The sequence below is a fragment of the Vicugna pacos genome, chromosome 2, assembly GCF_048564905.1.
Source record: "Vicugna pacos chromosome 2, VicPac4, whole genome shotgun sequence".
Taxonomy (NCBI): Eukaryota; Metazoa; Chordata; class Mammalia; order Artiodactyla; family Camelidae; genus Vicugna; species Vicugna pacos.
Window position 1 is genome coordinate 19,409,042 of NC_132988.1, and position 144,179 is coordinate 19,553,220.

The 144,179-nt window shown below is 39.0% G+C and overlaps 2 protein-coding genes and 1 non-coding gene across 3 annotated transcripts; 2 read left to right on the forward strand and 1 right to left on the reverse strand.

Annotated features, from left to right (window-relative positions):
• Positions 1–6,776: 6,776 nt before the first annotated feature.
• Positions 6,777–81,351, forward strand: FREM3 (FRAS1 related extracellular matrix 3). Its single transcript, XM_072948258.1, has 9 exons — positions 6,777–6,804; positions 7,003–12,294; positions 13,772–13,861; positions 50,726–50,872; positions 55,431–55,661; positions 58,293–58,418; positions 67,331–67,582; positions 77,459–77,608; positions 80,893–81,351. The coding sequence occupies exons 1-9, from the start codon at positions 6,777–6,779 to the stop codon at positions 81,132–81,134; spliced, it is 6,558 nt and encodes a 2,185-aa protein (XP_072804359.1). The 3' UTR covers positions 81,135–81,351.
• TRNAD-AUC (transfer RNA aspartic acid (anticodon AUC)) lies at positions 16,929–17,001 on the forward strand. The gene has a single exon. It is a non-coding gene; the product is annotated as a tRNA-Asp (tRNA).
• Positions 81,352–106,879: 25,528 nt separating the features above from the next.
• On the reverse strand, positions 106,880–140,652 carry SMARCA5 (SNF2 related chromatin remodeling ATPase 5). The gene is made up of 24 exons (XM_006209917.4): positions 140,069–140,652; positions 136,591–136,665; positions 132,112–132,278; positions 129,464–129,564; positions 127,871–127,971; positions 126,906–127,085; positions 125,656–125,811; positions 125,426–125,557; positions 123,327–123,395; positions 121,877–121,986; positions 120,423–120,649; positions 118,800–118,921; positions 118,564–118,716; positions 117,109–117,241; positions 114,912–115,060; positions 114,595–114,714; positions 113,770–113,880; positions 113,358–113,471; positions 113,046–113,168; positions 112,196–112,328; positions 111,493–111,611; positions 110,891–111,103; positions 108,935–109,042; positions 106,880–108,144 (listed from the first exon to the last, which is right to left on the reverse strand). The coding sequence occupies exons 1-24, from the start codon at positions 140,243–140,245 to the stop codon at positions 108,079–108,081; spliced, it is 3,159 nt and encodes a 1,052-aa protein (XP_006209979.1). The 5' UTR covers positions 140,246–140,652; the 3' UTR covers positions 106,880–108,078.
• Positions 140,653–144,179: the final 3,527 nt, after the last annotated feature.

The following is a 144,179-nucleotide window of genomic DNA, read 5'->3' on the forward strand; positions in this document are numbered from 1 at the left end:
ATGACATTTCGAGATTTTGTTTGGTTGGTTCTTTTGGCTTCCTATATGTCAGGCGTACTAATTTGATTTCAGTAACACTTGGAGTGATTCTGAATGACATTTCAAAACCAACAGATCAATTAGCAAAGCCATGTTTATATGAAATCCTCTCCATTTTTATCCCTGAGTCAGCTTAAATGGGCAAGTTACACTAGTTTTTGGTCCAATCTGAGGAAAATGCATATTGCATAAGTACAGCATTAATTGGAAGACATCAAACAAGGAGAATAGGCAGCTCACACTCAAAAGACACGAACTCTTCTGTGACTTTCAGGGACGGTTTTTAAGGACAGTGTGAAGGATAGGGTCTTAGGGTGCATGGTCAGCTTGTGCTCGATTCTCTGATTGGTTGTGATAAATATACTAACATTATTTTCAGGACTTGGCTGAGCTCTACATTTCAGATCAATAATTAAAAGAGAAAATGTGATTTATTAAAAATAATTCCTCATCAGATAAAACTTGTAGACAAATAAGACTGTGCTTAAAAGCTAGACTTTCTATTAACTCATTCAAAATAAGTTAATGAAAAACCCAAATAATGAATAAAATGGTGTCCTCTTTAAGTCATTTTGACATCAGATTCAACTAAGATTTCTGCAAAAACACTACCAATTAAATATTATCAATATTCATCATTATTTGAGCTTTGGCTCCTAAAATTTGAAACTACTCGAAAGGAAATCTCTGCTAAATAGACATGGTACCTACATATACTACCAGTGAGCAATGAACATCAAGGAGATCAGAAACAGTTTTTTACCCTTGATTCTTTTTTTTAACATGTGTTCTTACTGCCTTCCTTTGAAGTAAAAACAATTCTTTTATATGTTGTATGGTTTAAAGTACAATGATCAGTGATCATATGGCAAATCAGTGCTTTGGATTTTGAAGGTTTTATTTTCGACCAGGAATGAGGGCATTTGAATCAGCTCTTTGTCCTGGTACAGAGCAGAAGAGACCCTTCCTCTCTTACCTTCCACGGGCTCCCTGACTTTGACTCCTTGCTGCCCAGCCACAGCCCACTCAGGAGCCCTGCGAGTCAGGGTGACACACCCATCAGTCTAAAGGGCAGCTCTCTCTGGCAGGAGTGAGCCAGGGCCACCTGCTCTCATCCTGGTGTCCGTTAGACTCTCAAAAGAGCAGGAAAATAATCTGATTCTCCCTTCTGTCTCCTTCTGTAGACCACTCAGTTCTCAAATGTGCTGACTGTAACCATGACCTTTACATTAACAGGATAACTAGAAGGATTTGTTGGGAGAGTTTTAGAAGCTCATGAGTGCAACATCATATATTTGATACAAACTGTGTGGCTACTCCTATTCATGATCTCCTTGCCCACTTCTCAGTGCCCGTCCTGCAGGGCATGGAGATCCTTATTCAGATCTACACAAAGGAAGACATGCTCCTGGGATACGGTCATTGAGATGGAACTATGGCCACTGCATTCCTTGGCTGGAAGGGACAATAGGAGATATAGGTGCCCACTGATTCCATGTGTAATGGGGCAAAGCTGGCTCAGCCACTGACAGGCTGATGTGCTTTAACTCACTTCTCTTGAAGCTGTTGTCCTGACAAATGACAAATGATCTACACGGCCAATGGATGCCATTTCTTAATGTCTTTTTTGGAGGGAGGGGATTATTGAGTGTGCTTTTTTTTCCCCCAACTTGTAGCCTTTCTGGAACATGTTCTTTTTTTTTTTAATTAAAGTAGTCAGTTTATAATGTGTCAATTTCTGGTGTGCAGCATAATAGTTTAGTCATACATATATTCCTTTTCATATTCTTTTTCATTATAAGTTACTATAAGATATTGAATATAGTTCCCTGTACTATACAGTAGAAACTTGCTGTTTATCTATTTTATATATAGTAGTTAGTATCTGCAAATCCTGAACTCCCAATTTATCCCTTCCCTCTGCCCCCATTTCCCCCCTCCTGGTAACCATAAGTTTGTTTTCTATGTCTGTGAGTCTGTTTCTGTTTTGTAAATAATGGAACTTGTTCTTTAATGTCAAGAGTTCATTGCTGATCCCAAAGCCAACTGAAATAAAGCCTCTGTAGGTTTTTTGTCAGTATTGTAATGTGAGATGTTTGTCAGCAATTCAATTCAAGGCATTTATCTTGCAAAATTTAGAGTTTAGTTGCTCTTTTATTTCTCCAGTTGGCAGAGAAAAAAAAAATAGCTTAAGCCAAGGTCAGGTTGAATAGCTGGTCTCCTTAGCCTTGCCGGGTAGCAGAGATACTGGTGTAGAACTTCCTAGTTCATGAGGCAAAACCTCCCACCTGATCTCAGTCATGTCTCCTGAAGTTGGACATGTTTCACTGAAAACGGACTGTCTCTCTGCCGAAGCACAAGCACAGTATTTGGACACATAGTCTCCTTTCTGTGACCTATTAAATGCCACTTATGAACTGCAAGGCAGACCCAATTATTTATGGAGTGGGCAAGTCCCCAGGGGCATGTGAGGACTCCTCTGTAGGACACACTTTCAGTGATAGTTGAATTAATTTACAAAGTAAAATTTTTCTACTTAAGACCTGTAAATCTCCATTTCCCATCTATAATTGTAACAATAACTTACATTTATTGAACACTTACTGTGTGCCAGGTTCTGTTCAGAGCCTTTTATGTGCAGTAATCTATTTAATTCTTATAATGGCTCTGTAAGATAGGATCTATTATTATATATAAACTAGAAATAAGACACATTGCCACCTTGCAGGGTTTCACAAGGGTCCAATGATGCAGGGCATATGAAAACCTCCAGGATAGCACATAGTTTGTAGCTCCTTTCTTTCCCACTTAATGATAGACTTGAAATGCAGCTCAGGTTTAAAGGATAAACTGAGGATGGTGAGAGATAAAAGAAATACAATATGGATAAGTAAGATTGCCCTGTGGAAGGGAAACTCTAATAAAATAAATATTTGGCTAGAAATCAAATTGTGTTCTCTCAATGGAGCTGTCACCAGCCTCTAATGAGTTGTCATAGTCTGAGAATGGGAGAAGGAGGTTAACCTACATCTGCCCTGGTTTTTTTTTACATAGCACCTCGATGTTATAGTATGTCAGTTACTAATTCCTCTGCTCTTTCATTCTTTGATTCATTCATTGAATGAACAGTTATTATTTACCTGCTCTGTGCCATGAGCATCAGGTACCAGGGATGAACATCGCACACTCCCTGCTCTCATGGAGCTTGAAGTCTAGTGGAGGGGAGGGGCAACAGACCTTAAGTTGTCCGTGAAAGTGTATAATTGCAAACAGATTTAATATGGCTTGGGGAGCATAGGAAAAGAGCTTCCTGAAGATGCAGGATTTGAACTGAGAGGAAAGAGGAAAACCAGAAGAGTGTGGCAAATGAACGATACCAAAAACAGTCTCAGGATTTTTCCACCTAGACATTACTAATGACCTTAGCAAGAGTTTTGTTGAAGAGTCTAAAGTGGAAGTAGGACTGGAACGTCTAAGAGGGAGTTGGAAGGAGGTTAAGAAATGGAGATAGTAAGCAAAAACAAATAAAACACAAGAAAAGTAGCAACAAATTATCAGTGAAATGCAAATCAAAACTACAATGAGGTATCACCTCAACCAGTCAGAATGGCCATCATTCAAGAGTCCGTGAATGATAAATGCTGGAGAAGGTGTGGAGAAAAGGAAACTCTCCTACACTGTTAGTGGGAATGTAAATTGATTAAGCCACTATGGAGAACAGTATGGAGGTTTCCTTAAGAACTAAAAATAGAGTTACAATACGGTCCAGCAATCCCACTCCTGGGCATATATCCAGAGAAAACTCTAATCCTAAAAAGATACATGTACCCCAGTGTTCATGGCAGCTGTATATACAATAGCCAATACATGGAAGCAACCTAAATGTCAACAGACAACTGGATAAAGAAGCTGTAGTATATTTATACAATGGAATACTACTCAGCCATAAAAAAGAATAAAATAATGCCATTTGCAGTAACTTGGGTGGACCTAGAGATCATCATTCTAAGTGAAGTAAGACAGGAAGAGAAAACAAAATGCCATATGACATCATTCATATGTGGAATCTAAAAAAAAAAAAAAGAAAAGAAAAGAATAAAAGAGGTCTTTAATGAACTCACCTACAAAACAGAAACAGACTCTCAGACGTAGTAAACAATCTTATGTTTACCAGGGGAAAGGAGGTGGGAAGGGATGAATTAGGGAGTTTGAGATTTGCAAGTGTTAGCCACTATATATAAAACAGATTTTTTTTCCATGAATGACTGAAAAATTGTGCTGAAGACTGGAATTTGACACAACATTGTAAAATGATTATAAATCAATAAAAAATGTTAAAAATAAAACAGATTTTTTTTAAAGTTTCTTCTGTATAGCACAAGGAACTATAGTTAATATCTTGTAATAACCTTTAATGAAAAAGAATATGAAGACAAATATATGTATGCATATGCATGATTGGGACATTGTGCTGTACACCAGAAACTGACACACTGTAACTAACTGTACTTCAATAAAACTACACTTCGTTGTTACGAGGGAAAAAATGGGAAAGAAAGAAAGAACAGCAGCAACAAAACACCACTTTTAAGAAGCCTGATGGTGAAGAAGAGGAGAGGGAGTTAGCTGGAGGCGGAGGGTCAGAGGGCAAAAATATAAACAGTTTATTTAGCTTTCTGTCATCCTAGCTGCCCACCCCTTCTCTGCCTACAATGAAAATAGCACATGACAGGATAATTGCCAGAGTGAGTGGTGCTTGGACAGGAACCAAAATTACACTCACACAAGAACATTCACTTGGTAAAATTTAATATATGCAGCCCAGTAAGTTTTATTATGAAAATATCCTTGGACAAGGCAGGAGCCTTATAAAATAGAATGCCTCTTTCATTTACAATGGAATTTTACCTGTGTTTCAATTAAAAATATATATATATTTATTTATTTTTAATTGAATTATATAGTTGAGTTACAATGTTGTGTTTCTGATGTACAGTATAGTGATTCAGTTATACATATATATTCTTTTTCATTATAGGTTATTACAGGATATTGAATGTAATTCCCTATGCTATACAGTAGTACCTTGTTGTTTATTTTATATGTAGTAGTTTATATCTGCTAATCCCAAACTCCTAATTTAGCCCTTCCCACTCCTTCCTCTCTGGTAACCACAAGTTTGTTTACCAAAATGTCAATTGACAGATGAATGGATAAAGATGTGGTGTGTATATATACATATATATGTGTATGTACACACACACACAATGGAATACTAAGCTATAAAAAGTGAAATAATGTCATTTGCAGCAACATGGATGGACCTAGAGATGATCATACTAAGTGAAGTCAGTCAAAGACCAATATGATACCACTTATTTGTGGAATCTGGAAAAAAAAAAGATACAGATGAACTTATTTACAAAACAGAAACAGACTCACAGTTGTAAAAATATTTTTAATACTTTCCAGACACACCAGAGTAGCATTGCATAATTAAGCTAAATATATATAGTTTCAAATTTACTGAATATTCTGTTATATGAACAAATCTGCATGTTCATGAGGTATACCTGCATTCTACTTTAGTGGATTATACAGACCCACAGTATTTCACTGGCTGGTTAAATTAAATATTTAGGGAGAAAATTAACTCTGGCAAGCCACTAGAAGATTATTTCTGCTCTGGTAGTCAGTTACTGCTGCTGCTGTGAATAAAATAGGCATCTGCAACGCTGTAAAAAAAAATCAAAAGAATAATTTAAGGATGGCAGTCTACTGATTTATATTCCCCTTGAAGCCATTTTTATTAATGCAGTTTGGGATGCATCTGTTTTTTACTGTCATTAGTAGGTTTTTCTCACTTTCACATTAATTGCGTAAGAAAGCACGTTAACTATCATTTCACTTATAGGAAACGATTACTCTGCACTGTGGCTACATGGACACCTCTAATACTTAAAAAATGAGTATGAGGCTAAGTACCTGACACCACACCACGGGGGGCAGTCATCTTCAACTGAAAGCCGTGAAGAGCCAAATTCCATTCCAAGTGTTAAATAGATTAATTCACAGAAATTGATCCAAAGATCTGTGGTATTTTCTCTGCTACTGTCTCTCTTGACATCTTCCCCTCTGGCTACTACATATTTTTCTACAAAGGAAGTAATTAGGAAATAGCTTATCTAATCAACTCACAGGCAATTGTTGTTGATCAGATATGGAAACTAGGTTCTAAGAAAATAAAAGGGAAGCTGACCTGCCCACTCGATTTGTGGTACCTGAGACCCACTGACTAGACACAAATTAGAAGCTATTCAAGTTTATCAGGCTCGATGCTAGAGCTTTTCCCAAAAACTGAGCAGAAGAGAAATGCCGGGGTGATTTTGGAAGCACTGAATTGCAGGATCCGGAATAAGCTGCTTTATCAGGCAGACAGCTAGAAAATCCTATTTGCAAAATAGCTCCCACTAGCTTCTTTTATGTCCGAAGTGCGACTCAGTCTTGGCTAGAAAATGCGCTCTTGTCGGTCGTAAGGAAGCCGGAATGATGGCTCCCCTCACCATCAGAAGCACCAATGCCTGGATGAATGGACCACGGGAATGCAGTGTCTCATAGGCACAGAGCTGATCCGGTACAGTACTGTCAGCCAGCCCCGAGGGACAGTCCCGTTGAGCCACTCGGGGAGGAGAGTTTCCAGACCAACTGGTCCGAGGCAGGCAGCCTAGGGCTGCACGATGGCCGACCAACCCTCCAAGCGAGAAGGTCAGTAAGATAGCTGCGGGAAAGGCCCCAAGGATCCGAGGGGAGAGCTCCTGCACCCTCCCAGGTCTCTGGACGCTGGGGCATTTCTGGGCGGCCCCTCGCACCAGCAGAGGAGAGATTTGGGAAGGGGAGGGAGCAGAAGGTGGCGGAGCCCATCTTCCCCCACCCCACCCTCCTCCCCGCCTTTACCTGCCACAGCTGAAGCACAGCCACCGGCTCTTGTCGAGTCCGCTCATCCGCTCCAGAGTGGACAGCGGCCACCGCCTGCACCTGCCGTTGAGCGGGCCACTCTGAGGACGGGGTACCCTCCAGGCATCCACCGCCTAGATCCCATGGCTAGGATTTCTCTGCGCTCTGCTGGGACGCCCCGGCAGCTTGTTGCCGCGCTCGGCTACCTGCTCCTGAACTACCCCCTGCTACAAGGACAGGTATCCTCGCCTGGGGCTGAGCCCCACCCGGCACTCTACCTGCCCACCTGGGGCTCCCTGGGCCGCAGAAGCCCCGACGGCCCCAGGCACAGCGTTCTGATCGCCAACCCGGGGCTCCGGGTGCCCGTGGGCCGCTCGCTTTGGGTCGATCCTCTCCGGGACCTGGTGATTCGAGTGCAGCCGGGAGACCACTGCGAGGTGACGGTGCTGGACGCCCTGCCGCCGTGCCACGGCGCGCTGTCCCCGCGCCGCTTCCCCTGCGCGTTCGGGCCCCGCCAGGTCCAGTACACTCACTTTGGCGCCCACAGTCCCCGGCGCGCCCGGGTGCGGCTGCAGCTGCGCTACGACGCCCCGACTTCCACTCTGGCGCTGCCCTTCACCCTGGCGGTGGACGTGGTCTTCCCCGAGCTGGAGCTGGTGACGCGCAACAGGCCCTTGGCGGTGGAGACGCTGCGCGGCTGGAGCCACGCCATCGACAGGAGAGTGCTAGACTTTGCCTCCCCGGAGTCAGGGCCTGCGGACACCCGCAGGTGCCGGCTCACCCCTCTTCCTCCCGAGAGCGGCCCCCTGCCGAAGTACGGGCGTTTGGTGGACGCTGTGGGGGCCCCTCTCCCCAGGGGCAAAAGTGTAGACTGTGAGGCTTTTGTCCGGGCTGGGGTGCGCTATCAGCACACGGCCACCACGCCCTCGCCCAACCGGGACTACGTGCCCATGGTGGCAGAGCTGCTCAGGTCAGGGGAGTTGCTGCTCCGAGAACACTTCCAGCTGCTGGTGAGCATCCGCGAGGGAGTGGAGAACACTGCGCCCAGGCCGAGCCTCGCGGCCCTGATGATGATGGAAGTCGATCAGTTGGTGCTGACAGCCCTGACGGCTGACGCACTGGCTGCCGAGGACATGGAGTCCGATGCTGATGATCTCATTTTCAACATTCTTAATGCCCCCACCACCAAGCCGGGGCACCTGGGCTACATGGTCAGCACTGATGACCCCCTGGGCCTTCCAGTCTCCTTCTTCACCCAACGGGAGCTGCGGGAACTGAAAATTGCTTATCAGCCACCTACAGAGAAATTGGATGGGGAGCGTCTTTTCCAGCTGGAGCTGCAGGTGGTCGACGGAGATGGCGCCACCTCAGATCCTTTTGCCTTCACGGTGGTAGTGAAGTCCATGAACACCTTGGCCCCAATGGCTAACTATACCCGGGGATTACTGCTTTTTGAAGGTCAGTCAAAGTCCCTGTCCAGCGCCCAAAGCCTTCAGATCCGTGATAAGGATAACCTGGAAGAGGTGAAAGTGGTCGCAGTCAAGGGCTTGAGACATGGGCAGCTAGTGGTGCCTGGGGCGCCTGCCGGGTGCAAGCACTTCACACCAGTGGACCTGGCAGCAGGGCGAGTGGTCTACCAGCATGATGGCAGCAACACCTACAGTGACAACATCATCTTCCAAATGGAGGATGGGCAACACCAGGTGGAGTTCCTCTTCCCTCTCACAGTCATACCTGTTGATGACGAACCCCCGATGGTCAGTGCCAACACCGGGCTCTCAGTGACTGAAGGGCAGGTGGTCCAGATCTCCCCCTTTGTCCTGAGTGCTACAGATATTGACTCTGAGGACTCAACCATCCACTTTGTCCTGGAAGACCATCTTTTGGACAGAAAAGAAGGAAGAGGGTGGGATCCAGCCTCAGGCTCCTCCCACTCAAGTGAGTGTCTGGGGGAGATGCTGCTGCGGCAGGTTGAACCACCTCTGTTCCCTGAAGATGAAGATTGGTATTATGTGGAAAAGGAAGGACTTTATGAGAAAGTGGTGACTGAGTGGCTTCAGCGAGACATAATGGAAGGGAGACTCTTCTACCGCCATCTTGGACTCCATAGTCCTCAATCTGTAATGACCCAGATGACTTTCCATGTGCAGGACGACCATGATCCGCCCAATCTATCCAACCAACATTTCTTCACCATCAAGGTCCAACCAGTGGATCTGCAGAGTCCAGAGCTGTTTCCAGGAACTACCCTAGAAATGACTGTGCAGCAATACAAACTCACTCACTTCCAGAAGAAATTCCTCCAATATGTTGACTGGAACTCAGATGATGAGCACCTATGGTACACCGTACTGACGCCCCCAACTGACACAGATAGCAACCATCAAGTCCAGGCTGGAGAAATTGTGATCACTGATTCACCAGACACCCCCATCACGCACTTCACCCAGGCCCAGGTAAATCACCACAAAGTTGCCTACCAGCCCCCCGAGAAAAAGCTGGGAATTGTACCACGAGTGGTCCAGTTCACCTACCAAGTGGAGGATGCTGCTGGCAATAGTGTACCCGGAACATTCACATTATTCCTGAAGCCTATCAACAACCAGCCTCCCCAAGTCACCAACAGAGGCTTTACTGTCTTAGAGGGAGAAACTTTAATCCTTAGCAGTAAGGAGCTGGATGTTACAGACTCTGACACAGACATTGACCAGATTATCTTCATGTTAGTTTGGGGTCCCCAACATGGACACTTGCAGTACTTAAAAAAATGTATGGTCCCAGGGGAATTTTTCATGCAAGCTGGTATTGTTAATGGGAGTATCTCGTACCAGCACAGCGGAGACCAGACCACCAATGACACCTTTCGCCTGGAGGTAAGCGACGGGGTGCATCACATACCCATCACTGTCCAGATTTCTGTGCATCCCACTGCGGCTGGCAAAAGCCCCACTATCTCTATTACAGGTAGTCTATTATTAGAAGGTTCCATAGATGTACTGGAGAATAGAGCCACTGAGATCCCCATGGGCATCCTACAAGGCCAGAAGGACACAGGTGACTTGATGCTGTCTTTCATTGTGGAGGACAGCCCAAAACTGGGTGCTATTCTGTTGAATGGTTTCCCCACAGAACGATTCACCCATGAGGATCTCATCAGTGGGGCAGTAGTCTATGCCCACACAGGGGGTGAAGTTGGATTCCAGAAGCAGCATGATACCTTCAGCCTTGCCCTCTCCAAGGATTCTCATCGATGGGCAGTGGGGGCCAGCACAGTGGACAGAGTGCAGGTTCAAGTTCTCGTGCTGCCGGTGGACAATGTGGCCCCCAAGGTCTTGGTGGGGGAGTCCTACATTGTCTATGAAGGTGAGAAGAGCCCCTTGACCTTACAACATCTCAGTATTGAAGATGTGGACACTCCCCAGGATAAAATCCTCTGCACAGTGACCAATCAGCCAGCCTCTGGCTACTTGGAAAACGTCGCATCAGCTCCTGACTCAAAAGAGTCACGGGCTGGTATCCCCATCAGTGCGTTTTCCATCAGAGACATCTGGATGAGACATATCAATTACGTACAGAGTATCCACAAAGGGGTAGAGCCACAGAAAGATCAATTCACCTTTCATTGCTCTGATGGCATCAACTCCTCCCCAAATGTCTTCTTCCCTGTAATGATCTTACCCACCAATGATGAGCAACCTGAACTTTTTGTCCACGAGTTTGTGGTGTTAGAGGGGATGAGTCTGGTCATAGATACCCCACTGCTCAATGGAGCCGATGCTGACTTGCCACCAAATGAGCTTCACTTTCAGCTCGCAGCCCTCCCTCAACACGGGCGAATTATCCAGCAGCTGGCCACCGGCAGCCAGCCCATCTACAGCTTCACCTTGCAGGAGATCCAGGAGGCCTCCACCATTGTGTATGAGCATGATGACTCTGAGACCACAGAGGACAGTTTCGAGGTCTGGCTGAGTGACGGCAAGCACACCACCCACAGGAAGGTACCCATTGTGGTGATCCTGGTGGATGATGAAGCCCCTCAGCTGACCATCAACAGTGGGCTGGAAGTAGAGACTGGATGTACTGAGGTCATCACAGGTCGGGTCCTGAAGGCCACAGATCTTGACTCAGATGATAAAAGCCTCAGTTTTGTCCTCCGTTCTGGACCTCAACAAGGGCTTCTACAGCGACTGAGGAAACCCAGAGGGGAGGTGAAGGACAACCTCACCCTGGGAATGAACTTCACCCAGGATGAGATTGACCGGGGCCTCATCTGTTACACCCACACAGGCCAAGGAGTTCAGGACCTCATCAAGTTTGATGTGACTGATGGGATTAACCCTTTGCTAGACCGCTACTTCTACATCATCATTGGCAGCTCAGACAGGGTCTTCCCTGAGATGGTTCAAAAAAGGGTCACCCTGATGGAATGTAGCAGAGTAACCCTCACCATGGATCTGCTTATCACCAGTGATATCAACAGCCCCAATGAACAGCTTCACTTCAGCATCTCACAGGCTCCTAGCCTGGGGCACTTGGAAATCTCGGACCACCCTGGGGAGCCCATTTCCTCTTTCACTCAGCTTCAGTTGGCTGGCAACAAGATATTCTATGTCTGCACTTCCAAGGATAAGATAAAGATAGACAGCTTTGAGTTTCAAGTGACTGATGGGCACAATCCCATGTTCCGGACCTTCAGGATCTTCATCACGGACGTGGATAATAAGAAACCTATCATGACCATCCGTAAGCTGGTACTGCAGGAAGGGGAAAGCAAATGGATCACTCCCTTTGAGTTGACAGCAGAAGATGAGGATACTCCAGACGATCTTCTTCTCTTCACTGTCACCCAGGTCCCCATCCACGGCAGGATTTTGTATAACGGCAGCCATCCTGTGGCCACCTTCTCTAAGCGGGACCTGAACGAGAACCTGATTAGCTACTGGCATGATGGCAGTGAGACGACCGAAGACAGTCTGTCCTTGACTGTTTCCGACGGCATGCATGCTGATTTCTCTGTCTTCCCTGACGCTGACCTGGAGACACGCAGACCTCAGGTAATGAGGATCCACATAAGATCCCTGGACAACAGGCTCCCCCAGATTGCTTTTAACAGGGGTGCCCTGGCCTTAAAGCACCTTCACACTGGACATGTGGGCTTCCTGATTACCAGGAGTCCTCTGAAGGCAGAAGATCAGGACAGCTCCCACAGGCTCCTAAAGTATAAAGTGACCAGAGGACCAATGCATGGCTTCATTATCAACACTGGCCTTGGAAATGAGAGCACGCGAGTGTTTACACAAGGTTAGTACACAACGTGCCCTGGTGCCTCTGTCCCTCTCCTTGAACAGATCAGATCTCTCAGTTATGTAAGGAAATTGTCCTGACCCCAGTCCATTAGCAGAAATATTCTAATTCTATTGAAATACAATGGAACGTGAAATTAATAAACCAAAAAGGTCCTTTTTCAGCTATTTCATCAGCATACCCATTTAACAGACACCCTCAGACATTTAACAAGACTTGTACTTATGTCTTAATGCTGTAAAACACAGGTAGAAAGCTTCTACTTCTGAAATATGATAAGATGCCATTGATTTTGAAAATATCAGTTTAAGTTTGAATTTTACATAAAGAACTGCATATTTAGGAATCACTTGCATAGTTTATCAGTAAGTCTAGGTTTCTAAAGCTAGTGTTTGGTATCCAGATTTTAGACATAAATATTATACTGCATGTTTTATTGTACTATTCAAATGCCGTTTCTGCATCTAAAAAAACTTTGTCTAAGTAGGGGGATATGTTTTAATGATCATTTTTCTTTTATATTTGTCATTACTACTAATGCTGAACTAGAGTCAAGTCCCTCTGCTTTCCCAGGTGATGTGACACCTGGTGTCTTTGGCTTCTCTTCAGTCTTAAAACTTTTTCAGGTAGCTCTGTGTGTAAGATGTAAGAGGTACATAGAATTTTACGCATTCAGTACATATAAAGCTAGATGCAACCTAAGAGTAAAACTTATGAAAGTTGTTTGAAAAAATAGTTTATTTATGTTTTCAGAATTGCTTATAAAGCAAATGAAATCATGAAGTTCTGTAAGAATTATTCTTAGAAATAAATACTCAAATGCAAATTGTCTTTAAAATACTAATAATGGGGGGCAGGAATAGCTTAACGGTAGAGCACGTGCTTAGCATGCACAAGGTTCTGGGTTCGATCCCCAGTACCTCCATTAAAAAATTGACCAATGCAAAAACAATTATAGACCCAAGTGACAAACTCTCAAAAATCTAAGAGAATGGGCAATAGGAAAACATCCTGATTTTATTCTCATTTTCTTTTTCCTTACGATGCAGTAGTTATTCTTTAACTTCATTTCAACAAGAGTTAATGAGTATCCACCATTATTCCAAGCTCCGTGCTTGTACAGAAGACCTAAATCCAGGTGGAATCAGCTGTCTATAGAGGGCGAGGGTGAAGCACGCATGGCTAGAAGGTTCTCCTTATTGGCCATCACCTCAGAGATCACACACATGGTAGCCCAGCAGCAGAATTTTAAAAGTATAAAGTTCTATTTTTTTTTTTGCTATTATAACTTCAAGAAAACATTAGAATCTTATTCACTTCATTGTTTTTTTAAAAAAAATTAGATCCATGTTCATCTAGTCATTTTTAGATTTATTTATTGTAGTATTTTCATGCCCTATGAAAACACCGAGGTTCTTAACACACTCGTTTTCTGTTGTGCCAACACGATGTGTGGTGCCTGTTCCTTTACCAGCTGATGTTGATGAGAGGAGGATCTACTACGTCTTGCATGAAGGCAGCAAGGCAACAAAGGACATCTTCTTCTTCTCTGTTGAAGATAATGGTAAGTCAGTATTGAAACCACAAAAAGGAGTCTCGGTTAATTAAAATCAATGTGAAATGGAAAAGAGTTCAATCATTTGCATAGTAATCATAATCAGTAATATAATACTAACAAATGAGTTGTTTTTATTTGTGGTTTTAATGCCAGCTGATCCTCGACAAATCACTTTTTAGGAAAGGAAAGCAATGAAGAATTTCAGTAATGAGATATGAAGTATTTCACCTGGCCTGGATTATGTGTGACATCCTTTAAGCAAGTCAGTCTCCTCTTCAGGAGGTATCTGAGAATCTAGCTAGTAGCTTCTGTCACTCTGAAACAAACTTAAAAATGTACTGTTAGATTTTGTTAGGATTTTTAGCTCCAGAACCGAATCTTAGTGGCTACCCGATCCCAGAATTATAATCTTGGATGGAGTAAAAAATGTATTGACTGGCATAGAGGAAAGTTTGCTTTTTAAAATGCCTGTTTATGCTACACCTATGTTTGTTTGGAATTAAACCCAGATCTCACAGATTCCAAAGCCAGCGCCCTTAACCACTAATGCTAGGCTACCTCTGTTTTGGGAAGCTGAAATCTTGAGTAGAAGTCAGAGAACAGAGCAAAGACACCAGTGCCTCACCTGGCAAATAAGTACCTTGTAAACTAAAGAGGTCAGAATGGTCAAACGCAGACTCCAGAACATTTGAGCTCATACCTGATCATAGTTGGACCTTGAAATGTATGCATGTTCGTTAGCTAACTATAGATTTGTGCATTCCCTTATTCAGTGGGCTTTCTTACTGCCTTCTTCTAAGCACCATGCACAGAGCTAAGATCCATGTCTTTCTGTGATGAGCATTCTTGGAATAGCGTCCAGCTGCTATGAAGGACTTTACATGTTTTCGTGTCTGGTATTTTGGAATTTTATGAATTTTATGAATTTATATCTTTCAAGAGCCAATGTAATCTATTTTTCTTTTAAAATAGTCCCACTTTTTAAGATGTTTCCCAAACAGAATGTGTACTGAAACTTACAACGTGAGCTGTTAGTAACTGTCTTCCCTGATAGCACACAGCACTGGCGGAAGGTAGTGATTCCAGTTATTTAAGCTACTTGTGATGGACACGCTTCTAAGGATGCATTTTTCTCCACTGGGCTGAAGGAGACTTTGTTGCTATTGTTGTTGTTTGTGGTACTGGCATTGGAGCCAGTAGAGAAGGTAGTACCCTGCCTCCAGGACTGGGCACGAGGCTTGAGCTCCAGGCAAGCTCCAGGGTCTTATGGATGGAAGTCCTGGCAAGGTGACTCTAGAGGTGCAATTTCGTAAAGCCCCAGGACTGGCAGCAGGAAGGCTTCCAGTTCATAGGCTCTGAAACCAGGCTGCCTGCATTCAAACCTTTGTAGCTGTGTATTCTTTGAGAAACCTTCTTTACTTTGCTCATCTGTGAATTGGAGATACCTAGAGCACGTGCCTCATAGGAGTATTATGAGGATGTTGTTAGTTTCCCATTGCTCCTGTAACAAATTGCCACAAATTGAGTGGTTTAAAACAACACAAATGTATCATCTCATAGTTCTGCGGGTCAGAAGTCCAAAAATGGTTCTAACTTGGCTGTAGTTAAGGTTTGGGCAAGGTTGCACTCTTTTATGGAGACTCTAGGGTGGAATCCATTTCCTTGGCTTTTCTGGCTTCTAGAGACTGTCTCATCCTTCCATCTTCAAAGCCAGAAGTGGTGGAGCATTTCTCATATTGCTTCACACTGACACACGTTCCTGACTCCCTCCTACACTGGGCTCACCTCGGTAATCCAGGCTGATTTCCCTCATCTCAAAATTCTTGGTCACATCCTCAAAGCTCTTTTTGCCATGTAAGATAACATATTCACAGGTTCTGGTAATTAAGATGTGGGCGTCTTTAGAGGGCCAGTATTCTGCCTACCACAAGCATTAAAGGAATTATGGCCCTTAGAAGAGTTCCTGGCACATAGCAAGGCCCTTAGAAGAGTTCCTGGCACATAGCAAGGCCCTTAGAAGAGTTCCTGGCACATAGCAAGCACTCAGTAAATATTATCATCTTTAGAATTATCAGTTGAGATACTAAATTTTGTGTTTTTTCTTTTTCTGGGTAAAAAGAAATTTAATAATTTATTCCTGGAAATGTATAATTAGATGACTTGATTATGTAAGGTCAACTTTTACCCTATTATGGTGAATTATTTTATTGGGGGCACTGCTTGGAATACTTGGCTTCTTGTCTCTCTTCTGTCCACTTATAAATTGGTTTAATATTTGTTAGAAGCCCACTAAAAAGGCAAAGGAAGAAGAGGAGGTAACTTAAATCCACTGTTCTCACCTTCTCTGCTGTGAGCTAAGCTGCTTAATATGGGAATATTTTGCCTGCTCACATCTTATTTTCTATCTCAATTGTGCCTTTTTCTTTTTCTCTGCTAGAGTGAAATGAAGTAGCACATATACCAAAAATGTACCACAGTGCCTAGCATTAGTATTCCCCAATAAATTTGAATTTTCTTCTCTTTCTTCTCGTATACTTAGGAACATAACTGCACTGTGTACACAGATTAACTGGGAATTCAAATGGAAATTTTTTAGTGTAGCTGTTTATAGTTTCCATCAGTTTCTGCAGTTTTGAGTAATCCAGATGAAGGTTATTTCAGTATAAGATCTTCATCTACTTATAACACTGATGGTAAATGTCAGTCAAGGTTATCCTGAAAGCTACTGGTAACATAGGGAATATATCTGAGATTTCTAAAGCTCTGAACGGTGCCAGTTAATCATAGTATGAAGTTCATTTATTGTCCTCTCCCTAAATTATTGTGCTAACAGATTTGTCTTGAAATGTTGCCCAACTCTACTATGTATAATAATGAGTGGGTCTTTTCTACTTAGCGCGCAATATTACCTTAAACTTATATAGCGCTTAATATTGCTACAAAGTGTTTTCACCGATATTATTCCATTTCGATCCTTACCACAACCTGTGAGAAAGAAATTGTTATTTCAAATTTTAAGAGGAGGAAATGAGCTTAAGGAGTTAAAAGATTCACAGAAGGAAATCGTCAGTGGGGAGGGTATAGTTCAAGTGGTAGAACGCATGCCTATCATGCATGAGGTCTGAGTTCAATCCCCAGTACCTCCTCTAAAAATAATTAAACCTAGTTACCTCCCCCTGGGAAAAAGTAATAATAATAAATTAGTTAATTTTTGAAAAACAGAAAAGAACCATCAGAGGAGCCAAGTCAATTTTTTCTAGTAAGTCACACTGAATAGCTATTGGGAGTGGGATGATTTTAGTTTTGGATGTGCTATGGCTATTTAACTTTTTTAAGACCAGAAACAGATTGTTTCCTTTTCTCTTAAATTATCCAGTGTTTAAAGCCAATTTGATCAACACTATGTATTTTAATATTTGAATTGTACTTGATACTTGCCTCGCGGTCCATGTGAGTACCAGTGTGCTGTTTAGATGAGCAGTGGAGGAAACAGCTGGAGGGACAGATGAGCCTCACCACCAATGTTCCCAGGTTCAGTAGAGCCAATCTGTGGAAGAATGAGTTCAGAGCTGTGAAAGGCAGGAAATAGTTGCAGAGGGCTGGGTTTGCTGACCCTGTGCTAAGCAAAATTTTATATCAGCTATGGTACTATCTGTGTGCTAGCCTTCCCTTTTTGTTATTTGTGGTTTAGTTTGGTTTTGTTCATTTTTGTTTTATACTGAAACCATTAACTCTTTTTTTTTTAAATTTTACTTTAATGGAGGTCCTGGGGATTGAGCCTGGGACCCACTTAGTGCACACGAAGCATGTACTCTACCACCGAGCTATACTCACCCCTTGATTCTTTAAAGAAAGATGGAAAAGTTGCTTCCTGTTTTTTGATCACCGTACAAGCTATCCAGAGGCTCACCTCAGTCTCACTTCCTGTTTGTTTTGGAGGCCAGGCCTGGAGCTCATCTGTCACTGCTGGCACTTTTTTTTTTTTTTTGCTACAAATTAATCATTTTAGAAATGGGAACACCTTCTCATAATATCCAGGATTGAGTCATTTTTAGGAGTCCGTTCAATGAATGGTGAATGGTAAGGAACAGTATTGATGACGACCTTAATGACACTATTACACTCTTGTTTTTAGCATTGTTAATTACACTAAAACTGAAGGCTTTAAGTCTAAAATTTTGTGTAAAAATGACCTGAATGTACAGGCATTTTTTAGCATCAATAGTCTAAAAAATTTTGAGTGACCTACAATTCCTCCACCAGATAACTGCTCTAAACATTTTTAAAAAGATAATATTAAACTGCACTGATACCTAATTCCTTTCCCCAAAGAGGAATTTTTCTTTGTTTCCTTACAAAAAGAAATCTATTCACATAGCAGAATATCCTTTTTATTTACCCAAAAGAGGCTGTTTGTGCTTGCTTATGCTTGATTCTGAGCCTTGGCTGCTTTAGCTTAAAATATAGGTCCACGTGTAAAATAATATATATGGTGTATACCTGTTATGCACTGGCACAAACAGATAACTTTATCTGCCTTATTCTTTTTAAACAGCTATATAATATTTCATTTTAGAGCTATATTGTAGATAATTAACTGGTTATCTATAAAAGGCATTTTTCTCTCTTTCATTACCAATGCTATTATGAACTTAATCTTGGCCTACATTTGAATGTAAATACATGCTTTTACTTAGCAGTGGATTTACTTAGCAGCTGATTTAACCTGGATGTTTGAATGTCTAAAACATTCTAGCATTTTCTGAAATGTCATACTTGCTTCAGACATAGGTTTTTCATATAAGAATGCCAAGGCAGATGTAACTAGGGAAGAAAATGTGACAGCAGTTTACTCTTTTTCTTTTAAATTTTTTATTGAAGTGTAGTTGATTTATAATGTTAGTTTCAGGTGTACAGCAATGTGATTCAGTTACACATATATTTTTTCTTTTCAGATTCTTTTCCATTATATGTTATTACAAGAAATTGAATATAGTTCCCTGTGCTATACAGTAGGTCCTTGTTTTATCTGTTTTATATTTAGTAATGTGTATAGTAATTAAATTAACTATGAATCCTTAGAAGTAAAAAAGGATGAGTAAAGAAAAAAAAATAAGCAAAGGCTTTTTTGCTGTTAGAGGCTCCAAAAAGCCCCTGGAATTGGACACCCAGGTGGTGGTTCTTGCTTATCTTATCTCTGCCAGGGCTGATTCTGGAGGGGTCTCTACCTTTGGTGTTTGCGAGGTCTGTCCTGTTGAACTTGTAAGGATTTGAGCCTGCAGTTTAGAATCAAGTCTGCAGTTAGAGTGATCGGCCGCTAGATGGACTGCTCCTTTGAGTACAAGTCAAAACAAGTTTTACTAACTCCTGTCGGTGGGTCACCACTCAGTGACAAGGAGAGAGACAAGGGAACCTTGTCCACTTACATGTCACATGGCAGAGCTAAGGGCAGGCACAACATTTTATACAACACTGTACATCAATCCTGGGTGCTTGACTGTTGTACCTTATTCCTGATGTAAGAACAAATGGCTTTTAAACCTTCTCACTCTAGTCAATGCCCACGCCTTATTTGGTATGATGTGGTTTGCCCATGCTCAGGGGGACAAAAAAAAAAGAAAAAAGCTGCTTTTCCCATATACTTATAACAATTAGACTTCTGCAGACCTAATTTCCCCAGAGAAAATTAAGTAGGGATTCAGGATAAAAGTTCTTTGGATGCTGAGGCATGTGCGAGGGGACTTCCAGCGGGCTTTGTTGGTTCGTTATTGTATTCTGCTTGTGCTAAAACTTATGGGTTTTGCCACATTTTAAAAAAATTAAAATATGTGCTCAAATAAAATAAATTCAAATAGTGTAGAAGAGCATAAAATGAAAAGCTAGAGTTTCCTTTCCTGTTCCCATTCATAGTCTTATTCCAGAGAAAACCAAACACTGTGCCTCTGTGTGTGTGTGTGCGCGCGCGTGCATGAGTATTAGCGCACATACATAGCTCTAGCTGTAATTATGTCTTCCATTAATTTTTAAAGTCCTGGAAGCCTGGAAGATAGTAGATAAACTTAGATTTTATTTACTGATTGTCCAAGTTTTAATCTTTCTGTTAGAGGAAGCTGTTTGGTGTAGCTTGGCCTGTGTATCCCAGGAAAAGAGGAAAAGGGAGCTAATCTGGCTAATTAAATTGATACCCACAGTGAAATCATGTAACCCTGATCATAACCTGTGTTAGAATTGACATGCCTCCCTGAATGAATTATTTTAAAAATAATATTAATGTTTTAAAAATTGTGAATCACTATGTTGTACCTGAAACTTACACCTCGATAAAAATTTTTTAAATTTTTTTCAAATTTTTAAATAATATTGATCATAATTGTGGATGATTTGGAAGGAGAATTTTTGAAAATAAATAAATAAATGTACTGTGGAGTTTGACTCACAACAAAAAGCCTCAAAGAAAAATAGCTTTAGTGTCTTTATCTTTGAGTATTTCATGAAAGCATTTTTGTTCAAAGCTTTTTCCCATAAAATAAAACATGCGTTTATTTTTTCATTGTTATTTATTCTTTTAAACCATGCAATTTCACGTACAAAAATAGAAAAGCCAGTTTGAGCATACAATAACCTAAGAAAGTTCCAGTCCAAGAAAATAATCACACTTCACGAAGATGATTAATGAAAGGAGAAAACGTTTTTGAAAGAAAAGAAATATTATGAATGATGTTCTTTTAATATTCTCTATCAATCAATTAGTTAATTAGTAATTAATCAACTACTAATACTAAATCAATACCTTCTATACTCAGAGTACGTCATTTGGATCGCATTGTTGTGTGCCTCTTGCTTTTCATTTCCAGTTGCTAAGTATCCTGATTACTGCACTGCATCAATTTAAGAGACATTTTAATGCTTGAAAAGAGAATTTATTTCTTGAAAGAGTCAAGGCTGTTCTTCTCTTGACTTCTGTAAACAGGCTCTTAAATAATCACTTCAGGAATAAACAGATTTTACAAACTCGGGGTTAAGTCTTACACTCCACGAACATACATATGTGCCTAATAAATGGATAATTATAAATGAATACTTATGAGTGTCTACACACATACGTGTGTATTAGTATGTGAGGTGTGTATGTACATGTAGAGCTCTCTAAAAAGAGAAAACTGTTTTGACTCATTCGGAATGACTAGTTACCGTGTCTCTGTCTTGATGGTGAGGTAAAATGCTTCAGTTTCAAATTCAGGTTTGGCATTTGAACATCTTTCTTGTCCCAGGTATTGTGCTAGACATTTAAATACCTTTCTTCTCATTTAATCTCCACAAAGGCATCATGAGATAGACATTAGCTCCCATTTTATGATGTAAGTAAACCTTTATGTCATTGAGTGAATTGGTTATATCACTAAAGATGTTAGCATTTGAACATTCTACAGAGTCATGTGGAAAGATAAGAAAATCACAAATTCCTAATCCGTCTGAAATTGTCACTATTAAAATGATCCTTAAATGTACTGATCTATTCTTTGTTCAAAAATAACATGTTTCTCTGGAATGCTGAAGACATTTAGTTTATAACCAAAATGATAGGGTCACATCTAGAGGCTGAGGCTTCTATACAGTATGTGCACAAAACAGGTCCTTTAGTGAGAAGACAGCAAGGAGCACAAGAGCCTGAATGATGCTGTCACCACTCTGAGGAACCAGAAATGACAGTTACAGCTTGGGTTGGCTGACCCATCTATAGGCTGGAGTGACTGGAGCCACTGAAGACAGTATTTTTAATAGAAAAAATAGCACAGATTGCGTTCTGACTGAGGTTCAAATTAGTTGGGCCGCTGGGCATTTGGCTTGTCGTTCTCCATCAGGACATAAACATGTGGGGTTGTCTCCATGTATGACAATGACTCAAGCTTTCCTAAAGTAATTTGTAAAAAGTGGGAATGAATATGTGTATACCCATGTGCATGCTTCCTCCCAGCCTTAATTTGTGAGAAACTGGCAGAGAAACAAAATATACGTAAGGAGCACAGAATGGATATCAAACTCTGGCTTCATTGGCAAGGGACCATATAGAAAAATATGCAAAACAGACCCAGTGCTTAACCTGGTCGGGTTTCCGGGGACCCCCTGCCCGAGCAGTAGCACAAAGCTAGAAAGTCAGTAGCGATGTGCCTTCAGCCCAAGACGATAATAACGGTGGGGTCCACTGAGTAACCAAGCACTGGTGTTTTGCCCGTTTGGTGTGTTATTAGAAGGAGGGCCTGCATGTAGAAAGCTCTGCTTTTGCTCCTGCTTCTTGACAGTAGTTTGAGAAAGCCAATACAGGAATGTGCTGTTAAGAACTGTGGCAGAAACAGGGAAATTTGCAGCCCCGGATCATTGTTAGCAGTGCCATCGGTATTCTGTTCTTGGCTTTTACTTTTTTTTCTACCTCTCCTTCTATTCGCTATTCTCATGTTCTTTCTTTCTTTCTTCTTCTTTTTTTTCTCCCTATTCTCTATTCTCATTTTCTCCCTTATTTGCTTTGATTTCTTCAGCCCAGCTTCTAGAATGAGCTCTGGGTGTGCCTCATGCTCATCCTGTTTCTTGGTTCCTGGTTCTCTGTCCAGCCCTGCATATGCTTCACCTGTGGCTTTGTTTACATTACTCAACCCCACTTATGCCTGATTTTCCATCTTGCAAAATAGTTTTTAGGAAATAGGACATCTTTTACTGGACTTATTAAGAAGTGTGTAAAGCGCACAATCCTATTATTACAATAATCCTTACATCTTACAATAAACATCTATCTGACTGGAGCCATATCTAATAAATGTGCTGAGGAAGGTGGGCAATTTATTATTAGAAGTAAAAATTCTCTGAAACAGAAATGTGTTGTCATGATGTTTACCCCCCAATAAAAGCCAAAACATTAGAAAAGTCTACTAGTCAATTAAGTGTTAGTAAAGACAGAGAAATCGAATTCCCTCTGAGATTGCATTGGAAAATGTTTCATTTGTAGTGAGCTTCAAGGACTTGGACATCCTCTGTTTTAGGAATCAAGGAAGGCACTAAGCTGTACCCAGGCGAAGGCCCTTGAGGGAGCTGGCAGCATTCCAGCTGGAAGCCTCTCTGCTCAGGAGAGGTGACTGAGTTACTCAGTTGAAAAAATTACAATAACCTGTAATGGATACAGCTCAGCGGTAGAGCACGTGCTTAGCATGCACAGTGCCCTGGTTTCAATGCCCAGTGCCTCCATTTTTTAAAAAGTTACATGGACTAAAAATGGCCTTTTGTCTCTGCTTCCTGTGAAAAGAAAAGTATGCACCAGTTGGCAAGGAATTAGGGAAAAAGGAAATGAGTTTCTTGAGCCAATGACTATATATTTTTTTTTAAGTTGCTGGCTATAACTACTGGTTTAAATGACTCTTTCAGGGAAGACTTGTAACAGATGACACATTATTATTCCATTGTGTGTATATGCCACGTTTTATCTATCCATTCCCCTGTGGATGAATACGTGGGTGGTTTCCACCTTTTAGCTCTTGTGAATAAGGCTGTAATGAACAATGACGTACAAGAGTCTGTTCAAGTCCCTGCTTTCAGTTTCTTTAGGTCTGTACTTAAAAGTGGAATTGCTGGGTCTCATATGCTTATTTTATGTTTACCTTTTTTTAGTATCTGCCCAACTGGTTTCCGTAGCAGCTGCAGAAATTTCTTTTAATATTCCGATAACTGTATAATTGGGTTTTGCATAATTCTATGCCTCGTCTTGTGTGCATTTAGAGATATTGTTCTAAGAAGGGGACCAGAGGCTTCCCCAGGCTGCCACAAGGCTTCTATCGCACAAAAAAAGGACCAGAACCACTGCACACTGCCTTCTCTTTCCTCTAAGGCAAAATTATTTAAATCTGTAAAATCCTGGCAGGTGTTTGGTGTCAGGAACTGTAATTGAACAATCATTACAAAAATAGTGATTTTGCATTTTCTTGGAAGTGCAGTATGGATGAGCTAGACTAATAAAAAATGCTTTCAGAACCAAGTTTTCCTGGTTGGTAACATAATACGCAGTTTTACCAACAGACATATGCTGAGAAAACATAATATGCAATTCAGTGGATAAATATAAGTTCAGGCCTTTACTATACCAGAGCATAAGGGCTAGTTAGATGAGAACACTTTGAAAAGCCAGATAGTTCCTGAGATATGGTTGATCTGATCAAGCAGTTCTATTGGCATTCTGTAAAGAGAGAAAAATGTGGAGTTTCAACAATTTGCATCCCTTGTGTAGAACTATAGTCAATGTAAAACTTTATGAAACACATTCATTCACAAAATGCAACTGTCACCAGTATCTATTTTCATCATCCTAAACAGAAACCCTGTAACCATTAAAACAGTACCTTACTGTTAGCATTGCTGTGTCACCTCTATACGGTTTCATCTAACTTCTGTGTTTTAAATAAGAAAAATTTTTTAACCACTTACTCAATTTCAGTGTTCAGAATTCAAAATACAATCTTCAAGTATGGAAAGAAACACATAGTTAGAACTTGGACTCAGATTTCAGGAAAGGCATGGTACTGTTCTGACTTGACTATAGCATCATTCATTCCATTAACATATCTATTCCTGCCCTATGCCAGGCACATGGGATATGACAGGAAAAAAGACAGAATCCCTGCTCTCAAGGAACTTACAGTCCAATGGGGGATAAATTAAAAGGCACGGTAAATGCTAAATTAAGAGTCAGCTTAGATTTTTTGCAATAGCCAAGACATGGAAACAACCCAAATGCCCATTTACAGATGACTGAATAAAGAAGTTATGGAATATATATACAATGGAATACTACTCAGCCATAAAAAGATGAAATATTGCCATTTGCAGCAACATGGAAGGACCTAGAGGTTATCACCACATACTCTGCACACATACTTTGGCAGTGTAGAGAATAAATCGCAAGCAAACACAAAAATTTAAAAGAGGGAGATTGCAGTTAAATAACTCAAAAATTATGTTGGTATAAACTTATGAGGTGGCAATAAGGGTGGAGAGTAGTGGATAGATTTTTTTTTTAATTTGTAGGAGCTAGAGTTAACAGTTCTTGAATTTGAGGGAATAAAAAAAGGAAATCAAGATTGATACCCAAGTTTCTGGCATGGGTACCTGGTGGCATAGTGGCAGGAATCATGAGTTCTCCTTGGAAAATGCTGAGTGTGAAGTTCCCATTCTAGATCCCATCCTTGCCAGCCCCATGGCTTTGGGCAAATCCTATAACCTTCTTGAACCTCATTATAAAATAGGCATGCTTTTCTCTTTCTCTTTCTGGCTGACTTACCATATGATATCATTTATATGTGGATATAAGTGATAAAAAGACACAAATGAACTTATTTGCAAAATAGAGACTCACAGACATAGAAAGCATACTTACGGTTACCAGGGAGGAATGGGGTGGGGAGGGATAAATTGAGAGTTTAGGATTTGCAGATACTAACTACTATATATAAAATAGATAAACAGCAAGTTTATACAGCATAGCACAGGGAACTATATTCAATATCCTGTAATAACCTATAATGATAAAGAATATGAAAAGGAATATAAATGCATACATGTGTATAACTGAATCACTATACTGTACACCAGAAATTAGCACAACATTGTAAATCGACTACACTTCAATAAAAATAAAATAGAGGGGCTGATTCCTGCCTGGTTCATAGGGTGTGATGAGTCTCATAAAATTATCTGTGTGGAAGCTCTTTATAAACTAAAAAATCTATAGGAGCTGAGGGGATAGGTGGAAACACGTAACAAAAGACCAACATGGCAATTCTTAAATACTCAATGACTTCAGATAAGATGGTCCAGAGTTTCACTGGCATCACCCAATGCCCTTGATGGGGATGTGGAAATGCCGAGGCACAGAACAGGATGCTGCAGCTGAGGGGTGGGGAGTGCCTTAAAATTCATTTGCTAACTGAGAGTAATTTAGCTTTCAGTTCAGTGGATACTGATTAGTAAAGTGGTCACATAAAATGCTATAAATCTATTTCTTTTATTAATGAGTTGTTGATCAGACCCTTGAAAAGATCTCGCTTCTACATTAATTGGAACTGTGTGCATCCAAGGAGAGCATCAGAAAATATTTTGACTTGTGAGAAAGTAATTTCTGTCTCTACTTCTTAAAGGATGAAGGGGGAGAAGGAGGTGAAGATGACATAGGCTGCTTTGATACAGAAGAAATCAGCTGAGTGCTGGGGAATTGTCTGCTTTACATCAATATTATTAATATTTTCATTTCAATGGTCTAGTTCTTGCAGCTACATTTTTTAGTTGCTGAGGAACAAACAAAAGTTTTTTTTCCCATGTTTTCTACTTCTGTGTAAGTCCCCAGCTGTGTATAGCATCTCACCATTTTGTGCTTAATTTCAAATGTTGAGTTTCCTCAGTTATATGGTTTTTCTGGTGTGCCATAAAGGCATAATTTAAAAAATAACAAAGCCATTCATTCAAATGGGCTTTTTCCTGCCACGCTGTTATGGAAAACAGTATGGAGATTCCTCAAAAGGCTAAAAATAGACTTACCATATGACCCAGCAATCCCACTGCATATACATCTGGAGGGAACTCTAACGCAAAGATCCATGCACCCCAATGTTCATAGCAGCACTACATTCAATAGCCAAGACATGGAAGCAACCTAAATGTCCATCAACAGATGACTGAATAAAGAAGTTGTGGTATATTTATACAATGGAGTACTACTCAACCATAAAAAAGAATAAAATAATGCCATTTGCAGCAACATGGATGTCCCTGGAGAATGTCATTCTAAGTGAAGTAAGCCAGAAAGAGAAAGAAAAATACCATAGCTATCACTAATATGTGGAATCTTGAAAAAAAAAAAAAGAGAGGACACTAATGAACTCATCTACAAAACAGAAACAGACTCATAGACCTAGTAAACAATCTTACAGTTACCAGGGAAAGGGAGTGGGAAGGGATAAATTTGGGAGTTTGAGATTTGCAAATGTTAACCACTATATATAAAAATAGTTTAAAAACAAATTCCTTTTGTATAGCACAGAGAACTACATTTAATATCTTGTAATAACTTTTAATGAAAAAGAATATGAAAAGAAATATATGTATATATATGCATGACTGGGACATTATGCTGTACATCAGAAATTGACACATTGTAACTGAGCAAACTTCAATTTAAAAAAAGGAAAATGAATCTGACAAATGAAATTGAACATAGAAATAAACTCCATTCAGTCCCTTTGGATCTTATGAGTTGGATAGACTGAGGTAAAGACTATGCATGCTTTTTATGATTCTGACACTAATTCCAACATGTGTTTTTCCCAACACCACCAAGCAGTTCTTTGACCCTAGATGGGTGTCCAACCATTCAACTTGGTTCTGACACTATCTAGCTGGAAATTGCATCAGATCCCACAGGTTAAAGGCTCAGTCATACAAGGCTGCTTCCCTACCTCTACCCTCACATGCTGTCTGTCACCTATGCTTCGGATCAACCTTCTATAGATCGAAGGTTCCAGCAAACCCCTTCCTTAGGTTTGATTAATTTGCTACGCAGCCCACAGAAATGAGAGAAACATTTTACTAGGTTACTAGTTTATTACAAAAGGATATAACAGGACAGCCAGATGGAAGAGATGCATAGAGCAACATACATGGGAAGGGGAAGGAGTTACTAAAAATATTGATGTACAGGATTCACCCCAGACAAATTAAATCAGAGTATTTAATAGGTTGGGAATATACTTGAGGTTTTATAAAACTCCTCAGGTAATTTAATTATGCAGCAAATATTGTCACAAGGATTATATGTGCCTATTAAGTAATTCTGGAAGTACGGGCTCTCTTCTTTGTTTACCAGAATGGAGGTACATGAAGTAAAAATTTTTAAACAAGCTAAACAATGTCTAACAGCTGGGCTGTAGTTGGACTACTGACTTAAACAGAATTAGTATAACAAATGTTTGTCTTCACAGTAACATTAGTAACTTGAAGTGTAATGGAAAAGTAATAAAATGATTATTGGTAAAGATAAAAGGAAGAGATAAATTAGGGCAAATCCAGTTCCTTCCAATCTTCTAGCTACACTTGCTTCTCATTAAATGTGGTTTATAGATTTTACCATATGATGTATACACCAGGTTCTTCCTAAACAACTGAATAAAGCAATGCTGGCCCAGTAATCTGGACTGGCTTGATTTTCTTGGCATTTGGAATTCCTGCCCAAAGAAAAGGAAGACTCAACCTTTCTGAACTTGCCAAACAACAACTCTTGAAATAGTATTTCCAAACCTATGTTCTATTATGCTGTGCTCTTATGCCACGCTACTGTGCACAGAGAATGTTGGGCCAGGTAAGGAAACAGGTTGGAGTTAAAGAGAGATTACAAGTGGAGGAATGGGAGCCAGCACAGAGGAGCAATGACTGATGAGAATAGTCACAGCGGAGCTGTTCCCTCCATTTCCACATTAGGTGGTTCAGGCAGATAAGTGAGTCCTAGGGGCATAAGGCTGTGGCTGGGATATACAGGATCTGTAGAATTCTGACTGTCAGAGATGCCTTGCAGATATTCTGACTATACCATGCACCAGCAATCTCCTACTTAGGTCTCTTTTCCTAACAAATGAATTCACAGGAAAGAAAAATAGGAACTGCAAAGGAAAATCAATTTAAAGCATGAAAGGTGAAATTATGTAAAAAAAAATTACCCTTTCATGCTTAATGAATCAAAGACAATGTGTCTGCCAGCGTGAAGCCATTTTATCAGAAAATAGCTCAGGTGAAACAGTAAAGGAAAGGGCATGACCAAGTCCAACTCCATCACACATGACAAAATGAGGGAAGAGACACATTGCAGATGAACAAACTGTATTCAGAGGTTCATAAAATTGGAGTGTTTAAATTTAGAGAGTACTTTTTTATGAATCTCTTCTCAGTGCACCAAAATTAATATTTAGGATGATTTCTAACTAAGTGTTTCAGTCAACTTACCTTTTGAAATAAAAGTTAAAGGTGTAAATTTTAAAAAAAATTTACAATCACAAAAAAGAATAAAATACCTAGGAACAAATTTAACCAAGGAGGTAGAATCTCTGTGCACTGAAAACTATAAAAGATTGTTGAAAGAAATTGAAGACAACACAAAGAAACAGATAGTCTGTACTTCTGGACTGAAGGAATTAACATTGTTAAAATGTCCACATTACCTAGAGAAATTTACAGATTCAGTGCAATCTCCATAAAAATCCCAAAGACGTTTTTCACAGACATAAAACAAAAAAACTGTAAAATTTATATGGAACCACGAAAGACCCTTAATACCCAAAGCAATCCTGAAAAAAAAACCCCCAAAGTTGAAGGTATCACATTAATGGAACATATTCACATTCTATTACAAAGCTATAATCAAAACAGCATGGTATTGGGAGAAAGACACATAGATCAATGGAACAGATCTGGGAGCCCAGACATAAATCCATCCATACACAGACAATTAATTTACAGCAAAGGAGAAAAGAACATACAACGGAGAAAGAATGGTGTCTTCAGTAAATAGTGTTGGGAAAACTGGACAGCCACATAGGAAAGGAAAAAACTAGACCACTATCTCATACCATACACAAAAGTCAACTCAAAATAGATTAAAGACTTGAATGTTGAACACGAAACCATAAAAGTCTTAGAAGAAAATACAGGCAGTACATTCTTTGACACCAGTCTTATATCTTTCTGGATGTCTCCTCAGGTAGGGGAAATAAAAGCAAAATAAACAAATGGGACTACATCAAATAAAAATCTTCTGCATAGCAAAGGAAACCATCAATAAAATAAGAAGACAACCTACTGAATGGGAGAAGAGATTTGCAAATCATATCTCTGATAAGGGGTTAGTATCCAAAATATATAAAGCACTGACACAACTCTTGTTGAGTTGAAAATACTCAACAAGAGGAAAACAAGCAATCTGACTGAAAAATGGGCAGAGGCATCGATAGACATTTTCCTAAAGAAGACGTGCAGATGAAATAAGTTAGACGAAGAAAGACAAAAGCTGTATGATTTCACTCATAAGTGAAATATAAAAAATAAGAAAATGAACAAACTAAACCAAATAAAAACAAGCATACAGATACAGAGAACAGAGTAGCTGTTACCAGGGGAGGAGGAGGTGAGGGGAGGGTGAAATATGTAAAAGGGGCCAACTGTATAGTGATGGACAGAGACTAAGTTTTGGTGGTGAGCATGCTGCAGTGCGGACAGAAATAGGAGCAAAATATTGTACACTTAAAACTTATATAATGTTATATATGCTGTTATAAACCAAAAAAAAGGCAAAGGTATGTATAACTTTGGCAAAATGCTCTACAGGCTTGAGGGCCACTGATAGAAATCACAGTTTGAAAGATTGTCCAGGGAGTTCTAGATCTTTTACTTCGAGCAAAAGAGAATTCTCTGCCATCTGAGAAGTTTTAAATTAAAGACACCCTACCTTTGCTAAACCCATTATTTCTTAAACATATTTAAACACAGAATAGAATATTTTTTCTTTTTAATATGACCCTTTTTCATAACCAGTTCTATGGGACTCCATCCAGGAAATGACATGTAAATTACTTTGAAGTCATGTCAAAACTACATGAAAAAATTAAATTCATTCCATCAGTGCTTCTCAAAACTTACACCAAAATAATCCAAAGGGCAGAGAGAGTGAATCTGTCCTGAGGAGGGGCAAGGAACAGGACCTGGGGCTATGGCTATGACCTCTAAAGTCTGAGATATTTTTAAAATTCCCTATGGATTTTGTATTCTGCTTCATAATACAAGCACTTGTATTGATAGAAAAGTAAAACTCTGGTCAGTGGGTTGATGCCAAATTTTCTGAGTCTTCCCACACCCCCTCGCTCATGGACACCACCTCATATTAATGACCAATATTACTTGTAACAACAGTTATCGAAGCTGTGAAGTCTCTTAAGAAAAAAGATCACAAGCCTAGGTTACTGAATCTCTCTAATGTATTACACTACCTACTTCTCACCCCATCGTAATTATAAACTTGAAAATAACTCCTTGGTGTATACTCAGAAAATGCCTAAGCCTAAATACAATTTCAAAAGAAATTCAATTGCTTTCCTATCAATTGAAAATCATTATTCTTCCTAATGAGGAAAAAAGAGAAGGGTTCCCCAAGGCACCAAGGAGAGCTGATATCAAGAAGCCCTGGGTTCTCAAAGCTGAGGGGAAGGCTTCCACTCCTAGGTATACACCCAAGAGAAGTGAAAACATACGTCCACACAAAAACATGTTCATGAATGTTCTTAACGGTATTATTCATAATAGCCCCAAAGTGGAGGACGCAATCCAAATGTCCATCAACTAATGAGTAGATAAATAAAAAGTGGCATATCCACACCATGGGATATTATTCTTCTGTAAATGGAATGAAATATATACTGATACAAGCTACAACATGGATGAACCCTGAAAACATTAGGCTAAATGACAGAAGACAGAGAAAGACCACATATGATATGATTCCATTTATATGAAAGGTCCTTAGTAGGCAAAATTACAGAGACAAAGTAGATTAGGGGTTGCCAGGGCCTAGGGTGGGGAGGTGAGGTGCAGGAAAATGGGAGTAACTACCAATGGGTATGGCTTTCTTTCTAGAGGGTGAAAATATCCTAAAGTTAGATTGTGGTGATGGCTGCAAATACTGTGCATACACTAAAAACCACTGAATTGTATACTTTAATTACACAAATCATATTAATTTATTAATATATTACTACAGTATTAATAAATTAGCATTATATATTACTATATAAGCTATTAATAATTCAGTATAATATTTAAAATATTGTATAATTTTATATATATTACATTTTTTACATTACATGAAATTACATTTGGAATTTGAAATAAATTGATTTTGTGAAAAAAAAACTGGTTACGGGGGAAAGGGGATGGTAGATAAATTGGGAGTTTGGGATTTGCAGATACTAATTTATATATAAAATAAATAAACAAGTTTCCTCTGTATAGCACAGGGAACTACATTCAATATCTTGTAGTTATCTGTAGTGAAAAAGAATATGAAGAGGAATATATGTATGTGTATGTATAACTGAATCACTATGCTGTACACCAGAAATTAACACAACACTGTAAACCGACTATCCTTCAATTTAAAAAAACCAAAAGAACAAAAACAAAAACAAAATTAAGGGAAAAGTGAAGCCGCAGGAGTGGTTGGTCATTTATATTCAACAGTACAGAACATAGATAATCTAGAAGGGAACTGTTTAGAGCTGTTTGCAAACTTCCTGCTGCTTGCAATTTAAAAAAGCAAAAGGAAAAAACCAAGCTTTGTATACCTACAGGCACCAAATGGAATTCAACAAGAGATGCGAGGACTATTTCATACCTTTCTTGACTGTTCATTGTAGCAAATGAACCCCATTTCACTATTCTTTAGTCATAATTATACTATTTCTGTAACACACTTGCATTTATCAAGAAACATACAATCACATATATGTACTTGTTCGTATCATAATGGTTTCTCCAACAGCCTAAGCCTTCTTTTCTTCATTAAGTAGGCTTATGGTGACTGAAAATTCTTCTTAAGATACTTTGATAAAAATAATCCACTTAGACCTAGTGGGCACATGCTGAATACTCAAGAAAGTCTGACAGACTAGTTAATAGCATTCTTAGACTTTTAGGGCTGGAAGGGCCTTTGCAGATGAACGGTTCAGCCTCTTCAGACATCAGGGGAGGACCAGCCCTGCACCACGCAGAGCTAGCAGGCAGCACAGCTGGACTCCCACTCAGGTCTCCGGTTCGCAGGCTTCTACTTTCCCACTCAGCCTGCCTTCCACATGATAATTCACCACAGTGATGTTGATAACAAATAAGGTTTTAACCGGTTACTAGAGTGCCAAAATCAGTCACAGTACTTTTCAGTTGTACAGTGTTAACTATAGTTTATAAAGAGCTTCCACACAGATAATTTTATGAGACTCATCACACCCTATGAACCAGGCAGGAATCAGCCCCTCTATTTTATTTTTATTGAAGTGTAGTCGATTTACAATGTTGTGCTAATTTCTGGTGTACAGTATAGTGATTCAGTTATACACATGTATGCATTTATATTCCTTTTCATATTCTTTATCATTATAGGTTATTACAGGATATTGAATATAGTTCCCTGTGCTATGCTGTATAAACTTGCTGTTTATCTATTTTATATATAGTAGTTAGTATCTGCAAATCCTAAACTCTCAATTTATCCCTCCCCACCCCATTCCTCCCTGGTAACCGTAAGTATGCTTTCTATGTCTGTGAGTCTCTATTTTGCAAATAAGTTCATTTGTGTCTTTTTATCACTTATATCCACATATAAATGATATCATATGGTAAGTCAGCCAGAAAGAGAAAGAGAAAGGCATGCCTATTTTATAATGAGGTTCAAGAAGGTTATAGGATTTGCCCAAAGCCATGGGGCTGGCAAGGATGGGATCTAGAATGGGAACTTCACACTCAGCATTTTCCAAGGAGAACTCATGATTCCTGCCACTATGTCACCAGGTACCCATGCCAGAAACTTGGGTATCAATCTTGATTTCCTTTTTTTATTCCCTCAAATTCAAGAACTGTTAACTCTAGCTCCTACAAATTAAAAAAAAAATCTATCCACTACTCTCCACCCTTATTGCCACCTCATAAGTTTATACCAACATAATTTTTGAGTTATTTAACTGCAATCTCCCTCTTTTAAATTTTTGTGTTTGCTTGCAATTTATTCTCTACACTGCCAAAGTATGTGTGCAGAGTATGTGGTGATAACCTCTAGGTCCTTCCATGTTGCTGCAAATGGCAATATTTCATCTTTTTATGGCTGAGTAGTATTCCATTGTATATATATTCCATAACTTCTTTATTCAGTCATCTGTAAATGGGATTTGGGTTGCTTCCATGTCTTGGCTATTGAATGTAGTGCTGCTATGAACATTGGGGTGCATGGATCTTTGCGTTAGAGTTCCCTCCAGATGTATATGCAGTGGGATTGCTGGGTCATATGGTAAGTCTATTTTTAGCCTTTTGAGGAATCTCCATACTGTTTTCCATAACAGCGTGGCAGGAAAAAGCCCATTTGAATGAATGGCTTTGTTATTTTTTAAATTATGCCTTTATGGCACACCAGAAAAACCATATAACTGAGGAAACTCAACATTTGAAATTAAGCACAAAATGGTGAGATGCTATACACAGCTGGGGACTTACACAGAAGTAGAAAACATGGGAAAAAAACTTTTGTTTGTTCCTCAGCAACTAAAAAATGTAGCTGCAAGAACTAGACCATTGAAATGAAAATATTAATAATATTGATGTAAAGCAGACAATTCCCCAGCACTCAGCTGATTTCTTCTGTATCAAAGCAGCCTATGTCATCTTCACCTCCTTCTCCCCCTTCATCCTTTAAGAAGTAGAGACAGAAATTACTTTCTCACAAGTCAAAATATTTTCTGATGCTCTCCTTGGATGCACACAGTTCCAATTAATGTAGAAGCGAGATCTTTTCAAGGGTCTGATCAACAACTCATTAATAAAAGAAATAGATTTATAGCATTTTATGTGACCACTTTACTAATCAGTATCCACTGAACTGAAAGCTAAATTACTCTCAGTTAGCAAATGAATTTTAAGGCACTCCCCACCCCTCAGCTGCAGCATCCTGTTCTGTGCCTCGGCATTTCCACATCCCCATCAAGGGCATTGGGTGATGCCAGTGAAACTCTGGACCATCTTATCTGAAGTCATTGAGTATTTAAGAATTGCCATGTTGGTCTTTTGTTACGTGTTTCCACCTATCCCCTCAGCTCCTACAGATTTTTTAGGAAATCAGAAGTCTGTATCTTTCTTGATTCATGTACAGCAAGCCAAATGCTTTAAGAAATTCAATTAACAATAGTTAGAGAAACCGTCTAATAGATGAACCATTAACTATTTGCTTGTAAAGTCTGTGACAGAGTAAAACTAGCGACACTTTTAAAAGGGAAAATGGGATGTGTTTTAAAAACCTCTTGAGGAATTTGCTGTTTCTGAAGTCTTTGTTTAGCACTGTGGACTTACTTATCTGTGCTTCTGGCAAAAAAAAAAAAGAAAAAGAAAGAAAAGATAGAATTTAAATAGTAAGCAATATAGAAACATGGAAATTATCAAAAGATGCTCAGACCACTGCAGTGATTAAAAAAAAAAAACAGCACTGAGTTTATTGACGTGACAGGAAAGGAAATACACACCAGTAAAGAAATTCAGAGTGGTTCCCTGGGAAGAAGAGTCGGGGACCAGTATATCTCAGAAAGAGGAAGTTCATCGTGATTATGCTATTTAAGGGCTGCACACAGCAGCAGGTGGAATGATTCCCTGGTACTGATATTATAGATAAAACAAGTCCCACTGTTCAGAGACCATGGAAGTCTCTTCATTTGGGCCTGGCGAGGGTCGAGCACGCCAAAGTCACTGATTATCTTTGGCTGGTGGGAGCTTTAAGTTCATAGCAGTTTATCCGCTATGGCTGGTTAGAAACAACTGTGGCCGGTACAGCATCCAGTTTTGATATCTCTTAGGCAAGAGCTGCTGCAAGTGGAAAGTTCTTTTGCAGTCCCCTCACCCCCCACTGACAAAATGAGGTGACTATAAGATAGGCAAATTATCCAGCTTTCAGGTCTATGTCACTATTTTGATGAGGGGGCTAATTACACACAATGTCATAGTCTTTATCAGTCACTCCGAACTCCTTTTGTTGGAGAATCGTCAGACATGTGAACTGATGGAACAGTGACTCTGGGATAGCATCTGTGACTTTGTTAGCAATTGACATGACAACAGCAATGATTAGGAACAGGGATAGAAACAGCGTAACCCATCTGTATGGAACACCACCAACTAGCTTCCTTTTGTGCCATGAATGGTGTCCGGAGGAATGCAGAGGTTTCTAGAAAGCTGAATGCTGATCAGAAGGCTGTCTGATGAACAAGATGAGCAGAGCATGGGAAGATCATAGGGTGTGGACTATAAGTGTGACTAAAGAGAGTTTAGATTCAGTGAGTTGGAAGTTGCTCCTGCAGATCAGATATGACTGTTAAAATTTTCATACCAGGAAGACAGAACCTACCATTGCAACAGAATCCGTTTAGAATTCTGTAGTGAAATTTAACAGGCATGGAATCTCACTCTTACAATTTTTTTTAATAAATAGCATTCCCTTGTTTCACTACTGCAATATTATGGTTGGTAAGAAGTATGTATTTGGTCATTCAGGTAACCAAAATACATTTCTCCTACATATTTGGTTTTCACCCACAGATCGTGGCTCACAGCTCTCCTAAGTGTTGAGAATGATGTGAATGGAGTGTCTTTCGGAAAGTACCTAATAATGGGGGATGGTTGTCAGGAGAACCAACCAGATGATGAGAGGGTTGGAACTTTCAGTCTTACTGCCATTCCCACCCCACCCTCCCCTAACCCACCACCTCTGGGGAGGAGAGAGGGACTGGAGGTTGACTCAGTCATCAGTGACCGATGATTTAATCAAGCGTGCCTATATAATGAAGCTTACAAAAGGCCTGGGTTCAGAGAGCTTCCAGGTTGGTGAACACATGGAGATTTGGGGACAGTGGCGCATCTGGAGAGAGCACGGAAGCTCACAGCACCCTTTCCCCATACCTTGCCCTATGTGTCTCTTCCATCTGGCTGTTCCTGAACTACATTCTTTTGTAATCACCAGTAATCAAGTAAGTAAAATGTTTCTATGAGTTCTATGAGCTGCTCTAGCAGATCAGTCAGATTTGAGGAGAGGGCTTGGGAACCTGTTGAGTTCCCTGGGAATTATAACCTGTTCATCAGAAGTACCAGTAACAGACTGGCTTCTGACTGGTTTCTGAATTGAGTTGCCAAGGAAGGGGGTTGTCAGAATTTTCAATCTATAGCTAGTTGGTCAACAGCACAGGTAACGACAGACTGGCATCTGAAGTGGGGGAGGTGGGAGTAGGGGCAGGCAGTCTTGTAGGACTGGACCCTTAACCTGTGGAATCTGATGCCATCTCTGAGTAGATAGTATCAAAACTGAATTTTAGCACACCCTGCTGGTATCTGAGAATTGCTTGGTGTTATGTGGAAAGCCATCACCCGCTACATGTTAGAACTGGGTCCAGGAACCTAATTTAACTATCCTAACTAAAATGAAAACTTGGCTCTACTTTGTAAGACTTAAGATTCGTAAGCCACAGAATTTTAAGTTCAAACAAACAATGAATTCTTAGCTCCAGAAAATACACCAGGATGTATATCCCAACACAACATTTGATGTAATGCTTGCTAATGTATCACTCTTGCAACTCACATTTTTCCTCTGTAGCATCTTTGAATGGATGTTAGGTATATTTTATATAAAAACACTCCTAAGTCTTTGTATGATATTTCTAATCTTTTCTACCATTTTGAAGAAGTTCTAAATGTTCAATTGGTTTTATAAACAGAGATTTATTTTTCTTTTCCACCCATTAAGTTTTCTTTCATGATTGATCTGATTTTAAAGAATCCTGACAGCTCTCTGCAAATTAGCTAGCAGTAAAGTGTTTTCTCTCTCTCACTGGGGAAGGGAAAGGATTCTCCTTACAGAGAGTTTCTGCTACAAAACCTGTGTGCTAAATACTTCTGACTTAATTAAAACAAGCAAATGAAACAGGAAGACAGGGTCTGAATGTGTAAATGTGATCATAAGTACCTATGGCAGGACATGTTAGGAGATGCCTGAATCTAGAAAAGTTTTAGAAAAGTTTAATGTATAAGAGAAAAAAGAGGTGGAGGGGAATATCATGGTGACTGTATTAGATAGAGTACTCCAGAGAAACAGAACAGTAGGAGGGATGTGTGAGAGTATGTGTGTGTGTGTGTGTGTGTGTGTGAGTGAGAGAGAGAGAAAAAGAGAAACAGAGACAGAGATGGAGATTTATTTATTGGCTCACGCAGTTGTGGAACTGGTGAATCTGAATTTGCAGGGCAGGCCAGCAGGCAGGAAGCTTAGGCAGGGGTTTCTCTGTTGCAGTCTTGAGGCAGAATTGCTTCTGCCTGGGAGAAACCTCTGTCTGTGCTCATTTTATTTTCAACTGATTGGATGAAATCTACCCATGTTATACTTCACTTAACATCAACTGAATAGCAGCACTATTTACAATAGCCCAAACATGGAAGCAGCCTAAATGTCCATCAAAAGATGAATGGATAAAGGTGAGGTGTATATATATACATATATATGTGTATAAATATACATATATAGTGGAATACTACTCAGCCATAAAAAAGGATAGAATAATGCCATTTGCAGCAACATGGATGGACCTAGAGATGATCATACTAAGTGAAATAAGTCAGACAGAGAAAGACAAGTACCATATGATATCACTATATATAGAATCTAAAAAAAATACAAATGAATATATTTACAAAACAGAAATAGATTCACAGACATAGAAAACAAACTTATGGTTACCAAAGGGGAAAGGGGGGATGAATTTGGAACTTGGGATTAATAGATATACATTACTATATATAAAATAAACAGCAGGGACCTACTGTACAGCCCAGGAAACTATATTTAGTATCTTGTAATAACCTGTAATTGAAAAGAATCTGAAAAAGCATATATACATATATATAAGACTGAGTCACTTTGTTGTACATCTGAAGCATGTAATAAATATTCTTTAAGTCAACTGATGTCTTAATCACATCTACAAAATCATAGCAATATCTAGTCTAGAGTTTGACCAAACAACTGGGCACCGTATCTTGGCCAAGTTGACACAAAATTAACTGTCATAGTGATGGTTCTGTCAAAAAGTTGTAATCATTCCTGAAGCAGATAGAAGTACCCTCACTTGATGAAAAGACAGTCAGGGTAAATCAGTGCCTCTTTCTTAGGCTTGATTACTAGGGGAGTTTAGAAGAGCTGGTAAGCAGTTCCAGAGACCACTGACGTCTTCACTCACCCCTAGCAAAAGTCCATGCTGTCACTGATGGTCTCACCAGCCTCCCTAAGTGCTGAGTTACCCTCTTCTGGGAGCAGACAACGTCAGCCTCCTAGAATCTCATGCACACAGGCTGCTTGAGAAGTCTCAAGAAGTATTTCTCCTCTTTTTTCCAGTGGTATTATTTCCAGTCTGCATGTTACCCATTATTGATATGTAGACAGAAGTCAGTATCTGGGAAATTATGAAAATAATAATTGTAGAAAGGAGAGTCTTGACAGAAATAGTATATTTTAATTCTTGATTCATGACTTCTGCCTGAGCCTGCCTGGAGAAATCAAAAAGCCACTTACTCTACTATAACTGGCAACTCCATGCTGGGCAGAGACAGGACCTTGGCTTAAGGGGCAGCCATATATTTTTTCCATAGCTTGGAGCATGCGGTTCATACACTCTTAGTAGGAAAATGTTTCTTTTTCTTAAAGCTCCAAGAAACGCTTTTAAACAGAAATTCTATGCTTTCCAGACTGGGCTTTTATTTTGTTATTTAAAAAAAGAGCAAAATTATGGAAATGATTACTACTGCTGTTATTATTATGCTTACTTAGAACCGTGGACCCAAAGACCAGGAATGACTTTGGAGGTCATGCCCATTTTTGTTTCTTTGTTCAATGAAAGATGTGAGAAATTTACATTGAGATTTTACCACAAATGTCAAGGGAACTGCTAGGTGTGATTTGGGATAAAGCAAAGAGCCAATTAAGAAGCCATTTTGTAGATGCTGCTTATTAAATAATCATTCTTTCTGTTTTAAATTTTAAAAAGAGATTGTATACAAATACTAACTAATCTTCCAGAAGCTGGAAAGAGCTCATATATACACAAAAAGAAATAGAAATACAGGAGAGGCAGATACCTGGGAGAGGGGCCAGGCACAAGAAAGAGGAGAAGGAGTTTTGGGAAAGTACACAAGTGCGCATGTGCACACACACACCAGGAAGGGAAAAAGAGTAAAGGAAAGACACAGAGAGACAGGACACCTAGACTATCCCATGTGTGTTTGGCCCCGTGTATGTGCTACAACATTTCTTTCCATGTTAAATGTCCCCTGATCATTATATAATACTATCCTATGTCAAATTATGCAGCAGCATCATTCATAAAATAATACATATAATCCAAAGGATTCAAAACAACTTGTGTTTTAATAAAATATATCTTTAGTTATTTTTAAACTGATTTTTCCTCTGCCATTCATACAAGCAGTATCTGGGGTTCAGTCTGTCGTGAACCTATTAGCTGTGACCTCTTCTGCCATTTTTTTATTCTTGCCAATCCATTGCATCATTCAATTTCCATTTTCCTTAATGGCCTATAAGATTTATGAATTTGACATTTGATCACTTTGGTAGAACCCACTGGCATCGTTTAGAGCTTGTGCTATTAAAAAAGGCATCTTTCTTTTGAGAAAATGAATATTCTACCTGAGAGTTTGTAAGTTGAGTGGAAGCTCTTCATTTATGTAGCAATTGCTGATTTGTGGTCTGGCAGAAAGGAATTGCTGACAGGTAGAATGCTTCCCCTGGAAAGAAAAGCTCAGTGTATACTCTTCGTCTGATATGTGCTTGCCAAGAACTAGGCTGATGACATCTGTCAGCTCCCTGGCTTGATCATTTTTGTAAAGTGCTGATGAACAATGGAGATGATTACTACAGAGCTGGGCTGTGGTTTACTTTAACTTCCAACCTTCCTTCCCTAATTACTGTTTTGTCAAACCTCAAGAAGAACTTCAATCAGAGGTCATCCTCCATTCACTTAGAGGTTTGTTGGATGGCTCCAAGGTTTGGCCAAGCTCACTTACAAAAGTGTGTCCATACACTTGGCTCTAAAATCTGGCCTTTAATCAGCAGAACACAAGGCTTCCCTTTGATTTCCTTTTCTTCATGTGGACCTTCAGGTGGCTCCTCCTTTTCTCACATTTACCAGTCAAATGTCTCTCGGAGCTGTCTCATATCTTCTTTGAGCATACTAGGTATGTAAGTTGGGGTGGGATGTAATATGTATCTGTTTCTTCTTAGGAGAATAAGTGATTCTGGGTGTTACACCCACTATTTCAGAGCCTCTTGATATTGACATTAGCCTAGCCCCACTGGGAGCTGTGCCCTGTTGCTGGACACCTATAAGGAACTCCAGGGGCTTGGTTTGGTAAGGGGTCACATCTTCCCAAGGTGTGCAGTGTATTAGGGTTTTTAAAGACATAGTCCTTTTCCTCCTTCCTTCCTTCCTTCCTTCCTTTCTTTATCTCATTTCTAATGCCAACCAAGCACAAACTTACATGACCAGTGTTACGGGATCAATTTCTAAAACATGAGAGGAATGCTGGACCATGGGGAAATACTTAAATAATAGGTACTCTGGAAATGTAAAGCATCGTTTGATCATTTTTAAAAAGATTTCTCTAGAATAGGGCCCTCAGATGAAAAGAGGGTTTCTCAGCCTGTATACAAAGTATTCTGTGGAAGGAAAGCTGCAAACTAAAAATCTAAAGCCTGGGGTGCCGGTCCTGGCTCTGTTTCTAACTAGAATAAAACTCCGGCTTTATACTGTGGTATTACTACATTTTTTAAACCATTAGCCACATTCTTATGAAACAAGGTCATAGAAGTAATATATTTACAGATTGTACATAGGTTAAATTATTAGCAGTGCTCATTTTATTCTCTAAAGCTACATTTAGGTCAGATTTTTCCTCCAGGAGATATTATTCAGCAGGTACTCATTGAGTCCCAGTCATGTGCTGGGAAGCGTGCTACGTGCTAGGGACTGCTCGATGAAGAGATACGAGCAATCGGCTCCGAATATAGAAAGAGAGTCAGATGTGGGGACAGTTAACTGCAGTACTGTGAGAGGCAGTACCAAGGAAGGATGTGCATCAGGGGCAGAGGTGAGCCACTGCCCAGGGAAGTTTCATCAAGAAGCAATGCCCAGGGGGTGGAGGGATAAATTAGGAGTTCAGGATTTGCAGATACTAGTATATATAAAACAGATAGACAACAAGGTCCTCCTGTACAGCACAGGAAACTATAGTCAAAACCTTGTCACAGCCTATAATGAAAAGGAATATATATATGTATAACCAAACCACTCGGCTACAGGAAACTAACACAACATTGTAAACGGACTGTAATTCAGTTTTTAAAAAAAGAAGCAATGCCCAATCTGGGCCTTGAAGGATGAATAAGGGTTTTCAGAGCTGATTTCAGAAACAGCACCACGAGCTTGGCAAACCGTGCATAGCTTAGTACAGTTAGCTTCTAGATTCCAAGGCAGCAGGAGAGTCGGAGATGATGGAGAGGTGGAGAGGACCCAGATCGGGGCGGGCTTTGCATATTTCTTAATTTATTGACTAGCTCTGTGACCGCAGGTGAGGCAAAGTTACTGAACCGCAGGTGCTTCATCTGTGTAATGTCAGGTGTGATTGCTCCCCTTCAAGGTTGTCGTACTGATTGGATTTTCACATGAGATAATGGATATGAAAGGACTCCTTTATATATGCAGCCGAGGTTAAGATCATACCTCAAATGTGCCAGTGAACCTCTGTACCCAGATCGTTGCTGTGCCTGCCGGACAACTCGTTCTCCTCCTCACCTGTGCTAGGAGCTCTGGAAGGCTTACAGCTCACGTTTAATTTGTCAAGATACACTGACTTAGGCTAAGTAATATGATTGTTTGTCCGAGCTGGGACATAATACGTTGATATGTTTTCTCTGTAGCCTCACTCTGACCTGAGTCTGGGTCCCTTCCCACTGTGCTCTGCTGCCTCTCTACATATCCAGTTGAGCTATACAAAATTGCTCATTTTGTATAGCCATTTTTGACCTGAAGAAAACATGGTTTCCTGTGGTTTAACCTAATAGAAGGATGTGCCCAGCTGGCCAGCTTGCTGCCCAGATGCCCCTCCCTCCATGACCTCTGCCGGTGGAGAAGGCTCTCTTCCCACTCAGATCCCTGCAAACTTGGGTTTAGAGAAACTCAGACTTTTCCAAAACTTCCGCATACATTATCACGTTTGATCCTCATAACAGTCTCAAAAGATAGGGAAGAATGTCTGAAAGAAAAGTTTCATTAAGAGTGCACCAAATAAGAGTGCCTGCCTAACATGCACGAGGTCCTGGGTTCAATCCCTAGAACCTCCATTAAAAATAAATAAACAAACCTAATTACCTCCCCCACCAAAAAAGAAAAAAAGATATAACCAAATAAATATTTTGGAAATGAGTGTAAGTTGTAATTGTAATCAGAAGCGTGAATAAGAAATAAATGAGACTAAGCACAGATTATGCACCTGGATGTGGCGCTTACCTAGTCAGTCACTGGCTCTCCAGAATACTGAGGACCACGACCCTCTTGCTGCCTCATCTCACCCATTAGTCTGGTGGGTGGAGCTGGAATTCACAGCATCTGTGTCTTCTAGCTAATGATAAATCATGACTCCATTGTGGGCAATTTATTATTTTTTTCACATAAACATACATATATTTGTTTTCATATTTTTTACCATAAATTCCTATAAGATATTGAATACAGTTCCCTGTGCTATATAATATAAACTTGTTGTTTATCTATTTTATATATATTAGTTAATACCTGAAAATCTCGAACTCCCAATTTATTCCTTTCCCACTTCCCCTGCTGCTAACCATAAGTTCGTTTCCATGTCTGTTTCTGTTTTATAAATAAGTTTGTCTTTTTTTTTTTAGGTTCTGCATATAAGTGATATCATATGGTATTTTTCTCTTTCTGGCTTACTTCACTTAGAATGACATTCCCCAGGTCAATCCATGTTGCTGCAAATTACACTATTTTATTCTTTTTTATGGCCGAGTTGTATTCCATTGTATAAAATATATCATAGGTCTTTATCCAGTCATCTGGAATTGACATTTAGGTTATTTCCATGTCTTGGCCATTGTATATAGTGCTGCTATGAACACTGGGGTGCATGTATCTTTTTGAATTAAGGTTCCCTCTGGATATATGCCCAGGAGTAGGATTGCTGGATCATATGGTAAGTCTATTTTTAGTTTTTTGAGGAATCTCCATGTTGTTTTTCATCATGACTGCATCAAACGACATTCCCACCTAGCAGTGTAGGAGGGTTCCCTTTTCTCCACACCCTCTCCAGCATTTATTTGTGGACTTTTGAATGATGGCCATTCTGACTAGTGTGAGGTGATACCTCATTGTAGTTTTGACTTGCATTTCTCTGATAAATAGCAATACTGAGCATTTTTTCATGTGTCTATTGGCCATTTGTATGTCTTCAATAGAGAATTGCTTGTTTAGGTCTTCTGCCCATTTTTTGATTGGGTTGTTTGGTTTTTTGTTATTAAGTTGTATGAGCTGTTTATATATTCTGGAAATTAAGCTCTTGTCAGTCTCATCTTTTTGCAAATATTTTCTCCCATTATATAGGTTGTCTTTTTTTTTTCCTTATGCTTTCCTTTGCTGTGCAAAAGCTTATAAGCTTGATTAGGTCCCATTTGTTAATTTTTGCTTTTATTTCTATTGCCTGGGTAGACTGCGCTAGGAGATCATTGCTGAGATTTATGTCAGAGAATGTTTTTCCTACGTTTTCTTCTAAGAGGTTTATAGCGTCTTGTCTTATGTGTAAGTCTTCAAGCCATTTTTAGTTTATTTTTGTGTATGGTGTGAGATAGTGTTCTAACTTCATTGATTTACATGCAGCTGTCCAGTTTTGGGCAATTTATTTAAACTGCTAGATTGCTTAGGGAACAGAGAGCCCTGGCATCCTGGCCCCAGAGCACAGTAATCAAGTAGATTTACCCCTCCAGTGGGGAAGCAAAAGAAAACAGAGTGAGATAAAAATGGAGAAAAAGATTCTTTAGTTCAGTACATGAAATGACCCAGTTACTTTGTCTGCATCTGTCTAGATTGTTTCCAAAAATGAGGATGATTATCTGATCTCCAAATAGGAAGTTTCTCCCTTACATTTTGTTACATTGCATTACATTACATTACATTGTGTTACATTCTCTGGAAAGAAGAGTATGGTCCGCATCCTCCCTGAATCCTCTACACTCTGAAGAAGTAAGAATGCACATGGTTTCTCCCTTCCAGTTAAACCGCATGGAACCCCAACTCCCAGACAGAAATGCCCACTGCATGTGATCATGCAATTAGTGTATTTCTACTTCCCTACTAGTTGTAAACTTATGCTAATACAATCTTTTTAATTATGATTATTATTATTACTCTCTCAAGTTTTGCTTTGAGAGTTTTTACGTTATTTTATTTTGTGTCAAAAGCAACATATGGTGCCTCTACTGAGGCTTATAAAAGAATGTAAGAAAAACTTGTGTTCTTTATTTTTTTGCACTGCTTCCACTGAGTTTATATTGAAAAACTCTACTTTAAAAAGGAAGAAAAGGGTATGGAAACTTGTATTGTTATCCATAGCTGTAATATGCTGGGTTTGTTTTCTTCAAAATGGAGACGCAAATACATCATCAAGACAGTTTGGGGACATCTCCAAAATATCCCAAACACCTCTTTTTAAACCACACAAAATCTGCCACCCACTGCTGCCCCCACCTGCCCACCTGGTGAGGGCAAAGAGCTGTCCCTCCCCTACCTGACCCCACATTTCCAAAGATTGCAGAAGTGGATTTAGAAACATTGCAGGGGAGATAGCATTGCCGTAGCTTAAGAGGACACACTACAAGAGAAATGACTACAGGTATCTTATCTGTTTGCTCTGGGTTCCCACCCACCTGTTTCTGGGAAACCAGCTGGGAGTTTTCACAAAACAGCCCGTTGTTCCTCAAGAAGAAAATGGACGGGAACCTTTGGGGTTGGAAACTCCCAGAGGAGTCAGCTCTCCTTCCCAGCCTGGGGATGTGAATAGCCACTGAGGCCCTGAAGGGAGAGAATCAGGCAGGCCAAGGAATCACTGAACAGAAGTGAATGACACCAAAGAACTGGGAGTGGAATAATAAATATCCTTGTGCTGAAAGGGGATGTGGCCTATGTCACCTAACAGAGCACATTTTTGAAATTGCTACCCACAACTCCAAGATCAAAGGGAGACAGCTAGGGGAAAGAAAACAGAGATCCATCTGATAGACAATTTGACTTTTTCTCTTACCCAATTTGCTAATTCTTCTATCTCAAGTTACATACTTTTCTCTGAATTTATAACTATTGAAGAAGAAACATTATTTTATAATCTGTAGACATGCAGCTGGAGTTCTGCACATCGAGCCAGAAGTCAGAGTAGCACATTTCCTCACCATAAGGCACTATGAACACTTTCCAATTGACTAATGACATTAACTGACACTGAGTGACAACTGTTACTCATGAGTACTGTTTCCAAATGCATGATGAATAGGTGCTTATGGAATTCAAATACATTATCAAGTTATATTATGCTAGTAGTTGTGGAAGCTAAATGCTTATGACAATAAAGCTATTTGATAATGGCATGGAGTAGTAGAAAACATAAGGATATATATTATTACATTTTCATTGGGTAATTATTAAACATTTAAGATCAAATATCCTATTAAATCTTTTTCCAAGTTTAAGGTCAGAAACCATTTGACACTTGACAATGGCTGCTGCTTTACCATTCAGTATTTTATTTTACCTAACTGAGCATCAGCATTTATTAGATGTGTTTTCAAAATCGTCTTTAGCAGTATATAATCTTTTTTGTTTTAAATTTTTATTTTCAATTTTTAAATTATTGTGTTTTTAGAAGAAGAGATGGTAACTAGAATTAGTAAATAATTTGCATCAAAATTAAATCTTCCTGAATACTGTATTTGGATAAAATACTTGGTATATTTTTTTCTATTTTTTTTCACCTAATGGGATGTAATTGTGAACTATAAATGCATTATGCCCTTTAAATTTGATAAATTAGAAATTCTGCAGTTGGGTGTTTTTCTTCATTATTACTGCAATAGTTGCTTTCTCAGTCATTCCTATTCCAAAATCTACCTTTTTGTACACTCAGACTCTTTCCTCGTCCTACCTGGCCCTGTCAGTGTCTCCTCCCTGACTCTGGTCTCTGCCATCTTCTTTGCCTTCCCTTTTTATCTTTCTATGGCTTCTTTTTTAGGCAGATTATACTGCCTCGCCCAGTGCCTGGCACATACAGATATTTGGTGCATGTTGGTCCTTCTTTGTTCGTCTCTCTGATTATGTTTTCATGCTCTTTTTTTAGAACATTAGGACATCAATTTTGTTCTAGTTTTTTTTTAAGTTGATTCTTCTTTTACATGAAGGAAAATAGGGCACTTAACAATAATAGCTTAAGCTATAAAAGTCACACTCGCCCACACTCCCCTACCTACAAGGCATCTCACACACCATGCTTCATTTCCTTCTGTCCTTAACGCCATTTTACAGAGGAGGGAACAGAGCTGGAGGGACTGGACAAAGGCACTGAGATAATGTGTGAGAAGACAGAGCCTCAGGTCTTCCCTTCTGAACCAGACAACCTGATGCTTCCCCTTCAGAATCCTGCCCAGAAAAAGGGTGACAGTAAGTCAGACTCCACTAAATAGCTCTTGTCCCCAGCTTGTAAACTCTGATTTTTCTCTCCACAGGAAAAATTATTTAAATGTACTTAATATTGTATTCTTCTCGTTTTCCTCAGACTAACTTAGGCAGTGCTCAGGCTACCTTCTAAAATCAATGGGGAGTGTTTGATTATTCAAATTCAAACTTTCTTTCATTCTTTTCCCAAAACACAAAAGAAGTGTGAAACAGAGATTTTTATCAGAGATGCAATAAAATCCTTTAACTTCATTTACACCAGTGGTTCTCGACCAGAGATGATTCTTCTCCCTGAAGAACATTTGGCAACATCCAGAGATATTTTTTATTGTCACAACTTGGAGGAAGGAGGGACAGCTGGGAGGGACTGCCACTGGTATTTAGTAGGGAGCGAGGCCAGATGCTGAACATCCTACAATGCACAGGACAGCCCCTTATGACAAAGAATTATCCAACCCAAATGTCAGTAGCAATGAGGTTGAACATCCCTGCCCTAGAGTTTAACAAATAATAGTTATGCCAGTTTGCTGTAGGAAAAACAAAGTGTTATCCATTGATAGAAAGATTATACTTATGTTTGAAAATATTCTTTTTTTGACTTCTAGATAGTTTTACACCAGACTTCCACATTGTGATAAAACTAACTCAAACGCTGCTTATTTTCTATTCCGTTACCTGTTTTCCCTTCACTGGCTCCCAAATGTAACTGTCCTCAAAGTTTAATTCTCTGTCTTTTCAACAGTTACTCTCTCTTGAAGTACATACATAGCATCAGCTACACAATGTCCTTGACTTATGTAAATTGAATTTTCATACAATCCAGAATCTTTACTCTTATTCATTACACCTTAAACCACCTCTCATACATGGAATGTAGCTGCTAATGCATCAGCTGGCTGCCTGCTGATGAAGGGGGATAGGGGCAGGGAGGGGGCATGGGGGGAGATGTGCCTGTGCAGTGATCCCGGCTAAAGCCTGTGGGGGGCACAGCCAAGGCCGAAGCAGCACTCTCTGGCCTCCACCTGGAGAGGGCGCAGTCACAGTCTTCACCCCTTTTCCCCCTCAGTGTTCCCTGACTTCAGAAAAGCCAGGCATCCTTGCTCAGGAGGCACCGTCATTTCCTCGTTGTAACGTGGGTGGTCAGTGGCAGAGCCAGATCTGGGGCCATCTATCTCCAGAGACCATGCTCTTAACCATTCGATGACAAATTAGCTACATTTGGGGTGGGAACGTGTTTCTGTCTTTATTTCTGAGCCTTTTTTATTATGCATGTTTTGATTCAGAGGATCTGAACTGTGAAAGATTCTGCCCAGTTTCCTTGTGAAGTTTTTAAGTTGCATTGATCCACGACTCATCACAGTGGCGGCTCAGAGTCAGACACAGAGCCCTGGTCAGAAGTCACAGAACTGGGGTCTGGTCAGGGCCACCACTACCCTGTGTGGACCTGGTCAGGGTACTTCAACAGCCCAAAATGGCTCATCTAGTTATACAGAGAGACTACTATTTGCTCTACTCTGTAGTGTGATTGTCAGAATAGAATAAAGAGGATGGGAAAGAAGTTTGAAAAAGACACAAAAGAAAAAGTAAACATACAGTATAATTTTGACTCAGGATTTCAAAATTCAAAGGACTATATACATGAAGAATTAAAGTGGTTTCAAACTGGAAACAAGACCAATCTCATTTCTAATTGCATAGAAGGATTTCTAGGATATTTGTTTTACATTTTTCTGTATTAGGATATCAACAATAATATTAATTATGTGATCTATAAAGAGAGAGAGAAGACAGATGGAGAGTAAACATGAAGTTTGAAATTTGCACCCATCAGTGAGGTCCTGGTATGCCAAATGAGCATGACTGGTGACGTAATGAAATTATAATTTTAGTTGTATGTCCTTTTAACATTTATTCAATGGTGGTGGTTGGGAGGAAGGACTTGGGCAGGTTACATAACTTTTCTGACGAGTCTCAGATAAAAACATCTTACAGTCATATTAAATCAAAAACACAGTGTCAATCTGGTCACTGGAATTCCCAAGGAATAACCAAATCTCAGAACTTGTTCTGTGTTAAGCCTTCTCTATAGCTATGGACCAGAACTTTTGATATGGAGGTGGGGAGGGGCAGAAAGGAAGCAGGGGTGGGGGGAGGAGGGACAGGGACCAACTTCTGCTCTGTCCATGCCCGTGGTTCTTCCAGCCTCCTAGCAAGGCTTTGCCCTTTCAGGGTTGACCCCAGAGAGTGAAGGGATGGGGGATAGAGCACAGTCTGGTATGGGAAGTGTCATTGCCATCGGATGCCAGGGCACCTGGGTGGCAGCTATTTAAAGGACACACTTTCTTTAGTTGTTATTTTCATGAGTTCCTTGAAGATTCCTGTTGCTGGAGCTCCCTCACCTGCAGTCCTTTTTCTCTTTCCTCCTTTCCAGCCTGTGGAATCTGGAGGTCAGTGTCCAGCTTCCTTTCTGCTGAGATTCCATTGCCTTCTTCATCGGCCCTATTGGGAGGATGACCACCTCTGGTCCACACACCTGCTTTCTTTCTCCTCCTCTCTGGGATGCTTTTCCCCCCAGTACTTTCCAAATGTAGCCCTGTCTACTCTCTCTCCCTGCCTAGATCACTTAAGATTTTTCAGGAACGCCTTAGTCATGTATGCAGCAGGACATGTCAGCTCTCCAAGAGGTTCACTGAAGCCCACTCCCACCAGGCTGGGGATGAAGATGGCAGGCCCACCTGATGCCCACAGCCTTCTCGGGTGGTGGCAGAGATTGCCCCCAGTGCGCCAGCTTTTCCTAAATTACTCACCTCACAAATCCTCCTTTCTTGCCACACTCTGCCCCCTTTGGATAAGCTTGATCTGACGTAGGGGTTCAGTAGTAGTGGAACCGGTCAGGAAAGCTTTCTGCTGTAAGCTTTGCACACAATGATCTGTCCTGGGCTCACTCTGGTGTCTGATATCTATTACATTGGCCTATCTGAAACTGAGTCAGAGTCCTATATGAACATCCTTTTACGAGTGGCTCTTTGCAGCTTCAAGCACGCCCAGCTCTGCTCTTTCTTCCAATTTGTTCATAGTACACAGCCCCAGTAAGGGGCCAGGTTGACCGTCAGCAGAGGCCTTATTTTAAAAAACCCTTGGTTTCAGAAGCAAAGTACAAACCCCAGTCACTCATTTTATCCATCTTTTTTATCCCCGTCAATTATAGGAGGAAATGAGCGAACAAATCAACGTTTCCGTCTCTACTGGGCTTGGATCGCTTTGGAGAGAGAGTACTACATCGTGGATGAGGACTCCATGGTCTTGGAAGTGACCCTCACACGCAGAGGGTATCTCGGAGAAACATCTTTTATCAGTAAGTAACTGGACGGGTTGTTGGCAAAAGGTAACGGAAACATGAAATTTAGGCTTAAAGATTACTGTAAGAGAATGGATTGAAACAGAATCAAAAATGGATTGGAGAAAACTTCTGAAAAAAATGTGTGTGAAATTTTGCCATGGTTTTCATGCCATGTGAATTACAGGCTTATATACAGCAATTTTTTATCCTCTGTCTCTATTTTCCCCTTTCTTTTTCTTTTCAACTCAAAGGACTACAGGAAAATTAAAACATTTCATAGCCATCACTCAGTTTCTTTCAAAATTGCTTTTAAGCGTATAACACATTATTGTGCTTATTTCTAGCTGTTTCTTTTGAAAAATTATTTGAGTACATGACCTATTATTGTGTTATTTGCAGCTCTTTCTTTTGATAATGTGTAATTTTTTTAACCCTGCTATTAGGTTATAAATTCCTCCAAGATATGAACAGTGGGAAATGTTTCTATGTTCTACAAAAAACTGTGCATCTTTGGGGTAAACAGATACGTAATGCCTACATAATACATCTCATTCGCATCTTTAATAATCAGTGATAATTGCTCTAATAATGCATTTCATTTCTATAACATTTTTAGCTGCCAGAACTCATCATTTTGCCATTATTTTCATAATCTGTTGTGAAGACAGATAGCAGCGTGTTATCTTCATTTTACAAATGAGCATTTTGAGTTTATCAGATATTTGGGGTCCAGAGTCCTGCCAACTTATCAGGGCTGTTGGAGAGAAGCCAGGAAAGAGATGGCTGGGAACAGACAATCAAGGAAAGGCATGCTTTTCCCCATCTCCTCTCCAGGCTCAGGGCCTCTGAGTCAGGACTGTTCCCCTAGGAGAAGAGGCCAGCCAGAGAACACCCTGATTCCCACGCGGCCCTCAGCCTCCATCTACCCGCAGGTCACTTTATCAACACACAGTGGAACTTGCTGTCAGGAACTTCAGCTGAAACATGGCCTCTTTCTTCTTGGGAGGTTCTGTGTCCACGATTCTTTATCTTGGGAATTTCTCATGGGCAAAGATTTGGGTTATTATGTTGAGTATTTTCATATACTGCCTGGCTCAGGGAAAAAAACTGTCTCTCTGCCCAGAACCGTCTGGATGCTTGTAGAGTAACTAACCTCCTCAGGGAGGTGGCCCCGGACCTCCTCATCTGAGCCAGCACCCCCGTGTGCCCTCTCCCCGTGCCCCGCTTTATTGTTTCTCCATGGCATTCGCCATCCCTGATACGCATCATATGTCCGTCTGTCCACTGCCTGTCTTCCTCGGTAGATTTCCAGCTCCATAAGGGCAGGAAATACATCCTGGGTCATGGCCAACCCCCCAAAACAGCGTGGGGCATATTATAGTCAAGCAATATTTATTGTTATGTGAACTACAGTCAGCTCTTTCATTCTATAAAATATTACTTAAAACCACAGCAACATCGCAGTATCTACAAAATACCTTACTCAGTGCTCCGGGAAGCCCTCCCTCCCGCCTCTCCCCAGCCCATGCCGGGGTTAGTAGTCCAAGCACAGGATCTAGGAGAAAACAAGACAAGACAGAACAACTGTGGGATTTGGACTCTTGCTCAGATATGTACTCTGGTTTTTGTGACACACTAATGACCTTCAATTTCCTCATCTGTAAAGTATCCATCTCAAGATTTATTTGTGGATTAAATGTGATAACGAGTATAAATCAAATCTAGCCGAGTCCCTAGCACACAATGAATACTCAATAAATGTGAACGACCACTAGTATTTCACTGCTCTCATCCAACAGAACTGAAATCACCTGTTTCTCTCCCCCAAAGACTTGCAAACCCCTCAGGGGTAGTGGTGGCTGTACCTAGTCCAGCATTACAGCCTCAGCACCTCGCGCAGAGCCGGTAGTCACCAAAAATTAATGGCCACTTGCCTGCACAATTTATATACCAGTGCCACCTAGCTCTACTTAAACTGTTGCCGAGCACTGTGGGAAACAATATGGAGGGTTCTCAAAAAACTAAAACTAGAACTACCATATGACCCAGCGATTGCACCCCTGGGTATATGTCTGAGAAAACAAAGACACTAATTAGAAAAGACACATGCACCCCAATGTTCATAGCAGCGTTGTTAATAATTGCCAAGGTACATAAGCAACTTAAGTGTCCATCAACAGATGAATGGATAAAGAAGATGCCATATATATATTATATATATACATATACACATATGCATACACACAAGGGAACATTAGTCACAAAAAAGAATGAAAGTTTGCCATTTGCAGCAACATGGACATCACACTAAGTGAAGTAAGTCAGAGAAAGACAAATACTGTATAATATCACTTACATGGAGAATCTAAAAAATACAACAAACTAGTAAATATAACAAAAAAGCAGCAGACTCACAGATACAGAGAACAAACTAGTGGTGATCAGCAAGGAGAGGGGAGGGGGGAAGGGCACGGTAGGGGAAGGGGATTAAGAGATACAAGCTATTAGGTACAAAATAAGCTACAAGGATATACTGTACAACATGGGGAATTTAGCAAATATTTTATAATCACTATAAATGGAGTATAACATTTAAAAATTGCGAATCACTATATTGTACACCTGTAACAGCTACTATGCTTCAATTTTAAAAATAAATAAATAACTGTGGCTGAGGACACACCTTCCTCTTCCTTATCTTTTCCATGTCAACAGGGAGGCTCTTCCAAATTGAACATCCATTCTCAGTTGCCAAACTAGTATTAAGGCTTTCTTCAGCAGTTTTGAAAAGTCAATGCTAGCTCTTCTATCCTGGAAATTATTTTCATGCTTTAGAGCTTTGGGCATCTTTTACATGATGTCAGATTCTCTAAGAATGAGACCAGAAATGGCACAAGGGGCTCTGAATCTCATTTTATATAAAGCCTTTCACAATAGCTGGTGTCAGGCCATAATAGTTGATTTCACACATTCAAACAACTGCAGAGTCTAAACCTTATAATGAAACCCGGGTATCCATGCTCCGTTAGGTGTTCATTGGGATGATAAATCAAAACCAAACAATACTAGAATGCTGAACACTCCCTGAAGAGGGGAGGATTGGTTCAGTTTTGATGGGCTAGTACCTTCCACCCTTGTATCTCACACTGGGTATTTTTAACACTGTTTCGTTGTTGTTCAGTTCCTTCAGTACATTGCTGCTTCCTATTTCCTAACAGTATTCAAATCTATACCCATCTGTCTGTTCCCACCAACGGTGTCTTATTTGTCTGGAAAATTACTAACAATCTCTCACCATCAAAAATCAGTAAACACATTTTTAAAAAATCAAGCCACTGTGACTAAAGATCTGCATGAGGAAAATACCCTAGAATTATTCTTCCAGAGGCTGCAGAAATTGAAATGATCAGATACAAAATATTTACTCAAAAAATACTTACTGACTCCCTACTCCATGCCAGGCACCGTTGTAATCACTCAGAGTCCATCAGTGAACCAAACAGCCAAAGGTCTCTGCCTCCATGGGGTTTGCATTCTAGCATCTTCTCCCTTAGGCTCTGAGCTTTCTGGAGCTGGAACAGTTTCTTACTCACCTCTGAATCCCGAGCACCTGGCAGAGCTTGGCACATCAAATGCCCTCAGTGAACATTTGAAGAGTTCTCTGTCCTCTCTCTTCTGTCACTCCTCCTTCCCCGCTTTCCTCTCACTTTCATGCCCCTCTGCTTAGATACATTGTCTAAGCCAAAAGTAGAGTTTATAACTCTAATTCAAAAAGATGCATGTACTCCAATGTTCATCACAACACTTTTTAAAGCAGCCAAGACATAGAAACAACACAATAGATGATTGGCTTAAGAAGCTGTGGTGTGTGTGTGTGTGTGTGTGTGTGTGTGTGTGTGTGTGTATATATATATATATATATATATATATATATATATATATAATGGAATATTACTCAGCCATAAAAAAGAATGAAATAATGCCATTTGTAGCAACATGGGTAGAACTAGGGAATATTATACTTAATGGAGTAAGTCAGACAGAGAAAGACAAATATTATATGATATCACTTATATGTAGAATATAAAAAAATAGCACAAATGTGTCTATATACAAAACAGAAACAGATTCACAGACATAGAAAACAAACTTATGGTTATCCAAGGGGACAGTGTTGGGTGGGATAAATTAGGAGTAAGGGATTAACAGATACAAACTACTATATATAAAATAGATAAACAATAAGGATTTACTGCATAACAAAGGGAACTGTATTCAATATCTTATAATAGCCTATAATGGAAAATAATTGAATTATATATATTTATTTATATAGAAAGTTATTTATATATATAAAAAAACTGAATCATTTTGCTGTACACCTGAAGCTAACACAATATTGTAAATCAGCTGTACTTCAATTGAAAAACAAAGCTTATAAGTATCTTCTGGGAACATTAAAAGAAGCAATTTCTGTGTTATTTGCTTTTCATCAACAATAGAATCCACTGTGAAGGAACATCTCTTCTTCAGTCACTTGGCTTTATATTTATAGTCCCTGATTTTTGTTTAGGCATTGTAACCAAAGAAGAAACTGCAAAAGAAGGTAAAGATTTTAAACAAAAGGCTGAGACACGGGTACAATTCAATCCTGGACAGACTACAGCCACGTGGAGAGTGAGAATTCTATCTGACAAGGAATACGAAGCTTCAGAGACCTTCCAGATCATTCTGACGAACCCTATCTTGGCTGCACTGGAGTTTCCAGAAATGGCAACTGTTGAAATTGTGGACCCTGAAGATGGTATGTGGCTCCTATTGATATGATCTATTAACCAGGATGGGCTCCGGGTCCATTTCAGGCCTTTTTAGCTCCCCCAGGCTCCATAAGCCACTGGACATGTTCATACCATTCAAGATTTAAAGCTAGGTAAATCATCTCAAGGCAGTAATTCTTCCTTTGTTTGTAGGGTTTTTGAAAAGGGATATAGAAAATTGAAATAGACAGGACTTTGCCAACCTTCCTTTAACAAATGCCTAAGTCCTCCTCGTTAGTTCTCCGCACACTCTATATGGCGCAGCTTTGCCCCCAAGTGGGCTCATTCCAGGCCCACCATCTTCTCACAGTTTTCTGGAAGCTCCCCACCAGATCAGGTGGGGACCTCGTATATCCCTTGCCCTAGATGTGGCCTCTGAGAACCAGCCAACTCATTAATTTTAGCATGTGTTCCACAAAGTTCTGTTAGAGTTGTGCATCATATTCTTGAATTCATCAGTTCATTCCACTCACTGATTGGTTCATTCATTCAGCAAATTTCTCCTCAGGGAAATTAAAAAGGGGAAAAAAAAAAGAAACTTTAGCCAGTGATTGTGCTATGTGCTCCCCCTTTTTGGGAAAGTAGAACAATAGTCCTTTAAAGAAGATTTTAGCATTCTTATATGAATTTTAATTAGACACATTAATTATCAAGATAGTTGAAGTGATTCAAGTATTGCCCAGAAGTACATGACTTCACTCTCAGGAAGTCTTAGGAAAATGCCACAAGGATCTACAAAGAATCCTCTGTATTAACGTGCCCCAAACTGCATAACAGAAGCTGTAATATAATAGAATTTCTACAGCAGAATTAGAAAACTTTACATGGCCCAAATAAGCCTAAGAAACTTTTCAAGTAACTCCCCTGTTTTGAAGCATCATAATTCACATTGCCTACAAGGTTTCTGAGAAACCTTCCTATAAAGAAACCTGTTTAACTTTATTTAACCAGTTTTCCCAAACTAGACTATAGACCTTTTTTTTTTTTTAATTTGTTGTCCCCAGAGAATATCCTTTAAAATCTCTGAGTTCTAGTTTTCTTGAAACACAATTTGAGAAATACTGTTCTATGGGTCTTGCTCTCCAGCAGACAAAAATAGAAAACACAGCCCACACCACCCAACGAACTAGGTATCTGATCCATTTTGTTGATAACAACACTTAGACCCACGAATCCATCAGGAAAGCCAAATGTGAGGGCACATGGCAAAAACAGTAAGAGTTCTGAGGTAAGAAAGTAGAGAGATCACCATCATTCTAAGCAGTGAAGCTTTTTGGATTTGAGGCAGGATTTGAGCTAGTCTTGAAGAATACAATGGGCTTTGGATGTGTAGTTAGATGCAAACAGATCTTCCAGAATGAGAAAATAGAGCATGTGACTGAATAACTTCATCCTAATGTATCTATTTTTATAGCAAGACAGTAATAACTTTAATTTACTTTTAGCTTCTTCCCCGATGACAACCTTTTGAATCGAGAGATGTGCAGACAGTAGACTACCATAGCTAAGTAAAGTGCCAGAAAGAAAATTATCACTGGTCTTCCTCCTCTGTAACTTGGGGCCGGTATTTTCCTAGAGACTGAGAGCAGTACTTGTTGGAACCAATTTAGGCAGGAAAAGAAAGAAGAAAAAGATTTAACATATGATAACTAGATAATTCAACGTTGAATTTGAGTTATCACTTAGTAATAGTTCCAAAAGAAGAAAGGATGGCCTCCTACAATACTTTTCCTTCTTGCTCCCATCACCAAGAGGAGGAATCTTTGTGTATAGATGATGTGGAGGAGAGCTCTGAGAGTCTCCACTTGACTGAGTAGGAACAACCTACCTCAAAATTTTATTTTTTAAACCAACACATATATTTTAACTACAGAATGCATGCTTAATGAAAAGCCTTGGAAAACACTGAAAAGTCCAAAGAAAAATAGTGCATGTAATTCCATCAACAAGAGATGACCAGTATTCCTATTCATATTTTAGTGACTGCTCTGATGATGTATATGTGTACAGTTATCCAAACTGCATAGCAGAGAACAGTAATATAACAGAAGTACATACACACACACACACGTAAATGTCAGTGGGAATATCATTTTAAGAATTAAGGGCAGGATGACTATCTTATTTTTCTCAGCATATTAAGTAGTCAGCCCTGTATCTCACACACGGTATCTGCTCAATAAATGTTGAATCAAATGTTTCTTGAATAAAGCAGGAAAAAATATTTTTATGGTAATGAATTAGATTATCTGATTGTTAAAAGCATTAAAAAAGCACTAAAAGTGAAAGAAGGGCAGAAATCTGTGAACTTCATTTAGAAGACCTAAAATGTGACCTCAAAAAAAAAAAAAGGCAACAAAATTCTGTGATTTCTCTTTCCATTTTAGTGCTAGATAATCTTTTTAACCTTTCCAAAGGGGTCTCCTAAACTCAATTCCACTGCCTCTCCAGTTCCACTTAATGATAAATATTTCCTATTCTTACTATATTTCATATAGTTAGTCATATTGGAAAATATAGGGGTCAAAGATTATGTGCATTTCTGCTTGGATGAAATACCACCAGTATTGCCAGTCAAATTGAAGTCTTGCTGAAAAATCTTCTTCCATCTTTCCTAGAGTCAACAGTTTATATTCCAGAGGCAGAATACAAAATAGAGGAGGATGTCGGGGAGCTTTTGATTCCTGTAAGACGGTCGGGAGATGCAAGCCAAGAACTCACAGTCATCTGCTCTACACATCAAGGTATGAGGCTTTGCTGGTACTGATATCCAGGAATAGGGTCTTAGTACAGGACCGCGGTGATGCTGGAGGTGGCTGGGTGGTGACCTCTGCTCCTTGACTCCATGCAACACTGTGTGGGTGCCCTAACTGCTCTGAGCTGATCTCCTCCACCAGGGATAAAATTATACTCGAAACTGGAATTCAAAACCTCTGTTGTGACTATCCACAAAATTTTGTGAGGGTCAGATTAGACATTTTATATAAAATAGTGTATATATGCTGGTAGAAAGTATAAATAAGGATTCTTAAATTTTAATAGTCATCATTGCATAAAGGAAACAACATGAAATGGTCTGTATACACCACTCAGTCGCTCTTCTTCGCCTCCCTCCACCCCTCCAACAACTAAAAATCCCCCCCAATCATGGGCCCAGCTGTCCTCACAACTCAAAACAACATCCCATTCTTTCTGACCTTGCCATTCTGTACAGTCAAAATTTAGCTCTCCTGTGTCTACTCATATCTTCTAACTCATTAGAACTATGTAATAGACAAAAATGATGGAACTATATGAAAACCATCCAAATGAGAGCAAGAGTAGGCTATAAAGGAAAACTCCACTCTTCTACACTCACACCAGCATCTCACTTCTGACAGCAGACCTGTGCAGGTTTCCCCCACACTAAGCAATTCTCCAGTTCCTGCAGATACCCCACTAGATGTCCTGAAACTGTTCAACTCTGACACGATCTACCTGGAGATAACACAGAGCCCACATGTTACGGGCTCTGTCCCACAAGACTGCCCCCACTTCAGATGCCCATAGCAAGTACAGGTTGTCACCTGTGCTTCTGATCAACAGGGTGTAAACTGGAGGTTCCCACCACCCCCTCTTTGGATTCGATAATTTTCTAAAACAGCTAACATGATTTGGGAAAACAGTTTACTTACTAGATTACAAGTCTATTACAAAGGATACAACCCAGGAACAGCCAGATGAAAGAGATGTGTAAGCTAAGGTCTGTTGGAAGGGACACAGAACTGCCATGCTCTCTCTGGGCACTCATCCTCCCGGCACCTCCATGTGTGCAGCAACCTGGAAGCTCTCTGAGCTCCTTTGGCTAGAATTTTTTTTTTATGGAGGCTTCATTACAGAGGCATGATTGATGAATTCTTGGCCTTTGGTGATTAACTCAACTTCCAGCCCCTCTCCTCTCCCTGGAGGCTAGGGAGTGGGGCTAAAAATTCCTACCCTTTAATCACCTGGTTGGTTTCCTTGGCAACCAGTCCCTATCCCGAGGCTCTCCAGGAGCCCCAGCACAGTCATCTCATTAGCATACAAAACAACCCATCACTTTAAAGTCTCTAAGGGTTTTAGGAGCTGTGCGCCAGGAAATGGAGATGACCATATGTGTGTTACTTATGTCCAAGGCTAATTTATTCAGAGCTCATGGTAGCAGGAGGGTCAGCCACCATCTCTAGCATTCAGCAGAGACTCAAAGGCAGGCAGAGGAGTGAAAAGCTTTATAGTGCAAAAAAAGGGGAGTCTTCAAGATAAACCCTGATTGGAGGCTGTCAGCTTGGGAAGCTGGACGCACCCTGTGTAACTGATTAGGGGAGCATGTTTGGCTTTCTCTAGTTGGTCCTAAATTGGAAGCTGGGGCAGAAATTAGAGGAACTGGGAATTGTGAAGTCCCGACCAATTGGGGCCGATTGTTAACAGCAGTTGTGGTTTGACTTCCTACACTAGTTGCTGCAGATTGCAGGTCAGAGTTCTACTTCTATACATGGTCTTTTATTCATACTCTTCTTTCGTATATCCAGTCTGTTGAAATCTCTGCTCACACTTGCTAAACATCTGACAATGCACAACCCCCACAGTAAAAAATTATCTATTCAACATATCAACTTCAGGGGTGGGTATAGCTCAGTGGTAGAGTGCATGCTTAGTGTGCACGAGTCCTGGGTTCCATCCCCAGTGCCTCTGTTACCCCAAAAGGGGAAGGCCTCGGTTCTCATCTTGCCAGAGAAGAGAAGAATTCAGATGGGAGACAAAAGCATTGTGTAGTTTAAAATTTTTAAGATTTTATTAGCAAAGCAAAAGTATACGTCCAAGAGCGGAAGGCAGGCTGATCCAAGAGAGGATAGCAGCTCCGGTCTTTGTCACTCTGTCTTATACCCTCCCTTAGGGACGATCTCTTAATTGATTGATGGCTCTTGCCCCTGGAGTGCTTAGTCATGCCCAGCCCCCTTACCCATCATGCACACAGGAAAATCCACGGTGGGGGGGGAGTGTTCCTAAGCCACAGTGCTAATTACATTACAGTGAGTATTGGTTCATGTCCAGTTAGGTCCTTGTCACTACCATGCAGTTGCAGCCATCTGGTCCCAACTGGTTTCTTGCTGGCACTCATCCAGAGAAAGTAAAGCCCCTTATGCTGAAGACGGGCATATCACCATCTTCCAGACCATCCTCCCTGTCCTCCACCTTATCAGCCCAGTGCGCCCACTTATCTAACTACCTAACACCTTCATTTGAAAAACAGAAAAAAAGAAAATATAAGCCAATTTTTAAAAAACAAAAAAATCTCAAAATATCAGTAGTGCCAAAGTTGAGAAGAGGAAAAAGAATAAATTCTCCTCTGCCTCAGAGGACAGGCAGTATGCACACAACTTATTCTGAGATACTCGAAACCAGCTACAAGGACAAGGCTTTCCAGCACAGCTTCAAGATCTTCCTGTTTGTGTTTGGTTGTATGTTTAGAGTCAGACAGCCCAGTAGCCTGTCCTTTAACTAAGGATCTCTTGAAGGCATCAGATACCGCCAGCTACCTGTAACTTCAGCAGTTCTTAAGTTTTACCGTGGTGTTACCTCATGTGGGAAAAGCAACAAGAAGAAATAACACAGCAAGGCAGTCCTTCAGGTCTTCTTTGTCAGCTGATCCCTGGGAGGACGTGCCAGCACTCTGTTCCAGGTCCACTCGGGGCTCTAGTTGGGGGTCTTACAAAGAATGAGGGTTCACAGGGCAGTGGCTGCAGGTGGGCAGAGCAGCTGTGGGAGGAAGGACCCTCTTCATCTGCCCTAGTGTTCCAGCTGGGCTGCTTCCGGGACTGGTGGCATACTCCCTGTCCACAAGCAGAGCGTCTGGAAGACAATGATTCTAGGTCTCCTAGATGTGAATGGGAGAAATGAAGTGGAAAGTGGCCCAATTTGGAAGATAATGTATAATTAATAAATAGAAAGGGGCCATCCTTCTGCCTCTGGAAAGAGCTACGCTGTGAAAGGACAAGCAGAGGGAACCGGGGAAGAACACAGTGTCTGGCAGTAAACCAGCCAGGATACGGGGATGCCTCCTCCCCAGGAGGCTGAAGCTACACCCCAGCTGAGCTTCCCATAAGGGGTTCAGGTTCAAGGGCTGGTGTTCCCGGAAAGCTCCTGTGTCCCTGGCACACAACTCAGACTCTTTGGCACCTGAGCTTTAACCCTTGATTCCTCACACAAAGGACTATTCTCACACCTGCAATAAAAATAAAGGAGAGAGAGAATATGACGGGGTCAGGGTCCTTCCCTGGAGCACGAAGCCATGGTGTGCACACTCCAATCCTGATTCTCGTACACCTCTGTAGAATTGTAAGACAGAGAGCACTTCTGCAATTTTAATGCACACTCAAGCATCATTATGGCATCTGTCTTAACCTACTCCCCTCAGACAATTAAGTATCTCAGAGGATAAATTCAATTTGGTTATTTAAACTTTTCTGTAAGCCTTGTTAAAACAAATGTCTACCGATTATGCATTTCCATGAATAAAATAAACATGACTCATGTATAAACAGTTGAATGGAAAGCAGACTCGCGCTGTCTACATTAATAGTGATTCACAGATACAACCGTGTAATAATACACTTGCAAGCAGATGAAAGAGGCAGATTTATGTTGTGTTTTCATGGGAATCTCAAGATCCCCAAATGTATTCTCAGACAATGATGTGGAAGTATTGTATTTAAAAAGAAAATATTGGGAGAAGAAGAGCTGAAGGAATAAACTCTCCATCATTGGCTGAGAACTATTGCTCTAAATTGTTTTAATCTCCAGGATATATTGGAGAAGGATGTGCAAATTAGACAGTTTTTGGCCCTGTTTTATTCTCAAGATAATCATCTTTTTCTTTTCAATAGTCACTTTCTCGTTGGGAAATTGCCCGTCTTGGAAAAACAGCCAATGAAGAACAAGACACTAGAACCTAAACCCAATAAAACAGAAACAGTATCGAATCATCCTGTGGGTTTTTTTTTTTTCACCCTGTGGTTTTGGTCAGTGCAAAGTCAGATATGTTGAGGTTTTTAAAACAATCAACTTTATCCAGTTGAAGGGACTGTGGTAAACCACAGCCATGGACCACCCCACGTCTGTGATTAGATTGTTTCTCTGGGTCAAGTTAAGAGGTAGAAAGCAGGTTCCAAGCACATCCAGGCAAAAGACTTTCTCCTTTGCCTAGAAAAAAAGAATCTGTTTTTATTTATTTGGGTATCAGTGTGTTTATAGGTTTTAGAAGTTATACCTTGCATCTCAAAGGGGTTCTTTGGATGATTTAGAAGTCCCTTGACTGAAGGTCTGCCAAGGGTTAATCCTTAGTTTTTTGTTTATCAGAACGTGTCTTCACTTCAACCTCAGTCGTGAAATTCTAGGTGGATAGTTATTTTCTCCCAGCATTTTGGAGTTATTATTCCATTGTCTTCTGCCTCCCATTGTCTTGCTAAAAAGTCTGCTTTTGGTCTAAAAGTCGTCTTCGTTGTGATCTGTCTTTTCTATGCATTTAAGATCCTCTTAAAATTATCTGAATCTGTGAAAGATCTGGGGGCTTTACTTGAAGATGTTTTCCTCCAAGGCAGATTTGCGTGGCTTATCCTGGGATCTGAGAGCAGTGCTGACCCAGAAATACTCCTACTCCCCTGCGTCCCAGGCCAGATCGCAGAGTTTCAGATTCACCTCCCTGACGGTGCCATAGGTCCGTGGCCCAGTCTCCCCTGCAGTGCTAATTCTGAATCCCAGCTTGAGTGGGAATCTCTTCTCTAGCTTTAGTGTTTTGGAGTTTGGGGTTTTAAGGTGTTCTTTTTGGTTTTGCTTGGTTTTGGCCCTTGATGATTTCCCTTACCTCCTGTGAGCACAGAAAAGCCAGAATAATTATTTCTTCTAGATGTTTTGCAGTGGGAGAGCATCTCAGAATACCTAGCCAGCCAAACTGCTGGGAACAGATGTCCCAGACGACTCTAGACAGAAGCTCCCATGCTGCTCCAGCCCTGTTTCTCCCCTCTCCACTTCTCTCCACTCACTCCCGCACCTCCCCCCAGTCATGGACCCCTCTGAGCATGAAATGAACCGTGCCTGGGGCTTCTGACACTGCCTACTCTGACCAGGAGTTTGATGCTATGTTTTTTACAGAAAGGCAATATCTTGTCTTGCTGCCGTATTAAAAATATACATTAAAGGAAATTTGTCTATTTAAAAGAATTTGTAATCGAGTAATACAATAACTAAAGACAACAGGGGGAAGTTAAAAAATGCTCTATTGGGAGATGGAACTTTGACTCCTGGACAAGACACTGGGGTGTTCTCTGCCTCGATTTCCTCATTAATAAAGTATCCTAGCCACCTCATAAAGTTATCAAATGCCATGCTATAGTGATTCAGTCACCCTTTAATGTGGCTTCTTGAGAGATCTTTCTCTCTGACTCAAAGCATCATTTATGATTTTTATAGAGCAAGTGTACTATGTAGCCATAGAGACTGTGCCATAGGCACCCTCTGTAAAGCAACAATTAATTTTTAAAATAATTTCATAGATTCTCAGACTCCCTGTCTGAGATGGGCATGGATGGGGAAGCCTATGCTGTTGTCATCATGGATGGAGTGGTGTGCTGGATCCAGCCAGTACTCCTCATGAGAGTCAGTTGCTTGCATCTCTTCCCAACTCTGGGTTCAGTAACTTCACATTGATAGTGAAACTGGCCATGGTGGGAATATTTACATGACAAAAATCAGCCAAAGCTACAAATCAGGGATTTTGTGTGGCTTTCTGGTTTGTTTCTTAAACATTTAGCAGCATACCACCATGTTAGTCTGAAATGAATTCTTTGGTTCTAACATTAATTTTAGAGAATTAAACCCCTCCTCAGTAAGACGGTTCATCTTGCCCCATAATCTACCCCTGCAAACGACAAGGGATGTAGAGTCAGTGCCTTCTGAGCAAATCCTCAGAAGTCACTTTGGAAATAATTCTCATTTTTAAACAAGCTGTATTTATACAGGCAGCACACACTCATAGATGACAATTTGTATTTGTGTTGATTTATATTAGCAAGAAGAAAGTGGATGTTGGTGTTAGCATGCATATATGCACGTACCATAGCTATAAGCAAAAGAGACCCTTGCTGGACCTAGAGTGTCTGACCTAGGAGCTCACTGTCATACCCCCATTGCTTTTTACTAAGGAGAAGTGTGGTGGGAAACACTTATGATTTTCGAAAATTACTTATTTGGTATATTGAGTTACTGCACAAAATCTTTGTCTCCTGAATCTGGTCTGTCTAAATCTTTTCAATCACTGTGACTACTTTTTATTCTTTGAGCTCTAAACCTGTGCATTGCTACATTTTTAATACTGCAAAGGAGTGCACTGAATTACACTGCTGATGGGATTGTAAGATGGTACAGCTGCTATGGGAAATAGTATAGCAGATCCTCAAAAAATTACAAATAAAATTACCATATGGTCCAACATATATCCCACATCTGGGTATATATCCAAAAGAATTAAAAGCAGGGTCTCAGAGAGATAGTTGCACACATGTTCATAGCAACATTATTCACAGTAACCAACAGGTGAAACAACCGAAATATTCATGGCTGGTTGAATGGATAAACAAGATGTGGTGTGACCATACAATAAAATAGTATTTATTCAGCCTTAAGAAAAGAAGGAAAGTCTGACACATGCTACATTGAGGATGTGTAGGTAGCATGTGTCAGAATTTGAGGACATTATGCTACGTGAAATAATAAGCCAGTCACAAAAGACAAATACTGTATAATTCCACTTATACCCAGTACCTACAGTAGACAAGTTCATAGAGACAGAAAGTAAAACGGTGGTGTCCAGAGACTGGGGTGAGGAGGAAAGAGGGAGTTGTTTAACGGGTACAAAGTTTCAGTTTTGAAAGATGCAAAAGTCCTGGAGATGTTTCACAATAACGTGAATAGGCAACCCTACTGAACTGTACACCTAAAAATAGTTGAGCTGGTAGGGGAGGGGATAGCTCAGTGGCAGAGCACGTGCTCAACATGCACAAGGTCTGGGTTCAATCCCCAGTGCCTCTGTTAAAATAAACAAACAAACAAACCTAATCACCTCTCCCCAAGATGATAAATTTTAGATTATGTTCATTTCCCACAATGAAAACAGTGCACTAAATCCCAGAAACCCCTCCTCTAAGTATTTACTCAAGAGAAATAAAATGATACATCTACTCAAAGACCTGTGCTTGAATATTTACAGCAGCATTATTCAGAATAGCTAAAAACTGAAGCAACCCAGATTTCCAACTGGTAAATGGGAAAACAAATTCTGGTGCAGCCACACAATGAGGAGCACTGTTTAGGAACAAAAAAGAAGAAAATCCTGATGTATCGATACATCTTCAACACATAGTGCTAAATGAAAGGAATCAGGCACAAAAGGCTGAAAACCACATGGTTTCATTTCCATGAAATTGTCTGAAAGGCAAGTAAATCTATGGTGACAGAAAATGGATGAGTGGCTTCCCGGGCTGGGAGACAGGCAAGCAGAGATTACAAGGGGTACACATTAACTTTGGTCGGTGGGTAAAATGCTCAACATTATGCTTGTGCTCATGGTTACATGACTGCATATATTTGTCAAAACTCATCAAATGGTGCATTTAAATTGGGGAATCTTAACGTGTAAATTATTATTACAGAATTTTAAGTGTACTGCATCTAAACTAAAATTGTCTGATCAATCCTGTACTCCTTGTAAAATAAGTAATTTTGTGGCTGTATTTTGGTGTCATGTGAAGAACTCTAGGCAAGATCTGAAGGTCAGATTACATAGATGGCACTGACAGCTCTGCCACTAAGGGGAGGGCAGGGGTAGGGGATAGATTCTCTGGTTATAATTTTATCTGTACTTCAGTTTTCCAGTCTATAACAGGAACAAATTAAGTTAAACCAGACCCACCATCCTATGATCCTTCAGCTTATTTAGCCCCTAATCTAAACAAACTTTATGCTGGTGCAGCCATTGTGGAAAACAGTATGGAAATTTCTCAGAAAACTAAAAATAGACTTACCATATGATCCAACAGTCCCACTCCTGGGCATATATCCAGAGACAACCTTAATTCAAAAAGACACCTACACCCCAATGTTCATAACAGCCCTATTTACAATATCCAAGACATGGAAACAACCTAAATGTCCATCAACAGATGACTGGATAAAGAAGTTGTGGGGGGGGGGGTTGTAATGGAATACTACTCAGCCATAAAAAATAATAAAATAACGCTATTTGCAGCAACATGGAGAATGTCATTCTAAGTGAAGTAAGCCAGAAAGAGAAAGAAAAATATCACATGATATCACTTATATGTGATATCTAAAAAAAAAAAAGTAAAACTTATGCAATATATACCCTATTTAAAGACCACTAACTGTGGATCATGTTAGAACAGCAGGATCTGTTCTTAAAGCCTTCTAATTATAATATTAATATTTGTGACTGTAAGAGGTAAGTGTGCCTTATAATTCAGATAGCTCTTATCTAAAAATAGTTTGAAGAAAACTCAGTGGGGAGTGGGCTTCCTGTTCAGAACTCCATGTCTTCTCACCTCTGTTCCATCTCCTATTTCCATAGGTTCTGCCACAGGCACCCTACCTCCCACAGTGTTATCTTTCTCTGACTACATCTCACGTCCAAAAGATCACACTAGCATCCTCCATTTTGACAAGGATGAAGTTGAGAACGCCTGCCGGGTCCTGATCATCGATGACTCCCTCTATGAAGAGGAGGAATCCTTCAGCGTTTCACTGAGCCTGCCAACGGGAGGGCAACTGGGGGCCAGATTCCCCACCACCAAGGTGGTTATCCTGGCTGACCGTGATGATGGTAAGTCCATTTCCTCCTTTCCATTCTTGGCAATAACTACCTTCTTCTCATACTTTCCTTCAACAGTTGAAAGACAAATCTAGCTTCAATGATCTTTTAAAGGAATTTTTTTTAATTGAAGTCAGTTACAATGTATCAATTTCTGGTGTATAGCACAATGTCCCAGTCATGCATATACATACATATATTTGTTTTCATATTCTTTTTCATGAACGGTTATTACAAGATATTGAATATAGTTCCCTGTGCTCTACAGAAGAAATTGGTGTTTTTATATCTATTTTTATATTTAGTGGCTAACATTTGCAAATCTCAAACTCCCAAATTTATCCCTTCCCACCCCCTTTCCCCGGTAACCATAAGATTATTTACCATGTCTGCTAGCCTGCTTCTGTTTTGTAGATGAGTTCATTAGTGTCCTCTTTTCTTCTTTTTTTGATTCCACATATGAGTAATAACATATGATATTTTTCTTTCTCTTTCTAGCTTACTTCACTTAGTAATGACAATCTCTAGGTCCATCCATGTTGCTGAAAATGGCACCATTTTCTTCTTTTTTATGACTGAGTATAAAGGAATTTTTGATACTGTTCCCTTTCCAAAGGTGCTGAGTAGCCTTTCAAATACACAGATATCACCAACACCAAGGACAACGTAGCAATGAAGGAAGATTAAATATTTACCTATGCATTTGTTCAAATAAAAAAAGCACATCCCAAGGAAGAGAACTAAGACTGATAAGGAAGCTGAGAAGAGGACCTAGATTAGGTATCTGATCACCCACCAGGACTGCCCCACAAGGACACTCATCTTCACAGGACAGGGAGCCTCCCTCACAGCAAGTACATGAGTCTTCAGATGGTCTAAGGGTACCATGGAGCTCCATATGTAGGCATCCAGACTTCTCCTCCAGCCCCACCTGACAGGGTGTTTGGCTCCAGTCCCAGCTGAAACTCAGAGCTAGAGAAGAAGAGAGGGCTCCCCACTGCTCAAACCCAACCCCTCGCACCCTCAGACTCAGCAAGAATCAAGCCCAGTATTATTTTCTTAAGTCTCAATTGCCTTTTCTACAAGAAGCACTCCTAAGAGAAAATATCGATGAAGGTGGGGCCAGGATCAGACTGTTTCATTACTAGTCTCAAGTTAGGTTGCCCACTTCATCTCCCCAGCATGTGTCTGCCAGGACTTGAGGGCTGTGAGTTGCTGTGTTCAGATCTAGGCAGGACTGGACTGGTCTCCGATTACAGAGCCCAGGTTTGTGTGATACAGCACAGAGCTTCCGTGAGGTGAGAGCTATGTCAAGAGATAAACCAGATCGAGTCGAGGTTGAAGAGTGTATATACTCTCTAGCTGGGGATGGCCAAACGTATCACATATTATACTGTTCACGAACAAAGGAAAATATGAGTGAGATTAAAGTTGGTTTGTTTTTTGTTAGTTTAGTTGGTCTCCTAAATGCGTTTGCTTGTTGATATCACACCTGTGGACAAGATCTCAAATGTACAACAGGCCAGTTTTGGTTCACTGAAAAAAAAAGTTGTCAAGGACTAAGTTCAGTTCCAAAACATATTTTCACAAGTATCAAGGGCTAAGAGTAAGTATAGACCCTGAAGTCTATGTTCTGTTCATCGTGTGCTTTCTTTTCAAAAATTGCCCCATTAGATTTAAGATAGCGATTGTTTTTCTTAAAATAAGGTGTAGGAGTTTTCAGTATACGCCATAGAAATTTAGAATTTGTATTATATTTTCTGTTACACCAAAGAGAGATTAGGGAGTGTCTACTAAGACTGTTAACCTTGACTATGTAGTTTTTTGGAAACAGAAGTGTTACAATCTTATATATAAATTATCTGTTGTTTTCCCCACAGAAGAAAAGGAGGCTCTGAGTAAATTTAACTGGTTTTGACTTCTGAAAAATCACTTCATAGCCAAGAAAAGGATGACAATATGGTGGTATGTGGTGTTTGAAGCCTAATTGAAAGATGGGATTTTTTTTTCGAAATATCAGGGTTAAGATTAGGATTATGGCTAGCGTATCTGCCTCTTACTGAGACGTCAGGAAAGGTTTACCTGGACCAAGTTCTAAAGACCAAGAAGTTGTCAGGCAGGCAGAAGAGAAAGAAGCAAAGTTATGGAGGCAGGGACTTTTTTTTACACTGTTCTACATGCTCTTCTTCATAGTAGCTCTTTCCTTTATGACTACTTCTCAGTTTTCTATAGTGATGTGGAATTAACATGAAAAAATTGACATCTGTATCCAAATAACTTCAAATTCCTCTTCCCTTCACTGCCACACCTTTTCCTGAAGCCAAAGAGTGATGCCAGTACCGTATCAGTTCTCTTTCCCTGCCGGACCTAGTTATAGTCAAAGTACACAAGGAAAGAAATGGGAGAGAAAGAAAGGAGATTGGGGAGGGAGATGATAGAGTGAGGAAAGGTGGAACTGGGGGCTCTGAATCTGGGGTACCACTACCTGTCCAGGTAACCTTGGGCAGGTGAAGGTATAGAGGTTCCGTTTCCCACTCCATGAAATAAGGAGGTTTCAATGGGTTATCTCCCGAGATCCTTCCAACTCTGTCATTTGATCATTCTTGAAGTCATCTTAAGATCTGCAGCACAACCCACACTTATGAAATGAAGTATCCTGTAGACTATTTGAGTTTTTTCATTAAAATGTTATCATGGACTTTAAAAATCTGTGCCAAAATTTTATTCCTAACAAGTCAGAAAAAGAAAGGAGCTAATCACTGAACTTGAATTGTCTTGTGATTTAAGCTGTTCATTTTGTCTTCTGTTTCTCCAAGGCCTCTCCCTAGTAAATGAATTCTTATTGTTTGACTCATGCTCTGCTTTCCAACTTGGGTGCTGGGAGACCCCAAAATAATGTGTCCATACCCTACATAGTCTTTTATGCTTTAACATTTTCCAAGCATACACTGCATTACACTTTGATAAAGAATTTGATTTTGTGTTTTAAAATCATCCCCAAAAATTAAAGCAAAAGAAAAGAATAAGATTGTACACTTTGCTATAAGCTTAGAAAAATCCAGTGTCCTCAGATTGACACCCTCTCCTTAAAGGAGACTCCACATGGACAGCAACTTCATAAGCAAAATATTGTTTGATGAGCGTGGGATCCTAGCAACACCATCAAGCCAATAGAACCAACTCTATCTTGAGCAGAAACAACAGAATGGTCTTGTGATTTATTCATTTTGCCTTCTGTTTCTCCAAGGCCTCTCCCTAGTAAATGAATTCTTACTGTTTGACTGTCCTAGACTCTCACGGTCCATAGTCAAAATATTCTTTCTCTTAACATGGCTGAAAACAGGCATTCTTTACGTTCTTTTGGTTGCGTTCTCTTTCCTAGGTTCCATGCAGAGTGAACGTGAGCTGAAACAGCTGGTCATGCTACAGATGTGACCGTAACTTACCTAGCCCCCGTCTCCTGAAGCTGCAAGCTGACATTACAGTAAGCCCAGCATGACTCTACCCAGTGACTGCCCTGTAACATCTCAATCTCCAGGGTCAGAATTAATGCTATTTCAGATACTAGTTCTGCAGACTATGAAGGTGTGATGTCCTCCATCCCCCTGTTCAGGCACTCCACAGGCACCCATTTAGCCACTGTCCTTGGATGACTTCTGTGGGTGCTGCTTTAGTCTCTAGATTAAAGATAGTCACAGATTTTGCCACTCATGATGCTAATGGTTTCTTTGAATGGTGCCATTTATTATTTCCTTGAGGAAACAATCACAGTGATTATTAGCTTGATTATACTGCTACTCGATTATAGTCTTTTGGACGCGAAATGACAATTTCCCTAATTCAGTTTTTAAGCATTAAGCATTGATCAGATTCTAACTCATGGTGTATCATGGGAAGCAGTTTAGTTGTCCTTTCAGTTAGAGATAAAAATGTGTGTCTGATGAAATGGATGATTTAAGAAAAAAATTGGGGAAAGTGCACATTTTCCAGGGTTAGGATTTACATGTAATTTGTCCCTGTCTGAGCACTTGTTAAATACCACTAATGCTTTCTTTGTGCAGAAGTGTCAAGTCCATCATCTGGTAGCAAAAGCACATTTTCCTTTGGGCCAGGTGATGACACAATATCCAGCAACGTAACGATGTACCCCAGCAGCTCCAGGGTTGGAATTAGGATGAAATGTTTTTATTCTATTTAGCTAGACTCTGGGAAATGTTTGGCTTCCTTAAACAGAGATCAACTAGCCCCTTGTCAAATAGATCACCTGCAGAAATGCCTTTGTAAAAGCAATTGCCATGGGATAGTGCTAAGAAAAGAAATGGTACGGGGCAGAGGCAACCTAACAACCCAGGACCCTGCACTGCCATGGGACCCATTATAAAAAAAAAAAAAAAAAACCAGCTTCTGAGGGCAGAGGCCACAGAATATGGCCAATCAGTGTTAGCTGAACATATGCACCTTAGACTTCACATGCATGCACCTGGCTTAAGATGCTAGCTTCCACCTGCCCTGTAACAGGGGCAAGATGGAGCTGAGGACATTTATTAATTACCACTGTGTGTCTGTTCTGTATACAAACACTTTATAGCAGGTCCCTGCTTATCTGCTGAAGACATTTCCTTCCATTTTCAGGATGTGATTTGAAAACTCTTGTAGTCTGCCACAAAAAAAAAAAAAGAATTGATGTCATTTCACAGAGGGCTATTAATTTTGTCCTGAAGAAATAAGATTTTTATAACATGCATAAAATTTGCCTATAAAGATTGCCAGCTAGATTAGTATCTTTGTCATTAAATGGATGTCTAACACAATGGTGATGGATTTAAGAAAACATTGTAAGGGAGAATTATGCATAAACAAAGTGTCATTTTGGCAAAATCAGCACATCCAACTTTCTTAAAAAATGTGGTTAATACTGTTGCTATGGACCAAGATAAACTTCATCACAAAGTGTTTTTTTTAATAATAATTCTTCTCATTTATTTTTGTCCTTTTCTGCTAGTATAAAATTTATATACAGTGAATGCACATATTGTAAGTGTACCACTGGATTAATTTTGATGGTTACAAGTACCTGTGTAAATACTACATAGTCAAGAATTTTTCCATCATGTCAGAAAGCACCCTTGTTCCCCTTTCTAATTAATTCTGTCCCAACCCTACTACAACCATGTTTGGATTTTTGTTACCATAGATTTATTTTCCCCGTTTTTGTACTTCATATAAGTGAAATCATAAAGGGTTGACATTTTTATTTTTCTGGCTTCTTTAATTCAACACTTTAATTTTCAACAACTTTAATTCAACTGTGAGATTCATTTAAATTGTTCCATATACCAGTGTTCATTTTTTAAGTCCCTGTCCAGAATTCCACTCTGCAACTTCTGCATCATCAGCATCCCCCACCAGCATGCTACCTTTGTTACAATTCATGAACCTACATTGACACATCATTATCGCCCAGAGTCCATAGTTTACATTAGCTTCACTCTTGGTGTTTGAGTTTATATGAATCTGGACAAAAAAAAAAAATCCACGTTTTTAAAACTTGAAAGGCATGTTGCTGTGCTGTAAACCCCAGGAAGCCATTCAGAAAAACGAGTGTCACTATGTCTTATAAGGCTAGTTATATTATAATACAATTGTTACAGGCTTTAAAAGTAGAAAATTTTTATTTCAGTTCTTATTCTTCAACTTGGGCACTTTAGTCCTATTTATGCAGCTTAAGTTTCATAAGATGTATTTTGGTTGTTTTGCCACTGTTACTTGCATATATCTTAAATTTCTGGATACGCATGCTGCGTTTGATGTTGTGATCACTCATATTTTCCAGTATGCTTTAATCTCTTGATTTTCTTGGATCTACTCCTCTCTCTTCATCAGTGTCTCTCTCTCTTTTTTTTTTTTTTTTTTTGAGCTCCTTCCCCTCTGCCAGTCTCCCTAATGGTTGATATCCCCACTACAGTTCTCCTTACTCATTCACTTTGTATGGTCATACCATCTAATACAGGATTGACCACAACTTCTGTGCTTAGGACCCCCAGATCTCATCTGCAGCCCTGATCTGGTTTTTGAACTCCAGGTTCACACATGAAAGCCTTTCTAACCCTGACCAAGGCTGTTTTCCCTCCTGTATTTCCAGCTGAGTTAATGATGGTCCCACCCCCACACCTGCAGGGCATCCCAGAAGCCACCTACATCCACTCACTGGCTGCTGCTCAGGACACTTACCACATCTATCTCTTCCACTCCATCCCTAGTACGAGTGCATAGTTCAAACCACCCTCAGGTCTCACTTGGATAATTGTGATTTCTTCCTAATCAGCAGCCCTAACTCTTCCTTAAATCTGTGGCTCCCACTTAGACAGGTTAGTTAGACAGGTGGAGAAAACAAAAAAAACAGCCACCTTACCACTGCTTAAAATTGGTTCCCACATTCTACAGAGAGTCTAGAAAGTGAAGTCCCATCTGCTTAAAATGGATCCAGGTTTCTGCAGGATCTGGCAGGATCCTCTCTAAACTCATTCTCTGCATTCCTCTGCTCTCACTTGGCACATTTCTAAGAAACACACTTTTGTTTTCCTCCCAAAATGCTAGGATTTTTCATGTTTCTGTGCCTTTTTTCATCCTTGTCGCATTTCTCCTCCCTATTTCCATTTAAAGAACAGTCTCTTTTGAAGGAGATAAAAACCCATCCAAGGGAGTGGAATCCATCTAACATAAATATGATGTGGCCAAAATGTCATACTCTCAGAATTGCCCGCCCTTAAGGGTTATTGCCAGTATCTCAGTTTTCTAGACAGGGCGAGGGTGAGGACGACCTGGAGGTGCTGCCGGGCTGCACAGAGCCGCCCTTTCCTCTCTGTTACCACATCTCCTGTTGCTCAATACACAGAGCATCTTGGAAGAGTTTTGTGATTTTTCTTCTAAGTGACATTGTCCTCTTCTTATATCTTGTATCTTACTGTATTCAGAGAGGCCTAATTCTTACAATTTTTCTTTGAACAGTGATGTAACTCAATTTTTTAAAACATCTTTCTTAGCTCTCTCCCTTCCCCAATACCAGACAGAGTAAATTCTCTGCTACAAAAAAAAAAAAAAAAGAGCAGATAGCTTTGTCCAAACTTAAAAAAAAATCTTTTGTAATAAGTTCAAAATATATCAAAAGTAAATTAAGACAATCCACTTGATAATTTCCTGAGCATGTGTAACACACCAGCCCACCAGATGATGTGTTCCTAAGGGTGCAAAGTCATGTGGGATGTGGTCCCTGATCTTGAGATGTCTGGAGGGCTCTGACAAAAATGCCGAACAGTGTGTTGGAATGGTGGCTTTAACATGATAGCTTTTCAAATTGGCACTAAATCACAAGAGGGGGTCCTAAGGAGACCATCTGAGATACAGTGAACGGGGTCTGGCTCTACCTGGAAAATCTCAGTGTAGGAGATAAACTTACTGGCTGCTTTGACAGATGAGCAGAAGAGAGAGACTACATTAGGGTTAGGCAATATTCCTAGAGTTTATCAAGGAGAAGGATGCAGGAAGGTTGCAGTGGACCAAATGTAAGCCATGCGTGCGATAGAGAGCCAGGATGGACCTGTCTTAGCTCTTGTCCAAAGGCGCCACCTACAGGGATGAACAGTCCCCAGCACGAGCACTGCCAAGTGCTAATGGTTGAGAAAGGACTAAGTGACCAGCCAGAATAGAGGCAGTCATCCTCATCAAGGGAGCTGCAGGTGAGAAATTCCCAACTATGGCAGTGAGAGATCTCCAGAGAGCACACAAAAGTGCCCATGAGAGACAGAATCTGTTTTCTTCCATCTTCTAAGACCAGGCCATTACAATTAATAATAAATAATAATAATAATAATACCATTAAAAATTGTAATAATAATAATAATAAAGGGGTGTAGAACTCAGTGGTAGAGCATGTGCTTAGCATTCTTGAGGTCCTGGGTTCAATCCCCAGTACCTCCATTAAAATAAAAAACATTGGGAAGAGTTTGATATTTGCAAATATTAACTACTATATATAAAAATAGATTTTAAAAATTTCTTCTGTATAGCACAGGGGACTATATTCAATATCTTGAAATAACCTTTAATGAAAATACATGTGTGTGTGTGTATTTTTATATATATATATAAATATATAAATAACTGGGACATTGTGCGGTACACCAGAGACTGACACATTGTAACTGACTGTACTTCAATTAAAAAAAAGTTGAAAGGCCAGGGAGTATGGTCACTATGATGATACCTGTCAAGAAAGACCTTTCCTGCTGCTCTTGCCTCTCCTCCCTCTTTCCTGCCCCAAGCTTGAAGGTATCAGAAACATCCATTAACAACACTGGGAAGATGGAATGAAAGTTCTGAGTCAGAAGAGAAGATGACCCCATCCTTCTCTGAGTGCGGACCTCTCACCTGCGGTGCACCTGAGGCGAGCGACTAGCAGGTGTGACCAGTCACCATAGTTAGAGAGCAATGCAAAGTGTCCGGGGAGCGCAGGGTAAGGGATGACTAACCTCTTGAAGGAAGTATGGATGGCTTCCCAGAGCACGTCACTCTTGCTCAAGGTGTTACAGAATGCGGAGAAGTGTGTGAAAATGACACATTGAGCAGAGAGTTCCAGCTTAGAGAACACAACCAGCCAAGATGGAGGCCAAGATGACCCCAAGACGGAACCCAGAACCACACGGTGTCCTGGATGCGTGTGAGCTGTTCAGTGTCACTGGGACACGGAACACAGTGCCAGGTGTGGTACCTGAGAACTCCAGAAAAAAAGAGACTCAGGTCAGATCATGAGAGCTTTTGCATACCATGGTAAAACTTTTAGTAAAACTCTCCACAACATTAAGGGATCTATTTTAAAAATATATCCTGAGCAAATAATACCTGTTAAATTTGATTTCTACCTTCCAAAATTTAAATGTAATTCCGACGTGCTTCTCTGTTGGCATTCTGCTTGGCAAAAGTGTCATCTCTCTAATGTGGATTTTCCCTTTACTGTGTCAGGGATCATTCCTCTGTGGTGAAGCTGCTTTCCTGGGGTTTACCTTGTTGGTTTTTTTGGGTTGTTTTTTTTTTTTTTTTGCCTCTGGATTTCACAGTCCAAAAAAAATGGTCATTTCAAAACCTTTTTCGTGGCAGTACCTCCAGTGTTACAGCTAAACCTCGTGCAAACTGTGAAAGGTCAGCTAAGTCCATAGGCTGCTTTTTAGAATGTGGAGAAGCAGATGGATGGGTATATCTGCTTGGCCAAATCTTGGCTTTTCCTCCCATTGGAAGCTGTGTTCCTCTCTCCCACCCACCCTCAGAGCCTGGTGCCCACCCTGGCTTCCTTCAGCCTTCTCTTTCTAGGGGGACCTTCTCTACTTCTAGGGGTAGCATTTCCGGCATCTCAGCTGATAGGATCCCTCTGATTTCTGTCTGTCTTTGTGATAAGCAAATATTAGGGGAAAGGGCACGGCAGTCCCTGGATTCAGAACCCTGGCTGGACTGTCCCTTAACACGAAGAGCACTTCGCTCCTGAGAAAAAGCCTCCTGAATTCATTGCCATCTTTTCCTCAACAGCAGCTAACTTGCCTGACTGACGGCTAGTCGGCCAGTTTTCCCCAGCTGAGAAATTTCTTTGTGCAATGGAGACCTCTTAAAGGAGAACAATGAGTGGAATTCTAACTAACTTTGTCACACTACACATCCCGGAATCAAAGTTATGGCGTGAGACTCCTTGACGTGGTTTTTTTTTCCCTGTGTTTTGTTTGTTTCTCCTCGAGCCTGTGGGATCTGTCAGGTCTGATGATTGTGACAAACACCCAGGGCCGAAGGAGACAGGGGGCCTGGGAGGCTGAAGCATTCTTAATTTGTCCTTTGGTGTCTCCCTAGAGCCTGCCCTGCACTTTGGGGATGCTGAGTATCACGTCGATGGAAGTGCTGGCTCCATGGAGGTGTGTGTCTGGAGGACAGGCACTGACCTTTCCCCAGTGTCCTCTGTCACCGTGCGGTCCAGGAAGACAGAGCCTGCATCAGCAGAAGGTGAGAGGGATGTTTAAATAAAGTAAGCTACAAAGAGAATAGTGCACAACACGGGGATTGTAGCCAATATTTTATGATAGATATAAATGGAGTATAACCTTTAAAAAAAGAAATATGTTTAAAAGATATTAAGGAAAAAAATAGCTCTCATTTTTTTAAAGCATGTAAGCAGTTGGGTGAGTCCTCAAAGGGAACAGGAAACGAATAAAAGCAGCTGATTTGAAAATGTGGGAAAAAATGTACAATTACCCAGATGTGCGTCTAGGGCGAAGTCCCATCCATCAAGTGTAGCATGCCTAGTCTGTGTCAGTGGGCTCTGATTTAAAATTTCTCCCACCTGAGCACAGAGAATGACTTCTGCTGTTTATAAAATAAAGAGAATATTCAAACAGTAGCCTTTACAATTTATTTGTTAACCACTTGCTCATCATGGGCCCAAATTAATTTTCCAGAGTTGAGAATATTTGTAGATACTGTAAGCGGATCAGAAACACTATTTCAGACCAAGGCACACCGGGATGGCTGAGCAGGTCCCAGCTCCTGGGAGAATCCAGGCACCTTTTAACCCTGGAAGGGTAGGAGGGTTTCCCTTCTGATTCTTGGGCATTTTTCTTGGCTTCAAGAATCATGTCCCCACATCTCACTCACTGTACCTTTCTTGATATAGAAAATCAAGGTCTGGTTGGCAGTGGGGCTAAATGGTTCTGAATACCACTTCCTCTGGTGAGCCTGTCAGCTTCTTTACCAGGAAAGCACACACACACACCCACACACAGAGTAGGATTCAGCAGAAAGAAAAAGGGTAATTTCCATCTACATTGTCACTCACATTTTCTCATTTGCAAACAGAGACATTGTAGTCTCCTGGGATATGGACGGTGAGCCTCGTTCAGGACTAACATCATATGGGTCCAAGACACAGGAGAATATTTTAAGATTAAAAACTAAAATAAAAGCACAAATCCTGCAAATAAAATTCAGCAATCTAAAAGCCTACACTAAGTGACAAGACACAAAGAGAAAATTTATCAGTGAAAATGTGAACCCGGTTTCAGCATGTATGCAGAAATAGTCAAGGAAACTAGAGACAACTGGTCAGGTTTCCAGCCCAGAGCTTGCCCTTGGGAGAATTAACACGTTCTACCACTTCAGTGAGGGTGTCCCATCGTATTGTACGTGACACCAGTGATGGTCCCTAAGAGTTCTTCTGTTGTCATTGTTTTGCATTTTTTTTTTTTGCTTTCCTTCCTTCCTTTTTTTCTTTCTTTTGTTTTCTTAATTTTCTTTCTTTTTAAAATTTTTTTAATTTTTAATTTTTAAAATTCAAATTTTTATTTTTAAATTTTGTTATTTATTTTTATTTTATTTATTTATTTATCATCATTTTCTTAATTTTCAGACAGAGCTGTTTCTCACTTTGTAAGGATTTGTGGAAACGAAAGAGAATAGACCAACTGGCTCACTGGACTTTTTTGTTTACGGTGGGGAAAAAAATTAAAATTTATTTAGATAAATCCCCTTGCATACAAATAATGATGCTCCTGCTGGCTCTCAGGTAGGGATGGATTAATAATCCATGCTCGAGGTGGTGATTTATGGGTTTAAACAGGAGACACGCAGAGGTAGCAGTTTAGACTTGGTTATCAGTAGAATCTAGTAAATACTTGATGTCTGCTCAGGTGGGTTAATTAACAATAATAATTATGTCTAAGTCTGCATTTATAATATATCATTATTTATTACATAAATGATAATTATAATTTCTGTGCACTGAATGCCTACTGTTTGCCAGAGTCTGTGCTAACATCTTTGCTATATTATCTCTGATCTTCACAACAACCTTGTAAAGTAGCAAAAATTATCCCCATTTTGCAATTAAAAAAATTGAGACTCAAACAGATGAAACCACTTGCACAAGTAAGCGCTGGAATTAAGATCTGAACCCAAGTGCATAGGATCCCAAGCCCTCTTTCCCTTACTCTCCTGCCTTGGTAATTTTCACGATAATCTTGTTTTGTTTTTTCTTAATGTAATTATTTAACGGTTTTAAAAATTTTTATCCAACTCCAAACTTATAGCAAAGTAACAAATACAGTACAAACATTTTTTTTCCTGAACCCTTGAGAGTAGGTTGATAGTCAACCTGGAACCATCTCTTCAAACACTCAGAACGCAATTCCTACGAAGACATTCTCCTCTATAACCACAACACAAGCGTAAAATCAGGAAATTAACCCATACATTACCACAATCTAATCTTCAGACCTCATTCAAATTCCACCAGGTGTTCCCCCAAATCATTCTTTATAGCAAACGAAACAAAACAAAACAGTACAGTGTTACCCATTGTATTTAATTGTCAAGTCATCTAGTTTTCTTCCATCTGGAGCAGATCCTTGCCTTTCCAAGACTTTCATGACTTTGATATTTTTTAAGATTACAAACCAGTTTTGTAAAATGTCCCCTGTTTTGGGCTTGTCTGATGTTTGAGCAGGAATGTCCCAGAGATGATACTGTGTTCTCATTGCATTCTATTCAATGGCACAGTTTCAATTTATCCCACTACTGATGCTGTTAACTTTGATCACTTGGTCAAGGTGATATCTGCCAGGTTTCTTTATATGAAGTCACTTTTCTTCTTGCAGTTAATACATCTCTTATGGAGACATAACTTGACACAATGTAAATACGTTGTTTCTCCATTTATTTATATCACTCAGGGTTTCCTATTTTATTCTATTGATTAGAATTTGTCATTACTTTTGATGATTTTTAAAAATAAGTAGCAAAGGGGCTAAACGATCAGGTGAGCCAGCTTGCAAAATGATTAACAACCCAGAAAATGGCGGCAGCTTCACGGCTGATAAAATGGAGTGGAATGTTGTAAAGTTAAACCAAATTATCTGGAAAAGATGAACGAGTGAAACCTAATCAAAAGTCATGATCATCATCTTAACAGTTCCAAATAAAAAAGAGAAGTTCTTCCACTACAAATTGACGTTGCCTTCAGAGAGCCTTCAGTCTGTCGGTGGAATTTTGGTGGAAGCGCTCAGAAGGTGATGGCTTGCACTGGTGAGGATGGCACATGGTCACAGATGCGTGGCTATTGTGGCATTTGGTAGAATATGGAAATTTCCCCTTTCTGGGGATCAAGTCCACAAAATATGATTCTGAGAGTGCTGTGTACATAGGAGAATGATTCAGACCTTCCATTTTTTTCTCTGAAGGAAAACTTACGACAGTGAATCCTATAGTCTCACTCTTGGCTTTTCCTTTCCCACTAGCTGGAATAGATAACGTTGGTATCAGCCGAAATCTGAATTTTGCTCCAGGAGTGCACGTGCAGATATTCCAAGTGACAATCCTTGACGACCTGGGAGAGGCCATCTTGGAGGGTCCAGAGAGGTTTGAATTATTTCTCGAGATGCCTACAGGTGCGGTGCTTGGAGAACCAAATAAAACCACCATTTTCATCAATGACATCATCACTGACCATAAACCAAGTGCTTGTCATTCCTTTGATTGAAAGACTTCAAGGGAGAAGAAAGAGCCAAAACATGTCCCCTAATAACACAGTTTCTAGAACTTAGCAGTTCTGGGATATCAATGATATCGTCCTGTCATTTGTGTTGTATCTATTCTGGTGATATGTGCAAATATAGTTTATGTAACTGTACAAATACATATACATATACACACACAGAGAGAAAGGATTGAACCCAGAAAAGATCAATTAGCCTGTGCTCTTTCTTTGTGTTTTTCCATTTTCTTTTACTTTGTTACTAAGGCCAGTGAACCCCACTGTCATCAATTAAATCAACAGTTAAAAACAAAAGGATGGACCTTTTTTCGCTGATTGATGCTGGACAGAAAGCCCTCTTCAACTATAGATATACTACCATCCTCTTTCAGTTTCCTTACTGACATTTGCAGATAAGCCTAAATCTCCTTTTTTCCAATTGCTCAATCTTCCTCCACTACAAGCCTTTATCGGAACCACTTAGAAGGGAAATCCTTTCATCGACTCTCCCTTCTTTTGCAAACTCCTTTTTAAAGAGGATAATAAATGAGAAAGTGATAAAAATGCAAGTATCACAAGGGAGAACAAGGAAAAGTTGAAGAGTTGTATAATCCCCAAACTGCCCAATTATTTCATTACTCATTTTAAATGGACAGTGTAATTAACCATGAATACATTTCAGCTAATACTACATAAATTAGAGTTTTCAAAATATTTGAAATATTTTGAAAACCACATCTTTGTGCCCCATCATTATAGTTTAGGCATTTCTTGTAAAAAAACATTTTTAAATTTGTATTTTAGACATGACTTAACCTGTTCTCAAGTCAACATAGCATGTGATATAAACCGTTCCAAGAAGCCAGTTCCTGAAATATTGAGCAGGAGATAAGAAGGCTGTTGACCTCCACGGGGTCTGCATGTAGAGGCAGAGAAGTCTTCTCTCGCATCAGCCCAGGTTTTGCTTCGTTGGTGGACAACATCACCTTCCCCCACCAGAGAGGAGATCTTTCCAAACTACTTCCCATCTCTTCACCTCATGTCTCCCTCTGTAAAATGAGAGTTTGCACTCCATTTCTGTTAAGATCCCTTCCAGTTCTAATTCCTGTCTGGGCAAATATCTACTAACAGAAAGTCACTCTCCCTTGTCTTGCAATTTCTCTGACTGCTAGGATCAAATGTCTTTTAAATTCAATTACATTCAACAAACATTTTTTGGGCTTCTCCAACACGTCAGAGAGATATGGGCCCTTCATAAATGTTTAAAGAAGAAGGAGGAGGAGGCAGAAAGGAGAAAGGAGAAGAAATAATGAGAAAACTACATCCTGGCCAGGATAACTCTCAGATACACCCAACAGATCCTACAGATGCCCTGACTCAGTTTCCAAATGAAACATCCATCTTGACCTCTCCAATGAGTACTTCCATGCCCAGGAGAAATTCACATCGTCAGCCTTGTATTTAAAAAAAAAAAAAAAGCCATGGAGAATTCTGTTTTGCACCTGAAATTAATCCCAGTCTTTCAATGTTTTGCAGAAAATCACCCTTTTTCTTGTTCTGTCTTTTGTTAGGGAATTACATTCAGATGAATGCACTGTTTCCATCATTTTTTCTGGGTGATGTTCGCCACAGTGCTTTCTATGAAGTCAGCCTGTTCCACTCCCAGTTTCCTCCCAGTAACTCATGCCAGGGTAGCAAAACTAAGTTTTTCAGGCTTCTTCGATAAAACCTAGAGTATTCTAGATACCACCTGTGGTGTACCCAGTAGCTGGGTAATGAAAGTGATGTAATGGCTTAAAAGAGAGAAAAATGGCTCATTTCCTACCAAGAATGGAATTACGCACTATGGGAAATTGGGCTCATTTTCTGTCCTTGTGTGTTCTTCCCCAATGTTAACATTTTTGTGGAGAAAAATATATATACTTTTTTTTCTCATTTAATATTTTAGTTTTCTCAGGGATTTGGAAGGCATAATGGAGATGTACCAGGTGCTCCATGCAGTCATTGTCACTGCGTAAACTCTAAATGGAAAGGTGTTACACTTTTCATTCCGGTACCAGGGCCCAATTTAAGGAGTCCACGTACAGGGTGAATGAAAAGGACAGGCAGCTAAGGGCAGTCGTTTCCCAGAGCGGAGATGTCAGTCACGGGTCCTCACCCACCACCACACCCGCCAGGGCTCAGCCCAGGTGACCATGGACTACGAGGGGCAGCCCAACACTGATTGACTCCACAATCAGTCTTCTGCCAGGTAAGCATCCTAAAATGTATTTGTCTCTAGGCACCGCCACATTGCTCCTACTAGCCTTGTTTATAATAATGAATCATTATAAGCAACCTAAACGTCCAATACTTAGGAAATAGTTAACTGAATTATGAGACATCCACTTGATAGCATGGGATGGATTCTAGATTATCAGTGATCGCATTGCTATTGCAATCCTTAAGAAAGACTAAAAGGACATCCCTCCAGCAGGTAAGAACTTTGTGTTAGAGTAATGAGATCAGTGGTCATTTTTTTTCCCCAAACTTACTCTATAGTCATATTGATAAATATATGTGTTCAGTAGCAAGTTGTTTACACCAGAAATTGACACAACATTGTAAACTGACTATACTTCAATTTAAAAAAGAACAAAAATAGCAACTTCTTGCTATTTATGAAATTAAGGCTATTAAACAGGTTGTAATGACCTCTCGCTATTATATTATTACAACTTGTGACAGAATTACACCATTAAGTCTGACTAAAAAAATAAGCCAGACGCCAAGAGGTATATGCAGGTCACCAAAACTAAGTACAGGAGAAATGAAAAGAAAAAAGAAGGGTAAGTGGAGTTCAGAAGCTGGGCCTCACCAAATGTATCTCTAAACATAATGAGGTAGGAACAAAGGAAACAAAACAAACAGAAGTTGGCAGGTGTAGTAGGCTGAGTAACGGCCCCCAACGAATTCAGATCTTAATTCATGGAACTGTGAATTCTCCCTTCTATGGGAAAAGCATGTTTGCAAGTGGGATTAAGCTAAGGATCTTGGGGTGGGAAGACATTGCTAGATGAGACCTAACTGTACTGACAAGTGTCCTCATGTGAGGGAACTGGTGGTGACACGTGGAAGAGGAAGAGGCGAGGTGACCACAGAAGCAGAGATTGGAGGGACAAGCCATGGGAGGCCGGCAGCCCCCGAGTCTGGCAGAAGCAAGAAATGAATTCTCAACAGCCCCCTCGAAGGAGTGCAGCCCCACCCCAAATCCCCACTGCGATTTTGTCCCAAGGATGCCCGTTTCAGACTCCTGGCCTCCTGAGGAGAGGCTATGGGAGAGGAAACATCTGCTGTTTAAGCCATCAAGTTCATGGTAATTGGTTACAGCAGCCACGGGAAACTCGTACCACCGGCAGCTAGAGATCAGCAGAGTTCCAGATGTTGGCAGAGGCAGCAAATGAAGAAAACTAGAAAACCCGCTCAGAGAAGCCAGGCAGAGCCCGGTACTCAGTGGTCTTTGTACCCAAACTCAAGGCCCAGGCCTGAAGACACGACTCGGTTCATCTTCCCGAGGTGACCCTTGGCAGGTAGCTTTAACATATACCATGTCATGGGGGTGGGTACGGCTCAGTGGTAGAGCGCATGGTTAGCATGCACGAGGTCCTGGGTTCAATCCCCAGTTCCTCCATCTAAATAAATAAATAAACATAATTACCTCACCCCCCCCCAAAAAAATAGGGAAGGAAAATTTAAATTTTTATATATGTATATATATATATATATACATACACACACACACTACACACACACACACACACACACACACACACACACACACACACACACCCCATGTCATGAAAGCAGTATGAATTCCAATCTCAGCTGCGGTTAAGCTGTATTTAGAAAGAAGCCGTACTGGTCCAGTATGAAGAATCCTAGTAATCTTAGTATTAAAAAATCCAGTGATTTCAAGACTGTAGAACAAGACTCCAAATTTGGAGCATGGTTGAAGGAAAAAATATATGTACATTTCTCTCTATAGATGTAGGTCCTCCTCTAGGTGTCCCTCCGTAAGTTGAATTAATAATAATCACTCATTCACCAATTTCACTTATTTTCTCTTTCTTTCTTTCTTTCTTTCTTTCTTTCTTTCTTTCTTTCTTTCTTTCTTTCTTTTTGGTTGAGATATAACTGACACATTACCATTACATTGGTTTCAGGTGCACAATGTAATGATTTGATATGTGTATTTATTGCAAAATGGTCACCATGCTAAGTCTAGTTAACCAGTCTTACTTCTTGACCTGAGGTTTGGCTGTCATTTGAAAGACCAGCACTTCCGACAGCTTCGCTCTTGGCATTGTGGCATGTCTTGACACTATGATATGCCAGCTGAGAAGCAGAAAACACCCATGTGGTAAATCTCGTGGACGATGCAATTTATGAAAAAAATGAAGAGTTCACAGCCTTTTATTTGACTCTCAGAAAAGAAGCACCACCTTGGGAGCCTCAGTTGGGGACTCCAGCGAGGCCCTAGTCAGGATGGAGGATGAAGAAGACAGGGAGATTTTAGTTACTTTCTACTTTTAGGGCTGGTAGGAAATACCAAAGTCAGGAGCTAGAAATTTACAAATTAAAGAGGTGTTGATCAACACATGTTCTAAGTCTAGATATAAGAATTAAGTTGCACATGCCCTGCCTGAAGATGGAGAAACTATTTTATAGAGCCATTATTAACCGTTCTTCCCACATGAGATTTTTTTCCTACACAATTTGAGAATCCACTAGTTCTCTAAACATGACCGTAGGAATGTCTCTGCAGGCATGCATTGTCCAAATTGTAAATGGAATCGTAACTTGGAGCAGAACTCAATTAACCCTGTTACACTCCATCTTGAGGGTTCACACAAAGGACGGCTCAGCGGCTTCTGGGGGAAACCACAGTCCTGTGTCTAAAGCTGGGGTCACCAGAAATCACGCCCAACGGGGATGGTGTTGTCTTTGCATCCCATTCCTTCCACTGTGCATTTGTTATCAGCAGTGCTAATGACCAGTATTTTTTTTTTTATAAAGAGGCATTAAGCGTAAAAATGTGAAAAGAAACGTAGGTCTGTGTTTGGATTATTTTCATGTTGCATCTATAATGATCTAGTGTGGAGACACATTGTGAAATCTGTAAGCAGGACAGGGCATCTTGGAGATTTTGAAATGCCAGGCAGAAGGCACGTTCACAAGAGGAACGTGCGAGGATCCTCGCACTGGCTCAGTAGATGAACGCGTAGGCAGAAAGTGGCAGATAAAAGGCATGTTACTATGTGGGCAAGACAATAAGCCTTTTAGAGAAAGATTCCCCACACCACACTGAGAGGACCAAAGTCTCAGATCGCATGAGGAAAGGATGTTGTCCCCCTGGGTGTCCTGAGAGGCTGTCTGTCTCATCTGCTGCTGAGGTCAACCCCCCGAATGCTGGAGGTCCCCAGGCACTTTATAGGAGGGCCTCAAGAACTGGGGAAAAGCTATTAAAATGAGAAGAGAAATGGGGTGCTGCCTTAGGAAATGAGAAGAAACAATTTCAGGATTTTCACTCAGCGAAGACCAAACCAGCAACAAGATGTCCATTCATTCAGAAAATACCGTTGGGGAACCCTTTACACCCGAGACGTTTTTTAGTCCCTAGGAATAAAGCAGCAAATAAAGGTGAAGCTTTCAAGCTCAGGAAGAAAATGAAACAGACAGAATCAATAAACTTGTACTATTGGCAAGGAGCATAAAAGCTGTAAAGAGGTGAGTAAGAAAAGGGTGAGTAAGGGGATGCAGAATGATCGCGGGGAGGAAGGGGTTAGCTACATGGGGAGAGAGGATGGCTTTTGAGCAGAGACCGGCCTGGAGGTGGAGTGAGCAGGAGGTCTGAGGGACTGTGCACCAGGCAGAGGAACCAGGTGGCCAGAGGCAGGTCAGGAGAGCAGCAGGGAGGCACATCTTTGTGAGTCAAGAGGGAACCCATGGACCTTCCCCGAGTAGAAGAGAACCCAATGGGAGGTAGTGAGCAGTCAGTGAGCAGTGAGGGTGATGTTGCCTGCCTGGTCCCTCAGATGCTGCGGAGAGATGAGGGTGGTCACAAGAAGACTGGTTAAGAGGCTAATGCAGGAGGTGAGGCAAGAGATGGCTGGACTAGTCAGAGGAGGCTGGTGAGGAGTGGGGATTTCTGAATAAGCTCTGTCGGGAGAGGTGACGGTGATAGATGGTGATGGATGGGTTCCTGGGGCATCTTCTAAACCTGCATCAGGAAGGTCGACTGTGTCCTCTCACAAGGTCTCCCTGAATGTCCCTGTTAGAGATGATCAGCCTGAGTGGGTCATGGATTTGACCTAGACTTAGCATTTTTATTTGCGAAAATTCCCATCTTTTCCTAAAACCAAAATTTAGCTACTTTTAAGTCAAATACACATGTTTCTCAAATATACTATAGTCTCGTGGGCAAGCCATATTTTTTATCCAAGCTAGAATGCTGAGTAAAGAAGTTTCTTCATCCCTTACAATCTTTCAGATGTCACATTTCTGGAAGGAGAAACTGAACATTTTGTTGGAGTTGAGATCTTTTATGATGAGCTGAGAAAAATGAGAGAAGCCCTGACAGTTTACTTAAAACCAAATGACAGGTGATTATCATTTCAATCAATTATAAGGCAAGTGCCCTAATCTTTGCAACTTTTATTATTTTATAATTTAGTGAAATATAATTAACATATTGTACAATTCATCCATTTAAAGTATAGTTTTCAGTGGTTTTAGATATATTCAGTGAGTTGTGCAACCATCACACAAATTTTAAAACATTTTCATCACCCCATAAGGAAACCCCATACCCATTAGCAGTTATTCCTCATTTCTTCCCAGCCACCCCCTGATCGCCCCCAGACTTAGATGACCACTAATCTATTTTGTATCTCTAGAGATTTGAGTATTCTGGAGCCTTCTTATAAATGAAATCATACAATATAGATTTCATATGTGACTGACTTCTTTCATTTAGCATAACGTTTTCAAGGTTTATCTACATTGTAGCACATATCAGTACTTCATTCCTTTTTATGGCTAAATAATATTCCATTTTATGGCTGTACTGTGTTATTTATTCAGTAGTTGATGTTTGGGTTGTTTCTACTTTGGGGCTATTATGAATAATGCTGCTGTGTACAAGTTTTTGCGTGGATGTATGTTTTCATTCCTCTTGAGTAGATACCTGGAGAGAAATTATGAGATCATATGAGAGCTCTGTGGCTAACATTTTGAGGAACTGTCTTGCACATAGCCTTTTAACTTTCGCAGTTCTGGTAATCATGTATGGTCAATGGACATTAACTTTTGAGGGCATTTCCCAACTCTTGAATCCTCTATAATTAAGTGGCTCCTTGTGTCTTTTCAATGGAAAAACTTGCATGTGAGTATCCCCTGGTTTTCAGACATCACATTTGTAATGCTAAACCAGGAATTTGAGTTCAAAATTGTAACCAAAAGAAATTCTACCAGTATTTTGTGTTAAGAATATTTTGTTATGTTGCCTTCCTTTCAAAATTGGTGATTCATGTGGTTTCTCTCTATTAACCAAAAGTTTAATTAAAACTGTTCTTAACCCATCTCTAGAGATTTTGAAGTTTACTTATTGTTCTTAACTACTGTTTGATCTATTTGTTCTGTAAATTTTAAAATGCATGAAAAAATATTTTACTGATGTAAAAAAATTAATGCTGTGACTATTTACAATAGCCAAGACATGGAAACAATCTAAATGTCTGTTGACAGATGACTGGATAAAGAACTTGTGGTATATTTATACAATGGAATACTACTCATCCATAAAAAATAATAAAATAATGCCATTTGCAGCAACATGGATGGACCTGGAGAATGACATTTTAAGTGAAGTAAGCCAGAAGGAGAAAGAAAAATACCACATGATATCGCATATATGTGGAATATAAAAAAAAAAGAAAAGACAAACAAACTTATTTACAAAACAGAAACAGATTCACAGACATAGAAAATAAACTTATACAGTTACCAGGAGGGAAGGGATAAGTTGGGAGTTCAAGATTTGCAGATACTAACTACTATATATAAAATAGATAAACAACAAGTTCATGCTGTATAGCACAGGGAACTATATTCAATATCTTGCAGTAACTTGTGAAAGAGAATATCAGAATGAATATATGTATGTTTATGTGTGACTGAAGCACTGTGCTGTACACCAGAAATTGACACAACATTGTAAACTGACTATACTTCAATAAAAATATGTATTAAAAAAATGAGTGCTGTGGACGTGACACTGCTGTAAGAAGATGAGGTTGGCATGTTCCACATTGTGCATCTTCCCTTACTGTGGATATTAATAGTACCTGCATAAATGATTTGACACAGATCATGCATTCTAATTTCCTAAAACATCTTCAGTAAAAGAAGAAGTGATTTTGTATCAGGTAACTCTTTTTATGTCTATCACCCAACACCAGACCTAACCCAAAGGAAGGTCCCGAGACCGTGAGTAAATGGGCAAATAAATAAATTGATGACTCCAAGTGTGTGATCAAAGTGCTATCCTGCCAAAGGAATTTTTCTCAGGCCAGGGACCCAGCAGGAAAGCAATGGCACACTCAAAAGTGTGCACCTGAAGAGTATGTGATGAGGGTGCTACTGCAGAGGTGCAGGCAAGATTAAAGGAGCCAAGAGGGGCGAAGAAGCACTGAGGGACCAGCGGCAGTCAGGAGCCATTACCACCACAAGGCCTGAAGAGGCAAGGACAGAGCTCTGTGACCAGAATTGGGAAGCACAATGGCTGGAACCCTGTGGAGAAAAGAGCCACCTACACCGTAGGTACGGGCCAGCCAGAGGAGGTGGTGTTCTGAGCTCTCTGCTCCCCTCTGGCATCTCCCATTGGCCAGGCCCAACAGGAAGCCAGATGGAGGGGAGCCCAGGTGTCCTGGCCCACTGGGGTCACCTTCCGGGACATGAGAGAAGCAGGGACGATAGATCCGGAGGAGATGGATGGAAAATAACCAACTCACAAGTGAACTGGATGGACAGCCTCTTCAGGAGCTGGGGGCCTCTGACTCTGCGGAAGCTCAGGTGATCAACATTACGAGGTAGGAATTCTGCATCCGGATCTGAAAATCAAAGGGACAAATGATGTAATAAAAGAAGGATGATGGGTTCTTCGATTGGTACAGTCACTTCAGGATCGTCAGTAAACATCCCAGAGCAGAACACTGATACGATTTAATAAAAAATATAGCAACACACTGGGGCCACATTTTGCCCATTTTGCTGTTTTTGAAATCACACTTGTTTCAGGTAGCCAAAGCCATTGCATACATTGAAAAAACAGTGTCAGAGATGTCACCGTTCCAGCTCTGCCCGAAGTGGTATCTCCACTCACGTACGATAGCACAACTGCTACCAAAAACAACAGAAGCCCTCCCGCTGGTTTCCCACTTGCGTGTGTGACAGCAGGACACATTTTTTTCAGTCCTCTGCTCAACCCCAGCACGCATCAGCCCTCAGCATGTTCACTTGCCCCCCCCCCCCAGCCAACAGGCACCACAGCTCTGACGTAGACAAAATCCGTCAGCCTCTTAGCCTAGGCTACCCTGATTTTTCTATAATCAGAAATCCTTTAGGGCTCGATTCCTTTCAAACCTCTGACCTTGGTGTCCCCTGGCATTTCAAGCTGTGGATACTGATTCTTCCCAAATGGGAGTAGGGGTGTTTCCCAGCAGGCAGCTGACTGTGTGACAGGCATGTGTCAAACCAGATCAAAATGGAAACAAGATACCTCTTCCTCAAGCATTAGTGATACGCGTTTGAAACATTTTAATGAAAACAAATCTGGTATGGGGTGAAACAGAAAATGTGCCTTGCTAAGACAAGCCACAAACTTTAACCACATTTTGCTCAGCATCCCAGGGTGATGTGTGTTCAGTCTTTTGGTGGTCAGAGCTGCTGTCAGTAGAAACGTTTGGTCCACACAGACATGAACTAAAAGAGTGCATCTTTTGCCCCCATTTTTGGTCTCATTTTAGGCTTGTAATCCCAAATCCTCCAACTATGAGAAGACAGGAGCCATCTGCTTGACTGAGAGCACTGGTGACACCCTGACCCTCTGGGTCCGGGCTCCCGGCAGCAGGGACAGGGTTGCCAGCCCCATGCAGGAAGTGGATGGACTTCAATACTTTCTTCATGGACATGAAATCCATCACACACAATCCCATCTGTTTCCAAGCCAAGTCAAGCTGCCGTGGGCAGCTTGAGCCATCACTGCCAGTGGTGATGTGGGACTTGAGCTGCTGAGTCCAGTTGTCAGACAAAGAGGATGGTGAGTGAGCGTCTCCCAAAAGGAACTCCCTTGGCACGAGGGCTCCTTAATGACAAGAGAAACTTACTGCTCAGACCTACAGAGGTTGGTCCATGTCACCTTCATTCTTCATCATTGAAATAATATAACATCTGATTTATGTAAATAAATTTATGTAAAATATCTAAGAGCAGGGAGAGGGTATAGCTCAGTGACAGAGCGCATGCTTACCATGCACGAGGTCCTGAGTTCAATCCCCAGTACCTCCACTGAAAAAAAATAAAACAAACAAACAAAAATAAGTATCTAAGCGTATATTAAACTAGATTTGGGGAGATGGATTTTCTTAAGCATATATTTTGCATTTTATTGTATTGTAATAACAAGAGACAGATGGAAAATCGATTTTTTTTAACTTTCCAAAAATTTCCAAAATGTTACAGATTTTGTAAACTGGTCCCTACAGCCACATGAAAAGGAACATATAATAATAAGTTCTTGCATTTATTTTGAGTTCATCATCAGCCAAGAACTGTGGTAAGTGCTTTCCACACCTTTTCATTTCGTCCTCACACATTTCCTGTCTGGCCTGTATTACTAACTTCAGGTGAAAGAACTGTTTTACAGGTAAAGGAACTAAGGTTCTGAGATGTTAGAGGGTTTGTCCAAGCTCATGAGTCAAGATTGTAACTCACTGTGATTCTACAGTTCGAGGTGTGTCCAGTTCATTCTGTGCCTCCTCACTGTACTGCACGGAAATAAAAACGAAATGTAATCGTGCCCCCAAGTGCTGTAAGATCTGTGTCACCAGACAGTAGTTTTTAAAGATGATCAATATTGCCCTTCCAGTGTCAGGATCAACATATTTCTAATGTCTACTTTAATAGAAAGCATTATATATATATATATATTACACATAATATATCTATATGAGAGATTATTTCAGATTGTACAAGTATTTACGATTGAATTAAGTTCTTTAACTAAAGCAGACACAATGCTGCCAGGAATATATTGACCGAGGAGGAACCTTGAAAGTCACAGCTCTCGCACCTGTTACAGGGAGTGTTAAACCAAAGGAATAGCCACTTTCTGGCCACACAGCGCGTGCTTGGTGTCAGCCTGTGAGGCTTTCTCTCAGATGGAACACTCCTGAGACTGTGTGTAAGGGCCCAATATCCGTTGCCAGCTCGCCATTATCTTCCTTCCAGCGTTCACGTTGACGGCAGGGGATGCCCTAAAGCCATTGTTGCCATAGATACAGCAGGAATGATCCTGGGATGGAAATTTTTTGATCATGCTGCTCATCTTGGGGGAGCTCCCTTTTGGAATATGTTCTATTACCTACAGGCATGAACTCATTTGGAAGAATAGAGAGCTACCTCCAAAAGGAGGTAGCTCTAAGTAAAACTGGGGTTGGACAACACTGGTGCATCCAGTCCATGCTGCCTGAAGCCTTAGGAACACACTGGCCCTGGAGTGGCCACATCTTTGCTCCTGCCTGGAGATACCCAGCATCTAGCTTTCCCAGTGTTTTAAACTATGTCCCCAGTACATCTCATTAGAAAGTGAATTATGACAAAGCTATGAAATAAAGGTTTATATCTCTAGTTTGTAAAAGGAAAAAAAACCCAAAAACAAAAAAAATAAACAAACAGAAAACCAAACTAGAGCCATGTAACAATTTGGGGCCCTAATAAATGTTGGTGCACTGCGTCCAGACACCCCTTCGTCAGCTCTCCCCAACCGGCTGGCCATTGGAGACACTAAGTGTTCCTGAGTTTCCCCTTCTTTTTTAAGCCAGTCTGAATAAGTACAGATCAGTTATGTGTGCATGTGTTTATGTAAAATCAACAAATATGAACTCATTTCACTAAACTTCTGTTTGTGTGCTTATGATTTTCTGTGTCCACAGTCATATCGTCCAAGGACTAGAAGAAACTCCAATCAGAGGGTCAGTTTATAACCCAGCAGGACCCTGTGGCGCCCTCCCAAGACAGATTCCTCACACGTACCTTCTGCTGCAGCTGCTCTGTGAAGCACCCAGATAACAGTATCTCATGCATTTTTCCTGAGTGTTTCAGATGCTGAAAACCACCACCAAATGGAAGAAATTAACTAGTTGGCGATGGTAAGCACAGAGCCCCAGACCTTCTGGCCCCTTAGGGTTGATCCCATCGATCAGTCAGGGAATTGTGCACAGCTGATCACACCCCTGGGCTGCCCCTCCCTCAGCCGGCCTTTAAAAGGCTCAGCTGAAACCCTTCCCGGAATTTGAGGGATTCCTGGGTGGGAGCCACCACGCGTTCTCCTTCCTGGGCCCAGCAGTAAACCTTCCTCTGCTCCAAACCCTGGCGTTTTGGTGTTTTTTGAGCTCACTGTCTCTCAGGCACACAAACGTGCATTTGGTAACAATTTTGGAGAAGACGGCCTGGAGTCTGTGCCCCACGGCAGGTCAGTCCTGGTCAGGGGCAGCCCTTCCGTGGGTCCCAGCAGCTGCCGGAGCTCACTTGGCTCTGGGAACCGGGAGGGACCCTCCCCGACATGCCAGGTGCCGGCTGCCCCAGCACAAGGCTGTTTGGAGCTGAGACACACCGGAGCTGCGGTCCACGGTCAGTGTCACCTGAGGGTGAGTGGCTCCAGCTTGCTCAGGCTGGGAATTCTCTCTATCCATCTGGGTTCATTCACTGGGAAGTGAGCCCCTCGGGGCTCATTTTGAGCCACCCTGGGTCTGTTCTCTTTCGAGAACTGGGGCAATCTGTTTGGAGGTGGAATTTTTAGACTACACCTCCTCTGATTGTGCAACCGTAGCTTATTCGTTGTTTGTGTTTTCACGTGTATCATTTTGGGGTGAGCCCCTCCGGCTTGCTGCAGGCTGGGAAAATTCAACCTGCGCCACCTGGGCTCCTTCCCTTCAGGGAAGTGCGCCATTCTGGGCTCACTGGGAGCCGCTCTGGGTCCATTCTCATTGGGAGCCAGGCCATCCTGGACGCCTCTGTCTAAGAGTGGAAGTGGAATTTTTAGAGTGCACCTCGTCTGATCTTTTGTTGTTTGTATGTGTGTATGTATCAGTATTTGCGCTGGCCAGTTAAGACATCGTTGGTGAGTAACAGGGCTCACGTGTGACAGACACCAGTTTATTCTTCCCTACTGCCATTGGTTGGGATTTTCCCTTCCTAGCCTTGGTCTTTCATTCAGCTTCATCTCTGATGGGGCACTGGTTGAGGTTCTCCCCTTTTGAATTGATGGGGTATTGGTTGGGAATCCCCCTTTTGGAGCTAGAGAACTGTGACCCCGAGAGACTGTTTTGGATCATTGTTTGCTTGACATTTGATAACATCAGCTGCGAATAATTAAGTATGGATGATCAGGGCTCTGTTCCATTTTAGAGTCCTCCTAGGGCAAATTTTGCAAAACTAGATCTTCAGCTATGCTCCCATAAATGAAAGAGATATTTTTTATTGTAACACTGTGTGGGCTCAGTACCCCCTGAGATCTGGAGAACAGTGGTCCCTAACGTCTCTGCTCTTATATCAAAATGGGCCTTTCGCAGTTTGGCTTTTATCTTGGGGGTGAGGGTGGGCGGCTGGTGTGTGTGTTTGTGAAGGTGTGCCTGAGTCCAAATCCTGTTCTTGTCGTGGTTTTGCAGAAATTGAGGCATGTGAATGTGAGCGAATGATATATACATGTTACTGTCTATTACTGTTAGTTGTTTAAACCGAAGTGGATATATGGGAACTGGAAAAAAAGAAAATCTCTGAAAATAGCCCAAACGGTTGGGTTTTGTAAAAGCAGTTAGAGGAGGAATCTGCACTTCTTTTCTGTACCTTTGAGATGTAGATGATCTTCTTGGGCTCTCAAGGGAACAAAGAGGATTTGTTTGTTTTTTAACTCAAATGGAAAACCTGTGAGATCTCTGGTTCTGTCTTTACATAAGAAAATTGACTTGTGGATGAGCCTTATTTAATTGACTTAAAAGTAAGTGCTTACAAATTAAATACTTCTAAGTATAAAGGAGCTAGAATGTCGGGTTCATGTGATCTGGGAAATGCTCAATACTGAACTGATGTCTTTAATAAGCTAGCTTAAGCTTGCTGGTATAATCAATACAGACGTGTCTTTTATTGTACCTACGTTGACAGAAGGTCAATAAGTTCATGTCATTTCTGTTGCAGAGTTTGTCAGCAGAAAGAAAAAATTAACTTGGTATGATGAAATTCTTATAAGTAAATTAAATGCAAATGAGGTAAAGAGCTTTTGAGTGAACTCTTTGGCAATGATTGTTTTAGGAATGTCTGCTTAAAAATGATTCTCTCCAGATATTTGGTGACTTAAAATTTTAGAGTTGTGTGAAATTAAGTTAAATGATGGAAGTTACTGAATAGTTGAATAGCTAGGTCATTTCCCGAACAAAATTAAGATACTGAAACATTCACTAGAGATTGGGATTTGCGGGAACTGAGGATTCTAAATTAACTATGTAACTGTAGCTAGAAAAATGGGAAAACATTTCAGTGTGCAGTAGGAAAGTAGGATGTGGGTTTTGAGTAAAACAAAAATGGTATGAGAAATGGAATTGCATTTTGTTAAGGGAAAAAGTGACTTGGTCTTGGAGCTGATTGTTTCTAGATGGGGAAAAAAAAAATAAGGGACAGACTCATATGGATACAGAAAGCTTTGGGAAGTTTGAAGAAAGGGAGTCCTGAAAAGGGAGTTCTGTGCATGGTCTGGCTGAGATTAGATTAAATTTAATTTGGATTTTGTTATTAAAATAGGCTGCTGCAGGTCTGGATTTGCCTCCTCTCTGCTGAGAGAACAAGGTTACTTAGAATGCTTCTGATAACAAATTGTGTGAAAATTTTTGATACTTTTGACAAACTTCCTATCAAGTTCTAATGAAAGTCCTTTTGACTTCAGCTAACTTCGGGATGCTTCAGGGGCCCCGAGACATCTCAGAGAAAACTATATTACGCTAACTAAGACTGGTTGGTATGTTGAGTTGCATGTGAAGCATTGGCAAATAAGCCTCCTCAGATTATATGATATGGATAAATGTTGGGGTTTATATATATATATATATATATATATATATATATAATATATATATATTATTGAAGTATAGTCAGTTTACAATATGTCAACTTCTGGTGTACAGCATAGTACTTCAGTCATACATGAACATACATATATTCATTTTTATATTCTTTTTCACCGTAAGTTACTAGAAGATATTGAATATAGTTCCCTGTACTATACAGTATGAACTTGTTTATTTATTTTATATATATTAGTATCTACAAATCTCAAACTCCCAATTTATCCCTTCCCACCCCATTCCCCTCTCTGGTAACCATAAGTTTTGTATATTTGTGAGTCTGTTTCTGTTTTATAAATAAGTTCATTTGTCTTCTTTTTTTTAGATTCCACATATAAGTGATAGCATATGGTTTCTTTCTCTTTCTAGCTTACTTCACTTAGAATGATGATCTCCAGGTCCATCCGTGTTGCTGCAAATGGCATTATTTTATTCTTTTTTATGGCTGAGTAGTATTCCATTGTATAAATATACCATAGCTTCTTTGTCCAGTCATCTGTCTATGAACATTTAGGTTGCTTCCATGTCTTGGCTATTGTAAATAGGGCTACTATGAACATTGAGGTGCATGTATCTTTTTGAATTAAGGTTCCCTCTGGATATAAGCCCAGGAGTGGGATTGCTGGATCATATGGTAAGTCTATTTTTAGTCTTTTGAGGGGTCTCCATACTATTTTCCATAACAGCTGAACCAAACTACATTCCTACCAGCAGTGTAGGAGGGTTCCCTTTTCTCCACACCCTCTCCAGCATTTATTATCTGTGGACTTTTGAATGATGGCCATTCTGACTGCTGTGAGGTGATAATCTTATTGTAGTTTTGATTTGTATTTCTCTGATAATTAGTGATATTGAGCATTTTTTTATTTGCCTACTTGGCCATTTGTATGTCTTCATTGGAGAATTGCTTGTTTAGGTCTTCTACCTTTTTTGTTTGGGTTATTTGGTTTTTTGTTATTAAGTTGTATGAGCTGTTTATATATTCTGGAAATTAAGCCCTTGTCAGTCTCATCTTTTGCAAGTATTTTCTCCCATTCCACAGGTTGTCTTTTTGTTTTGCTTATGGTTTCCTTTGCGGTGCAGAAGCTTATCAGTTTACTTAGGTCCCATTTGTTAATTTTTGCTTTTATTTCTATTGCCTGGGTACACTGCCCTAGGAGAACATTGCTGAGATTTATATCAGAGAATGTTTTGCCTGTTTTCTTCAAGAGGTTTATAGTGTCTTGTCTTATGTTTAAGTCTTTAAGCCATTTTGAGTTTATTTTTGTGTAGGGTGTGAGATGGTGTTCTAACTTCATTGATTTACATGCAGCTGTCCAGTTTTCCCAACACTGTTTGCTGAAGAGACTGTCTTTACTCCAGTGTATGCTCTTGCCTTCTTTGTCAAATATTAACTGACCCAAAGTTTGTGGGTTTATTTCTGGGCTCTCTATTCTGTTCCATTGATCCATATGTCTGTTTTTGTACCAATACCATGCTGTTTTGATGACTGTAGCTCTGTAGCATTGTCTGAAGTCTGGGAGAGTTATTCCTCCAGCTTCATTCTTTTTCTTCAGTATTGCTTTCACAATTATGGGTCTTCAGTGATTCCATATAAATTTTAGATATTTGTTCTAGTCCTGTGGGAAAATGTCCTGGGTAAGTTGATAGGGGTCACATGAAACCTGTAGATTGCTTTGGGTAGTATAGCCATTTTAATAATATTCTTCCAATCCAAGAACATGAGATATCTTTCCATTTCTTTAAGTCATCTTCAATTTCCTTAGTGTTTTGTCATTCTCTGTGCATCAATCTTCCACTTCCTCATTCAGATTTATGCCTAAATATTTTATTTTTTTGGATGCAATTTTAAGAGGGATTGTTTATTTTCCTTTTCTGATACTTCATTGTTAGTATAAGGGAATGCAACTGACTTCTGTATGTTAATCTTGTATCCTGCTACCTTACTGAATTCTTTTATCAGCTCTCTTAGTTTTTGCATGGAGCCTGTAGGGTTTTCTGTATATAGTATAATGTCATCCACATATAATGACAATTTTACCTCTTCTCTTCCAGTTTGGATCCCTTTTATTTGTTTTTCTTGTCTAATTAGTATGGCTAGGACTGGACTTCCAATATTATATTGAATAGAAGTGGTGTTGTTGTTCTTGTCTTGTTCCAGATTTTAGTGGGAAGGCTTTCAACTTTTCACCATTGAGTACTACGCTGGCTGTAGGTTTGTCATAAACAGCTTTTATTATGTTGCAATATGTTCCCTCTATACTCACTTTGGTGAGAGTTTTTACCTTAAATGGGTGTTGAATTTTATCAAGTGCTTTTTCTGCACCTGTTGAGATGATCATGTGATTTTTGTCCTTTTCTCTTGTTGATGTGGTGTATCAGGTTGATTGACTTGAGTATGTTGAACCATCCTTGTGTCCCTGGGATAAACTCAACTTGATCATGATGTATAATCTTTTTATGTGCTGTTGGATTCTGTTTGCTAATATTTTGTTGAGGATTTTTCCATCTGTGTTCATCAGCGATATTGGCCTATAGTTCTTTTTTTTTTTTTTTTTGGTAGTGTCTTTGTCTGGCTTTGGTATCAGGGTGATGGTGGCTTCATAGAATGAATTTGGGAGTGTTCCCTCCTCTTCAGTCTTTTCAAAGGGTTTGAGAAGGATCGGAATGAGAAGAGCTCTTTGCATGTTTGATAGAATTTTCCAGTGAAGCCGTCTGGTCCTGTACTTTTGTTTGCAAGGTTTTTTATTGCTGATTCTATTTCATTTCTAGTGATTGGTCTGTTCAAATGATGTTTCTTCTTGATACAGTTTTGATTGTATGTTTCTAGAAACTTGTCCATTTCTTCTGAGTTGTCCAATTTATTGCCATATAGTTGTTCATAGTATTCTCTTATGATTTTTTGTACTTCTGTGGTGTTGGTTGTAATTTCTCCATTTTCATTTCTTACTTGTGCCCTCTCTCTCTTCTTGGTGAACTTGCATAAATGTTGTTAATATGAACATTCTAGAAGTTACATAAAGTTCCTGAAGTTTAGATATGTCCTGGTATAATGCTGTCAGTCATAATTCTAGTTGTTATCTTGAAATTTTGTAAGTCATAGCAACTTGACTAAGCTTCTTTGTCAAAAAACAATTGTAATCAGATCTTTTACCTTGCCTTTTTGGGTCTTTTGTCATTCATAGACAGTTAAGCTGATGCTTTGCAGGACCACATCATCTTCAGGCAGATTTGTAAAAGTGACTTTTTGACAAGTACAGGCTTCTTTTAAATCATACTTGCTCAGCTGGTAGGATATTTGAGAAGTCTAAGGAAAAACTCTAATTTCATGGAAGTGTTGGTCAAAGGGGCTGATTGCATAGGACTGAGTGAACTGATGAATGTGGCTGTGATTTTTTGGTTGTCTGAAGTATGGCTGGCTCTGTATCCTATGTCATCTGTAGTCTTCCTTTTCCCTCCGCTCAGACTCCCTGTCTCCACCCAGCATGCACATCAAAGAGGAAGGCAGGATGGTGGTCAGCTGCAGGACAGAGGGTGGCTGGCCATGTCTCCCCTGAGCCTTGCTGCTAGGCAACAGCACCGCCTCACCCAAAGAAGTCACCAATCTGCGTGAGATCGCAGAAGCTTTGAGAAAAATTCAAGCATTGGCTGCGGAGAAATACCAGTGGTCTGTAAGAGCAGTACACATTCCTCACTGGGTTTCTCCAGGGTTTTTGAAACAAGATCATGTCTGATGAGTGACGGTTCACTGCAGCTGAGCTCTGGAAAGATGCTGCCATTACCTATAATCTGTCCTCTCCCCAACTGCCCAGGTGCCTCTCCCTCCTCTCAGGGGATGGCTGCAGACCACCCTAATGCCTCCCTTACATGGAGCCTCTTGAGGAAGGAATCCACCTTCCATCAACCAGCACAGCACTGGTGTTTCATCTCAGATTTCACAGTGAGTTCAATTTCCTGGCAGGATTTAAGTTTGGGATGAAAAAGAAGTTTCTGTCATTAACAAGTATGGCATTCAAATCCTCAGTTGTTCTGTGACTGAGGAAGAATAAAGAAAAACTTGTGAATAGTCCCATGATTAGACAAATCGGGAATTCACAGCAGTTGAAGATGAAGAAATAATTTCTACTTGTCTCCCATTTCTCCAACATATCCAGTCTATACCCATATAATCTCCCTTAGGTTATAAGCTAAGCAGTATCAAAAAAGAGAATACTCTATAGTAAGAAAAATATATGCATAATCTAATTTTTGGCAAGTACTATTAATAAATCCTTTTCTTTAAAATCAGTCTGTTGTTTAGCTTGTTTAAATTACAAAGCCTCCAGTTTTAACTAAATTCTGAGAGACTTTCTTTTTACTGAAGATACATGACACACAGTGTTAAAGACTGGTGTCCTAGAGATAAGACACACACCCTGTGGATGCTGTAGAATCAGAGGCAACCATCTAGATCCCTCAGTCCTCTCATAACCTCATCATCCGAAGATAAAATCTGTCATGAGAGCTGGGTACCTCTCCAGACACAAGGGATCCCCAGCAATAACAAAGAGCCAAGACCCAGAGTTGCCAGTCTTGACTTGGGCAGAGAAGTTGAGGTGCAAGTTCACTTCTGAAGCAGTGCCCTGCCCACCATGCCTACCGATAAACTATTTCACTTCTTTATTTTCCCAATTAGAATCATTATCACTGCTCTCTTTTTATCTTGCTCCACTATCGTTTCTTACAACTTAGACTCTTCTGATAATCACTATCAAGTTAAGGCTGCAAAAGGCTATTTAATTATTCTAGTAAAAACCTTAACAGATCTGAGACTACTCTGGGATGTACACAGAAGTTAATTTCATGTAAGCCACCAAGAATACATTTTACTCATCATCTGTCACCTGCAGGATCCCATCACCTTTGGCTTTGATATCAGGTTCCAATGAGGGATGATTTTACCCCCCCACCCCCACCCCAGGGGACATTCAGCAATGCCTGGAGACATTTTTGGTTGTCACAGTAGGAGTGTTACTGGCATGTAGTTTGGTCACAGCTATGGATTTCAAGGTTTTCACTTTCTAGCATGCCTTTAGTTTGGCTTTATCAGTTCATGTTGGGTTATCAATTCACTGTACTTGTTTAAATCTCCCCCTTTAACCCCTGTATTTTCAGGAATGTCTCACCACACACATGTTCTACCCAAAAACCACTGCTTTGAAATAGAGCACATCATTGCAAAGATTTTTTTTTCAAGTCTAAAAAGGGGTAGAAAAAGGAAATGTTTTTTTTCACTCGAATTTTTTTCTGGAAAGCCAGAGTGGTATTTTGCAATGCTTTGCAAAGTTGAGACTTAGAAATGGACCTAAGCCTAAGATAGCTTAAATAATTAAATGCAGATCAGTTCAAATAAGTGTCCTGTATTAAATTAATATTCAAAGTACTCTATGCCTAAGAGCTGCTTCTCTCAACCTCACAAAGGACTTAGAAATATAGTATTTGGGTCACTGTCAAAAGTATATAATCCAGGACACGTTCAGTTGGTGTTATGCCAGATGGTTTCCAAAACAATTTTTGATCATTTATAATAGCTGCCAGCACTGTATTTTGTCAGATGTACAATTAAGCAACAGTGCTTAATTAGCATTTTAATATTTAAGGCTTTGGAGTAAACTTAATAATGCAAGAGAGGGTAAATAATGATGAGTGTCTGAGAAAAAAATAATTTATGGCTTGTTTTCTCTACTTATTTTGGAATAATTGAATTTTGAAGACTAGCTAAAAAAAATTTGGTCTGAGTAACCACAGATAATTCATATCACTCTTTTACTCAAAACCCTTCATTTGCATATCACTTGGAATGAAAACATAGACTCCCACTACAGCCTTCTCCACCCTAAATGACCTGGCCTCTGTCTTACTGAAGCTTCAACTCACTCTTCATTCCTTTTTAGCCACAAAGGTCTAGCTTTGTTTCTGAACAATTCTGTCCTCCTCTGTCCAGCCAGTCTTCACACTTGGCTGTTGTCTTCACCTGAAGACTTTACCCAATTCTTTGCACAAAGCTCACTGCCTCACTTCCATTTATGTCTCTGCTTCAGTGGACCCTCTTCAGAAAACATCCTGTCCACAATAGTCCTTGTCATCCCTCATTCTCCAGCCCTTTAAACCCTGCTTTCATTTCCTCACTGGCACTTGCCACTTCTCAAAGGTGCTACCTATCAGTGCTTCTCAGCAATGAGGGATGATTTTACCCCCCCACCCCCACCCCAGGGGACATTCAGCAATGCCTGGAGACATTTTTGGTTGTCACAGTAGGAGTGTTACTGGCATGTAGTTGGGAGAGGCCAGAGATGCTGCTGAACATCCTACAGAGCACGAGACAGGCCCCCACAATAAATACCTGGTCCAAATGTCAATGGAACTGATACCGAGAACTTCTTTTATACACTGATCATTTGTCTCCCCAAGAGCAGTACAAAGTCCATGGGAGAGAGAACCATGTGTCTCGCTCACTTACTCCCACAGCCTAGCTTTCTATACATGCATCTTAAAAGGAGTTCAAATCCACACTGCTTTCCAAAAGTTTATACCAAACATTTGTAGAGTGTTTCTCACTGTTATCTCCAATGACTAGGAAGATACCTTTGATCTTTTTAGATACTCAGCAAATCCTGGATCAGGGTGGAAATGCTAGTGTTCACACTTGGGAGGGTCTTAATCTTAAAGAAGTTATATTCTCCAATATGCATATATTCATTAATATATATTCTTTACAACTGGAACTAGGAATTCTCCGAGTACTTAACATGGTGATGTCGATTGTGTCTTTAAAGCATAGTGTGGTTGAATCTGTCACTTCCACAGTGTCGCTTGGCACCTCGGATCATGTAACTTTATGTCTGAGAGTAAAGTATCTATCTTGCTTACAAATTCATTTCATATTTATAAATTGTATTTCGAATTCTCTGGTTTTTATTACACATCTGTCCCTCTTCCTCCCACCTATTAGGTCAATGATCCAGTTGCAGCTGAATTCAGTCCCAATACCCAGATGTTTCTCTTCTCCACAAAGGAGTCGTGGTCCATGGGCTTTGAGAAGGGACTGAGGTGATCTTTTCCACAGGTAAAAGCCCTTCTATATCTCAGGAATGATTTAGAGTTACATTTCAGGTTCTTTTCCATTTTAGGTTATTACAAGGTATTGAATATAGTCCCCTGTGCTGTACAGTAGGACTTTGGTTTATCTATTTGATGTATAGTAGAGCGTATCGGTTAATCCCAAACTCCTAATTTGTCCCTCTCCCTCCTGTCCCCTTTGGTAACCACAGTTTGTTTTCTATGTTGGTGAGTCTATTTCTGGTTTGTAAACAAGCCCCCCCCCCTTTTTGTAAGTTATGCTGTATGTCTGTCTGGCTTATTTCATTTAATATGATAATCCCTAAATTCATCCACGTTGCTGCAAATGGCATTATTTCATTCTTTTTTATGGCTGAGTAATATCTCATCTCTCACACACACACACACACACACCACCCCCTGCCACCCACATCTTTTTTATCCACTCATCTGTTGATGGACCTTTGGGTTGCTTCCATGTCTTGGCTGTTGTAAATAGTGCTGCTGTGAACATTGGGTGCACCACAATTCACATTGTAACAATAGCCTCCAACTTGTCTCCTCTGTATCATTTCTCATACTCTGAAAACTTCCCCAAAGCAGATTTCAGCATGCCTGAAGAATCACCTGGAGCGCCTACGACATAAAGTACAGGGCCCCTCCCCCAGATTCTGATTCATTAGAATGGTGTATGATCTGAGCATCTATAATTTTAACAAGCTCCCAAGTGCGGCCACTGTTGCCGGGCCTCGGACCACAGGCTGCTCCAATATAACTGAGATGTAGAGTGACTTAAGTGTTAGTATATTAAAACTCACCAGAGAAACCCCTGCTAAAACTATCCGCATATCCAAAATTCAAGATAAAAGCACTTTCTCTATGATAGTATTAAATCATCTTCCTTACACCTAAACTAAACGAAAAAAATTCATGTTATCCTGATGATGTCATGTTAGTATGAAGGTATCTTAAATTAAGGTGTCATTTTACTTTGCTGTGGTAAAATGTGTTTAAAGCAGTGCTTTGCAATTTGTTCTGTGCCATTGAATCACCTCTGAGGGTCTTATTAAAATGCAGATTCTAATTCAGTAGGTCTGGCAAGATGCCTTAGATTCTGCATTCTTAACAAGCTCCCAGGTAAAGGTTTTAGAGTGCATAGCTCACTGTGTCCAAAGATTACTGTGATCTCAGTTTTCAAAATACATCAGACTCAGGGTGGTAACTTTTTTCAAATGAAACTTGCAGTGCTGAGTGATCTCTGAGACACAAGCAGAAAAGTGGTTTCAGAGAGAGGTGTACATGGTGAGGACAGGAGCACACTACCCCGACTGCTTCTGCTGTCAGGGTTCACCTGTGAGTAGGGACTGCTTAAATGTAGGCAGTGATTGTAAAACTCGGCTCTGCCAATCTGAGTGTGAGGCCTTTGCTCTAGAGTTCTGGCTCCAGAGACCCTGAAGTAGGTTACGTTTTCATTTTTACAAAGAACTTGTTCCTTTCTTGAAAATGGTCATAGGAATCACAGCTATGTTCTATGCCTGAAGCAAGGGCATTATTTTACAGGTGATTCAGCCTCTTCGTGTTTCCAACGTGAGCCTGCCTATTGAATTCCCCTAGAGAAACACTATCTAGTGTCAAGGGCTGGTGGCTTCTCAGAAATGGGACGGATAAATGTTCCTTAAAATGTAGTAACACCTGAACCTGTCTACCACACTAAGGACATACAGATCTTTAAAAAACAGTATTTCAAAAATACATAAACACAGAATCAAATATTGTAAAGCATAATCCTACCTGAGAAAAATAATGACTTGAAACCACGAACAGATTGGTAGGTTAATTGGTTAAAGTGTTAAATAGTAAAAACGGGTCAATATATTAGTATTTATCATATATGTCCCACTTAACTAGACACTGAGAATCCTACGGAGAAGACCAGCATTTAGAGATCCACAAATGCCACTATCCTAAATTAGAGCTGTTTAGTTCAGATTTCCTAAACAAATTATTAACACTTTAACACATTATAATATGCATATGTAAGCACTGCTGTAAAATTAAGCACACTTTGTCTATTATATGAATTTGAAATACCCTAAAATTTTTTAATGTTTGCTATTGGAAAAATTGTTTTTCCTCCAAAGTTACATTAATATTTAAAATATCGAAGTTGAAAGTAATGGTTACGTTTTCCATTTTACCTGTTTATCTTCCCAATAGAATATAGTCTTCCCCAACAGAAATTTAATAGGGAGAGCCTTACTCAATTAACTCCTATGTGAACTATTCTGGCTAACAGATGACTGTGACCCCGATCACCTATGTGAATACCCAGACTCTTCTAGGTTAGCTTTAAGCACCATTCGTCCCACCTTATAAGGCTTCCTTTTCCTCAACTGGAAATTGCATTCCAACTCTGAGTCTGCTCTATCACCAGCTCCTCTTTTAAAACACTTTGAGCTCAGTTAGCATTTTTCCTTCCCTTAACTAGCAGTATGAAAACCTGGCTTTACTTTATTCTAGATAAACATGCAATACGATGTTCTAATTAACTCATGAAACAGAAATGTCTCACACATTGGCTAAACCGGAATGCTCAATTTGGATATTGGTTTTTTTAATGCTTTTTCTTTGAGTGTTTCCCTTCACATGCTCCTGTATCGCTTGAGCTCTGAAGCGCTGGCAAGGAGTTCCCTCAGATGTCTACTCTCCACCTCCTCCTCTCACCTCAACAACAGCCCCCAACACAGTAGTAGGCTGTTTTTCTGCCTCTTGAAAACACCACTTCTTTTGTGACCTCTGTAGGTTTTCTTCAGTCCTTAGTTTCCCAATAATTTCTTCCACAATAAGGCACCATGGAGAAAGCAACCATTCTTCAAATTTTGCATTCATTAGGATCCATAATTGTTATTTTAAGGTCCAAAGTTATAAAGGAGTCAATCTGGGAGGAGCACAAAGCAAAGGCTACTCCACCAACTGCCGTAAGCACTGTATTCTGCTTGACACAGGGCAGCAACCCCACTTTTTAAAAGCAAGCAGCATCAATTACCACTACAGAAATCAGCGTTATAAACAAAAATCCCAACCAGGTGTGGGCAGAGGAAAGCAGCTGGGAAGTTTTGGAGGAAGAAATCTAATTAGGAAAGGGAAAAAGATAAACCTCCTAAGGAAAAAAGGGAATAAAAATTAAAAGAGAAAATTAAAGAAATGGAAAGAAAAGACCACTTAAGGATTATAAAAGTTATATTTATTCACGATGCTACATTTATTGCATTCCCTTAGAAAAATGGAGAACTGTTTATGTACCCAATTTGCACATATAAAACTTTATACAAATTATGTGTAGCACATAAAGGCCTCTGGTACAGCTAAAATCCTGACACTACAATTTGGGTAATCCTGCTTCAGGGTCTCCAGTTTATCAAGTCTGTCCATAGAAAATAAAAACTGGAATTATAGTCAGTCTTGCTGCTCACACTTAGAAATTATTTTAAATATAATAAAATAAAATTTTCAATTACTCTAAAACCCAAAAAAGGTAAACGGAGGGGATACATTTTGTTACCAATCTCAATTTAACAGTATGACAAATTCACACCTTATTTTGGCTGGGTCTTTTTTAAAAAAGAAAAAAAATCACCTTAGTTTTAACATTATCTTTCTAAGTTGTGGCTGCTTCAAGAAGGTAAGTCGTTAAAATATTTACCAAACAATTAAAAAATAATAATATTCCTTTTACAAAATGGTACAACAACACCTTAAGGAACCAGAAAATACTAAGTGTCTTTGGCTATACAACTAACAGGCCATTCTTCCAAAGAGAATAGGGCATATTCACCTCAGAACCAACTACAGAAACAGAAAGCATAACAGAAATATGCATAGAATTTAATGAGAGTTTGTCTTGCCTTTTTCTCATTCTACCCATATAATAAGCAAGGAGAATGCAATGCACACAGTCTTCCCAGGTGAGACTCAATAGCACTACAAAGATACCCAAACTTCTGCAAAGGCAAAGTGAATTAAAACAATTACACAGCTAAGTGACGACTGAAGGGACAAATGTTATTTGTAATTTTTTTTAACTTGTTTGCTTCTTTTCAAGCCTACAAGTGTAGAAATTATAGCTGATAAAAAGTCACAATCTTCACAAATGGAACTATAATAGAAAAATAAATCAAATGAAACATTTATTAATAAATGAAGCCTATTTTATTACTTCAAGTGTTAATGATAAAAAAATTTCAGCACAGCTGTTGCATTTAAAAAAGTGAAACTACATACTATGTTTCTAGCTCGGTAAACAGATGGACCTGCTGTCTCTGAATGACAAAACAATTGAGCATTGTACAGTACATCGTATGAAGACCCGTAAATTAAAGAACTACTGGTTTAAAGTTAGTGATTATGAAACAAATACATATTCATAGTTTGAGCTTCTTTTTTCTTCCTCGACCATCAGGTGCTCCGTCCATTTTACGTTTCTGTGTCTACAAGCAAACAGAAGGATTATCTTCATCACTAGAGCGCTACTAATGTGAAATCCGTGGGAAGGCCAGACGGCACCTGGCTAGTAACTGCCAACTAGTAACAGGTACTGGGTTTTCTTACTCAGAATAACCTTAATTCTCCAAATAATCTAATCCACATATTTTACTAACACAACAAAAATTTTAATGCTAATAAAGTAAATGAACAGTTAACAATTAATTAGCAACAGTAAATCAATACACCAAACAAATGTAAAACATGCCCTCTTACCAAAACAAAGCAGTAAAGAGAAATATTTTGTGAGGTTACATAAATACCAGACGTTAACCATAGATATTCATTTACTCATGACTTCATAAACTGTTAAATAACAAAGTGACTTTTTGGTCAATTTTTGCTTTCATATTGCTAAGATATTACTGGGACAATAAATCAAAGCTTAGAAGTCAACAGTAAAGGCTGTAAAGGCCACTGCTTTCTTAAGATTTCTTTACATATTCTAAAATTATAACTTGTATTCCCAAAGGCAAGCTTAAGCTCTTGGCACTGATGAGACAGAACTCCCAGGCTTCCACAAATCCCTGTATAGTCAGCTACCATCATAATGTGATTTCCCCCCACAATGCAATCAGCTGCATTGATTATTATACTTTCTCAGCAATTTAAGGCCATAATATTTACCAAAAAAAAGACTTAACACATCAATAGTGTGTTCGTTATGCCAAGTAATGTTCAAATTCTTGAAAAAAAGTTCTCCAGGAAAATGTTTACATTTTCCTGAGTACTTACTGAAGGTTTTGGTCCTCTTTTCTTTTTCTCTGCCTTCTCCTTTTCTTCTAGTTCCATGTTTTCTCTTTCAATCAAGGTAATTAAGGTGTTACACCTCCTTTGGAGCTCCTGAGTTATAAACATAAATTTACATGGTAAACTTATAGATAGAAAATACAAGTTTTCATGATTTCAACTTCAAAACAAAGATGTTTTTATAGCGTAATATCACTTACATACACCTGAATAATTATTAGTTTCTTTTGCATTATAAATTATTTTCATACACAATCCAGGTTAGGAGGATAAAAAAAGTATTCGTAAATTTTTCACTTCATTATTTAAGGCCATACTGTTGAGTATTCTTCATAAATCCTCCCTTCACTTAGGAACTGAAGCACTGAAAATGAACATCTCTTAATAAAAGTGACCCTGCTACTTAGTGTCTACGCCTGAGAACCACTACGTACATACAAAACTTAACAGTGTACATAGCTGAGGGTCAAAAATCAACTAAAACTTTAGTAGAGGTAATCTTTCCCTTAAAAGCATGACCAGTAGAATTATGGTAGTCGATGTACCACATGCCGCCTTTCCACTCGTGGAAAAATAATCATAAAAACATATGGTGAGTTCCAGCTCCTCTCTCTCCAGCAATCTATACAGGCTCCAGAAAGGATCTGAGTGTAGTGTGGAAATAGTAAATAATCTTGAAGAAAAGAAGTCCATTTGTATCACTGCTAGGTCCTTACTGAGTAAAACTGGTTTTAACCTTGTCGTAAGTGGCATTACTACACAAATAATCGCAACAAAATCATTCTGAAATATTATTGTGTAGAATACAACCACATAACGTTTAGATATTTGCAACAGTAAGTCCAGAGAGAAGGCAGTATACTAAAGTTCTGTATTTCCTTTAACAGGTGAACTGAGACACACGTGCCAGAACATGTTACAGATATGCTGGGGTGTGACTCTTCTTGGTTCTCAGGTGAGGATTATGGCTCAGTTGTTTATCCAGGGGCTAGACACATGTTACCAGTTCTTATGTGCGCCTTAACACGAAACATGTTGGGAAATAATACCAGCCTCCGGGCGGTGGTATTACACCTGTAAGTCAACGTGGCACTGCATCTTGCTTCACTCACTACAAAATCACTCTTATTAACTATATAAATTGTTCCTACTTAAAAAGACATGAGAGCTTACAGCAACTGAATCTGTTTTCCCTAAGGTTTCATAAAACAGTAGCCTCCGTTGTTTATCAGTGGTCAAATATTTAAAGTTTGTGCCCTACAGCCCCATTGTGAAGAATGACAGTGTATTTTAAATACAGAGGAAAATCTTACTATAAAGTTGTTTAAACTTTGCTGTCTCAGTATATCTCAAAATTAAGACTACAGAATTTTTTTTTTGGTATTATCATCCTGAAGAACACAAGATAAAGCTAAAAGTTCAAAGGTGATAAAGTATGTAAGAAAAGAGCAATTCAAAGCTAAACTTTTCTGAATTTTAACTTTAAATTTTAGGTCATTAGAAATGTAACCTGCTTATCAGAAACAGTTCCATATTGGGAATAAAAACAAAACCTAGCACGAAATCAGTACAGTGTTTTACTACATTAAGTTAGACTCGGGATTCTGATGGGCAGACACCTAAATGCAAGTCCTCTTTTTACAAAACCAAAAGTCAAATTTTAAAATTAAGACCATCATATTCAGAAATTGAAATTGACAGTGACATTTCCTCCTACTTGGAACCTGATTAAAATTAACATAAAAAACTAGCCCTATCATACACAGTGATGTTAAAAGATGTGCTATTAAACAATGGAACCACTCTTATGTTACCTATAATTTTAGGTTTTTATGTGGATGTGAACTGTTTCTTAAGAAAATTTTTAGGTATCTTAAAGAACATTAAACAATATACTTTGAACTATTTGGTACATTATTCAAAAAGGCCACAAATACTCACCATTGCAGTCCTGGACTTTAGAAACCAGTCAAATCTGAACTGAGGCGAGTTGCGAATACACTGTCGCAATTCATCATAAACATTTTCTTTGTCGAATCCAAGCTTGTGAAGCATACAGATCAGAAAACGATCCTCTTCTTCAGTATAGTTTTTCCCTTTGTTGGTACCATAAGATATTCTCAGCTGATGAAAAGGTGCTTTGTACCGTCCAATCTATGAAAAATCAGATTATGTATATTACATAAAATACAAATCCTGTGTAATCTATATTTTAAATTCAGCTTTAGTAAAGTTAGTTATAAATGCTGTATTCCAAACCAATTTTCTATCAAAAGCACGTCAATTATAACCTTTGTCCTGAAAATACTCTAGTCTTTACTATTTTGAAAAGAAACACTGAGACTTTCTGACATACAGTGATGGACCCGGACACGGCAACTGAAGTGCCGAGGGAAGCGGTGCTGAGAGTACCTGTAATGCTTGGTGTTGCTGTCTGAAGGAAATTTTAATTTTAAATCATTTCTTTTCCTTTTTAAAAGTTATTTTAACTCTCATATTTACAGATAGAAGTTACTTTACTATCATATTACTATTCAAAGTACCTTTGTGTCAAGTGCTTTTTTGATACTAATTCTTCTTTGAATTCTTGCTTCTCCCCTTTCAATCTGAGCCATAATCTTCTCTATGTCCTGTAGCTCATTGCATCGTTCCCAGAACACAGCTGTAGAAGTTGGGCAGAGGGGATAGGTGGAGGAAGGGAAGAAATGTAAGTAACTTGTTATTATAATTATAATCTTTTACTGGCTAAGGATTAAGAAATGATTCCATTTCCCTTACATCTAATACTAGTAAATAAGTCACAAAATTACTTCTTAGTTTCGTAAGATGGGCTGGATGATTTAAGGATGATCTCCCAACTTTTAATTTTCCACTATTCTGAAGTTCTAAGTAGACTCATCACAGCACAACTGTACATCCACTTGACAACCCAGATGACTTCAGGAAACACAGGAACACATAATACTTGAAAAGTTATAAAGAGCAATGAAATAAAAATGAAAGCACGATTATTCAGTGACCTGCTCTTATTTCCTTGGTTACAGGATTAAAAAAAAATAATGATGCCATTTTAAAGAAGGGGAGATTTTCTCAGTTTTTAAAAAAACACAAAATAAAACAAGGCACTAGGCCGAGGCAAAATTTAGCTTATCAAAACATAATTCAGAGTAAGGAAGTCTGAACTTTACAACAGCTCTCCAAAAACTTGAGAACATTCTTATACCTATTAAAATAGTAGATAATTACCTGAGTATTCAATGACTTCTTCTGGAGTTTTCCCTTCTACTTCTCTTGCTATATTTTCAATATCATCGCGGCCCCACTTCTCATTAGCTTTGATAAACTGGTTAAAATCTCTCTTATTCCAATTGGTAAATCCCTTCAAAGTGAAGAAAACAAAATATATAATCACAGCACTCTGAACTTGAGAAAGAAAGCTAATAAACTTTACCAGTGCTGCTAAGTATTACAGAAAGTTTTCAGTTGCTCCCAGTTTTTTTTTAAGTTCCTTTAAAGAGATGATAACTTCTCATGTACATAGATACGTACACACAGACGTACACTTTTAACAATACAGCATATATTGTTAGATAGCAACACAACTGAATCTGAGTGGGAGAGTGAAGAACGCTGCATGAGAAGGTGACATTTTTGCTGAGCTTTCAAGGAGTAGAAGTTTGCCAGAAGGAATGAACACAGATTAAGGAGCAAGTGGGAAAATAGAAGGAAAATAAAGCTTTAAAGGTATGTTAAGGCCAGATTCTGAAACACCTTGTTAAAGTACCAAGCAGAAATGTGTAATTGAGAGTAATAACTTAGTAGCAATATAGAAGATTCACAGGAAAGTAAAACTGGGAGAAAGGTGATCAAAAAGATACCCACTCTACCAAGGCTGGTGTAAATCTATAACCTTCTCAACCACTTCAACTAATGACAATCAAAATGTAGCACATACCCATATGCCCAGGCCTCTTCATCTCCATTTAATCCATTTCTGAAAGCAAAAACCTGAACTTCCTTCGTATATCCCAACACAATCTAACGTGGTACCTTAGAAAATAACCATTACAAATTCTGTGTTGATTAAAGGCTATACCTGTGTTAGAAGCTTCTCTTTTTCCTCTAACTCTTCATCATTAAGGGGTTCAGCTTCATCAATTTTAAGCTGTTCTTCTTTCTGTGCCTGTGCTGCATTTGGAAGGTCAGGATTTCGAGGCACCTAAAAATACATATATATTTTTTTCTATGCCATCAATATATTTTAGGAAGTATATGTGATGAACTAAACTCTTAATCATCTACGTGACTTTTCACAAGTTTTAATCCAATCATGAAAGAAAATATACTGATATCTGGCACTTATTCCTTAACACCAGATTAGTAATGAGCAAAGTATTATTTCTGTTACCTTGTACCCGATAGTTTTTCTGTAATAGAGAATTTCTTTTTCCAATAATTCAAATAGACGTGGAGGAAAGAACTGGAAATCCTGAACATTGGGCTGTTTTGGAGGTCGAGGAGCCTAAAGAAAAAATAGTACTGTTGGTAAAGAAAGAAACTATTCTGCTTTCAATCTATCTATAATTTTCCTTTGTTCTATAAACCATGACAGTGAATCCTCCAAACAACTGTATGTAACTTCCACTAAAACTGAACAAACATTAATCATTTTAAATGCAGACCTTCAAAATGAATTTTTAGAAAATTAACAAAAGCTGAAGAGTACACTATAAGAAACACACAAGATCTAATTCTCAGTCTGATGCAAGAAAAGGAGTCTACACTTCCAATACTTTCAGATACTTTTGTGCTCAACTCACCTTGGGTGCTTTAGGTTCACTGACACGGAGAGCTTCCCTGAAATAGGCATCAACAGCATAGTTGGCTTTTCTTTCTCGTTTAGGTGGTTCAATCCACTCTGTGAATGCAATCTAGCACATGGGAAACAGCTCCAATCACCAACTTTTACTATATAGTCAAGAATCTTACACGAATGTCACTCCTAATTTGTACATCGCTACAACTGCTATTTATAAGTGCAGAGATGCAGATAAAATCAAGCTCTATGAGGCTAGGGACTATGCGATTAAACACACAGGATGGTGTCTAATGAACAGCACGGGCATTCAGCATTTTTTGACCAAATTAATAACAACTGGTGGGAAAAAAGGTACAGAAAGTATGCTACAACCCAAATTTGGACAAATGTAGATATATATAGCCTAGAAAAAATTCAGAGGATATACATGTCTAAACGTTAAAAGGCAAATCATTAGGTAGAATTATTTTTTTCTTCTACCCTGTAGGTATTTTCTAAATTTATCTATCAGATAGCAAGTATTACGAAATTACGTTCTTCCCTTTAGTTATTACCAGCCAATTCTGTTTTTCAAGTATCCTAAAATACTATAATCACCCCGCACAATATATTTCACTGTAACAGTATATAAATACACTTTTAAAAAGTTTCAGAGTTTACCAACTGAAAATTTGGCATTCAATTTAACACAAAAATGAAAATGATTTAGATGTGAGTAAACAGAAATGACTGCTGTTTAAGACAAGGAATCAGACCTAACATTTAAATTCCAAATTTCATAAAATAAAGTCTTCAACTGAGTAACCAAAACCTCTTTCTAAATTACCTTTTGTTTTTCCCTATAATCTTCTCCTTCGAAGTTATACACACTCGACTCTGTATCCATTGTAAAATTTCTAAGTGAGCTTTCACCCATCTTGGAGAGCTTTTCATTCATCTCTGCAGTCTAAGAAACAGGAGAAACATCCCCTTAGATTGAGAATTTAAAAAGCATGAGAACTGTAGTCAAAACAAATTAGGCTTCACAGTACATAAAAACTTCTGTCTGTGGAAGAAATATTATCTATAACTCACGTAATTATTTCCTCAGTCCTGGATTAAAATATTTTATATATTAAAAACATCATTTAATCTGCACCTTACCTTCTTTGCTCCTCTTTCCAAAATACCATCAATATCTTCATCAGTAATCTCACTTTCTTTTGAAGCAAATACATGCGTTGCCCCGTGCCTTATCATTTGAAGCATTTCGTCTTTCCCAATTTTGTTCAGATTCTGATCCACAAGTCTTCCTGAAAAAAGATGTTATTGTGTCATGTTAATCGAACTTTAGTTTCCTGGAAACTTGGAATTTTGAATGTTACATGTAATATTATGTAATTTTGCCTCAGACATCAATCATCTGTTTATTCACATCTGATAATTTTCATTTTTTGCATAAAATGCCAAATTCTAAATTGTAAACCTTGAATTATTTCTAAAGCTTATATTAATTTAGCCTACTAAATATCATCTCAATAAAATACATTCTTATATGAGGAGAATAAATAGTAATTTGGGATATTTGAAAATCAGAATAAAAAACTAAAAGTCTGGTAATTTTCTGATAAGCAGAAACATATTAATGTTATTACTAATACTCCGAAATCAACTTTTTTCTACTTAGAAGAGTAAAGTACAAAATCCTTCATATTGCCAAACTTCAAGAGCCACTCAAATATATTTCAATTTTTATACTTCAACCAACTTGTGATGACTGGCTAAAGATGTAAGTTGTTTTCTCAGATCCTACATACTTGTATCATGGTTTTGGATCCCTAATGGGATGCACCACCAAATATCCGACTTTCAAAGTTAGGATATATCCAAAGAACATGTTTCTTAAAAGCTATCCCACTGCTTTACAATGTTCTTAGGCTTACAGAAATTACTTCCCTGTTGGACATGAAGGGAGTTTTTCAGACAAAAAGTACTTGTGCATATTCTCGTATTTTTAATTATGTCCCTTAGCCCACAAAACAGTAACATGGAGGCATGCACCCAGGGCTTGCTATTTGACTGGCATATATGTGGGCAGGGGGAGTACGGGAAACCATCCATTACATCACTTGTGAGAAACCTCACTGTTTAGCAGGCCCCAAAAGTCCCCAGAAACTTTCCTAATTAAATCTCTCACTGTAATGACCTCTTGATCCCCTGGATGAGTCACCTTCTAGATGTATAAACAGCAGACGGGTGACCTGCCTCTAACTCTGATGCCAACCTCAAGCTGGCATGAAGACCAAAGAAGGTAATATCCAGTATTTAAATATTTAGCACACTGCCTGGTACAAAGTAGGCCCTCTATGTTAAGCAATTATTAATAAAAACTAATAAGCAGTCATTTATTGTCTTTACGTATACAGACACCCAGCTAACTCTATGGTTGGCATTATGAGAGATCAAAGAAATGTAACATTTCCTTCCTTACAAGGAAATTAAGAAACTGGTTGACAAAACTAAGACACACAAATAGAATTATCCATGTACAATTTATATCTCTTAGCTTTATAGACAGCTAAAATACCTCTGGTCATGATGCAATTGGCAAAGAAAAGAATCCTATGATGTGGGCCTGAGGTTATTGAGGTTTCTGGTACCCCACTGCCCCACTTTTCTTACTTTATATATCCCATCAGCAACATTAAGCTTCCTTCATGAAAACAAAAATGTCTTGAAAGCTGATATGGCATACCAACTTGACGTTCCCTTCAGTTAATCTAAAATAAAATCTCTCACCATCTAGCCCTGTTTACGTTTCTGTGTCTCGCTCTCACTAAATTATACCTTGAAGTAAGAATATTGGTTAGTTTCGGTCACCAATGTATTTTCAGCACTAAAAACAGTGCCTGGCAGCTGGTGCTCACTAAACAGCTGCAGACGAGAAAAAAGAATGGCTTTATTTTTATCTCTTCATTATCACCCAGTAATCAGCAGAGTGTCAGCACACGTAAATCATACTCAGCACAGCTCTATTCAACATGCACTACACTGAATGCTGGCTGTTCTATATACATTGTCGCCCCTTTAATCCTTAAAAATCCCAAACAGAAGTTCTCCCCACTTAACAGATGAAGACACAGGCTCAGAGTTAACTAGCGGAGTCAATATTCAAATTTCAACCTTCTTGAGCCCAAACCCATCTGCTTAGCAAAACTGAAGCTTACATTAGTCTGGAATATAAAATTGTTGGCTGACAGCTTGATTCAATACATGTTTAATAATAAGAATCTCCTAAAAAAATCCAGGGAAAAAAAATTATCAATCCAACTTGGAAAAGTTTTAAAGTCCCACAGCTCACCTTGTTGAATGACTATTGAATCCAGCCTGAGTTTCATCTCAGCACGTTCCACTATTCTTTCTTCTACCGTGTTATCAGTTATGAAGCGGAACACTCTGACAGTCTTGGTCTGTCCAATTCTATGGGCTCGGTCCTAGGAAAACAATCATGTGATTTTGAATACAGTTAAAAATTCACAGTAAGTAACATCTGAATGTGTACACTGAGAAACAAAATTTAAATATTCTCAAATTTAAAACTTTTAAATATGTAAAAAAAAAAACTAAAATAGATTTATACTCCATTAACATTTCTTAAATTCTCAAAGTTTCTCAGTTTCAATCAAATTAATTGGTTATTTCACAGTAAAAACTTTAAGGAGGCATAGAAAACATCAGAGTTGCTCAATATGTGAGAAAGTACCATATTCATTTTACTATGTTATATTGAGAAAAAATACACATAACACATAACATCTCTAGGCAACACGTGCATATACCTCCAAAAACAAGTAAGTAAACCTACCTACCTACCTCCACTAAAAAAATCAATCAATGAATTAAAAAAAAAAAAAAGCTATTCTAAAAAAAGTGTTTTAAAAATCCTTTTTCTTAGATTTAAATTTAAAATGTTTTTCTACCTAAATCAAATCTAAATTTTCATTGCTATCAGGGAAAGAAGTGACATGAATACCAAACTCCACAAACAATATAAAAATCCTAGTCTTTAAGTAGTACACCACTACATACAAATAGTCAAATTAATTTGAATTCCATTTTGTTTAACTCCTGGCGAGGTCACAAAAGACATTCCTACAAACCACCCCCATTTCTAATTGATCAGTTTTCCCCAGCCACTCTTGCAAAGAGTCACAGCATGAAACTGACCAACACCAAAGATGTAACAGCTGGATTTATAATATGGCCAAGTTACTAGCAGTATTAAACTTAAGAAATTGTAAATTTTCATATTAATTTACAGGTCATAAATTTTCTCAACGTAAGAATAATCTTATCTGAACAAGATACTCCCACACATGGGCCTAAATTTTAAGCATCTAATGTGACAGGCAAGTTAGTAGCTCTCCAAACCTGTTTCCTCCTAGGACACAACTGTACTATCCTTGACCAGTTCCCTTGCAGTCAGTTATGCTATGACTGAGTGCTGATCTATGAATGTGAGCACACTTTCAGTTCTGACCCATAAAAAAAAGTCCTGGCAATCCTCAGCTTTCTCTCCTCCCCTTTCTGCTAACAGGATACAAGGGACATAACAGGACTCTAAAGATATGCCAAAGCTGTAAGATGGAAATACCCTGATTTAGATCGAAGATCACCAGCAAAATACTTTTACTGAACTATTAGGTCAGAGAAAATAAAATTCTACTGGATTAAGTCACTGACATTTATAGACCGTTTATTAGCTTAGTCTAACTAAAACATGTTAAGCACAGAATATATTTGTTTTCTCTCTTACCATAGCCTGAAGATCTACTTGGGGATTCCAATCTGAGTCATACAAAATTACTACATCAGCAGTAGCAAGATTGATGCCAAGACCACCAGCACGTGTGCTTAACATGAAAACAAACTTTGTGCTGTTTGGTTCATTGTATGCATTGATGGACTCCTGTAAACATAAAATTTTTTTAAATGTCAGGAAAGTATTTTATCTGATAGTTTTTAAATCTCCCCTCCTCAGATTTTACTCACTTGTCTCTCATCATGGGGTGTCTGCCCATCCAATCTACAGTACTCATAATTTCTCCACATGCAGTAATCTTCCAAAATATCCAATACTCTTGTCATCTGACTAAAGATTAGGACTCGTGAACCTGTTGGCAAATACAACAGCCCATTATCAGAAGCTTCAAAAGTAAAAAAATACATATATTCAAAATTTAAGGTTAACCAAAACCAAGACTAACCAATTACCCCTTAGTTCCAGGTTACCTAGTTGGTTATAAGAAAACAAACTACATTATTTATGATACAAATCAGTCACTCCTCACATGCTTCCAGTCATGGCACAAATAGGAAAGGGCAGAACTTATTTAACACACGAAGGGAAACAGAAAACAGCATTTGCCTCTGGTCTGGGAGGTCTTGCCATTCCAAAGGCTGAGAGAATCATTATCTTTTTATCACATTTACTTAAAAATAACCTTCTACCACAACAACTCTTTCCTGTGGATGGCCCCACATAACCCCCAACACACACCCAATATACCCTGGTCTCAGTCCAGGCCCAGAGACCCATTCCACATGGAAGGACCATAACTGTGCCTCACATCTACAACTGATCATCCTTCACTTATGCCATGACTCAAATTACTCCACTGCCGTCCATTTCTTCAGTCAGCTGCATAATGCCTTCAAGCAGGATGAATGAAGACAAAGGGATCATTTTGAAAAATAATGATTATGAAATTATCTTGTCTTAAAAGCTGAGACCAGTAATCTGCTCTTGTCCCACCTTCCCATATCCTAACTGCAAACAGATGGTCAGCAGTCTCCTACAAAGTTCTTGCCACTCCTCCCCACATATTCAATTTCTTCAATTAGTTAGTTTTCAAGTATAGTATTTTAGAAAATACATTTCAAAAAAAAACACGGTATAAAAAGGGGAAAGAACAGTATTCCAATTCACTGACAACTCCTACAATGTTTTCAAAAGTCAATATCCTAGAGGAGATTTATCTACTGGTACAATTTTCATAGGCCAAGATACACAAATGGAGAAATTTAAAACCTGACTGTATACTTCATATTACAGAATGAATAATTTATGTATGAAATGCCTTGATATCTGGGATTAGGTTCAAAATAATCTGGGAGGAAGAAATCAGGTAAACACTATGGATGAAAACAAGTTTTGCCATGAGTTTGTAATTGCTAAAGCTGGCTTCATACTGAATTCTCTTCATAGTTCTGTGATTTAAGTATCTGTACACATGCTTAATTTCATATAAAACCCCAGCACATTATAAATAAACTACTGTGAACACACCACCGTCTCTCAAAGGCTCTGGGAACTGCGTATGGGTAGAAAGATCAACCTCGTCATTTTATAACAAGAAGTTGATGTTTCTTGGAAAGCATGTATAAAATGAAAACTCTTCCCCAAAATCAAGGGAGTGTGGCTGCCCTGACAACCAATCACCTTCTAAAAGTTGTAAGGCTTAAAATTGGGGGACAAGTGGAGCTCATACAATGGACAAAAGTTATTAAATGTACCAGAGTAGTCATTTCATTGTGCAACACTTGCTCATTTTAACATCAGAATCTTAAAACAGCTTCCATCACTTCTCCATCTGATATCAGTAACATAGGTACCTTGTTCTTTTAATTTAGGGAGCAGTTTGTCTAACACCACCATTTTGCCACTGTTGGTAACTAGATGCATGTCCGTTGTATAAGGTGGACCAGGTTCAGCTCCATCGAAGAGATATGGATGATTACAGCACTTCCTCAACTGCATCAGAATGTTCAATAACCTCATTTTGTCCATCTTCCCTGCAGAGTTGAGTATATCTATATCCTTCATTAATATCCGAGTGTACCTATTGAGAAGAAAAACATTTTCAGAGGGCTCAAATGTTCCCAGACCAGTCCTTGCCACTTCACATACTTAATCCCCTCCCCCATCTCAACCCAAAAATACCTGTAAGAAACAACCCATCAATTTCTAAGGTGTGGTTGGGAGTCTATCACCTATAACCTCTTTCTTTTTTCTTCTGTTTTTCTTTCTTGCCCCCATGTTCTAATGTTCACATTTAATGCTTTGGGCCTTGAGGTCCCCCAAATTAAATTCATCTCCTTGGGATAAATTGAAACAGAATGAAACAGTATGATACAACATTTATAAGTAATAAAGCAAAACTTAAATGTAAGTTCTAAACATAATTTTAATTTGTAGTCTTTCCGACAGAAGAGTACCACTATTCCATTATTATTCAATGTAACTAGTGTAGCATCTGGGTAAGGACATTAAGATCTAAGGACGGAAAAAAATCATGACAGTATAAGGCATGATGATGAAAATAAGATGAATACAATGAGATTTAAATATAAGTAAAAGCACATAGAGTAGTGGGGCAGTTAAGCTAAGGCTGGATTATAAAAAGCCTTGAATGTATACTAAGAAGTTAGATATTATCCTAAAAGAAAGAGCAATCTGTCTAAACACCAAAGTTTCAGGACCTAGAATCCTCTGAGCAAAATAACTTAAATAACCTAAGCCATTTATGCTTAACAATTCAAATTACAGGGCACAAGTCAGACCTTTCCATCACAATTCTAACTGATACTAAGTTCACCAATGTTTTATAACTAAAAAAGATTTCTCTCCTCAGCATTGACTCGTCTTAATTCTATATTTGAGAGCCATTCAGGACAAGCCTAACATCTTTCCTACCCTATAAAAACCTTTCAAAAGTTTTGACGACATTTCGGATGGCCTAACTTCTACAGTGGTCATCCCTTTTCCAGATACATGCCCATTTCTTTGCTGTATATCCTTTCTGTCCTCTGATCAACAACTCCAGCCCCTTGCAAATACTTATCAGTATTAAGTATGGAACTGAATATACTTGAGCTGTTGTATAACCAGTAAAGAACAGGATAGCTACTTATTCCCCTCCTCTGAAAACTAGGTACCTTGTTCTTTCAATTTTGACTGAGTTCAATCCATCAAACAGAATTCCTTGAAAACACAAATTAGATAAACAAAATATAAACCAAAGTTAGCAAAGAATCAAGAGTGATTTCAAAAACATCTCAGAACATACCATTCCCTTTGCATTTTGCTGAGCCCCACATAGATTTTTACTTCCTTCTTTGGAGGCAAGCTCTTTTCAACATCAGCCTTAATTCGACGAAGGAGGAATGGACGCAAAACCTTAAAAGAGCAAAAAGAAATGGAGGTGACCTTATCTGTAATAAAGCAGCATTTCAGGATCTCAAAATTGTCTATTAAATACACAGAAAAGAAATTTATCTGCCTGAGTATCAAATGGTTCTTAGGACTTCTCCGTTTCAAATGTATAATTTATTATTACTGATTTTCTAAAGAGTAATATTAGGATGATTATTTATTCAATATATACAACTATATACTTGATACAGTTCATAAAATATTAAAATAGCACATTTTAAAGATGGTATTTTCAACATTCACTGCCTTTCAGGATTAAAACTAGTTACCTGAATGTAGACTAAGATTGCTTAAGAAATGGCTAGGTCCACATTAAGATGTCTTCATGGTTATAGTCTTTAAATTTACAATCTTTTTCTTATGGAAATACACCAAACATAAAGTACACAAATCATGACTATATAGTTCAATACATTTTAATTAAGTAAACATACTCATGTAACCATCTCCTAAATAGAACATCCCATAAATCGTTCTATAACCTTCTCAGTGACGATCCCCTTTTTTCTCCCCACAGGTAAGCAATATTTTTACTTTGTAACATCATAAACTAATTTTGCCTGTTTTGAATGTTATATAGACTCATACAGTTTTTGGCCATTTATATCTGGTTTCTTTTACACAACATTGTATCTATAAAGCTAAAGATATCCTTTTATTTGTTCTATTTATACTGGCTTATAAAAATACAATCATCACAAACATATTAAACCCCAAGTTAGGTCATGAAAGACCTTGTATGTCATGCTTACATGCTTTATCTTGCTGGCCAGAGTATCATAAGCTGGGGTCTGTTAAGAGGAATTTCTATCTTCCTACCAACTTCTACTTGTGAATCTTCATAGGAAGGAACAAAGCCATATTTCACAGTAAAAACATATCAACTCTACTTACAATGCACTATTTGCAGTTGCTTTTATAGTTACTGGATTTAAGAACAACGGAGAGATCTTTAGCCTTTCAGAATATCTTCTATGGAATGTAAATGGAAATAAGCTTTAAAAACTTGTCTGTTTTAAGTCCTTATGTAACTCTTCTTTCCCCCACTGAACTTTTTTTTTTTTTTTTAACCCTAAGGGATTACTTTTTCCCTTCAATAAGTTAGGATTCCACCCTTGGTTCTAAGGCAAAACTGCCATACATTACCCACTCCCCCCATCAGAAAATCAAGCAGTTATGTGGGCAGGATTCAAACAGATCAAAGCCACTGTTTTTTTGTAAACAGAATAATAATCCACTAACTTAAAACTGTATAATTTTTCCCATTAGAAACATGCTCTTTAACCCTACTCCAAAATACTTACCATATGAAGCCTTTCAACTAGCTTTTGATCCCCAAGGCAATTGTTCGTATCAAACCAGGAATCAAAGTCCTAGATTAACAAAAAATATATTAAGATCAGAGATCATATTAGCTACAAATACCCTATTATGCTAGTTATACAGCATGTAAAAAGGATTTCTAAAATTAATGAAAGGTAACAATCATTTAGTTCAATTCCTTCTTTTTCACGTGTGCTGTCAGCAATTAATTTTAGAACTAGTTTGAGAATCATGTTACCTCCTAAACATTTTTCTCAAAAAAAGTCAAGGTGACAAGTTTCAGAGAGAAAAGAAAACAGTTGGAAATCAAGATTTATAGAATTAGAAAATCAATATTCTTAAAAAAAAAATCCTTCAGTTTCAGAAAAGCTTAAACATTAAAATCACTTCAGTTTATTCTCGAAGATCACTCACACTACTCAAATACAAAGTTTCCAGAGCAATGTCACTTTTAATTAAACCTACTAAAAGTGAAATTGAGATTACCAGCATTTTATTATATTTGGGTAGGATATGAACAAGGACAGTTTCCCTATCCTTACTTCTTTAGCGTATTAATTATATGCAGCCGACCCTTTAACAATGCAGAGGTTAGGAGCACCAACACTCCACGCAGCTGAAAATCCACCTATAATTTAGTCAGTCCTCCAACTGCACATCACACAGTACTGTAGTATTTACTAATGAAAAAAAAATCTACATGTAAATGGACCTGTCTAGTTCAAACTTGTGTTGTTCAAGGGTCAACTGTATTTGCTTTGTTAGTAAACATAATCTTAGAATTCATATGTTAATCAAAACAAAGCTTTAACAGTAAGTATTAAACAAATACAAGTGTCAATGTAAGAAATTATCTCAAAAAAAATACGTAAAAGCAGAAATAAAGTAGCTTGCAGACACTGATTAAATGTCTTTCAAGAACACAAATTTCTCTACTCTTAAAAATGATCCTTAACATAACATAACATGGCAAAATTAACACCTTTTTGGGACTTACTGGAATATGCTCTTCAAAGCCACACACACACTACAACAATGGGAGCAAAGGTTCAAAAATGAACTCGAGTCCAACAAAAAACTGAAATTACGAACAGCACAGACTCTCAACATAATACATATTATATTCCTAAGTACAATCAATAGGTCAAATAGCTAATTAACCATTTCTATCACTGGAAATAATTTATCAAAGGTAAAGATTAGGTTCTGTGTTTGCTGGACCATAAAAAAGAATGGCTAGACAGATTTCACCAAACTTGAAGGCCATCTTGGGGAGAGGCCATCCCTGGGGACTTAAAACACAGGCAACATGAAGTATACAAATTCACCTGGGGACTACCCTGATCACCACCTTAAGAACATAAGCAGTCCATCTAGAGCCAGAAACAATGTCAGGCCAACATGACCATCAAAGAAGAAAGGGAATCTATGACATTCTAGAGAGAACAAACCATGATTTATAAAATGAGATTAAAATTGAAAGGCACAAAAGTAAACTGTCAGAATGCATACTAAACCTGGTAGATTACACTAGGATAACTACCTGAAAGTGTGAAAAATAAATTATCATCTCAAGCAGTGCTTAAAGGCAGGCCAATTCTTTTTTTCTTCTCCTAGTTTCATTAAGATAAATTGTTGTACAGCACGTACAAGTTTAAGGTGTACAGTACAATGATTTGACTTACACATCATGAAATGATTACCCAATGTTTAGTGAACACCCATCCTCTCACAGATAGAAAATAAAATAAAAAATTTCCCCTGTAATGAAAACTCTTAGGATATATTCTCTTAACTTTCATATATTACATACAGCAGTGTTAATTACATTTATCATGCTGTACATTACACCTCTAGTACTTATTTCTCTTATAACTGGAAGATAAGTAAGTACAATAAACTTTGTACCTTTTGACTGCCTTCATCCAATACCCCTTCTCTCCACCCTCTGCCTCCGCCACAAATCTGACCTTTTTCTCGTTCGTTTGTTTTTCTGAAGTAGGCCAATTCTATTACAAAAAATGTATAGTATTAAATAAACTATTATTATCTCAACCAGAAAATAATAAGAAATACTCACATCAGCTGAATTAAAAACATCTGGCAACAAAAAATTAAGGAGTGACCAAAGCTCATGCAAGTTGTTTTGAAGAGGTGTTCCAGTTAATAATAGCCTATTTGTAGTCTTGAATTCCCTCACTATTTCTGACAACTGAAAGAAACAAATTCACCATTAGAATGAATATTATGCATATTGATCAAATTTTAAATGAAGGCACAAATGATTTTCACATCTAAATATCAAATTACCTTAGATTTTTCATTTTTGATCCTGTGAGCTTCATCTATAACTAAGTACCTCCAATTAAATTTTTTGAAAACAGATTTCTCTTTAATAAGCATTTCATAAGATGTTACACATACATCCCATTCTCCTGGTAGTAAAACATCTCTGACAAAAGCAGCCTGTGTAGCAAGAGGGGAAAAAAAATACATTTAAATACATTAAATTTACTGATGACAAGGATGTAATTCAATGTGAAAGGGATGAGAATATTAAAAAGAAATTGAGTTATAGCTATGGTATGCAAGCAGTGAGAACCAGCTCAAATTAACTTCAGTAATCTTATGTGTAAGAAGTAACTGGCAAAATTCAATAGACTAATTCTTAAATGTCTTCTTTCCTTGATTCCCCTAGGTGCTGAAATTCATTTGACACAGCTGTCTAGGCAAAGGATAGTTTCCTGACATGAAGATATTATGGACTAAAGGCTAATTTGCAGTAAGCATTTCATTCCTTTCATGTTTACAGATCTAGTAAGACATTGCTATTATCTCATTTTACAGGTGAGGAAACTAAAGCAAAGACTAGTTCAAAAATTGAGTTTCAAAGCAAAAAAAAGCAATTTGGTAACTTAAAATACCCGAAGTATCTATTGAGGGAGAAAAGAAACCTAGAATCATCACTGATAGCTGAATGAAGGGAAAACGAAATTAAGTACATAGTCACATACTGTATGAGTACATTTAAAAATCTTTCAATACAGTACAAGTACATTTTAAAATCTGAACTTTATATTCTTAAGTGTCATTGTTATTTCTGTATCTTCTTCTAAAAAGAATGTGACAATTGACAATATTTTGACTGATTTCAAGAGATATCATATCAACCCACCAAATTACTAATTATTTTTACTATTTACCATTACAAATTACTATTCTGTGACTACAACCATTTATACACATCAATCTAAAAATCTGGCTTCTCAAACTTCCAACCACCTCACAAACTCAAAACTTCCTTTAAAGTAAGAAAATACTTCTAGAATGGGAACACAGCCTTTTATTTTATAACCATCCCCAAAAAGCAGGAAAAATGAACTATACTCTTACAGCTTTCTATAGTCTACAATTCCTTTTCCCCAGTATGAGTTAACATATTTGTGAAGACTGTTTATTACTGGACCCTTTCTCTAATCCCTCCTCTAGTTAACCCCGCCCCCAAACCTAAAATCAAATTCTTTTAATACCAAAAATGTAATGAAATATGAGAAACTTACTCTTTGGTCTTTATCTCCTATTAAACAAACAGATCTAAGTGTTGGTACCCATCTCTTGAATTCACTCATCCAGTTGTGTAGGGTAGACTTAGGAACCAAAACCATATGAGGACCAGGAATGTTTCTATAGTGTTTCATGTACCCAAGAAGAGAAATTGTTTGAAGAGTCTTTCCCAGGCCCTAAAAGAAATAACCGCAAAGCAATGAAAAACAAAAATAAAACAGACTTCTATATTTATACTTCCTGAATATACAGAAACATTTTAAAGAAAAGCTACATGTATAGCTAACAAATGGTGAGAACTTGCTACGTGTCAAGACTATGAGTGTTATGTCATTTAACCTTCATAAGATGTCTTTGAATGTCTTTTGAAGGAGGTACTACTACCATCTCTGTAAGGCCCAGATGTTTGAATTGACTTTTCCAAGGTCACCCAGCAGAGCTAGAATTGAAACCTATTTCTTTAGACTTCATACTTTCTCCAAGCAATTGTTTTAGCACTATAGTTACAGGGAAACTTAAAGTTATGTAGTGAAACTTATGTAATGAATACTACATAACTAGTAAGTAGTAAACAAGATATAACGTTTTATGAGATAGAACTGTACAAGCTGCCATCATGGAGAAAATATTTATTGATGACATTCAACTGGCCTTACCTGTGTTTTACAGAAGTGGGGGGAGATGGCTAAATCATATTACAAAAGTCAACCGAAGGCAAGTTTCTCCAAATGTATCAATTTTTAGTTTATTACACTTTCATAAATAATAATTAAGTACAGATCACGCTTAGGCAACTAAAGAGAGCTTACTCCAGTCTGACGGAAGATTAGTTTGCTAACAGTTTTAGAATATAGTCAATAAAACTATATGTTATAAGCCTTAACCTTTATAAATCTCATGATATACAAGGTTTTAAATCACAAAAAAATTTTTTTTTTCTAAAAAGCTACCAAATACGTACCATTTCATCTGCAAGGATACCATTGATGCCATTCTCGTACAAAGAAATGAGCCAGTTTAATCCTCGGACCTGATAATCTCTCAGTTTACCCCATTTTACATCTAGGAACAAAAGAAAAATCACGTGTACATTTTAAAGACAAGAAATACAGGTGGGCAGCCCCATTCATTTGATTCTCAGAGGTTTAACTTAGCCTTACACACACATGCTAATTCTGACTTTATTTTCTTTACTAGGTTTTAAGAATGGGAATTCTCCAAGTTCCAAGGCACTAGAGGTAGCTGCTATGGCCTAGTGGAGGAGGAGCAGATGGGTATGGAAGACAACACAGAGTACAGGAAACATGACTGTAGGCATCAGAGTACCCCACATCACTCATTTCCTGTTCCCCATTTATTGCTCCTAGAGACTCTTTGGCCTCTTTATTCCCTTTTTTAATGTGTTTCAAGTGTTTCTAGCCAAGCATTTTCACCTTCTCTGATGACCCAAACAGAGGTTCTCTGGGGACTGTTTTTCTCCTAATAAAGGGGAAACTGGAATTAAGAGATTGTTTTTCTTTTACCCTTCTACAAGTTACTTTACCAATAGGTCCTATAAGGAGAGACAATCTCTCTTTCAGGGTTTACTGTAGTATTCTCCATCCCAGAATAATTACTGAGTATATGGATCACAATAAACCCAACTTTAAAAAAAAGTACATTCTATATTCCATCCCCTTTTCAAAAACACTGCTTTGGGATGAAAAGCTAATCAATGCTGGGAAAACCAGTTACAGTGTAGGAATGTAAGAGGTAGCCCAAAATAATTCAAATTTCCTTTCCTCCCCCTTATACCAGCTATCTGGCTCTGGCCTCTAGCTTCATGAAGAAATGGAAACTGGGTACTCTGCAGCCAAAAAAATCTGAAGGTACACACTTTAAACAGACTGCTGAATCTCTAACCAGATCCTGTCTTCTCTGAAGTAGTTTGCTAAGAGTTCAAGGTTTTTCAGTTAATTAAATAACAAATCCAAAATTATTGACCATTGTAAATTTTTTTGCTTATAACCACTGTGCTCACAGAAACTTGTCATCAAGTGAAACAGAGAAAGGAGGTTGGAAAGAAAAAATGCTAGGCTTCAGTAAAGACAAATGTGTCACCAGACAATCAAGATTTTTTTGTAGGTAAAACTTAAACCTGGTTAAAACCAGGTTTTCTTTTGGAAAACCATTAATAACAAGTACATTTGGGGAGAAAATTTAAAACAAATACAAAATCAGGAGATAAGTAAAGAAGTCTTTATGAAGTGCCTTTTTTTACACAATAGTTTTCTTATCTGGGGCAAATATAAAGCAAAAGCCTAGTCTTGCATGTACATCTGGGCAACAATAAGCACAATGGCATTTCACACTCCTTTGAAATATAGTGCTACTATCATACTAATATACAATAATTTCCATCCAAAAAAATCTTGTTCATTTCACAATAAATTTCAAAAGACTACTAAAAATTCCCTTTATAAGTTAACAGCCAAGACAAATCCAAAACAGTAACTAAAGGATGTCTCAAAAGGGGATTTTCAAAAAATCAAGTAATTAAATACGTATAACGTACATGAGGGAGAGTCCTCAAATCGAGTGCAAACATTGGTTGCTTTGGAGCTTTCTGTTAATAATTCTTCATCCTCCTCTTGCTCTGTTCTTCGGTGTCGATAGCTGTCAAGTTTAAAATAAAATCAAGTGATTTGAGTTTTGCCTTTAATTTTAACTACCAGCTACTATTTCAACATAATAGTCAAAAGGCTGGCCAAGATGATTCAAGGATTTTTTTTTAAACAGGCACATAAATTAAGACTTAAAAAAAATAGTAGAAATTACTAGTGAAATTTAACCTGAAATGCTTTACATGGTTTTCTAAAATATACATATTTCAACAGAATAGGCCTCCTCTCTTGCTCCCTCGTCTTCGGAGATGGCCCGCACTGTCTATGGAGTGTGTATCTACTTTTACTTTAACCTGAGCACTCAACCCCTACACCCTGGGGCCTTTCTCTTGCTTTCTGAAACAGCCTATGTACCTCTCTAGATAAATCTACCTTTACTTAAAACAAACAACAGTATCTTAGGTTAATCTGATAAACTTAAATGTGATAATTTTAATTTTAAGGAACTATGCAATCAGAAAAACCTCATAATTTGCATTTTAAAGTTACTTTTTAAGTATTTTGGCTCCCACCCCAAAATAGTTTCAGAAATCACATTTTAAAAACTACAACTTTCATCAAAAGCTCCAGAATATGCAGAAATAAGAGACTCAGGGCTGGGTAATGACCCTTAACCAGAGATTCATCAGAATTACTCAAAGCTTCTTAAATACACATGCCGAAATTCTACATCCTTAGAGTCAGATACACCTTCTTAGAAACTAATTTTCTGAAGTTACATTAATCTTAAAGGACTTAATCTCAAGGACTCAAGTTAATAAAACTACCTACTCCCCAATTCTCGAGTTTCCAATTATACCTTCATACTTTCAACAAATATTTTCATTTAAATTACAAAACAGTAGATTATTCTACTCTTGTGACCTCTAAATCTAATTTATTACTTTATTTCTATGAAAACTACATGGTTGGTGGATAAAGATAACCAGCCTTCCCAGACAGAGAAACATTCCTCAGAAATGCAGGACAAGGCAATAAAAATGCAAAGATATTCTTGCCTGTTTTATGTGCTTCTAATGAGAATGTCTTAGTTTAAGTGTTATTTTTTGTGCTTCTCTGTCTTCCAACCCTGTGAAATTTTGTGCAAAGATCTACCCTACCTCAAGTTAGTCTCCATAAACTGAGAGAACTTTGTTGTTTTTTTTTAAAATAAAATCTTCACAATAGCAAGATAGTTGATTATTGTGGCTGTTAAAACTGAAGATAAAAGATGGAATATGCTTTATTACTTCAAAGGGAAGCATCACTCAATTTAACTAGATGAGGTAAAGGGAAAAGAGATCATCCACATCCTTATACCAAAGGACAGGGCAGTACAAACACCCTAATTACTTTGCTTAAGCTAACTTTCTATTTAAGATGGTCTGAAGGTTAGAGAAGAAATCTTTTAACCCAAGACTCCTTTTTTTCAATAACACCAGTAAGATCAAACTGAACAATTGTTTATGTATTTGCTACACAGTATCTTTATTTTATAGGATCTTAATAGAAGTGTTTCTTTTCGTAACATTATACTGACTACCCCATAACAAAATCTATAATACTAGTTCGCATTTCTGGAGCATGAGACTGATGCTACTTAAATAGCTGCAAACTTCTCAAGTCAGAACAATTTAAATATATGTGAAGTGCAAAGTTCTCTTATGAAAAGTTTCATACATATTAAAACAAAAGCACTTTGGTTACACACAATAATTAAGCAGTAAGATACATTAGTACAGTAGCATATTCCAAGTAAAATTAAGGTAAAATGCTTTTTGGATGATAATCCCTTAGAGACAGAGCTCATACCTCCATGTTTCTGTATATCATGTAGTAAATTTAATAGTGTTGATAACAGTTTGCAATTTCCTCTTTTAGATAACCATGCATATTTTAATTACTGGTCACATTTCATTTTTCACTTTGGGAATTAGCCATTCCATGGAGCCAAGATTGCCCTAAATTTATTAATTATTGTTACCTAAACATCTTAGTTATACAACCAGCACAAATTTAAAAAAAAAATTTATAAATTCAACATATAAGACTTTACACACTTTGAACCAACATATAATGATGGCATATAACCTGATACTTTGATATATATAAAGCCAACTAAGTATATAACAAAAAATTTAAACAAACAGCTGTGGTATAAATGATCGCAACATCCACACCAGTACAGACTTCAGATAAAAGCAATACCCTCAATGTGTGTATGTGGTTTAGGAGACTAGAGCACGCTCCAAGTCAAATCTAAATTCAAACTCGGATTATTCTAACTCCTTCTAGGTGATGTTAAACAGGCCACCTAACCTCTGCAGTTGTTTCCACTCCAAGGAGTGGATAACATCTGAATTCCCTACTCAGTTAATATAAAATTAAAGCATTATGCATATTTTTATTTATTTATATATGTATGGTTACATTCTGCCAAGCCAACTGGGACCAAATAACAGCACTAAAATAATTTTTTTTAATAAAGTGGTTTTATGCTTGTAATGAAGATTATCAAAAATAAATTTGGCTGAACTATTAAGTATTGACTATTACTCACTCGCCAACTGATAGTAAGTTCTGTTTCTCATCCTTTTTTATTCGTGGGCGCCCTGGTTTCATCTTCAAAGGTGAGGTTGGTGTCTTCTGAGCAGCAGGCTGAATGAAATGTGCAAACAACTCTGTCTGCTTTAATAAATACTCAAACCTATTTGCCCGGTCAGTTTGCTGCAAAAAATTTTAAAATACAGTTTATCAGAATAGTAATACAACTTGAGAAATCAAAGTTTCAGCATGCCTCCATATAACAAACTCAACAATAAAAAGAAACCACTGATACTGATTGATAGATGAGTTTCAGAAGCACTACACTAAGTGAAAGAAGCCGAACTTAAAAAATATATATACTACAGGATCTGACTGATATGAAATTCTAAGTAGTGATTTTTCAGAAAACGGATCTGAAGTGGCAAGGGGATGAGAGCAGGAGAAAAGGTTTGCGGATGACAGAACTGTTACATACTGACTGAAAATCGTTAAATGACTGTATGTATCTACCAAAACTCACTGAATTACAAACTTAAAACTATCGTGTGTCAATTATACTTCAATTCAGTTGACGAAAAAATATCAAAAAAATCAAGACACTGAGCAATACAAGTGAATTTATTCAGAAGGGGGGAAATCCATTGGTCATTTATCAGTTGGGCTGTGTCAAATTTTAAAATGGTATCCCACTTGAAAAACATCTATTAAGTTCATGAAATATTCATTTACCCAATGCAGGTCTTAATACCACTTCTTGCTTTCATATCTAACATTTGCTGCTTTGAATGAGTTTGGATGAATTTAAACCAAAAACAATTTAAGATGCTTGAAATCAAGTTTTCATAAAAACAAACGAAAATGGAAATCTAGAGCCTTTATGTAACAGACTTATGGACACACTAATAATAGTTTGGTTAAAAAAAGGAGAAACAAGACAAAAGCTCAATAAACAGAAACCAGTTACTCAACATTTCATTCCCTAAAAATGTTTAAAATGTCAGTTTTAGAATTAATTACAAAACATCTAGCAAAGTAAACACGAGGCAATCAAAAATAGTATTGCAAAAGCTATGTGTTTTTTAAAGAAAAATGTAATTTGTAAAAATCACACCATTGTAAAAACTGAAGCCCAATTTGCTATCAGGAAGGCACATGGTGACAGTGTTTCATTAGGTCACAAATGTAGCCCAATCCATACAATTAACAACAGGCTGTCAACATGCTTCTCCCTAGTAATGGTCCTACAGATGACAAGCTTCAGATCAGTTTTAAAATACTGAACCAAGATACATACATGTATATGTGTTTTGCAGTTTCCTTTCTTAACACATATATAATAGAAGAAAAGCCAAGAACGGGCAACAAGAAGATTTTGGGGCTTCAAAGGCTATTCCATTATTTGTAATTACATTTGGAATCAAGATAAATAAGCTCTGAAAATAAATTCAGATAGGTCAGAGTCTAGATATTTTAAAGTAAAAATTTTTCTACAGTATTCAAATCACTGAATATGTATGTATTCTTCACTTCTTTCAAAACATTTTCAAATCAATATTCTCTTCAATTCAACAAATATTTTTGTGTCTACCAGAAAAGGTTTCTTTATAAAGAAGACTTTGTTTCTTCATGAAGTTTTCATCACAGTCCAATACTGAAAATAAAGATAATAGTTAAATTATGTTAAAGTGTCAGAAGATGATAAATACTCATAAGCAAAATAAGGCAGAGTAAGAAAAAGATGGGAAGTGGGAGTAGCATTGAAATTTTAACTAGGACGATCAGGAAAATCCTAACAGAGGTGATGTTTCAAACTGAGAAGGGAGGGGTCCCCCCAATTCTTAGACCTTATCATACCTCTCTGATGCTCAAAACCCTTTAATGGCTCTAGATGTCTTAAAGTATTTTTTTCAAAGTATGGTTCATGATCTCAGATCAAAAATATCCAAGATCCTTGTTATCTTCTACAAGGTAAAATTTGAGAATTTAAAGAATTAAGTATAAACTTCACTAGGGTTCAACAGAAGAGTCCATAATTTCCAAAATCCTCTCATTCATTCATGCAGTGATGGGGTTACAAACTAGCTGCAAAGAACCGAGGCGTTCAGAACAACATTTACAGAATAAGCTTTTAGAATTATAGCAAAGGGTAAGGGAAGTAACAGGCAAAGACCTTTTAGCTTGAAAAAATGAGGTTAAAATAAAAAATGACTTAAAAGCTTAAAGACAAGAGGTGTAAGGAAAAAAACTGCTTCCTAAAAAGCAGAACACAATAAAGTAAGATCAGGAACCCGAAAGAAATCAAAATCAAATGGAAGATTAAAATCAACAGCTTTGGAAAAAGCTTTTCTCTGAGACATAAGGAGATGATCAGGAAAGCAGAAGCCATACGTGTTTGGAAATGTAGAGGAAATACATTGGTGATGGGCCTGCAATTCTTTGTGGAGGAAGACTGAAAATGAGGGTGTGGCAGAAAAGGAGTAGAATACTTATAGCAGCAAAATTTTAGAATGGCTGAATGGAATTGTTGAGCAATAAATACTGAAAACCCAAGAGAGTAAAAACCATACATGTGTTCCTGTACCAATCAGCACTATTATTTCAGTTTTCTCAAGCAGTACGCAGCACCTTGGGTTCAAGAACGAAGAGTACACATCAAGAATTACCTACGATTAGAAACTAGCAGATGATAAGGAGATTGCTTACAAGAAAACTGCTTAATGTTGAAAAAGGAAATTAAAACTAAGAGAATGAAAAACTTGTAGGAAGTGAGGAAAAAATGGCAATAAAGGGCACCTGAAAAAAATTGTAAAGAACTACTGAAAATCTCCATTATATAATCAGATTTGTGTCATAAATGTACTCTGCAATAACATGAAAAGATTTGGAAGACGAGATATAAGAAAGGAGCCAAATAAAGATGCCAACAAAATAATTCATGCAACAGAAGAATACTGAACTAGAGTGATGGAGAAAAGATAAAGAGAAATATTTATGAGGTTAAATTTGCCAAGACTACTAATCCTATGAGGTACTGTCATATACAGTTTGGTATCTATTAAGAGAAACTTTTATTCATTGAGAGAACACTAAGTAGAAGTGTGGAGTAGAGATAGTGAATTCAGTTTTGGATATTCCTAAATAAGAGGTACCAAAGAGACTGAAATGTCCAAAAGCAAATGAAAACGGATGGAGGCATCTGGGCTACAGATAAATATTCAGAAGTATTCAGTTTAAAGATGGCAGATGAAAACCAGTGACAAGGTCCAAAAACAAATGCTCAGAATGTAATGAAGAAGGACAAAGGAACAATCAAGCAGAAAGGACATGGATATCATCAAGGGGAAAAGTCTCTTAAGGCAAGTAAAAATTCTGTGGAGTGATCAATAATGTCAAACACAAGTGAGATCGAGGAGAATGAAACTAAAATTAAGTTAAAGAACTGGCACTTAGAATCACTAGTGCAGTGTAAATGACAGAATCTAAACTGTGATGGGTTTAAAGGAATGAATGGGAAAAGCAGAGCTGGAAAATACATCTTTTCATTTAAATAAATTTTGACAGCAAAGAAAGGAGATAGGACAGTTATAGATACACACATATATAAAATGTAACAGAAATCATACAGAATATATCATTTATTTTACACACTGCTGTATGTATTTTGCACATTATATGTGTTTACATATATGCATGTGCACATGTAAAATACATATATTTTTAGGATTTCTGAATCTACTTAAGAGAATAAAAAATATTTACTGACAGTGAAGAGAAAGCCAAAGAACAAAGGGAAAGTGAAACATGTGCCAGATATTGTTCTGGGTGCTAAAGACAGAAAGCTCAAGACACTGATCCCACTATTAAGGAGCATACTGTGTTGTGCAGTGGTATTATTATTACATATGCTATTTTAACTTTTTAAGATTTCAAAACAAATGAGTTTAATCCATATAAGCACAAAGAACAAGGGCCCAATACATAGTAAGCATTCACTGTTAGTATTATTGAATTTAAATTTAAAGCTCTTTGTAGATACTAGTTAACTCATTGTTAAAAAAAAGTTTTCTAAGAGGATATGAAATGTGAGCTGGATCTTCAAGGACTTCAATATAACATTCATATTCTCTTCTGTAAGGATCTCACCCATATTGTAAGCAGGATGTAGGCAAGGAGCATATATTATTCTCTATGTAACCAGTAGAGTAGAATGCTAGACAGACCAGAATAAACACATTCAGAATAATTACTTCTCTGGTCTTTAAATCACCTCAATGCTAAATCTTAAATTAAAGGGGGTTTTAACATAATCCGTATATTGACATTAATACATGAATTCATGTAATATTTCCATATTTGCTTTACATAGTCAAATAAGTAAGATACAAAAGTCATAGTACCCCATGTTATACATATTTAAACTGGGTATCTGTGCCTTAATTTTGGTACACTTAAAAGGTTATTATAAGACTCTATTCATATACCTAGAACATACCATTTTTTCTTCATAGGTAGGATCTGGTTCTTGGATTTCTTTTTGCTTTCCAGGAGACGCATCATCAAATACTTCCTGGTAGGAGGGAAAAACCAAGGATTGTTCTTCAAGAATACTTGACACATCATTATTAGACTGATCTCTGTCAAAACACATTCTAAGTAATACACTTCTGTCTCAAATTTCCTAAATACTTAAATGGCTGTCATTTAACCTGATAGGAAACCTTGATGAAAAATACCAGATGACAATTTATTTAAGCCAAATATGTAAACTGTGTGGCTACTGCCAAGACTGAAACACAAGATTATTATCTACATCATCCTAGAACAAAATTACTTTCAGCAATTCGGTTTCTTTTCCTAATCAAAAATTATAAGCCAAATTAAATAGTATAAAATATGAAGAAAATACATTCCATTTTAATCATAAAATTGCAGTGTCTACTGCACCTCTATACAAATGTACACCTGGAAAGTGGCCTTAGTCACCCTGATTCCCATCTTCTGGAATACTAAAAAATTCACCATGCAGCCTAAATTAAATACCCTTTAACTACAATCTAATTCTCTAGTTGGTAATAAATGTGTTATTCTTGCAAATTTATTCACCTTGACATTCAAAAATGCCACAAACAACAAAAAACAACTACACTGCAAAGTTCCACTCATCCATTAAAAGAACAATGTAAGAACTGTTGGTACAAGTGTAATTTTCATCAATGATATTCAAATCTGTGCTTGGCAATATATACTACAATAAAGTTATCTGTGATTAAAAAGGTGGGGGGAAAGGGGCTGGTATAGCACATGAATTAAGAGGCCAAATGACCCAAATTCAAGTCTAACTTCACTGCTAAGAAAGACCTTTAGGCACCTGTGGAACTTAAAGCTCATCACAAAAATCTCAGGTCTCCACAAGTAAAAAACGACAAAGCCATCTACCTAGCCTACTTTACAAAATGGTACTGGGATAGATACTATGAAAGATCAAATACATCTTTAAAAAGTAAGATGTGCTTTCCAACAGCAGTCATTATTTCTTTCATAGTTAAAAAAAAAAAGGTTTGGATTTCAGGACTCTTGAAGTCCTATGATTACTGGTATATAGTGTACCTACCTATCAGTCTTGTCAATAGTGAGAGATGAGGATGAATGAAGACAGGCCCCATCCACATTGTCAAAAAAATCACAGTAATAAACAAAAAATGAGATCGCTCCCCTGACCTATCAGCACCACAAGCAAAAAGGAAAAATTAACTTCATACATAGAAAAGCTAGCTAATATTTCTAGGAAAATGGGCTTTGTCAGAAAATAAACGATTTTGGAAAAATCCACCTTAAATTCTACTTTCAAACAAGAAAAGGGCATTAACATTATTTTCAACTATGAAACAGACTGTCAGATATATTACATATGCGTGCTCAAATCTAGTTTTTAACCAGGGAACCTCAATGATTTCTGAATTCAGTTAAAAGAGAACAAACTAAAGTAAGGTACGTTTCTTTGAGAAGAACAACAAAGTCACACTATAATGTGAAGAAAAAAACCAAAATCTAGTCAGTGAAAAGATTGATAAAAAAGTAAAAGTACCGATATTCCTCTACTGAGAAGGTAAAACTAACTTATTCGTCAATAAATGAAATTGTCAGACATCTTTTTTTAAGAATATATATATGACAGGGCAAAATATGTGGGAAAAGAGGGTCAGCTTCAGAGCCAGACCTGGGTTCCATTACAGGTTCTGCTTATCAAAGACTCAATTTCCTCATCTGGCAAAACAAAACAAAACACCACTAACTTCATTTGTTACTTGTTATAACCTGACAATTCATAATTAAACTTTAATTCCACTTCAACTTGAAAATGGCACCTGAAAACCAAAATACTTAATTTAGGCTTTAAATTATTCTGCTTTCTGGTATTTCTTTAACACCTCTAATGAAACTTTGGTTACTTCAAAATTTGAGTAACAGCCCCTTTTGAGACGCTGAGGAAAACTATGGACAGAAATTTGCAGAGAATTGCGTATTAACATACAATTGCTTTCAGCGTCAGATTTTCAAACCCACTTAAACCAGGAAGCAGGAATCCAAGTTAACCCTAGAAATGCAAAGAACCATTTAAAACCTTAAGGAAAAGAAAACAGGCAAAACTAGATGTGAATCGGAAACAAATCTCGTCACTGAAAACGACAGAATATCAGATGTCCTATTCTATCAAAACCTACCCTCACCTAAAAGTTCTCACAAAAACTAGTAACATGTTACTTCACCCTAAGTTAGACCGTTGGTACCCAAATAAAACTATTATACGCCGAATGCTTCAACGGGAAACTGCGCTACCATTTCCTTACTGTGTTAATTCTGCATCAACGTTCATTTTTAGAGCAGTACTACCTTCACTCAGTCTATCCAAGGATGGAAAAATCCCAGAAATCTTTGGACTTCGACTGTAAAATATCTTAAAACAGATCTAAGGCCAAGAATAAAATCTGGAAGGAGCAAGCAATCACTTTGTTCCCAGACATCGCAAAGCCTTCCTTGGAGCGCACCCAAGAGACCCGCCTGGCAATTCCCCAATCTTTCCACCCTCGCAGGACTGTCACCACCCCCTGGCCGGCTAACCCCAGCCCAGCAGGCAAACAGGCTCGGCAGTGAGCGGTACCAATTTTCAAAATAAGGCCAAGGCCCTCAAAGAGGAATTGAGCTGGTCTGAAAACCAACCAACCGTCCCTGACTCACTAATTCATTCATCCACCCATCCGTGGTCCCCCCCCACCCCCCGCCCCCAATTAGATGGTGGTTCAAGACAGCTGCTGCTGCGTTGGTCGCTTCCCTCCCCGTGGAACAGTGCCTGGGAGGAGCCTCTTCTCCCTTCACAGGAGCAGCTGTGCCCTGCTTATCCCCCCACGGCGCCCTGGGCCATCCAGCTCTCGGCATTGTTTCTGCCCAGAACAGATACCGCCCCGGCAAGGACCGGGATGAAGAAAAGGAGGCCCAAGTTCTCGGATGCGCTGCTTTTAAATGCCTTCCCTACACCGCCGTCTACCCTCGTTCTTAGGGGGACATCTCCCTCGCCCTTCCCCCAAGTTGAGTGGAAACTAAAAGCCAGATTCAGAGATGGGCGAGAGAATGATGGGAGCCTAGCTAGGGAAAAAAGGGGGGGGGGGGTACACGTCTCTCGGCCTAAGTAATCAAAAACATATGTCTAATAAGAGCGTTCGAGGATCTGGCAAGGTTCGCTGAAGAGACAAATATGTAAGTGGGAAGTGCCAGAGATCCAACTGAATCCACCTGGATAGGTGAAGCACAAGGGCGCGGGGCTGAGAGCATCATTTCGGATCCCAAGGGTCTGAGGCCGAGCTTTGGTGCAGAGGAGTGAAGTTCGGCTCTGCGTCTGTTCACGACCATAGGGGCCCGGGAACCAGTTCCTCCTCCCCATCCCGCCCTCTCCCCAAGCCACAAGCCGCCCTCACCTCCATCTCGGAGTCCGCGGGGCCGGCGCCGGCCGCAGAGGGAGCCGCCTGGGCCGCGACGCCCTCGGCGCCGCCTTTGTTGCTGTTGCTGCTCCCGCTGCAGGCGGCCGAGGCAGCGGGCTTGGAAGGCGCGCTCTCGGGAGGCGGGGGTGGCGGAGGGTCGGCGGCGGACGACATGATGTTCCGTCTGCGTCACCCGCTGCTGCCAGAGGCCGGGCCGGCAGGGGTGAGGAGGAAGCCTAGGCCTGGGTGGCTACGTCGCAATGAGCAGATGGAGGAGCGAGAGGACCACCCGAATGCCCCCTGCGCCGCCGCTCGGCGACGAGCCGGAGCCAGGCCCAGCAGCCTCCCCCTCTCGTTCTCGGCCCCCTCTTCCACTGGGCTCCGGGTTCGACCAGCGCTTTACCTCACGGCGGGAATCACGTCGACGAGAGTGGGCGGGGCCACCCGGGTCACAGAGGTCAGGGAAGGCGGGCTGATTTACAGGAGGGCGGAGGGTTAGGGGGAAACGAAAGGAAAGCGAAGAAGGGACCGAGTCCGGGAACTGGCTTCGCGGCCTCACCTTCTTCCTCTGGCAGATACCATCTATCTCGCCCGCATCCAGGTCTACTACCTACGCCACCGACTTTCAACACTCGCGAGATTGATAGTTGGCCAAATGACTGGGTACCAAGTGCGCATGCGCATTCCCCTCTCGCTGCCCTTGGCCACTCCCCCTCCGAGGTCCCCAGCGGGCTCTAGGGCGAGGAGTGGGCGGGGCCTCGAGGGAGAACTCGTAGACGTAGGCTTGTGCGTGGGCTCCCGGGCGTGATGCGAGAGCCGTGCTCCAGGCGTTCTTAACGGCTTGCTGTCCCCGACCGCCGCGTCTTATTGGCATGGCAGCGATCGGCGGCGTTCCTTAGAAACTTGCCCGGGTTTTGCGCCGCCTGCTGCAGCATGGAGGCCTGTGCAGGCCTTAACACTTTCACCGCCTCCGCTGTTAGGCGTGACGCCACGGTGTTGACGTTTCCCTGTTTTGTTGTCTAAGGAAAAGTGCCCGTTAGTGTGATTTTTTTTTTTGTCAACGTCGCATGTTAGTTACATCAATCATTTCTAAATGTTTTCTCTTCGGTTCAGAATTACATGATATTTCCTCTGAATTTACATGCTAAAAGTAAGCAAACAGTTCCCAACACCGTGTAAGTGAGAAACATGAGCAATTAATAGATAAGAAAGAGAGGCCATGTGTTATCTTTTCCTCAACCACCAAACAAATAAATTTAAAATTGTCCATTATTCTTTTCTCGGTAAGAAATGTTACAGGTAATCACTACTGGTTTGTACACTGCCTTACGCTCTCTTCAACACAGCCTGAGGGTCTCGTGCATCATCTACTACTGAATTTAAGCACATTGTGTTCTATTCGATATCAAATCTGCCCACCGCAGTAAATTGCTATCTGCCCTGCACAGGCTTTTATTCATATTTGTATCCCCATGTCCAGCTTTCTATCAATATGTACTGAATAAAGGCGACACTTTGCAAGAGTTAAGCTTTGTGCAAACTCTGGATTTTGCTGAATTTCAAACAGAAGGGATCGCCTTTGAATACATAGTCCGCAGACTTTTAACCAATTGAGTAATAATTCTTTGAGAGCTGGAAAAATGACCCCTAGCCCATTAGAAATACTATTTCTGAGGCTACAAGGAACCGCCTATGGATACATGAAAAGAAAAGTACCTAAAGGATGTTCATCATGTTCTTCACGTGTAATTACAAAAAACTAGCAACAGATTAAGAGTCCAACATTGAAAATACGATTTTAAAACTATCGTACACCCAAAAAAAGAATTCATCGACCTTTAACAACCATTAATGTAGAATCATGTTTATTATATAGTGTTACCTGAAAAAAATTTTTAACAGTTCAAAAATACAGATAAAACTTTGGAAAGATAGTCCTGAAAGTATTGAAAGTGATTGTTGTTGGTGTATATTTCTTAATTCTTTTTTGTTTGTATTTTTTATTTTTCAAAAATGAACCTGGGTATTATCATATTGAGAAAACAATGTTAAAAAACTTATGTCCCCGAAAAAGCTTGTGTGAAAGGATAAAAGGTACTATCTAGGGTGGTTGCTGACATATAGACACTCAGTAAATACTTATTAATAAATATTTATTCAATATTGACATTGTTAAGTAGAAAAAATATAACATTTATGTAATATTCAGAACATTTCTTCACTCTATAATGATAGGTAAATAACTTGGTTTCTGGTTTGGAAACCCTAAAAATATACTGAATATATAAATGGATGAATCTTAAGTCTGATAATAGTTAAAAGAAAACAATAAGTAGCAAGAAAAACAATAAATAAAATTGCCTCCAAAATGGCAACTGTCTTTTTTAACATATGCATTTACACTGTGAGTGAGTCTGTCTTATGAGCATATGAAAGCTATATGAGAATCTTGTAGGGAAGATTTTAGAGGAAAGGAGGGAAAGGAAACAGAATGTCTGAATCCACTAATCTAACAACAGGGACAGAGAAACAGATTTTGAGCAAGATCTAGAAGCGGAGAGGAAGAGGATAGACAAGCTACAGAAAAGACAGGATGCCTGGAAACTGAGCTGTGGGGACATTAGCTGAGTTAGGCAGAGAGCAGTGCTTATATGATCGCCAAATGACAAAGGCCTATTCTTCAAATACTAACAGGCTACAACGAACAGCTAGTTCTGGAATTGATGGCATAATATAGGATTAATGTAGCGGTAAGAGAGTAAGCTGGACAGTCAGGCAAGCCTAGTGCAGGCTCAAGAACTTAGTAATTGTGTGAATGCAGGCAAGTCATCTAACTTCTTTGAAATCAGTTTTCTCATCTTTCTGTTATTATCCCAATTTTATATTTGGATAATATTCTTATAAGGATGTCATAAGAATTAAATGAGATAGCACATGTAGGGTGTTTAATACAGTGCCTCACATATAGTGAGCACTGCATTCAAGTGTTAGGTATTTTAATCCTGAAGAACATGAACCTAAGGGTCAGAGCCTCATTGGAGAAAGGGCAATCTTATGGCTTTTTAATAAGGAGGAGGATAAGGGGAACAGTGTCAAGAACACACTGGAAGGAATTACCACTTTAACCATGTTCCCAGATACAGAACGCGACAATGTAAAACCACGTTAGTGTTAGGTCTCAAATATGCCAATACATATCGTTTATATCTAACATTCCCTCTGTTGGATTTAGTGTGCTAGAACAGTACGTGCTATGCTGAATAGAGTGGAGCAAAGAGACACTGCCAGAGGACAAAAGATACCAGAGACAGGACTCTCTCAACATTCTGGCCTTGAATGGGGGAAGAGAGTGGGAAGGGCTAAACTGGGAGTTCGAAATTTGCAGATACTATATATAAAATGGATAAACAACAAGTTTATACTGTATAGCACAGGGAACTATATTCAATATCTTGTATGGTGACAATATGAAAACAAATATATGCATGTTCATGTATGGCTGAACATTATGCTGTACACCAGAAATTGACACAACATTGTAAACTGACTGTACTTCAATTAAAAATATATACATACAAAAAAATGAAGAGACATTTCACTGAAGAAGTTATACAGAAAGCAAATTAGCACATCAAAAGATGTTCAAAAGCATTAGCCCTTAGAGAAATGCAGGTTAAAACTGTAATGAGATATCATTTCATATCTAACAGAATGGCTTAAATAAAAGATAATGACAACACTGAATGCCTGTGAAGATACAGAGAAAACGAATCATCCACACATTGCTGGTGGTTATGTGGTGCAGAGGAGTTTGTAGACCAAAAACCCTGAGAATGGCTGATTAAGGAAAAACTATTTTCCTTGAAAAAACAAAAGCATGTGCAGAGTAGTTGTATCTCTGAAACTATTGCTCCAAAATATACGGTCATAATCATTTGTATTAATAGTAACTTTTAACCAAAATAGCCTTTATTTCACAAAAAAACTATAGGGTAAATAATTGTGAATTTTATGATATACATTCACTTTTTAGCAGACAAGCAAAGCTTATGAATACATGTAACACAGCCTTCTACAGCCATCCACATCCTTTATAAGGCTTCTCAAA

What these genes read in the sequence shown, in the direction of transcription:
- SMARCA5 (XM_006209917.4), bottom strand. Translation starts at nt 140,245, where the DNA reads ATGTCGTCCGCCGCCGACCCTCCGCCACCCCCGCCTCCCGAGAGCGCG. An exon ending in ATGTTTTTAATTCAGCTGAT is followed by an intron (nt 123,396 to 125,425) that starts GTGAGTATTTCT and finishes TTGTTAATCTAG; the next exon opens with GACTTTGATTCCTGGTTTGA. An exon ending in GTGAACCTAAAGCACCCAAG is followed by an intron (nt 113,472 to 113,769) that starts GTGAGTTGAGCA and finishes TTTTTTCTTTAG; the next exon opens with GCTCCTCGACCTCCAAAACA.
- FREM3 (XM_072948258.1), top strand. Translation starts at nt 6,777, where the DNA reads ATGGCCGACCAACCCTCCAAGCGAGAAG. An exon ending in CTTCTCTGTTGAAGATAATG is followed by an intron (nt 13,862 to 50,725) that starts GTAAGTCAGTAT and finishes CGTCAATTATAG; the next exon opens with GAGGAAATGAGCGAACAAAT. An exon ending in CATCTGCTCTACACATCAAG is followed by an intron (nt 58,419 to 67,330) that starts GTATGAGGCTTT and finishes CTATTTCCATAG; the next exon opens with GTTCTGCCACAGGCACCCTA.